Source organism: Motacilla alba, chromosome 8 (assembly GCF_015832195.1).
Source record: "Motacilla alba alba isolate MOTALB_02 chromosome 8, Motacilla_alba_V1.0_pri, whole genome shotgun sequence".
In the NCBI taxonomy this organism is placed as follows: Eukaryota; Metazoa; Chordata; class Aves; order Passeriformes; family Motacillidae; genus Motacilla; species Motacilla alba.
The window spans coordinates 23362728-23486009 of NC_052023.1; the positions used below are offsets into that span (position 1 = coordinate 23362728).

General features: G+C 45.0%; 3 protein-coding genes and 1 long non-coding RNA gene across 7 annotated transcripts; 3 read left to right on the forward strand and 1 right to left on the reverse strand.

Moving 5' to 3' along the window:
• The first annotated feature begins 800 nt into the window (after nucleotides 1-800).
• NPL (N-acetylneuraminate pyruvate lyase) lies at nucleotides 801-9222 on the forward strand. Of its 2 annotated transcripts, none has more exons than XM_038144531.1 (12): nucleotides 801-935; nucleotides 1121-1189; nucleotides 2822-2895; nucleotides 3250-3337; nucleotides 4475-4532; nucleotides 4613-4688; nucleotides 5634-5726; nucleotides 6033-6181; nucleotides 6371-6417; nucleotides 7187-7271; nucleotides 7605-7644; nucleotides 8547-8718. In XM_038144531.1, exons 2-12 carry the CDS (start codon nucleotides 1125-1127, stop codon nucleotides 8678-8680), a joined length of 909 nt encoding a protein of 302 aa, XP_038000459.1. In that variant the 5' UTR covers nucleotides 801-935; nucleotides 1121-1124; the 3' UTR covers nucleotides 8681-8718. The 2 variants fall into 2 exon arrangements, with proteins under 2 accessions (XP_038000459.1, XP_038000458.1); XM_038144530.1 differs by lacking the exon at nucleotides 8547-8718 and adding an exon at nucleotides 8737-9222 and having other exon boundaries at nucleotides 815-935.
• A 392-nt stretch (nucleotides 9223-9614) lies between these two features.
• LOC119703977 lies at nucleotides 9615-11723 on the reverse strand. Its single transcript, XR_005257808.1, has 3 exons — nucleotides 11449-11723; nucleotides 11285-11362; nucleotides 9615-10964 (listed from the first exon to the last, which is right to left on the reverse strand). It is a non-coding gene; the product is annotated as an uncharacterized LOC119703977 (long non-coding RNA).
• A 32-nt stretch (nucleotides 11724-11755) lies between these two features.
• Nucleotides 11756-39974, forward strand: DHX9 (DExH-box helicase 9). Of its 3 annotated transcripts, XM_038144529.1 has the most exons (27): nucleotides 11756-11979; nucleotides 14111-14251; nucleotides 15333-15447; nucleotides 15714-15826; nucleotides 16185-16330; nucleotides 19943-19989; nucleotides 20398-20531; nucleotides 21185-21274; nucleotides 21369-21530; nucleotides 22855-22932; nucleotides 23253-23444; nucleotides 24065-24206; nucleotides 24823-24905; nucleotides 26024-26180; nucleotides 26352-26452; nucleotides 27047-27260; nucleotides 27457-27551; nucleotides 27699-27772; nucleotides 28403-28555; nucleotides 29929-30089; nucleotides 31673-31784; nucleotides 32408-32569; nucleotides 32667-32794; nucleotides 33891-34120; nucleotides 35643-35758; nucleotides 37071-37271; nucleotides 37975-39962. In XM_038144529.1, exons 1-27 carry the CDS (start codon nucleotides 11869-11871, stop codon nucleotides 38240-38242), a joined length of 3726 nt encoding a protein of 1241 aa, XP_038000457.1. In that variant the 5' UTR covers nucleotides 11756-11868; the 3' UTR covers nucleotides 38243-39962. The 3 variants fall into 3 exon arrangements, with proteins under 3 accessions (XP_038000457.1, XP_038000454.1, XP_038000455.1); XM_038144526.1 differs by lacking the exon at nucleotides 37975-39962 and having other exon boundaries at nucleotides 37071-37784; XM_038144527.1 differs by lacking the exons at nucleotides 11756-11979; nucleotides 14111-14251; nucleotides 15333-15447; nucleotides 15714-15826; nucleotides 16185-16330 and adding an exon at nucleotides 18580-18707 and having other exon boundaries at nucleotides 37071-39974.
• Nucleotides 39975-53673: 13699 nt separating this feature from the next.
• LAMC1 (laminin subunit gamma 1) lies at nucleotides 53674-121322 on the forward strand. The gene is made up of 28 exons (XM_038143944.1): nucleotides 53674-54064; nucleotides 96980-97284; nucleotides 99249-99379; nucleotides 100774-100940; nucleotides 101860-102048; nucleotides 103987-104104; nucleotides 104190-104288; nucleotides 104394-104530; nucleotides 105383-105505; nucleotides 105593-105782; nucleotides 105977-106089; nucleotides 107392-107613; nucleotides 107701-107889; nucleotides 109231-109476; nucleotides 109767-109920; nucleotides 110363-110505; nucleotides 111209-111387; nucleotides 111542-111698; nucleotides 113954-114159; nucleotides 114555-114634; nucleotides 114973-115110; nucleotides 115299-115443; nucleotides 115802-115951; nucleotides 116339-116453; nucleotides 116798-116997; nucleotides 117219-117377; nucleotides 117876-117975; nucleotides 118343-121322. The coding sequence occupies exons 1-28, from the start codon at nucleotides 53674-53676 to the stop codon at nucleotides 118597-118599; spliced, it is 4803 nt and encodes a 1600-aa protein (XP_037999872.1). The 3' UTR covers nucleotides 118600-121322.
• Nucleotides 121323-123282: the final 1960 nt, after the last annotated feature.

Here is a 123282-nt window from a genome sequence, read left to right on the forward strand (position 1 = left end):
ATGCTCGTAGTCTGCTGGTCAGATCTGCTGAGAGCAGATTTGAATCCTGGCCCAGCTGCAGTTCTGGTGGGATGGGGAGGATTGTGCTGTGCATGGCTGCCATGGAGCCCACACTCCACGATGGACACATCTGGCAAAACCACTTGTTGGGCTGCGTGCAAGGAGCAGGAAGCCTGAGCTCCGTTTGCCTTTCTCACACAGGGACATGGATCCATCTGTGTGTCCCAGAGCAGGGACACTGCACTGCTATTGGGAGTGCTTCCAGCACCTCAGCAGAGCTGTGAGGACATTGGGTGAGATATTTGGAGGAGCTTTCTCCGTGTGAGGGTTGGGAGGCCCTGGCACAGGTTGACCAGAGAAGCTGTGGCTGCCCCATCCCTGGAAGTGTCCAAGGCCAGGTTGGACAGGGCTTGGAGCAAGGTGGGATAGTGGAAAGTGTCCCTGCCCATGGCTGCCGGTGGCACTGGGTGATCTTTTAATGTCCCTTCCATCTCAAATCATTCCAAGATTTTGTTTGTCTCCACCCTTTTATTTATTAATACTTAAAGGTTCATTCCTTTATTTTGATCTTGAAGTTTGCGGATAATTACGGATAAAACAAACCAGCCTTATCTCTTGCACACAGCACGGGCAGCAGGAGCCCCCGCGGGCTCTGCTGAGGGGCCGGGGGGCTGCGGGGCAGGCAGAGGATGGGCTGGGCAAGGGCGGGCGGGTGGAGGTGGGCTGGACGGATGAGGAGGGCGTAGCTGGGCTGGTGGAGGTGGGCTGGACTGATGAGGAGGGCGTAGCTGGGCCGGGCGAGGGCGGGCTGCGCTGAGCGGGGCTGGCCGTGCGGCCGTCAGCTGCCGCCGCTGTCCCCGCCGCTGTCCCCGCCGCTGTGCCCGCCTCCTGGCCGCCTCCTGGCCGCCCGGCCGCGGCTGTGGCGGCTGGCCGAGGTGAGGGGGAGCCGGGGCAGAGCCCCCGCCGCCCGATGCTGGGGAAGGGCTCGGGCCGGTCCCCGCAGAGCCGCCCTCCTGCCCGGCGGGCTCGGCTGCGCTGCCCGCAGGGGTTTCACCCTTTCACAGCAGCGCTCGAACAGAGATGGTAATCCCGTTTATACCTTTTTTTTTTTCCCAAACAGCTCAATGGCACCCCGAAAGAAGCTAAAGGGACTTGTAGCTGCTACCATCACTCCAATGACTCCGGATGGGTGAGCTGTCAAAGTTGCACTGATTATTGTTTCCTTCCACCCCTATTTTCCTTCTTTCTTATTTGGAACTGATCTGCTTGCTTTCTTGCTTTCTTGCCTGTTGTTTTTTGGGTTTTTTTTTTTTTTTTAAATTTAAAAATCAATTTCTGATGGGATTGGGGAAACTTAAATTTGTCCCAGAGTGAGATTCCCCTGTCTCTGCTTCCTTCTGTTGCCAGCAAGTACTATGGCTCTGGGTTTGGAGAGTTTGGATCAGTCTCATATCTCCTTTTCTGTTGTTTTGTAGGTGCAAATGAAATCATAGTACAGTTACATGTGTAGAGCATTGCAGTGTTTTCACATTTGTTAAGGAAAATTACAGTCCTAGTTACAAAGAGCTCTCGAGAGCTAGAAAATAATTGTCAGAATCCAAAGGCCTTTTAGACTTCTCTCTATCTTAGCTAAGTCATGCATGCAGTCATGTGTGTATGAGTCCATGAAATTAGTCTAAACTTGAAGAAAATACTGCAAGGACAGCACCGTTTTGAAAATAACCTCAAACTGAAACTTGAAATTCAGCTTTCTTCAGAGCAGGCATGGCAAACAGAAGCCTCTTCACTGCAATTTGATGTTGCAAGACTGAGTTGCTTGGAGTCAGCAGAGAACCCTGAGCTCTCGTGGGGGATGTGTCAGAATCTGTACATGCTTTTGAGAGAGACAGTGGAGATTTGCTAGTACAGATCTCCAAAAGTGAACTTTACTTCAAGTGCTGAAAAACAAGGCTCCATCCCAGTCACGGAATTCATTGCATTGCAGTCACTGCTTTGATTCTTGCTTTAAAGGAAACCTATTTCTGATTCCTTTTTTTTTCTTTTTTTTTTAATTATGACTCAAATTTATTGCAACATGGTATTTAGAGAGTGACCTGAGCCCTCTGCCTGGACTGCATGGTCCTTGTCAGATATGTTTTGGGAAGGCATCTATGGAATTTTGAATGTTGTGTAAAATCTGTCGAGGCATCGGACTTGACTTCCTGACCATAGGTTTGGTCTGTATTTTTGACAAATGAAAACAACAGTGAAATATTATACACTGGTAAACAAAATAAGTTTGTCTTGCGTAGAAGATAACCCAAGAATTCTCTTTCCCCTCTTGCCGGGGAATTCTGTTGCTCTCCTCATCCTTTAATGAGAGAGAGGTCAAAGTCACATCCAGCGGATGCCGTTTCCCTCTCTGTATCCAGCAGTTGTAGCCATCCAGCAGTTTAACCATTTGCCAGCCCTTGCACAAATAACTTTGTGCTCTCAAGAGGACTCCTGTTTCCCTCAAAAGAGGAAGAGGTTTTAGTGTCTCCTGTTCTCTCACATCTCCCAAAAAAAGTTCTTTGCTGTGACAAGCCTGCAGCAATTCCCAATAAAAGTTTGGAACGGCGAACTACTTGTCACAAGGAAGAGAAACTGCAAGAGAGAATTCAAGGCTGAGCTGCTCCCTCAGATGTTAAACAGATGTCAAGGGTTTCTTACCTCTGGGTAATCTGTGTGTGTGCAAAATCAGGGCTTCAAAATACAAGGGGATTGTTTTGTTTCTTAATCACTAAGTTTAAAATAACTGTGGGTGGGGGCTTAATGGTTGCTGTGGTTCCTTTTATTGCAGAAAAATTAACCTCCCGGTGATTCGTCAGTACGTGGATTATCTGGTAAATGAGCAGAACGTGAAGAACGTTTTTGGTAAGTGACAGAAACTGTGTTACAGCCCTTTTACCTGGATGGGAATCCTGTGATAGCTTACCTAATAGGAGCTGTAGTGGGAGGGAATGTGGATGTGGCATCATCCTGGCCATTTATACTCACCATTGGAGAGACTGCAGGCATCTGGTCTTGCCCACACTCCATTTCTGTGGGGGATGAAATAAGGTGCCTTCATAAGGTGATGTTCCCAGAGATGAATAATGTTGTGTTGACAGAGGAGACTGATCTGAATGATTCTTCCCAACTCAAAAATGTTAGTTCTTGTCTTCAGTGAAACCGATGCGTGTAGGTGAGGCCTCAGCCAGTGTGTTGTGTTTTGTTTTGTTGAAACAGTGAATGGCACAACAGGAGAAGGCCTATCCCTTAGCATCCAGGAGAGGAAGCAGTTGGCAGAAGAATGGATGTGCCAGGGAAAAGACAAGTAAGTAACTAAGAGGAAAGGGGGATTCCAGATCTTATGTTATAATAATGCCTGATTGCAAAACAAAGTGTGCTGATACCTTTTTTTTTATTATTTTAATATTGTGTTTCTGGGCTTTGTTCCCCAGCTCCTTTATCACAGAAATGTGTTTTTGCCACTGCCAGTTAGCTGGTGTGTGTTCCTGCTGCTTAGAGAGCTTGTGAGAGTCCTTCTCTTGGGTACACTGAGAGGTGGGGGGATGAGAGAGGGCTTGGAAAAGAAGGGCTGTCCCCTTTGCCTCATCTTGAGAAGAAATGCAAATAAAGAGCATTTCTGAACCTTTTAAAGTATTACATTATTTGGTATGACTGAAGCTGAGGTGTGAAGTGCTTAACTGCTTCCCTAAAGGTACAAAATTAGTAACAGAAGAAAGAATTCAATCTGGATCTGCAGCTGTGTATCCAATTGCAGCTTCATTCTCCCTTTCTTGTACCAGTCACAGCCTTGTACCCCTCACTGCTGCCTTTCTCTTGGATGCTGGGTCAGAGGATGTGCAGAGGAGGAGGTGTTTTGGGGGAGAAGGATAATGAGGAGAATTAAACTAGGGTGAAGGATCATGGCCTTCAGATCCATAGCCCTTCTATCCATGTCTCCTATGGATATAAAGGAGAAAAACAGCAGTGGGGTTGATGGACTGCAGCATGGAGGATTCCCTCTGCAGGAGCAGACAAGCTGTCAAAGGTGCTGCTGCTGTGAGGTTGAACTCTTCTGGTAGGTTTGCAGAGAATTAGGTTTAGAAAGATAGTACTTTGATTTCCTTTACGCTTCCCAGCCTCCCCTTAAATCCTTGATGTCTTAATTTCAATTTCCTAATAAAATGAAAAGATTCATCCCTCCTGACAGCCTTGCAAGCACTACAGCAAGAAGTCCCATGTGATTCATGTTTACAAATGTGTTTTCTTTCTTCCACCAGCACTTGTCACTGTCAGCATTAATCCATGTTTCTGGTCATCAGGTCAATCCAGGCTCAAGGCTTTTTTTAGGTTCTTCTTCTGTGGCTGCCTGGGCTGAAGAAAGTAATTTTGGCAGCCTGGTAGTTCACCATCACTGAAACCTCCCCAAAATCTTCTGAATTAGTTTTTTTTTTGTTTTGTGCAGATTGGACCACGTGATCATTCATGTGGGAGCACTGAATCTGCCAGAGTGCCAAGAGCTGGTGTGTATATATTTTTCACTCTGTGTGTGATAAATAGAAGCAGATGTACCCTCAGATACTTTCCACTCTGTCTTTTATAGGCAAGACATGCAGCAGCCATAGGTGCTGATGGCATTGCTGTCATAGCCCCCTTCTTCTTCAAACCCACGAACAAAGGTGAGTAGATGTGACTGCTGAGGCCTTTTTATTGCCCTCTCAACATTAGTCATAGATAAAGGATGAATGTCATGTACTTTCTTTGGAAAATATTCTGATAATAATGTTTGCACAACTGTAATGGAAGAGCAAAACCTGCAAGAAGCATTTTTTAAAGAGGAGAGATAGCAGAATTGTCCAAGTAAGAAGGATGTCTTTTGGGATGTATTTTATTAGCCTTTTGTAAGAAGAAGAATTGCTTTTGGAAAGAATGGTCTAGTTAACTAGTCTGTGTTCTGAATGGATAGTCTGGTGTTCATGCTTGATCTGGGCCACACTAGGAAGCAGCTGGTTCCATGGTGACCCTTGCTAGGCACTGACCAAGTTGAGCAACTGCTGATACACAGGTGTGGCTCTTGTTACTGAGGTGATCAGGTTTGGCTCTGTCTGTCTAAGGTTACCTCAAAACTTGCAAACTTAGTATTTTGTCCTTAAAATCCTGACAATAACATAAAAGAACCACATGAAGTAGAGGGTTGTAAAAGAAATATTAAAAGTTGTCTGAATGAATTCTGAATGGAAACGTTCATATGAAAGCACCATACCCCAGGGAGGTGAACGTGAACTTGATCCCTCATCCGTTGTTGCACACAAGTGATCCTGCTGAGGCCACTTGGCACACGGGTCTGGCACATGTGAGAGCATGCCTGAGTTACACCTGTAACAGAATGAGCAGGAGCTGCTGAAACTGGTTTGGTTTAAAAGAAGTACTGTCTTTGCCTTTTTAAGGTCCTCGTCTGATTTATGTCACATTTAATGTTTTATGACATGTGAAGGGTTTTGTATGACTTGCTGTGTGTGTGCACAAGCTGAGGCCCCTCCACAGCCCCTGTGCTGTGAATCTGAACTGTGCCTCCCTATGGATGGTCTCCTGCTCTTACGGGATGCCTGCTGGTTTCCTTCTAGATGAGCTGGTTGCTTTCTTGCAGAAGGTTGCATCTGAAGCCCCTGAGGTGCCATTTTATTACTATCACATTCCTCCTCTGACGGGTGTGAAGAGTAAGTACAGAGTACAGATCTTTGTTGATTTGCCCTGGAAAGCAGGTTATATGGTGTTTCTGAAAGCATGGATATATATTTAATCTTAAATGTGTTGTTGCTGGTTCATTCCTAAACTTTTTTGGATCTGGTAAAAGATTCTTACTCTTTGTTGTCTTACTCGTTGTTTTAGAGCTGTACAGTTTACTGGGCTTAGGCTGAAAGTGAACAACTTGTAAAATATGAAGTCTTTCTCTTGGGGACAAGGCAGGGAACTGTCTCAGAACAGGCCTGTGTTCCCTCATATGAGATTCCTGTTCTGCACAGTTCGTGTGGAAGAGTTGCTGGATGGGATAAAAGCACAGATCCCCACCTTCCAGGGTGTGAAGTTCAGTGACACGGACCTCTTGGACCTGGCACAGTGCATACACAAGAATGAAGCAGGGGAGTTTGAATTTCTTTATGGGGTGGATGAGGTAAGAAGCTTCTCTCAAAAGTAATTTCTTCTAGGGTACTCTCTTGCTTCAGCCTTGGGGAAGAAGTAACCCTGGACACTCAGTGCAAGGCAGTTTTGCTGCTCCCTCCCACCACCCCCTTTTTCCTTTATTTTATTAAATGAAGTAATTTTTTTTTTACTTTTTTTTTCTCCCTCCACCCCAAACTAGCAACTGTTGGGTGCACTGACACTAGGGGCAAATGGAGCAGTTGGAAGGTCAGTATGTCTTGGACTCCTTCCCCTCACACATGCACTGTGCTGTTTTACCTCCCACTATCTGCATAGTATTTCCCTGACTGTCTTCAGCCACAGCAATGGAGGATTTTGCAGGGTATGGATGTACAGAGGCAAACAGACTCACAATCTAACCTCAGTCCGAGTGATGGGACAGTCAAATAACCCAGGATCTCAGATTATGTTCCTTTGGGTGATCATTGCTGTGGTTTCTAAGCTGACCCAAAGGTTTCAATGTACTCTTTATCCTCATGGCAACTTTTGAAGTAGGTAATACTTCTATCTGCATTGGGTAAGGGACCAAATCCCAAAGAGGTTAAAACTGTTAGTTCACATGAGCAGTCTGTGAGGAAAAGGGCTGTGCTGAGTTTGATTTCTAATTTATCCTCTGCCCCTCATATCAGGCTGAGATGATTACTGTGTGATACCTGTGTTCCCATCTAGGAAATCCATTAAATAAACAAGCAACTGGAAAATTAAGTGATTGACTTTCCTTATTGCCCGATGATTTATTTTAGTTTTGGAAAGCAGTTCCATTTGTAAAGAACTGGGAAGAAAAAATCGGCTCTCTTAATTCTTCCATGGAGCTTGGCATACTTCAGATGCTTGACATTAGACTGCACCCCACATAAATTCCACTAATTTCTCTCATAATAATGACAATGTCAACAGCAAAAGCCTGTGGTTACTTCTTTTGTTAAGTTCCTTCTTTGCATTTACCAATTCTATTTTTGGTTTGGTTTTTTGACAGTACATACAACTATTTGGGCCGACAAACCAATCTGATGTTGCAAGCCTTTGCAAAGCCAGACTTTGCCTTGGCACAGCAGTATCAGGTACAGCATCTTCCCAGGCCTCCCTGGGAGCAACCTTCTTTCTCTTTGAGCTTTGCTGTGGCTGCTCTCCATGTGGTTCTCTCATCCACACTGAGGCAGCTTTAGCAAAGAAAAATTCTTTCATCTCTGACCCCTCTTTTTGTTATTCATCCCTCCTCACTTTTTCGACCATTCCTCACTACCTTTTAACCAAGACCTTTTAACCAGTTACCCTTCAACTCTAATCTCATCCGTGCAAGTGAGCAATGACATAAGATATAAATGTAGTAGCTTTAGATGCTTTTACACCTTCAAATTTGAGGGTGTTAATAAATTACTGTTGGTCTTTTCTAGTTTCTCACTGGGGAATTTCTCAACTTTGTCATCAAACTGGGTAAGTAAACTGGGAAAACACTGCCTGTTTCCCTCACTATGTCTAAAAGTGCAAACTTTCTGCTTCTCAAACTCTCATGTTGCTGTACTCTTAGAACTTCCTTCCTGAAAGATTTTGCAGTGAAAAACTGTTGCATCTGCTGTTTCCCAACTTAGTAGCAGTAGGGACCGCAACAAAGGGAGCTGACCAAGCATCCCTGACAGATTCCACTCTCCCTTCCTTCCTCCTGCTGTGAAATCTCAGAGGTTTAAAGCTGTGACTCTGTGGTTTACCCTTCTTCTTATCCTGACTCTTTCTGTGGGTTGATTTTTTTGTTAGGTTTTTTTTCCTTCCGTCTCCAAAAGCTCATGTCCAGCTTTATTTCTACAGTAATTTTTCTGAAATGCTGGTGCCCAAGTAGAAGGATAGCTCTCATATACTTATCTCTCCTGCCTTGCTGTAATTAAACAGGAATTTTGTTGAAGGCTGCACAAGGCCAAAACATTTAAACATTGAATGATTTCTAGAAACAATATCAAGTTAAAATATAAAAAGCAATTAAAACCAACAGAGTGGTCTAGGGAGACTGAAACAGACAGGAAATGTTTACATTAAATTATATCAGACATTTAATGAAGAGACCTGTTTACTGTGGGTTTCCTGTACATATGCAAGCCCTGATGATCTCACCAAGCTTTAGAGCGTGATTGTACTTCTTGGGTTCAAAGCCAGAGGAATTGCATTATTTTTTAGCCTTATAGATGAAGAGGCAAACACTAAATATCCAAAGGTACATAAAAAGTCGTGAGCTATGGACAGAGAGCAGGATGTTGCTACTCCCAAGGCTTGGCTCTGTGTGAGTCTGCGCTGGGGGATGCTTACATATGAATAAATGTACTAAGTGGGTGTAATTTTTACTGCAGTGTCGTTCCTGTCTGCAAGCACAGTCACCTCTTTTCAATTACCCTGTTCTCACTTCCAAGAAGTGCTCGAAGCCTGGTTGGTACTGGATTACACAGAAAATCCGTACTGCTGCTTTTTTGGACACCTGTATTGAGGCTGCTTTAAGGAACATGGTCTGCAAATGCCCTGATTTTGCTTTTGTCTGCCCAGGTTTTGGTGTTGCACAGACTAAAGCTGTAATGACTTCTGTTTCTGGCATTCCCATGGGACCTCCACGGCTTCCGCTTGTTGCTGCCTCCAGTGAGTTCATCGTCAAGGCCAAAGCCAAGCTGGACAGCATTGTGTGGCCTAATGGTGACTGATCATGGAGGCATGGAATCATTACATTGAGAAAGACCTCTTGGATCATCAGGTCCAACCATTAACCTGACACTCCTGAGTCCACCACTAAGCCACATCTTCAAGTGCCACGTGTATGATGTTGTTCACTTCCATGTCGATCGGGAGGTTCTTTCCTGGGATTCTCTGCCATGTGACACATCCCCCACGTGATGGGCAGGATTTCTTTCAGGGAACTGGCAATGTGCCCAAGCCCCTTCCTGTTAGGGCTGGCTTTGCTGGGGCACATGTGGCCTGACATTTTACACTGCTCCCCTGGAGCTCTGCACATTCCAGGACTGACTGGGATTGTTTAATAAAAAAATAGCAAAATTTTCCCAGTTGAAGAAGAGGGCTGATGACTTTTGCCTAGAAAGGAGGAAGATCTGTCTCTGCCCCCTCTCAGCTGGATGGTGTTTTGTCCTCTCCATGAGGACACCACACTGTGTGTTTAAACAACAGTATGACACCATCAGGTTGCTCAGGCTGCTATCTGTTCATCAGTCACTGGGACATTGTCTGTGCATGTAAAATCTTGCTTCTGTCTGATCCCTGTGTTTATACACCTTAATGCAAAATTAAAAAAAGAAGTCCCTTTTGTGACAACAAGTTTTGGATCACTATTAAGCAGGTATTTCTCCCATTTTTTTTCTTCCTTAGGACAGAAATAAAGCCACAAATGAGCTGTGCACCTCCATGTGGCAGTGCAGAATGCTGTCATGCAGGTTAGGAAGGCATAGAATTATAGAAACCTAGAATGGTTTGGGATAGAAGGGACCTTAAAATCATCCCATTCCATCTCTTGCCATGGGCAGGGACACCTTGACTATCCCAGGTTGCTCCAAGCCCTGTCCAACCTGTTCTTGGACACTTCAGGGATGGGACAGCCAGAACTTCTCTGGGAAACCTGTGCCAGGGCCTTCCCACACTCACAGGGAAGAACTCCTTCCTAATATTCCATCTGACTCTGCCCCCTGGCAGTGGGAAGCTGTTCCCCCTTGTCCTGGCATGTCAGACCTTGTCCCAATTCCCTCTCCAGCTCTCTCGGAGCCCCTTTAGGCACTGGAAGGGGGTCTGAGGTCTCACCTGAGCTTCCTTTTCTCCAAGCTGAGCACCCCCAGCTCTTCCAGCCTTGTCTCCAGAATAGAGGGGCCCCAGCCCTTGGAGCATCCTCAAGGCCTTCTCTGGACTCGCTGCTGAAAGGGTTAAAAGCACTGTGTCTAGGCATACTGGGGCAAGAATAAGATACATCGCAATCAGTATAGAAGCTAGCAAATATTAAACCACAAGCTAAAGACACAGGATGAAAATTGGCAAGAAATAGGGACCAAAACTTACTAAAACCAGTGAGGAATCGCTGAAACAGCTAAGAAGAGACTGCCCAGGCCTGGAGGAGAAAGGTGAAAGGACACGGCGAGGAAGACCTCCAGCCTTCATCAGAGGAGCACCGAGGGGGACGCAGAGCCTTCCTCAGCGCGGCCACCAGGGTGCACTGGGCCTGCGCCTATGCGAGTGCTTGTGAGGCTAAGAAATAGTTTGCATAACCACACCTTTCCTAAGGAAAACAGTGAATATGCATGGCTTATAACCGTATATTTTAATTTGCTATGCGCCTGGGTATGCGGCACGCTGAGTAAAGCAAATACCCACGGTTTGGACTTGGGCTCGGAAGTGTCTCTTGGCCCGGTTTGGGGCGATTCGGAAGCTCCTGATGTTGGAGGCCACAGAGCTGGAGGCTGCTCTGCAGGTGGGGTCTCACCAGCGCAAATCACCTGATGTCACCTGAAAGGTGCATTTTGTTGTGTCCTGGGCTGAACCTCTTGCTGGCTGGTGATGCCTGTGGCTGAAATACAAGGGGTCCCATGCCCTGCTCCTCATGAAAACAATGATTGCAGGGTGGCTGGAAGGAGGGAAGAGAGATCCAGGATGTACTGGGGCACTTGAGTGGTTTTGCCACAACCAGTGGCACCACGGATGACAACAACAGAATTGTGATGGATTGCGTCCAGAATTTCACTTTCAAAATTCTTCACAGGTAAAGCCTCCCTCTCTTCTTGGATCTGGAAAAAAAGTGTCCAGGACACTTCCAAAATCTCCAAAACTCAGCCTCTTCTGCTCCACATCTATATTTTGCCTCACTCTTCCACACTTTTCCCTTACCCAAAGGAAAAACTGCCAAAGAACAGGCCATAGTTTGTACTTTTTCCTGGCACAGCACACCTCACCCCCACATTCACCGCGGTGGAACATCCAGCACTCCTGAAAACGTGCTGTGTATTTGTGCTGAAGCCCAGCCTTTTACACTTGGTGTTACGTTCAAGCCCTGCTGGAAAATGCAGAGCCCGGCGCGAGGATGACAGGGGACAGGAGGCACACTTACCCTCTGTAATTCCTGATCCTGCTCCAGACGGTACATGAAATCACTTCTCAGATCCGCGCTGATTTGCTCCGGAGTCAGCTGCAAGTGCAAGACATCGTTTGGAGGCTTTTTGACCCCTCTTCTTACCTGCATCCTAACTTCAGGAACAGATCAGTCACACCAACCTTGTGATCCCAAATATCCCTAAAGCATTGTCTCCTGCATAACTCCCTGAAACCACTTATGCCTCTGAGCTGTTTTATTTCACTATTCCAGTGTATCAAACATTCATCTCCTGAGAAGTCTCTCAGAAAGACCGAGAGCACTGAAAAAGAACAATTGTTTAAACCGAAACACTTGGACCACTTGAGAAACACACTCCGTTCAGCGGCAAGCCGAGCAGGAGGCGGTGCAGCCAGGAGCCCGGTGGAGGGGCGCTGGCGGGCGGGCTCGGGGGCCGCGCCATGCTCCTCCCGGCTCCTCCCGGCTGCTCCCGGCTCCTCCCGGCCGCCGTCTGGCGCCGCGCAGGCGCTGCCGTGCCGAGCTGCCGCGGGCCCGGCGCCGGCTGGAGCGGGCGCCCGTGCCCCGATGCCCCCGGCCCGGCCATGGGGGACGTGAAGAACTTCCTGTACGCCTGGTGCGGCAGGAGGAGGGTGATGCCGGCCTACGAGATCCGCGCCGCCGGCGGCCGCGGCCGGCAGACCTTCCTCTGCGAGGTGCGGGCCTGCCCCGCCGGGGGAGCGGGCTGGCCGTCCTGAGGGGGCGGCAGCTGTGAGGGGCGCTTAGGGCAGTGCCGGGCACGCAGAGGGGGACTGGCGGTCTCCAGGGCCTGGGCGGGCTCTGGGCGTTTGGCCGGGGCTGTGTCGGGGCTCTGGGGCCCTGCCGGGCGCCTGAGGATGGCGCTGGGGGTTGGAGGCTGCGGCGGGAGCCCGGGCTCTGCCAGGGGGAACTTGGACCGTGCCCCGAGCAAGGGTTCGCCTCCGAGAGGGGCCGGGAGCTCTGCCAGGGGGTCTGGGGACCCTGCCAAAGGGAATGTGGGGCCCTGCCGGGGCTCTGAGGTCCGTCACGGAGTCTGGGCTTTGCCAGCGGTCTCGGGCTGATGCCGAGGACCGTGCCGGGCCGGACCCGGGGCTGTGCCCCAGGGAACGTGGGATCAGTGCCGGGGTCTGCGAGCAGGGCTGGCGGCTCGGTCAGAGGGAACCTTGGGCCCTGCTGGGGGTGCTGCCGGCGTCTGGGCTCTGCTGAAGGAGCCTGGGGTCAGCACCGGGGTCTGGGCCCTGCCTGGCCTGGGTAGGGCACTGGATAGGGCACTGGGTAGGGCCTGGGTAGGGCACTGGAAGCCGAGGGCTTGGAGAGGACTGGGGCCCCTTCAGCCAGAGTGTCCTGGCTGAGTGTGCACTGAGGTGTGAAAGGAGGGAAAAGAGGGAAAAATCCCGAATGATGTTCTTACAGGAAAAACAGATTGGTTTATTTAAGGGTGGTCTGTGTCTCTGCACTGTGTGTGACCCTTCTTGCATTTAAAATAGTTGGTGAGAGGTATTGTATGTCACCTTTGCCAAGAGCTTTGGTCTGCTCTTGAACTTGAAATGAAATGTATTAAAGAATTCTTATTGGAATGGTTGCTACTCTGCACTGCTCTAATGGTACTTTACTCCTGCCTCTAGATATTGGGGATGTGGGAGCTGTGAATTCAGGTTGGCTCTGACAGGTAGTTGGCACTAAGTGTGAGGCCATATGTAGAACATCATGACTGATGCCATGGATTTGCACTAAACACCTGAAATTTGTCATTTTACCCTTCCCTCCCCTATTTATCTTCTGTTTGTCAGTAAGAAAACAAAGAAACACAGTGGCATTAAAGCAATTTTCAAGGTATTATAACTGGTTAAGCAATACTCAGATGGAATGGTTGTATGAATACATATATTCTCAGAATCATGGAATGGTTTGGATTGGAAGGGACCTTAAAGCTCATCCAGCCCCACCTCCTGCCATGGGCAGATACTTTCCACTATCCCAGGGTGCTCCAAGCCCCATCCAACCTGGCCTTGAGCAATTCCAGGGATAGGGCAGCCGGAGTTTCTCTGAGCAACCTGTGCCAGGGCCTCACCAATCTCTCAGTGATTAATTTCTTCCTAATATTCCATCTAACCCTGCCCTCTATCGGTGTGAAGCTGTTCCCCCTTGTTCTGTCACTCCATCCTTTTTGCAAAAAGTCACACTGTACATATTGTGCATTATACAATAGATCAGTATTGTACTGGGTTTGATATGTTGGTGCCCCATGTTTATCCATGGAAGCTTAACAAGTGAAAGGATCAGTCTCACTGAAACATCTCTTGCTGATTTTTGCAGGTAGGATGGCTCTGAGTCTTGTATGGTTACTATGTGCTTGGAGGTACCATTGTCCAGGGTATAGAATTGCTGTTCTAAAGTAAAAATAAAAAAAAATCAGAAAGAAATCACATCTGTGTAGTTGGAATAACATGGAGCTATGGCTGAGTGGACACACGGTCACTCCTGTCCTTGCTGTCCAAGGGTTTGGGATTTAGGTTGAGGAAAGTGACCTTGTGCAGAGTGTGTTGGCAGAGTCCCTCCCTACACTGATTTTTCTTCTTCCACAAGGTTTTGGGAAGCCCTTGTGTTCTGAGAGCAGAAGTTCTCAGAATGTGAGGGTTTGCTTTTAAAAACTTAAAGAAATGTATGGTTATATAGAATGAAATGTAACAATAGTTAGTAATGCTATTTCTCCTGGACTTATCAGCAGCCAGGATTTGGTGTTCCTGTGGGTGTCGCTGGCCTCCGAGCCCCTTTCAGCTGCACATGACAGTGTGTTGTTCCTTGCAGGTCCGAGTGGAAGGCTTCAACTATGTTGGCATGGGCAACTCTACCAACAAGAAGGATGCACAGAGCAACGCTGCCCGAGACTTCATCAACTACTTAGTGCGGGTGAATGAAATGAAGAAGGATGAAATCCCTGCTTTTGGAGTAAGCTGCTCTTTCTCCTTACCAAAGACTACTCTGTCGTTGTGCTGCCATGCTCCCGGTTGTGTTTCATCCCTGGAGTTCAGTCTGGTGCCCCTGTGCAGTGATGGATGTGAGGAAGGCTGGGGCACATACAGAATATCATGGAATCATGGAATCATTTAGGTTGGAAAAGACCTTTGAGATTGTCAGGTCCAACTGAATGTTGTAGGATGATCTGGCAAATACAGCTGCATGTTGTATTTACCAGATCAAATGACGCAAAGCTGATGAGGCTGGAAAGAATTCAGAGTCCCTGTGAGGTGCAGCCTGGCTTTCAAAGTGCTGAGTACTCACACCTGACACTGTGAAGTCTTAGAGCCATGTTCTAATATATATATGTGTGTGTGTGTGTATACATACATACATATATATATATATATATATATATATATATATATATATATATATATATGTGTGTGTGTGTGTGTGTATATATATATATGTATAGAATCCTGTGTGCTTTAAAAATAACCAAAACCAAACCCAAGAACAATAATCAAAGATATATCAAACCAGACATTGAGAATCTGGCATTTTTCAACCATAATTGCTTCAGGTGTGTAACAAGATGGCTACTTTGTATGATGTTGTGTGAACACTCAGCAGTGACTATCACTTAAAGGCTGAGGAAGAGGAGGGTAACTGTTATTACACTAAATTTAGAGAAATAAATAAAGCATGAATTTATGTGTTGCCTGTTGAGAGGGAAGAATCTTTCTCTAGTGCTCCATTGAGGATAAATGAGTTTTCTGAGTGGAAGCAGCCTCCCTGCCTCATCAGCCTAGGTGGAACCCAGTGGGAACAGGACTGCTATTTTGGTTTTAATGTACCAATTAGTTTCTTGGCAGTTCCGTGTTAAAATATTCACCATTGTGTTACTATTGGGATTGCTTCTGAGTACTAACTATTGCATGTTTACTGGGGATAACTGTTGCATGATTTTGCCTGAGGTCTTTAAACTTCCTGAACAGTTTCTAGTTAAATAGTAAAATGACTTGTTCTGCACCCATGTGCTGAGGTTTTCCCTCATTCCCTTCCCTAGCCAGCAGCAGGTGATTACTCCACTGGAGGACAGGAAGCAGCAAGAGATGTCACTGGTTCCAGTTCAGCTGTGGGGGGACCTCTTCCTCCACATTTGCTTTTAAAAAGTGAAGTAGGTAAGACTGAAAACTGTAATTTCTGTGTATTTGAATGTATTTTGGCAGTGTTTTCTCCCCCAAATTGCATCACTCTGCAGACAGGACACAGAAGTCATAGTTTGAGGCAGAGGTGTGGATGACTGCATGAGATCTGAGGGACTGGTCATGGCCTGTCCAGGTGGCCAGGCAATGCCTCTCCATTGCTAAGAACATGTTTTGGGGAGTTATTTTATTTTATTTTATTTTATTTTATTTTATTTTATTTTATTTTTTCTGTGTGGTAGGCAATGGACCAGGTGCAGCACCTGGAAACTGTGGCAGTCATGGAGCTCAATGGGATCGGGGTGCAAATTTGCAAGATTATTATTCCAGAAAAGAGGAGCAAGAAGTGCAGGAGGTAAGTCATGCAGAGGAATTCTCCTTTAGCTCTTAAATAGCTATCTTTCATCCCCCTTAATTTGTTATTTGCATTTATAATCAAGGTTGCAGTTTTCTTTTGATATTTTACTGTTAGTTTAAGCTGCAGATTTAAAGCTGCTGGACTTTTAATGAAGTTAATTTGTTTAAGCTAGGGACAAATAAATCACTCTGGATAGTCTGAACATCCAGGACTTTGTATAGAGATTTTATTCTGAAAATAAAGAATTACTGAGGACTTTTTTAGCTTTTTCTTTGATGTCTGAATTATTTTATAGCATACAGGTGAATTACCTAATCTTTAAACTGGTAAACGATACTCTTCTTTTCCATACTAGACCTCAGAGTCTGAAGTGGACTTAAATGCAGATCTTCACGGGGGTTGGACCTTGGAAAATGCCAAGGCACGTCTGAACCAGTTTTTCCAAAAGGAGAAGATCCAGGAAGAATATAAATATACTGAAATGGGGCCTGATCACAACAGGTTTGGTAGTTTTAGTCACTGTCTGTGTGTCAAGGGTTCAAACTATTTTTAACAGTGGTTGTTCGCACTTCCTGCCATGCTCCATAGAGCCGTAGTGTTCTTTGCCAGGACCAACAGCATCCCTAAATATTGCTATGGGGGTGAGGAGCCTCAGTGCAGGGATCTGAGGGACTGAAGAAATTCCCAAGAAATTCTGGATATGCAGCTTTTAAACTGATTTTTGTCCTCTAGTCAGCTGCTGGGGTGTCAGTTTCTGTGAAAAGAGAGCTCAGCTGCTTGTGGTAATTGTTCTGTAAGTGTTGTTGCCTTTGTGCATTTTAAGTAAATATTAAATCTGCTTATGTAGCAATGTACTTTAAGGACATTTTATTTATATTTTTATTTATATACATTATTATAATACATATTTATTATAATTAACTTTTTTGGCAATAGAATCTTCTTTTGAAAAAAGCAGTTTGGTAGAATCATCCCAAAGGAGTTCTGAGAGTCTTAAGTTTCAGTTAAGACCAGCTGGATATTACTCTTTTTTGACTTTTAGCTGTTCCACCAGAGAATTTGCATGTGCTTCTCCCAAGTGAAAGTAGTTCATAACAGACTGTGCATAAAGAATTGATGGTTTTTATTATTTTATCCCTATTAGGAACAGTCTTTACAAATCATCCAGACGTTAGGACATTGTATTATTTCTGTGAAATATAATGTTTTGTGGCTGGAAACAATGGTATGCTGCTGCTGCTGGATTCTCCTTATTGGGTTTGGGGTTGGGCTTTTTTGCATGATATAAACTTGTGTTCTGTAAGAGTTATATTTTTAGAAAGACAGGAGAATTTTCCTATTACAGCCTTTTCAAGAGAGTCTTACGTGCTGGACTTAGGGTATTCTTTTGTTAATGAGTCTTCCAATCATTTGGAACATCTAAAAGATGTCTATTGGTACAGAAATTTGTAAATTCTCATTTAAAACCTGTCTGCAAGTCACTTCATCTCAATTCATGTGTCTCAGGCAAGGCCATTTCATTCACTTAAGTGACATAAAAAGTTAGTTTGTACAGTACTAGGAATTTAAATTATGCTTGTTGCAGGTGTAGCTTCTGAACATTTCTTCTGTCTTGTAGCGTGGGCACACAGTTTGTGGCATTTGGGAGTGGGGCTGGGCCCAGCCTCATCCCCAGTGGGCACAGCTGTGCAGGGCAGGTGAGCAGCACTGACAGCAATGAGCCATGGAGTGCCCAGGGGCACTGAGCAACCACCAAAGGGAGCAGAGGGCACACAGCTGCAGTGCATGGACACGAGGGGGATGAAAGGTTGGGCTGAAGAAGAAGGGCAGAGCCTTGCAGCCTTCTGAAGTGCCACGGTGTTACTCTGTATGAGGGAATGCTTAAAGCTTTCTGAAACTGTATGATGATACTCTGTATCATGGCCCTCTCAACTTTGAATATGCTGCGACATTGTAGCTTAGGGATTATTTGTGTTGCTCATTTTTTGTTGCAGCTTCTGCAGCATTAAATTCCGTGTATATAAATTTATCTAGTCTTGAGCAGAATGAAATTGTACTGATGGCAGTATGTTTCTCAGCCTGGCTGTTGTTCTCCTGGAGTGCATTTCAGAGTTTCCCATGTACTTTTTTTAAGGGAAACGTGTGTGGATTGCCCTGGATGGAATGGCAGAAGGGGCTATTCACTACCTGCTGCAATAGATCAAATAGGCATGAAACAATCCTAACATGTTGTAGGGCTCATTGAGGGACTGTTGGATTTAATCCTTTTGGTGTGTGTAACAGGAGAGAGATGCTTTTGGAGTTTTAAGGGCATAATAAAGTTTAGGTTGTTGGGTTTTTTAAAGAAATACCAGTTGTCGTGCATCTTGCCAATCTGTTTTGGGGATTTTTTGAGGTAATGATCAGGGATATAGATTATAACAGATGTGTCAGCCATGCTCTCAGAGGTTTGTGGTCAATTAACCATACTCGTGGTCTGAGAACTTAGTAATAGCTGGAAAATTTGAATTTGGAAACTTTACCTATGGTAGGAGGGTATAAGTTGTAAATATAAAGATGACTGTCCTAAAACACAAAGCGTGAGCTCATGTTAAGGGATGGGATGTGGCTTTTCTGTGTTGGGATGCCTGTGCCTCCTTCTGTTCCTGCTGAAGACCTACACCACAGACCTGTGCTGCTGAGGCTGGACTAGGGAATCATGTGGGATTCTGCTGCAAACTGATTTCTGGTGTTGCTGTTCTCCCCTCAGGTGGAGGAGAATGAGATTGAATGCTGACTGTAGGCCTGGCTGAGAAACATACTGTCATCGGTGTCTTAGGTGGCTGTTGTGTCCCTGAGAGCCAGTGGCCTTCCACCCCTGAAGCCACTGTGCCTGAAGGTCAGTTCACTGCTAGCACAGGAAGGAGGGCTAACCTGAAATTGAAATCACTCACTTAACCTTTTTTATTGTTTGTTTACAGCAAAAATTGAAGGATGCAGGTGCAAGGCACAGCCTCCACCTGTGCAAATGCCAAGCCCTAGTTTCCAAAGAGGATCTCAGTCCAATAAATTCCAGTCATGCACCTTGGGTCACATTTGCCAGTTTAAATCCTGTCTTACAAGAATTCAGCTTTAATATTTCGTATGGCAAATACAGGCTTAGGTTTGGGACTCTTAAAAACATGGGTCGTGATTTCTATTCTCCTCTGCTGAGGGATTTTTTTTAAGCCTGAATTCTTCCCTGTGAGGGTGGTGAGACCCTGGGATAGGTTGCCCAGAGCAACTGTGGCTGCCCCATCCCTGAAAGTGTTCAAGGCCAGGTTGGATGGGGCTTGGAGCAAGCTGGAGCAGTGGAAAGTATCCCTGCCCAGGGGATTGGAATGAGATGGTCAAGATCCCTTCCAACCCAAAGCATTCCATGATTCTGTGATGCCAGTTAACCTTTAACTGAACTGGTTACATGTCTACTAAGCAACCTTTTGGGTTTGCTACCAGAGTTACCCTTGAGTAACTATTACTCTGTTACTCAAGTTTTGCTGTTTCTAGAATATGGCAATAAGGGAATGGAAATTCGTGCAAATTCAAATATTCTGTCTCCTGTTCAGATAAGTACCATGTTTTTGACTATATGACCTGATTTGGTTCTGTTTATGCTCTGAGCTGATCAAGTGTGTGGCAAAAAGCAGAGGAGCTGTGTTAAATGTTGTATCTAGTCATTAAACACAGGCTGTTAGTGGGTTACATTAGGGTTATACTGATACTAATGTGGGATACAGTTAATGGTACATTGGGATACATGTTCATGTTACATCCCACCTGCTTTATTGCTGTTGCCTTAAACTTGGACAGCTCAGAGCATATTTCCTAATAATGTGGCTGTAAATTTCAGTGCTGAACAGTGGCATGTTCAGAACTCTTCTTAGCAAATGTACTGGTTCTGGTGATGACAGGTCTGTTACCTAGTGCCTTGGGGTTAAAGGGACTAAAAGCAGTAATGCTTTACCTTGGTCATTGGTGAATTGAGACCTCTGACTGAGGACAGAGATCTTTGTCTAAAAATATTGGAAAGACTAAGTATGTTTGCAGTGTCAGCTATTGATAGTTGTACCTTTGTGTTCTTTCTTTCTCTTGCAGGAGCTTTAATGCAGAAATGAACATTTATGTGAGGCAGCTGGGCAGAAGTAAGTGCTCCTATTTAATTTTTAACTTAGCAAGAGATGGGTGTTGGTATAGAGGAACATTTGTGGGTACAGAGTTTATTATAGTTATGTGTTGGAGCCACTTCCAGAGGTAAAGGATCATTTGTGTGATGTTGCTGGGTGGCATTGGGCAGCCATACTTCCTTAGGCACTGAATGCAGAAAAACTTCAAAGGACTTAGCAGTAAAGTAACATCACACAGCCAGTGTGAGCTGGGCAATGGAGGGGCCTGGCTGGGTTTTATGTTGGAATTCTGGATTTATCAAGATTTGAGACTGTCCATGAAACCTGGTCTGAGTGTACAGTCGGAGAGCCCAGTTCAGAGTAGTGTCTGCTGTGGAAGCTGCTTGACTCCTCTGCTGCTACAGCTCTGACCTTTGTGTGCTGCAGGGATTTTCAGTCGTGAGCACGGATCAAACAAAAAGCTGGCAGCACAGTCCTGTGCCCTTTCCCTGGTCAGACAGCTCTACCATCTTGGTGTCATTGAGCCTTACTCTGGGCAGACAAAGAAGAAAGGAGAATCGGTGAGTTTGGCAGGAGGGACAGGAATTATTGCTTTCATTTTGTAACACAGAAGCACTCTCAAACAGGAGTGAGTTAAGAGTTTGCTCTCCATATTTAACATCTTACAAGTTATTAATAATTTTTATTCTTTAGCAATTGTTTCTGTTCTGGTGAGTGATTCGGATCAGAAATACAAATTCATGTGATTGGAACAGTAACTAATTTTACATTGTATTAAATGATACAGGATTTGTGAGAAATGCTGTTTTCAGTATAATTTTTCTACAAGCTTGAATATTTCTGTTTAGGCTGGCTGTTTGGATTAATTATCTGTCACACGAGCATTTTCTGGCAATTCAAATATATATATATATATATATATATATATATATATATATATATACACACATACCAAGGAATATGGGTATTTTGTTGCAAGTTTGGGAACGTGTTCCCCTGAAATTAAACTCAGATATTTAAAAATAGCCTACAAATCCTTATTCAATGAAAAGTTGGCAAAACATTCCAAGAGTGTGGATGCTGAACTGACGATGCTCTTTGGCCTTGTTTCATGAGGAGGTGTTTGATGATTCACCTGTAGTAGCCCACAGTTCTGGCTTCCAGTGCCTGTCTTTTTGTGTATAATAACATGTAGTTTTTAAATATTTCCTAGCTGGAGCCCTATGAGGTGTCGCTGTCTCCTGACTTAGAAAATCATCTGCAAAAGACCGTACGGGAACTGTCCCTGGAGATCGTGCCTTTGGTGAGTGTGTGCTTCAATACTCCAAGTATGGATCATCACACCTGCTCATTTAATCATTTATCTGTCTTTGCCCACTCTGCTTTTGGATTTATAGCCTGAAGATCCCAGTAATCCAGTTCTGATCAACGTTGGAAAGTTGGCCCATTTCGAACCGTCGCAGAGACAAAGTCAGATGGGAGTTGTTCCCTGGTCACCACCTCATTCCAACTGGAACCCTTGGACTGGCTGCAATATTGATGAGGGTCCGCTGGCAAATGTAAGACAGCTTAAAAAATGGATCTGTTGCTTGATTTCCCCATGCTTCCAGAACTTCTAAATGCTTCTCCCCCACCAGGATTTAAAGTATGAGCTGTTTCAAAGGAGAAGACAGTCCACTGATTAAATTTATTCCCTTCTTGACCTGGAGGCAGAGTTCTTTGTGTTTACTTCATGTGTTATCAGGTCTTGACCAGCACTGTCTTGAGTGTCCCAACTCTCTGCTTTGTTTCACCTTTTGTCTGCAATCGTGCAACCCATACAAAGTTGATAATTAAAATTACAAGGGAGGTTCATGGGCATGTCATTTATAATTCTCTGGCCTCTCTTTCCCATAATTCCACGCTCAGACCCTTGTTCTGGGAGGAGAAACTGCTCCAAGCCAGTGCCACTACACAAACAACCAACTTCCTTACTTTTTGTCATTTCTAGTCCCATTCAGCACAGAAGAAATGAAAAGCAACAGTGTGGCATGTTAAAATGAAGGAGAAGGGAAAGAATTACTGCTTTGCCAAGTTCAGAGGGTAATTTGGTCTGACTGGAATAAATTGATCAGAAGAGACTCTCAGGGCAGGAACTTGATTTTCCTACAACATTCAGATTGCTTATGGCCAAAATAATAATTTAATTATTTCTCTACTGGAGTTTTTTCCATAAATTACATTAATTTAGTATTGATTGTTATTTATTGATTTTTTTAAATTATAAGGAAGTAATGTAAATTTAGCTGTTGCTGCATGAAATACCTAACCAATATGGACATTGCAAATTGAGCTGGTTTCAAATCTCTCCAGGATTTACCTGTGCTAGTTCTGACTGGAACAGCTGACTTATTAGCCCTAAAAACAACTAGCCTTTTGGTACCAAATTTGCATTACTTCAGATTTCTTTTGCAGTTGTTAGACAGGGTTTGCCTTATGAATTCTCCTCAAACTTATACCTTTTCAGCTACTGTTTAAAGGGTGGCTTTGTGTTTACATTAGGTCATTACTTATATTAAAAACTCCTGTTTAAATAATCTTCTGCTCGGCTTGCTGCTGAACAGAGTGTGTTTCTCAAGTGGTCCAAGTGTTTCAGTTTAAACAATTGTTCTTTTCCGTGCTCTCGGTCTTTCTGAGAGACCTCTTAGGAGATGAATGTTTGATACACTGGAATAGTGAAATAAAACATCTCAGAGGCATAAGTGGTTTCAGGGAGTTATGCAGGAGACAATGCTTTAGGGATATTTGGGATCACAAGGTTGGTGTGACTGATCCGTTCCTGAAGTTAGGATGCAGGTAAGAAGAGGGGTCAAAAAGCCTCCAAACGATGTCTTGCACTTGCAGCTGACTCCGGAGCAAATCAGCGCGGATCTGAGAAGTGATTTCATGTACCGTCTGGAGCAGGATCAGGAATTACAGAGGGTAAGTGTGGCTCCTGTCCCCTGTCATCCTCGCGCCGGGCTCTGCGTTTTCCAGCAGGGCTTGAACGTAACACCAAGTGTAAAAGGCTGGGCTTCAGCACAAATACACAGCACGTTTTCAGGAGTGCTGGATGTTCCACCGGGGTGAATGTGGGGGTGAGGTGTGCTGTGCCAGGAAAAAGTACAAACTATGGCCTGTTCTTTGGCAGTTTTTCCTTTGGGTAAGGGAAAAGTGTGGAAGAGTGAGGCAAAATATAGATGTGGAGCAGAAGAGGCTGAGTTTTGGAGATTTTGGAAGTGTCCTGGACACTTTTTTTCCAGATCCAAGAAGAGAGGGAGGCTTTACCTGTGAAGAATTTTGAAAGTGAAATTCTGGACGCAATCCATCACAATTCTGTTGTTGTCATCCGTGGTGCCACTGGTTGTGGCAAAACCACTCAAGTGCCCCAGTACATCCTGGATGAGTACATCAGAACCAATCAAGCTGCTGAGTGCAACATAGTGGTGACACAGGTGAGGAATGTGTGGCCACTGCTGTTCTGTGTTGGATATAAGAAATCACCTGTTGGTTAGGATAAAATTACAGAACCATGGAATGTTTGGGGTTGGAAGGGACCTTAAAGCTCCTCTTGTTCCAACATCCTTCCATGGTCAGCAATGCCATCCACTGGACGACATTGCTCCAAGCCCCATCCAACCTGGCCCTGAAGGGGATTGAAGGATGTGTTGAGGAACCTCTTATGATTGCAGGACATGGTTCATAAAGATGCTTCCTCTGCAATATAAGTAGGAGAAACCTCAGCATCATATGTCTTTTCATTTGGAATGTTATTCTTGCATGGATTTACAGTTTGGATAACCTGGTTTGAACCTTGCCCAGGTGAAAACTCTCAGCAGATCAAGGGGAAATTATTTGGGAAATAGCAGCTGGTAGTTGCTATAAATCCTTATATCCTTCCTTTGTGAAAAATCCCCAGTGCTGTTACAATATTTTTGCTTAACGATTACATTGTAGAGAAATCTCAGGACAGGAAACCTGTAGCATTTAGGATTTCCTTTATCACTTTCAGTGGTATTGTGATAAATTTCTAAAACCTCTTCATTAAGTCAGGGAAATCTTTTGCCTCCCTCAGCCCCGGCGGATCAGCGCAGTTTCCGTAGCGGAGCGTGTGTCCTACGAGCGGGGGGAAGAGCCTGGCCAGAGCTGTGGGTACAGCGTGAGGTTCGAGTCTGTGCTCCCTCGGCCGCACGCCAGCATCATGTTCTGCACTGTAGGTCTGTATTGCTTCCTTATGTTTGGATCTTATCGTGGGTCTGAGCTCTGAGTTAGCAGCAAAAGCAGAAATATGGTTAGATTGAAATGTTTATAAAGTCTGCTTAGAAGACTGAAAGGGTTTTTTGGATAAAAGTTTGCTGACATGCCATTGGGCAAAGAAAAATAAATATTTTTTGTTCAGAAATCTGATAATTATGTGTTTAAAAAAAGACTGGATGTGGCACTTGGTGCCATGATCTAGTTGAGGTGTTAGAACATGGGTTGAACTCGATGATCTTAAAGGTCTCTTCCAACCTAGAAATTCTGTGATTCTGTGTGATAATACAGGTCTGATAGCACACAGAAATAATTCCATGAAGAGAGAAAATTGTCATACACTGATTGTCCTTAAAAGACAGAAAGGGAAACAGCACTGGGTGGGAAAGATGGAAGAGTCTCTCTTGTGGTAATGCCTTCATGGCCTTGCCATCACTTGTACAAAGGAAAGCATGGCAATTAGAGGGGGGGTTGGAAAAGGGGCTGTGCAGCCTGCACACTTCCTGATTTTTAAACCAGGGGCTGGGAGGGGGAAGGTTGAACTGTTACATGAACATTTACCTTCTGTCTCTGGTTTAGGTGTTCTTCTGAGAAAGGTTGAGACTGGGATCCGCGGCATTAGTCATGTGATTGTTGATGAGATCCATGAGAGAGACATTAATGTGAGTTAGCTGGTGATGACAATTCTACTCTCTATATGCTTCTGTTCTGTTTAACTTCTGTATGTGTTTGTGTGTAGTAGCCAACCTGTGAGAGGAAACTGTGTCTTAGTGAGTGTCAGATGTGTGAGTTTTCCTTCTTTGATAAGATTTTTAGAACTCTGGGTTATTCCTTATCTAAGTAGCAGAGCAAGGACCTGTGCTTCCTTGTTGCCCTCTGACTGTTCTCCTGTTAGGATCCCCTGTGTCCTGGTCCTCTCTGGAAAATGGAACACCACAGTGCAAACACATCTCGTCCAAGTGGGGGAGCACGCTGAATGACACTGTTATTTCGGAGTGCTGTTTTTACTGACACTGTTGTATTACTGGTGGTATTCACAGAACCTGCGGTCTTGATAGTGATACATTCAAATTCAGGGTTTACATGAAGTAAAATACAAGCTGATGATAGAATTAGGAGATTTATATAATTTGAAATGGCAACCATTTTCTGTTCCCTTGATTATTCTCTATAGTTTCAGCTTTGTCATACCAAAAGTGAGAGAAACCGTGAAGTTCTGACATGTTAAGGTTGTTTGGACAGAATTTGGGGACTCATTTGAATAAAACTGCCACACAAATTTTTCTGATGCATCTCTTCATCTATTAAATGTATGTTAACAATGTAAAATACGAGTTTGGAAATTGTGAGTGAGATTGGAATTTTGTCTGTTGAGCTAAGTGCATGCCTAACTGTATGGCAGAGCTAGATAAATGCCATATTTAAGCAGAACTACAAACATCACACACACCTGCACTGAGTAATTCCTATTTATTTTATGAATTATGGCTACTTTATATGTAAGCCAAGTGTAAAAATACCTGGGGTTGTGATACATTGTTAGGAAGGAAGCAAACTATTTTTGTAGAAAAAAAAAACCTTTACACTGGGAATCCTAAAACCCGAGGCATGGCAGTAGTTTTAAAATACAGCACTGACAACTGTGTCTGGTTTTAGAACACTTCTGCTCTACTTGTTACATCTCTAGCTCATTAAATGTGTAATTCCTTCTGGTTTCTTGGGAAGACACTACTTTTTATAGCTGTGAAGTTAATGATGCTCCTATTCTCTTTCTCTGCAGACTGACTTCCTTTTGGTGGTGCTGAGGGATGTCGTTCAGGTGTATCCTGAGATCAGGGTTGTCCTCATGTCTGCCACCATTGATACCAGTATGTTTTGTGAATACTTCTTCAACTGTCCCATCATCGAGGTCTATGGCAGAACCTTTCCTGTCCAAGGTAAATCCTTGGTTGTGCTTCCAGAAACTGCTTGAGTTTTTATCAATCTTGCATTCATACTCTGAAACATCCTGGTTTATTTCAGGAGACTCTTGAGAAGTGGTGTAAAGACTTATGTTCCCTTGCACAGGATTCCAGCAGTCAGTCCTTATCATTTGTCTGTCCTTGCAGATTATTTTCTGGAAGATTGTATTCAAATGACTCAGTTTGTCCCTCCACCCAAGGAAAAGAAGAAGAAAGAGAAGGATGAAGAAGGTGGTGAAGATGATGATGTATGTTTGAATTTTAATATGAGAAATTAAACAAGGGCCATTTTCAGTACTCCAGCTTGAGTGTAATTCATTTGGCTCTGTTGAAGTGAAACATCTCTAGCTGCTTTCCTATTATTAATATATGAGATCGCTGTTAACTTCAGCAGTGGAACTAAATTTTCTTGTTGCCCTTGTAAATTGAAGAATTTCTTTTTCATTGAAGCTAAGGTTCTCGTGTTTTGTCAAACTGCTTCTCTTTAAAGCTAAAACTGCAATGCTTTTGAGAGTGAAGTTTAGTAACCTTGGGAGAAGAAATAGAGAAATATGAGCTTGGTGGTACCTTCTTAGGGTGAAAATATAGATTCTGTCCCTTCTTCTCTTGCAGTTGATATTGTCAATGCTTACATACATTGTCAAGAAAATAACAGTTTTATTCAACTTTTAATTTTGAAACTTTTGTTTGGGCCACTTCATTGAAATCTCTTTTTAATGGCCATTTTTTCTTGAAAGGCATCTACCCACATATTTGATTTTCTTATTTGCCTGGCCAGCCAGTCTCTGTAGTTTGAGTAAATTAATTTATATGATTTCCTTTGTGGTATTTTTCTTTTGTAGGCCAACTGCAACCTTATTTGCAGCGATGAATATGGCCCAGAAACAAAGCACTCCATGGCTCAGCTGAACGAGAGAGAAACCTCTTTTGAACTCATTGAGGCTCTGCTGATTTATATCAGGACTCTGAATGTCCCAGGAGCTGTCCTTGTTTTCTTGCCTGGCTGGAACTTAATCTATACAATGCAGAAGCATCTAGAAATGAACCCACGCTTTGGTACAAGCAGCTGTTTTGTTATATTTTATTTTTTCCCAAGGAAACTACTGACTGAGTGAAGATGGGAGTTGGATGGGTGGCTTAGGGACGTAATTAGTTGTGAGAGTGAATGGCCAGAAATTTTTATGTTGTGGGAAGAAGAAATGAGATTGACATAGTAGGAGTAGTTACCAACCTTTTTGTATTCCTGTTGTAGGAGGCCACCAGTACAGGATTTTACCTCTGCATTCCCAGGTTCCTCTGGACGAGCAGCGTCGAGTGTTTGATCCTGTGCCTCCTGGGGTGACCAAAGTATGGAGCCTTCTCTCTGTGCAGTTCCCTTGTGCTTCTGGGGAACGTATTGCTGACTTCTTTAATAAATTCTGTAGTTTATCTTGCTGGGCATTACCAGCTTTTTCAAACTAAATAACATCACTTTGCATTTCCTGGTTTTTATAGGTTATTTTATCTACCAGTATTGCCGAGACCAGCATTACCATCAATGACGTGGTCTTTGTTATCGACTCTTGCAAGTGAGTTCATGAAGCAGCTTTTTGTTTCATAAACCCTACCCTTGGGAATGCAGAAGAGGTTTTGGGAGTGCACAGAAGTGCCTTGTGTTCCCATGCTCCCTGAGCTGAGTTTGAGGATTCTGACTCCCTCAGGACAAATCAGCATTGTCTTTAGTTGGTCAGCAGAGTGACACACCATGCTGGCATCTCAGGGGACTGGGTTGGTCACGCTGGTACTATTCATGTGAGGTGTCACTGGGTCTCCACACCAATTTGGTAGACGTCATCTGCCAAAGGAGTTTTACAAACTCTCAGTGTCTGGCTGATGATAAAGAGGAAGGTTTTTGTAGTCTGTTACAGTTCCTGCCTCACTGTGCATGCTCTCTGGGAAAACTACACACAGAGAGCTCATGAATTCATGCGAATTTTTTGCTTTTTGGACAGTTGTGAGAACATTATTCTGTGCAATAGTTTGGGGCACTGCTTTTGAAAGAGTGTGATGCTTTAGTTTCCAGACTGGTGCCTGACTAACACAAACCAGGGATGGTTGGCTTCTTAAAAGCAGTGTGGCTGCAAGCCATAAAATAGGAACTGATTTGGCAGGGCTTAAGATGGAGGATGTGATCTTTAGTGGTGTTTTTCCTGTAACAGGCAAAAAGTGAAGCTGTTCACTGCTCACAACAACATGACAAACTATGCCACGGTCTGGGCATCAAAAACCAATCTGGAGCAGCGGAAAGGCAGAGCTGGGCGCGTGCGAGCTGGGTTCTGTTTCCATTTGTGCAGCAGAGCTCGCTTTGAGAGGTGAGGCTGTGGTCTTCAAAAATACCCTCAGGGAATTCTCCCAGAACTGTTGGGTCCTGCTTTGGGTCCAACTGGGGAAATCATTGCAGAAAGCACAGAGAGGAGATGGATGATGTTGGCTCAGAAAAAAATATACATATGTTATGCTTTTACCCATAGTATGAGGTGGACACATAGTTCATGATTTTAGTAGTAAGAGTGTCACTGCAACCTACCAAACTTCTTGAGAAGGGAGCAGTACTGCTTGGGAATTGAGGCAAGGAAAAGAGCTTTGTAATGAGGACAAGGCTCTAGTCTGCCTTCAAAGAGTGGGGGCACCTGGCATTGCCATGTAATAGGCCATTTTGTCATGAGAATGGTAAAAAGCCGGGATGGCAGATGTTAGTTTTCTCTCCATCCCCATTCCATGGCCAGGAAGCCCTTTCATGGTGCTCTAGCATGTTCCCTGTTGCTGAAACTTTTGACCTCTCTGCCAGACTGTTTGTCCATTACTAGAGCCTTGTAAATCTCTTTGCTGGTTGGAGAAGGCAACACAGCTGTTAGATGTTAGGTCTTATCTCTCTCCTGGAAGTTTCAGTGCCCCTTTCTCTGGCTGTTACAGCATAGCTGTGTTTTGATGTTCAACTTTTTGTTAACTCTTGAAAGCCTCAGTTGATCAAAAACTCTCATTGAATTTCTCAAATTTATTTAGATCTGTTGTTGAGTACAGTGCAATGATTTTAATTAGTAATTTTTGACAGGGAGCTGATTTTAGGCTACTGAAGTAATCATGGTTTTAACATTGCCTTCCTTCAGAGAATATAAACCTGAAATATACAAGTTCCTTGGTGCTTAAGAAAGCCTGTGTGTGGACTTGTACAGATAGTTTTCTGAGAGAAATCATCTAAATCTGGTGCCATCTGAATCAGGGTGTATCTGTTCAAGGTGTTTTGAAATCTTTTCCAGCTGCACTAGGAAAGTGCTTTTATGTAGAGCAGGCTGAAAGCAGCTTGTCTCTGAGGAGTATAAGAGCTTCCTTATCAGAGCAGGAGGGGATTGTGAAGGACAAATGCGGGGCTGGACACAGCCATGCTGCTACCTGTGCTCCAGCCCTGCAGGCTCTCTGTGGTCAGCTCATGCTCGAACCCACAGCGGGCAGTGGAGATGAGGGCACTATTCCCTCTGTATTCCCAGTGTAAATTTGCCCCAAAGGAGAATGGAGAAGTACAGAATTTTGTGGTAGAAGAGCCCAAGTTCCAGGAGCACAAAGAGAGTCGATGGGTTGGCTCAGAGATAGAGTTTACTTTGGAGGGCAGTGGTTTCTGCTGGTGGAATGACCCCTCATGGTGATCAAAGCCTGTGTTCAGAGAAATGGGACTTTGTTCTCATTCCAGACTTCAGACTCACATGACGCCCGAAATGTTTCGAACGCCCCTCCACGAAATCGCTTTGAGCATCAAGCTGCTGCGCCTGGGAGGCATCGGGCAGTTTCTGGCCAAAGCCATCGAGCCGCCCCCTCTGGACGCGGTGATTGAGGCAGAGCGCACGCTGAGAGGTACCCTCCTGTGTACGGGCTGTAATCCTGTGCAGTAATCCTGGCTAGTGGAGCTGCCTCCAGGTGCTCTTCCATGTATGTGATCTCTGACAAACGGCCTCACCGCCTCGGGGTGGATTGGTGGAGCACCGTGTTCTGGCTGACGCAGCAACCTGGAGGCATCGTGTGGGTGGCAGTGGCTTGTGCAGCTGAAGAAATACTTGAATTCCCAGTGGAATGTCATTCCTTTAAGAAACTTGAGCCTTCAAACTTGAGGCTTGTTTTCTTGTTTTACCAGTAAGTTATGTTAGCTTCCAGCTTCCTGTTTTCCAGCTGTGGCACTGCTGTGTTTGGCATAGACTCAGTCCAGTGCTTGAGGCATTAACAAAGCTTTTAGAAAAGTACTGAAAGACAGAGGTTGGTAGTTTATTAAATAATTACCACTTTTTACAGTTTTCTGACCCAGTATCTCAGATTTTGTCAAGAAATTAAATCTCCCGTTTATGAATCTCCATGAAAAACAAAAAAACTGCCACGTGGGTTAGGTTGTCTCCCCGCTCTCTTCAAGGAACTAGACTGTGAATAAAATAGAGCAGGGAAGAACTCTAAATTTGTGCTTTAGATGTAAAGTATGAAAGTGACCTCAAACCTCAGCACACTTTGTAAGTGTCACTAAATAAGCACTTCCTACAATTTTTAACAACGGAAATATCTATTTCATTGTTGATTTTATGGTAGAATTGTGTGCTGAGCCTAACTTGCTTGTATACAGGAGAGACCAGAATAAAAAAATATTGATGGGGATATGTAGTCACGTTTAATGACTTTCTGTTCTGAAAATTGAGCAAATAGCTCAATTTTGACACAAATAGCTGTGTCTGCAGGTGCCTCCATTTCCTGGATGACCTGTGATTTTTCAGTGCACGTACACTGCTAGTATGTTCTTAGGACAGTGAAACATATAATTCTTCAAAGTATTCTTTAGGCTTTTGGGTTCAGTAGATACCAAGAAAAATTGATTTTATGGTGGTCAAGGAATTCTTTGTGTTTCCTTTCCCATTTAATTGCTGAGGCTACAAAGCTTCTTTTTTATTTTATGTGAGGAAACCTTTGGTAGCTTTGAGGATGAATACAGGTGGTAATTTTCAGGTAATGGGAGGAGGAAAGGCAGGTAAAGCCTCAAGGAAGAGAGTCTGTGGTGTTCTCTTTTTGATGAAGAGGTTTCCTGTGATTTTGCAATGGCAATGAAGACTCCACAGCTGGTTGTGACAGGCAGAAGTTAGGTTAGATTCATTAGATAATAGATGGTTTAATAGTGTAAGAGGGGTTTGTACAGAAGCAAACTAGAAAGGAATGGGAAATTATGTGAATTACATTGTGATTATTCTAATTGCAAAGGAGGTAGTAAAAATTCTGTAAAGCTAAAGTAAAACTTGTCTGACCTCAAACCAGTTTTGAAAATCAGGTTGGCAACAGTGTAACCAACATTAAACTTAAATATGAGTGGGGTTCAGTTTAAGCACAACTATTAAAAGTGTGAATTTCTTATCTAAAGATTTCTGGGCTTAGCTAACTCTCTTTGATAACAAAGGATCTTGTTTCAGAGCTTGATGCCCTGGATTCCAATGATGAGTTGACACCTCTTGGAAGAATCCTGGCCAAACTTCCCATTGAACCTCGTCTGGGCAAGATGATGATCATGGGCTGTATTTTTTAGTAAGTTGAGTGGTCACAGTCATTATGTTCTTGTTTCTCTGAGTTCCTGAGCCTCTCACAAGAGAGTAAAACCAATATATCTAGATGAGCAACAAATGCTGCAGCTGGGGAGAGGTGACTGAATCTTCATGGGAGCAGAGAAGAAATAGCTTTCATTGTAGGCCATAAAGTAGTCATGAAATTCAGTTAAAGGCAAGACACCAGTGGAGGCTGAGTATTTCTGAACTAGGAGTGGGTATTGATATATATATATATACACCTAGGTATAACAGTGAACTAGAGGTGGGGAGATATGGAATTTTACAATGAGATAAGGAGAAAAATCAATCTCCACATTTTGCTTTAGTAGAAGATCTGTTCTTTGTTACTGTGGTGGCTGTAGGGTCCTGTGATTACTGTAGGGACCTTTTCACCAGAAGAAGGTGGTGTATGGATGGGGGGGGGCAGATAGGGCTAATTTAACATCCACTTCCAGGGAAGTGTTTCAGTGAAGAACTTTAGCAGATAAAGGCCAAATTCCTAGGGTCTCAAGCAGAGAAGTTTTCTCTGGTATCTGCAGCCTGCAGCAGGTGCTGGCAGCACTAACTCCGAATGATCCTGATCCCTTGTGTGGTTCCTTTCAGTGTGGGAGATGCTGTATGTACCATCTCTGCAGCTACCTGTTTCCCTGAACCTTTCATCAATGAAGGCAAACGCCTGGGTTATGTCCATAGGAATTTTGCTGGGACCAGGTATTCAGATCATGTTGCTTTGCTCTCTGTCTTCCAAGCCTGGGATGATGCAAGGTACGTTGTCTGGCACAGCAGGTGATGGGAGGTTACAGTGAACACAAGGTTTTCCTTGCCTTGGTCAGGCTTATAATTCCCTCTGTTTGTTTTTCAGAATGGGTGGTGAAGAAGCAGAGAAAAGATTTTGTGAACACAAAAGACTCAGCATGGCCACTCTTAGAATGACTTGGGAAGCAAAGGTCCAGCTAAAAGACATACTTATTAGTTCTGGCTTTCCTGAAGGTGATTCTGATAAAGTTCAATAGTTTAATGATTACATTTTCATTCTGAGAGGATAAATAAATAACCAGGATAATCTGTGTTGAGCACCCAAGCATAGGGGTGTATAGTGGATTTCCCATAACACTACTCCACTTTTACAGCTGCATTCAGGTGGAATTTTAGTGTTCTGTCCTAAAGTTGTTGTGGCTGTGGTGCAACATGGAGATTTTGGAGGTTGAGGTTAGAGCTGCAGGATTAAAAATTTATTAAACAGGTGTCCTTAGAGTGTTACCTCCCTGGCTTTCTTTCTCCTTCACTTGCTGCATCTCCAAAACATGCTGGCTGTTCTTTCCCCCTTCTTGCCATAGACCTTAGTGGGGAGTCTGTGTGATCTGAACAGTGCTCTGTTCTGTGACTTCCTGGGTTTGTGCTGCAGGAGGGATGTGCAGCAGTGTGCCAAAATATTCCATTTTCTAGAGAAAAAAAATTTTAAACTTGACCAGGTTCTGAAATTACCTGATGTTGCTGAGGAGCTCAGTGAAATGGCATGACTGCCTGGATTAAGCAGATGTTTATCTCCCTCCCTTTCCTTTTTTTTTTTTCCTCTTTAAATTTCTTTAATTTTTTTTCTCCTCTTGCTGTTACGGATAAACGCAGCAGTGATCCTAACTCTTTTTTTCTGGGCAAGATGACTTGAAAACAAGCCACCAGAGACCCTGGGGGAGATTTGTAACAAATGAACTAATAAAAACATCCATTTTAACCTCCCCAAAAGATCTGTCTCCAAAACAAATGCAGTAAACACACTTTGGTACAGCACATTCTGGGCAAACCCATTTCTCCTTGTTTTTGAAGAGTTTGGGAGAGGAAAATGCCTCTTTGTAGTAGTATTTTTCAGCTTTTCATTCTCCATTAAGAAATAAAAAATTGAATGTAGAACTTGAATGCTCTGAGTGCAGAGGTCATTGGAGATAACATCTAGCAGTTGATTCAATCAGAAAAGGCATTGATCCAGGATCCTAAACAGCTCTGCATTGATCCAGGATCCTAAATAGTTGTGTTGTGCTCTCCTTCATGTCCCATGGATTTGAGCCACTCCTCTGTTCTCTGCCAACAGAATGTTTGATGACTCAACCATTTAACAACACTGGCCCTGATAACAACCTGGATGTTGTAATCTCCCTGCTGGCTTTTGGGGTCTACCCCAATGTCTGCTACCACAAGGAGAAGAGGAAGATTCTTACCACTGAGGGGCACAATGCTCTCATCCACAAATCATCTGTCAACTGCCCTTTCAGCAGCCAGGACATCAAGTATCCATCACCCTTCTTCGTTTTTGGAGAGAAGGTAGAGACTTGGGGTTTATTCTTGATCATGTGCTACCAAATGGTTCAAGAGGCTCCTTTTGGCAAAGAAGTCATAAGAAAAAAACCTGACTGAAATATTTGGCTTGTTTTAGTGGGGAGGGATGGGGGTGTTGTTTGTTGGTTGGTTTTCTTTCCAGAAAGTAAATGCTATATGGTCCCGTTGTCACTTGGCCTCCTTATAACTTCCAGTCAACAACTTTCAGTAGAAGTAGAGGTGCACAGAAAGTTCCTGTGAGTTTTGTTACAACAGCAAGGTCATAGAGAAAGATCTAAATCATTATCTTCATTGACAGTTTGTCTTAGGAGCTCTTCCATGCTAATTAGGCATCAGAGAATTTTTATCCTTATCACTTCTGCTGCTTGTGAATCCAGGGAAAAAACAGGAACATGGAATATGGCAGTGGGGTGCTCCTGTTCTGACCTGTAGGTAGCTTGCCATCTCCTGAGGATAATTCACACTTCCTAAGCATCACCCAAAAGGTCTCCATGACCTTTTCATCCTGTGAATTTGATGTACATTCTGTGTGTGTCCATTGCACCCCCATGAGCTCTCCTGTGCTGCAGTGACAGCCATCGTGAACTCAGCTGCTTCTGCTCGAGGAGCAAAAGAAGGCAGTGCTTTTGTGTTGGTGATAACTGGAATTCCAAATCCTTTAGGCACAGGGATTTTGTCTTGACAGTCTGGAGTCCCAATCCATAGTTCAGAGCTGTGGTAAGGCTTTGCTGCTTCTTCACCCTTTGTATCAGGATTGCAGGAGGGTTAGACCTTTGGTCCACCTTGACCATCTCTCTCAAGTGAAATTCCCCTAAACCAAACAAAAGACTTTTGAGCTCAAAAAGTTTTGCTTTATTAAATAAAAGTACACACAGCAAATGAAGAGTGACTAAGATGGTGGCTTAAGAGAGGCTTAGACAGCACCTGGGTGAGGCTGGGATGCAGGAAGGATTTGTGTGCAGCTCTCTCCCTGCCTGTTAGGTACCTCTTGAGTTCCTCTTTAAACTGAGGGGCAGGAGCTATGCAGCAGGGCTGTTATCTCTGGCTTGATGTTGTTGAAGCTCAAGGTCAGGGTAACATGACACAGCAGTGACTGCATGGACATCTGGCAACTTCATGAGGAGGAGCCCACTAAAGCTTTTCATCACAGCCTCAGTAACTGAAGGGAGGGAAGAAAATTCAGATGTGCCCTCGTCATTTTAAAGCTGGCAAAGCATGAGGTGTCTCTTGCAAAAGCTACATAACTGCAGATATGGAAAATGAATATTTTAAAATGGAAGATAGTTTTTGTTAAGATTTTACAGCAGCCAGTGCTGAATGCCTGTAAACCTCTGCCTGGCATTCAATTTTGTATGTGCATGTGCTCTTGTAATTTCCTAACATTATACCTCGCTTTATTATGTGTTGCTTGGGGTTTTTTTAACAAAATTCTCCAGTTTCAGTGTCCATAGGAAGGTGCAGAGCTCTGTTTTCCATTTCAAGAGTAATTTTCCTCTTTAACTTGCAGATTCGAACACGAGCCATCTCGGCCAAAACCATGACCTTGGTGAGCCCACTGCAGCTCCTTCTCTTTGCTTCCAAGAAAGTCCTGTCAGATGGGGAGCTCATTCTGGTGGATGACTGGTATGGATCTGCTTGGTGCTCAGAATCATGGAGTGGTTTGGGTTGGAAAGGACAAAGCTCATCCAGTTCTGACCCCCTGACTGAGGAGAAGTGCCGCTAACACAGACCAAATGTCTGTAGAACAGGGATCCCAGAGCAAACTGTGCACCACAGGTGTGTTGGGAAGGCATCACCTTTCCTTCCTGTGAAGAAGGGATAGGTTACTTTGAGTCTCCTGTTTCATGCAGATTATCTGCTTAAACTGAAGACAGGACAAGGAAGTTTCCATTAAAAACTGCTGGTTTTTTCCTCTTTAACTGAAAGGTGAAAGGCACTATGTGTTTTGGATGTCCTCCTCAGGCGAAGGCTGAGGAAACCTTGTTTTCAAGGCACAGAAACACAGCTTGAGGAGAGAAACGTCTCTGGCCATGTAAATTTTATGGCCATCGTCAAAAAATAACATCTGGATGGGGTTGTGGTTTGGTTTTTTTTGTTTGTTTTTTGTTTTTTTTTTGGTTTTTTTTTGTTCTTTCTTTCTTTTACCCTCTAGTCAGTAAAAGAGAGGCAGAGAAATCCTTAAGCTTAATTTACTAGCAGTTTGAGGGTGGGATCTGGGATCTTTCAAAATCTTGAAGCCTCATGTTTTCAGTTTACTTCATATTTTTGTATCTTGCTGTTTTGATGCAAGAGGTTACATGCTGAATTTATCCCAGTATAGAATGATAGAATCACATAATGTTTTGGGTTGAAAAGAACTTTAAAGTTCATCTCAGGTCCAAACTCTGTTCAGCCTTGGACACTCCTAGGGATGGGGCAGCCACAGCTTCTCTGGAAACCTGTGCTAGGGCGCTCACAACCCTTACAAGGAAAAATTTCTTCCCAATATCCCATCTAACCCAGCCCTCCATCAGTTTAAAAGAATTCCCCCTTGTCTATCACCATCTGCCTGTATCTCCTTTTGAAAGCCCTCGTTAGGCAGTGGAAGGGGGTCTAAGGCCTCCCTGGAGCCTTTCTTTCTCAAGGCTGAACACCCCCAGCTCTCCCAGCCTATCTCCAGAGCAGAGGAGTTTCAGTCCTCAGAGCATTTTTATGGCCCTTTGTAAAATTTCAAGAGCAAATTTAACCAGAAGAATAGTTATGTTTTAACAATGCCAAATTTTAGGGATCTTTCAAATTTGCCTCCTGAATTTCTCACCCCTTCAGTGACAAATTAGAACCTCAGAGATGAGAATGTAAGTCTGTGGCTCAATGAAAAGCCTCTCTGCAGAACCTCTTCCTTGCCAGGTGCTCCCCTGGCAGCCGTGGCAGCTCTAACAGCCTCTTTGTGCCGCAGGATCAAGCTGAAGATGCCGCACGCGGCGGCCGCCTGCATCACCGCTCTGCGCGCCGCCATGGAGGCCCTGGTGGTGGAAGTGACCAAAGAGCCTGGCATCATCCGGCAGCTGGACCCCGCCCAAGAGCGCATGCTGAACGTCATCCGCCAGCTGTCCCGGCCAGCGGCGGCGGGGATGGCACTCATGGCCACCAGCACCAGGTGAGAGCCCCAGCTCGGAGCTGAGGATGGGGACTTCAGGCTCTGGTCTCAGTGCCAGTGAGGATGGGGACTTCAGGCTTTGGTCTCAGTGCCAGTGAGGATGGGGACTTCAGGCTCTGGTCTCAGTGCCAGTGAGGATGGGGACTTCAGGCTCTGGTCTCAGTGCCAGTGAGGATGGGGACTTCAGGCTCTGGTCTCAGTGCCAGTGAGGATGGGGACTTCAGGCTTTGGTCTCAGTGCCAGTGAGGATGGGGACTTCAGGCTCTGGTTTCAGTGCCCGTGCTCTGAGCATGTGTGAAATGCTTGCACTCAAAGCTTATGCAGAGACATCACTGCCTGTTTGCACAAGGACTCACAACTCTCAGGAATAAAAACTGTCATCCTCTCTTCCAAAACACAAACCACAAATTATCTTTTAAAGAAAAGATAATCCATATTTATTTTGGGCCAGCCTTTTCCTGGAAAGAAAACACATATTTGGCCAGGCTTGCACCCCTCTATTGCCCCTTATTTCCATCCCTTGCTTCTGAAGCAAAGGAAACTTTTCTGAAGTGGAAAAGGTGTAAAAGCGCAACTGTAGTTCAACCATCGTATTGCGTTCACAGAAAATCGAGGTGGCTTAGCTGAGGATCGTGCTGTTTCCCATCTTTTAGAGATGCAGTTTGTAGGATTGCCTCAAGTGTACGGTGTTGTCCTTGGCCAGGTTTGGGGACGGTCCCCGCCCGCCCAAGATGGCGCGCTACGACAACGGCGGTGGCCTTCGAGGCTGGGGAGGTTACGCGCACGGCTCCGGCCACAGGGGCAGAGGCTACGGTGGCTACTCCAGCTGGCACTCGGCAGGAAGAGGATACCCAGGTAGTCCTGGGGGAGGCTATGGAGCTGGGGGTGGCTGCCGAGGAGGAGGCGGATACCGAGGAGCAGGCAGGGGCTACCGAGGAGGCTATCGGGACATGGGCAGGGGAGGGTGGTAGTGATAGTTCAGTGGAGTCTTTCCACTTCAACAAGTGTGTTTCCTTCCCAAATTCCTTTCTTCCTCTTCCCAGTTTGTATGCCTTTTTTGGTTCCTTAGTACAAGTACAGCTCTGTAATATATCATGCCCTTAGGGAATTTCCTGCAAGTTGTATTATTTTTAATAAAGAGTTTGTTTCTGAAGACTTGCATGCCATACCTTTGATTTTGTGTTTGGATTTGAATTTTGAAGGCTTCTGTTGCTAATTGTCATTATTGGAGACTCAGGGCGTTCTGAGGAAACCTTTTCAGTGTCAAAGACTATTTCCTGCCAAACAGATTCCAAACATCATCTTAGGCTCAGTGGGGATTCACTTCATTGTCTAACAAGCTGTGCAGACAGTCTTTGCTGCAGTGGTTTTCTAACCATGCCAGGCAGCACTAGGTTCCTTTGCAGCCAGCCTCCTGCATGCTGTGTGACCCTCCATGGTGAGTTGTTTGGGTGATCCAGATCATGCAGGAACATGGAATACTTTTTCCAAGACTGATGTGATGCTGCTGGTCTCTGCAGAACCTGGAGTAATCTCTGAAGCATGAATTGCTCCTTTCATCCAAGACAGTGTTCACTCTTCCCAAACTGCCAGGCTTCACTCCTCCACATCTGTGTGGAAGAGGACAGTTCTTTAATGGGAACACACTGGATTCCAGACACTGGAAGCTCAGCTGGCTGCCTGGTGCTCACAGAAGTGTATTGACACAGAGGGGGTAAAAAGCCTTCCAGCCCTGTTCTGGTGCCAAGTCTGACAAAATTAACCTCCCCTCTAATGCCACTGCAGAAACAGTAATTATTTGTGCCTGCTGGGGTGTGGAAGATAGTGGTGGTTGCATAGCAAGTTCCAACATTTTTTGTGTTCTCATGAAGAGTTCTTAAAAACTAAGTAAGGGCAAAGCAGTCCTTCTTTAATCCAGCTCTGAATTATAGAGGATAGCTATTCATGTCCAAATTTAATTTACTGTGGAGCCTGTATTATCTCCTGCATGCTCTGCTGCAGTAAACCCGACACTTCCTTCTGCTGATGCAGACTTTTCTCTAGGTTCAAGAATGAATGAATGAAGAATTGTCACTCCATGCCACTGTTACAAAAAACATAGTTATTTTTCTTTTCCAGTGTGAGCCAGGAACAACCGATGGGGGAGTCAGCAGGGATGGACATTGGAAGATGTGCTATAGCATTAGCCACCTTCCCTTTGCACATTGGTAGTCACTGCATCCAGAAAAAACTGCTTTCCTTGGCTTGCCCTTCACACATGGTGTTCTCAGTCGTGTTACTAGCACCAAACTGGAAGCATGAAGCAGAAGTCCAGTGGTTTTAAAGATAGCTCTACTTAATTTTAGTAGCACACTCACAAATCTGGACTGTGATCTAGTATCTTTAAAGCTTTCTCATTTCTTCTGGCTGTTACTGGTCAGCATTTAAACAGGAGGCAAGAGATGGGTGCAAGGTGAGGAAGTAGAATAGGATACCAAGGATTATTAAGTATATGTACAATATTCTACAATACTAGCAGAAATGCTTTTACTAGGGTATTAGATGTTAAGTCCTAGCTAAAGAAATTCCCTTTTTAGAGTGAAGTTGATCTTTCTCTGGTGAATTTATGAAATTGTTTCTAATTTGTAACTGTAAAGCTATTATTTACTATTACTGGGAAGAAAAGATTAAAAAATGTTACCATTAATATCCTACTGGTTGTCCTGGGAGGTCTTGCTGATTCTGGTACAGAGGCAGTGGTGAATTTTGTTGCTCCCCAAGACATCTGTGTGTCTTGGGCACAGCTCACCACCCTGTTCATTCACATAAAGATCTAATTTGTGTGATCCTTGGGGTGTCCTGTGCAAGGCCAGGAATTTGGCTCAGTGATCATTGTGGGTTCCTTCCAACTCAGGATACTCTATGATTCTAATTTCATGTTGCTTTCAAGGACTGGCAAAAAAAGTTAATGAGCTCTTAAGGGAACAGCCCGGTGTTGAAAAAAGTGAAAGTGTGGCTGGGAGGTCAGCTGCTGGTTGTGAAGGGAGAAGGAGCCATGGACTTCTTAGCATCTACAAATGACAGCTTATGGCTTTATTTATGTGCTTAGTGCTTTACGCATTAAGGAGTGTTGAACATGAAAGTACTGCTTAACAACATTCAGTCTGGTTTTTAGTATCTAATCCATCATGGCCAGTTAAGTGGGGAAGCAATAATCCTTGCCTGCACTTGATGAATGGCACAGTCTAAACAAGGATTGACATGCTAATGAGGAGCTTAAGCAGCCGGGATACAGAAAACCGAAAATTAACCTGAAATGACATGTACGTTTTCCCAGTAAAGACAGAGCCAGCAGTGAGTTTCCTGTGCAGTGCATGGATCTGTGCTCTGCTTCAAAAAGCCAGAGTGTCAGAGCACTCATGGGTCTTGAGCAGCATATTGAATTACTGAAATTCAAGAAGAAAGAACTGCCTGAGCCACGGTGCCATCGAATGCTCTCTGCTGCACCCACCTGAGGCACCTTGGGTTTGTATATCACATATATCAAATATTTTTGGCTTTTGATATCACAGAGTTCTTATAAGAGGATTTGGAAACACTAATTTCTTCTGTTTTTCAGTTCCAAGTGGAAAAGGAGAAAAGCAATATTAACAATAGCCTCACAACCATAATATGAAGGATAACACTTGACAGTTACTTGAATTTTTATCTTGAAAATCAGAATTGCAACTCACTAACTGATCTATTTTTGTTGCCTCCAAATCAAAAGAGTGAGGAGTGCCAGAGGAAAGCTAATGTCATGAGTACAACTTGACCAAGGTGAGTGGCTTAGCATGAAAGATCATGAGACTTTATTTATGTCTGAAAGCCATACATTTGAGACAACCCCTCCAAATCTGGAACTGCTCTGCTCACCTGCAGCTTTGATGGGAAAAGTTCTGGAAATGGCTGCCTGGAAGCAGTTTGTCAGTTCAAACATTGTCTGTCATAAACAGGTTACTTGTTATCTAATCTATGATTCTAATTTCATGTTGCTTTCAAGAACTGGTAAAAAAGTTAATGGTAGTTAATATTATTTGATATTAATGTTAGTATCTGTCATTTGAAACATATTTGTCACTGAATTCCTGTTCTCTGTATTCCAGCAGCAGTATTTTTTGCCTAGGCAGTAGCTAACAAGCTTTCCTCTGGTGTTTATTTTCTCATTGCAAGTTTTTCATCCCATTAAAAGCCCTGGGGAACTTAACAGTTCTCTATCATTTGCTGAGAGCCATTAATCAGGACTGTGTTGAGCTATGGTTCATGAAGGTAAATTAGAAGAGAACATAATACCAAGGCCCAATAATAATGTGTTTAGTTAACAGGGATAGGTTTACAGCCTCACATTCCCCTGGGAAAATGACCTCATGGTCTCCACTGTACCACTTAATAAAGCCACGTTCAAATTATGTTACAGAAATGGAGGGTCTGTAGGAAAATCTTTCACCTCACAGAGTTGAGTACGACTTCCTATGTTTGAGCAACTAAAAAAAAAAAAAAAAGAAAAAAATAAAGTTTCCAATTTAAGAGCAATCTGTAAATCTGCCCCACCCTGTTTCCTGTAGTCAGTCCCTTTTGCCAAGCGGTTTTAGATACCAGGACTGTTATTATAGAATTCCAAGTTTTCCTCCTGCCATCTGCCAAGAGATGTTCACAAAGACTATATTGGAAAACACATGGAGAACTAGTTTTTTCCCCATAACTACTGGTTTCATGCACATCTCAACTCCTAACCTATAGTCAGTGCCTGATGTGTATTTCCTCACTTTTCCTCTTACTTTCCTAAAGGAATTAATAGCCATCTGGATGTTTTGGGAGAAAGGGGAGTAAGTAAGTAAGCTGCATCAGTGCATTTTCCAAAGAAGGCAAGTGCAGAAAATCTCCATTATGGTGAGCAGAAAGAATAATAATATCAATATATAAAGTCATGTGGATCTATTGCTATAATGATGCCCCAAAATTCCTGCCTATGGATGGAGAACAGAAAGCCAAAGGTCCAGTCATAAATCATAGAATCACAGAGTGGTTTAGGTTGGAAGGGACCTTAAAGATCATTCCGTTCTACCCCTCTGCCATGGGCATGGGCACCTTCCATGACCAGCAGAACAGTCAGTTGCACACAAAATAAGCAAAACTCTCTTAAAGAGAAGAATTTGAGATGCAGTCACATTATTAGCTGTTCCAAGGCATCTCCCAAATACACCCCTGCAGAGATAAAGCTGAAGGAAGTGAGAACCTGCAAGCTCTCTGCAAAGCCCACTGCGGAAGCAGAAGGAAAGGCCTACTAAACTCATAATACAAAAATTAGGCACAGCAAACTGCCTGGTTTTGCTCTTAGGAGAAGCCAAATGAGAAGTTTTCTAGTATGTCCCTGAATGTGAGACAACTTTAGACTTCTAGATATTTATAATCTCCTGGAATGCTCCCATGCTTATAAACAAAGAAACCCAGAAGCCCCGGAGCTTGCATGGATTTATGCAGGAAAGGCAGCATGTGTATTTTCAGACAAAAGTTTTCAAGTGTTACAGGTCTTGAGACCTTCTCAAACTGAATCACCAGTCTCTCACTGGACAGAACAACCCCATATTAATGAACTAAATTTTGCTAATTCTCTAGTTTGTAATGTGAACCTCACAAAGCCAGGAGAGGGCTTTGAATCACTGACTCTTATGCAAACCACTCAAGCCTCCAAGCTGCTTGGATCACGGGGAGAGCAGATGAGCAGCAGCGCAGGTGTTTACTCTTTGACCTTTTACAGCTGCCATAAAATGGTTCATCCCCCTCCCTTATGGCTAGTGCAGACATTTGCTTTGGCCAGTGGAGCTGGCAGGCTGCTCACAGGAAGCTCAGCAATGCTTCTGGAATGGAATTTGGCTTTGCTCATCCTTCGGGTGTGGCAGCAGTCTGCCACAGGAGGAGAGAGAAGGAAGAAGGGGTAAAAAATACCACCCCTGTGTCTATGGAGACCAGTTCTGTGCAGTCATATGGGAGAGATGCTCCTGTATGAGCCCAGCAGCAGCACAGTGGCTCTGCTGTGCTGGTAAAGATGGGCAATGAAGTAAAGAGGGGCTAAGCCATGCTGACCAAAAAGAACAGACCAAAAATAGACAGCGGTGGGTCAGCATCTTCATCTTGCACCAATCTTGCCCACAGCAGAGACCAACAGTACCTTTCCAAGGGCTTGCTAAGGAACTTGAAACTTTCCTATGCCAGGAGAGGCACTGGAGAGGCTGTCAGCCTCAGGGACTTCTCTAGTGCATCAATTATAGAAGATACCTTTGTTATATGAACGAAGATAACTTTGCTTCCAAAGACTTTTCCTTGTTTTCAAATAGGAGTGCCCATGGTAATGGTTCACAAAGCATCTACACCAGGACATGGATAGCAGGTAAAAGTTGAGTGTGCAACACACATTGAACTTGGTTTGCTATAAATTAGGATAAATCATGCAGAAAGATATTTCTCTGCACATGCTAATGGCCTCTAAGGATCATAGTCATCACCAGACAATGGGAGAATCAGAGCAAGTCTCTATATCAGTTTGTTCCCAAAACACCAACACCTCTCCATTAAACAGGTGAGTAGAGGGTTCTGTAGGGGCCTCATCTGCCCTGCTGTGAGGTTGTGCAATTTTTTAAGCTGGCTGTAACACATAACAGAGAGAGAAAAACAAAGCCAAACCCTGAGCAGAAACAGCTTACAAGTTGCAGGCTGCTGTTTGATAATCTTTATTCAAAGGGTGCAGCACCAATGAGCAAAACAAATCAATAGCTGAATGTGAAAGCATTTTCAGGTTTGCAGACTCTCAAGACCTTCAGATTAAGATTTCTTCTTCCTTCACTCAGGACAAAGTCCAAGAATAATTTTTTCAAAACTCAGAACCTCTTCTGTGAGTGTTCGCAGTCACATGCACTCAACAAAGTTTTATAACAATTTAGTAGTTTTGGTTTTTCCCCCAGATAAACATCTCTGGGATTCAGACTGATTGTGTCACCTTAAGTGACTGTAAAATCACTTCAAACTGTCACTTTAAATTTATCACTGGGACAAAGCCAATGTTACAACAAGCTTTATCTCCCTGAATAGCTCTCAATCATGAGAGCCATCAGAATCCATGCCAATGTTGCCTACTTGATATTTTTGACCAAAAAGATATTTTAAAATGTCCTGTCAGCTCTGGAGATAAATTGCTATAGCCTTAAAAACGACATACACAGAGAATAGTAAAGCAACATGGAGCAATGCCTGTGGAATAAAAAGAGCAAGGTGGGAAGAAGACACACAGCTGGAGTGAGGAGACTAAGGTCAGAGATTTCTGTACAGCCAAGACTGTATTATCTGTCTACAAGCTGATAGATATTTCTGTGTGAGGTCAACTGAGCCAGAGAAGTTTCTGAGCAATGTGACATTAACATTTCCAGGCATATGAAGAACCAGAGAGATGGACATAGCTGTATGATCTTGTGATTCAGCTCACAAAGCTACTTAAATGAATGGTCTGTAATGTAAAGCAAAAATCAGCTCTTGTGAGAACAGCATCTTATCCTTCTGCAGTTCTTTCCAGGCAGAATACTTGCCCAGACTCAAAAGTATGAAAAAATACACATGAAAAAGAAAGGCTACATCAGGTAGCCATACTAACTAACATCTAGAAGTGGACAACAAAGAGCATTGAAGCTGTCCCAAATGCTGCTTTCAGCAAAATGGGGGAGAAGCTGAATATTTCTGTGGATTTGTAAAGCCCTCAAACAAGGGTATAAAGTTAATACAATTGTTATGTGGTGGTGTCAGCTAAATCAATAACATTCAATATGGCAGCCTTCCCTGCTCATGGGCACATCTGGGGAAATTGCTTAATTTTAACTATAGGAAAATGCAGGACAAACACATACAAAGTTTCCAATATGATTTTGGAGCTTTGGGAGTTGCACCGAAGCATTGGTGGCAATGGTATGGTATCTACTACTGCATAGAGATGTTCATGTTCTGGAGCCTTTTTGTTTTCTTAACCTTTGAAGTCAAACAGTTCAGGTGGCAAAAATTTGGTTGCCACAAACCACTGGCTGACGGGGAGGTGTGAAATGTGTTTTGAGAATTACTCAAGTCAAAAAGTAGTCCAACAAAAACTACATTCTAGGTTAAAAAAACACTGGGCAGTCACAGTGAGACGCTATTTTAAAGAGCCTTCTGTGATTTAAAATAGTATCTAAATCTCCAATGTTGATTCAATGCTACTTAAAATACCTTTCACTGACAGGAATCTGAATCTTTGTGAGAAAACAGGAGCAGAAGAGATTGACAGTGTCATTCTAGAAAGATGTAGGTTCTCCTCTGCAACCTCCCCTGGTGTTTATTGTAAGTTAACTCTATCACAAACAATTACAATTAATTGTTGAATAAGTCAACATGCTAAATCTTGATTTTGCTTCATGTGATTTTAAAATAACAGGCTTATAGCTGGAGGAAATTTACACTATCAAAGATGAGTGTTGCAGTTGATCTACTCAGAGAAATGCTTTTAATACAATAAATATACTGCTTTTAATATAATTAAACACACGATGTAAAAGTTTTCCAGAGCTTCAAAATGGAAGAAATTAATAGCAGTTCCAGAAGGTACAGATTTCCTCTTCTTTAAAGATCTGACAAGTAAAGAACAGGATACAGGGTACAGAATTTCCTATCCCTTTAAAACCACTCCATTTTGCTGAACACTTGACTTTGTTCCTCTGATATTTCCATGAACTGAGTGTCAGGGATGAAAATGTGGGAAGTATGCTGAGGTTCCCAGTGCAGCCTACAGCTATTAAAACTGTGTTTTTTCTTGCCTACTGAGTTCTTATTTTAATAATAATAATAATAATTTTTTAAATCTTCTCCTTAGGTAGTTTGCTAGTGGAACTTAAAAAAAAAAAAGAGACTTCATCAGGAAACAGTCTATTTATAAAGTATTTTATACATTTTCCCATTGTTTGTGGTATGCAGTGATGAGTTTAAAAATATCATTTCCTTTCCAACAATCTTGATTTTCCTCTTTGCTTTGATGATCTGTAAGTAGCCGTGTGTTTAAACAGCATTTTGCATACCTCAAACCAGCAGGAAAAATCCTCTTATTATTAAAAAAATTATGGGTACAGAATAAACAGGGATTCAGTTCCTTCCAATGAATGAGGTTCCAACACTCTGCCTTATGGGTCAGGATTAATTGTAAATTAAATGCTTTCTTTTATTTTGCACATGCAATTTATATCAAAGCCACTGTAGATCTTTCACAGTGACTCTGTTTGATTGAATAGCAGTTTGACATGGGGATGGTATTGATGTTAAGAATAAGCTTTCATTGTTCTTGCAAGCATCTACCTAAGGATGGCTGAGTTAGAAACATCTAAAAATTGCAGTTCATGTATGCTCTGTAGCTTTGCAAAGACTCTGTAGAGATAATAGCTATATTTTCAGAAGATTCTGTTCATTCCAAGTAATTTTTTCTTTCATTTTGGTTCTTGGCTACAGAGACCAGACAGATTTTTCCCTCAATGGCTTCTTTTGTCTATTTAGTCTTCGGTGGCAGGGGGGCTTTGAGTTCAGAGAATGTCTCTGCTGTCCTCTCAACTGGTAATTGTCTGACCATCAACAGAGCGATGCAGGGGAGGCATAGTGAGCCGGGAGTACCAAGACTAGAACTGGGACATGCTGACAGACCAAGAGCAAGCCCAAAGAGCTGCCCAAAAGCAGCCCTCTAGGTCAGATTCCTTGAAGCTGCTCACCCTTCACTGTATTCTTCCTGTCATACGTCAGGGAAGCAGCTCTGCTTTAAGTCTGTGTGGGAGCAGAGACAAATTATTGAGATACGTGGGGAGGGACAAGCAGCTGGCGGAGATCAGTTATCTCCAGATCCCAAAATTCCCAGCCTCCAGGTGGACATCCAGGTTTAACTCTTCTGGCAGAACAGCAAACCAGACTGCAGCCTGCTTGTCAAGACAAACTATTTATTTAGCAGGAGAAACAGGAGCTCTGCTCATTCAAAATCCGTCATAGAAAAGACTGGGTTTCTCAATCGACTGTCAGAGAAGCACAGGGTGGTTTCAGTTGGAAAAGAACTTCAAGGTCATCTAGTCCAACCCCTCTGCAGTGAGGAAGGACAGAGTCCACTGGATCAAATGTTTCAGAGCCCTGTCCAAACTGACCTTGAATGTCTCCTTGAATGGCTTCTCTATTAGACGGTTGAGCTGACCTTGGCAAAGGCTGAGAGAGACCTTAGGCAAAGAGCATTACAGGCATTACAGGTTTTTTACAGGAAAAAGAAATATCTAAAAGAAGATGGAGTTCCTCAGAGATTATTGCTTTTTTCTTTTGTTTTTGAAAAGCAAAGAAAAGTTCATGAAAACTAGGCTTAAAGAACATTAGACTGCAAAGGTGAGCTCTTGTCATGAGGGAGACACCTGAACCAAGGTTGCTCTCAAGAGTCATCATATATGAAGAAACAAAGGGTTTTACAAATGATAGAACATCACAATTCACTGGTAATGAAATTATGGCAAGACTGATTGGCAGATGATGCCATGAAAAGACAGGCTGTGACCATAAAGAACTGGGATGAAAGTTGCACCCCTGTCTTACCTTGGCAAAAGCAGTTAGCCAGCTTTCTGTTGAAACAATCTTGGGAATTCTGCTGGAAAGCCAGGAAGTAGTTAAACAACTTCATTGTGGCCATGCACGCTGCATGGTGAGATTCCCATGACCACCTCCAATACACACACTGCTTTCTGGGATGCATTTTATCAGGCTTGGAAGATAGCTTCACTGAGAATGTTTTGGTGTAGTGTAAACAGGCCCAGCTCATGCATTCGAAGGATTTGTGTAGCCAAGCAAGTTGGGGAAGAACAGGGCTCAGGCATTATCCAAATGGATTAGGGTGAGTCCTGCTCTTTACAAAGCAAACTTCATTAGCATGTTGGAAACCTAAATATTGCTGGAATTTTTTGGTGGCAGAGAATCCATCAGCAGACCCTGTAGTGCAAGGATGATGGTGGCTAAATTCTCAGAGAATTCAGTATCTCTGTACTGTAAATTTAGTCCCATACAGAAATGAATCTAATCAATTCCCCTGGTGCCCTTTCATCCATGCAGTGCTGGTGTACTGTGTGAGAATGGAGTGAGAAGGGAAGGGAAAAGAAATGCTGAGGAACATCTCTTCTCCAAGAGATCCATTGGCTGTTTCAAGGCTGAACACACCTCTCCATGCACGTCTCTTTGTCCATGGGAAAGGTGTGGGACAGGCAAGGGGAAAGCTCGGAGAGGGGATGGGAGTAAAGTTTGGGCTGGCTCCTGATGTTACTGCCATGGTCTAATGTAGATTGCAAGATGTGTTTGATTAAATTCCACACGGGTACATGGCAGAATAAAAGCAGGGAGTAAAGATAAAATATACAAATCTTATCTGCTAGGAATAAAAGATTACAAATTCAATTTGTATACATGAAAGTAGTTAAAAGGATGAGCTGTGTTTGAATCCACCGTAGGAAGATGGAAAGCTGCACAGGCCTTTCATGTTTTATTTTTGTTTTAGCACATTTTTTCCCAACATTACCAGTATTAAGAAGAAAAAAGGAAGCTACATCCCAGACCCACTTGAGAAAAGAGATAAAGTTATCCACTTACATCTTTCATTTCTCCAGGGTTTGCAGAAACTTGTAAAGAAGCAGCTCATGTGAACAGATTCAGAGATATATTTTTATTCACCTTTACAGCAACTACCCACAATTGCTGCACAAGATTATTTAAGGCATTCTGCAAAAGAGTGATGAAGAAAGTCAAACCTAAATAAACAAACCATTTTATGAAACACCTTCTGCTTTCATGGCTAATAGCTCTGTTTTTCAGTTCTATTAATAAGATTAGAGTAACTTTCTGCTTCCATAAAATAATGATGAGATATGAATATTTAGTAACTAGTATGGTTGTCTGACTTATTCTATATTTGTACTGATTGTGAATACCTCAGGCCATTTACCAAAAAAATTCATATTCCTTTCACACCTGTCTTTGATTGTGGAAGAATTTCTCCTAAGCAGGATAGCTTTAAGCCCTATTTTAATACAAAATTGTGTATCTCATGCATTGTGACATCAATCCTGTGCTATGTTAGTCCCCAGGGCACTGCTGGAGACTGCTGAGGGGTTTCTTTTTGCTGTAAGAGAAATTGAATTGTCACCCTGCCTTCCTGAGTTTTGAGTCTTCCTCACCAACTCTTTGGTTGATCTGCTGACTCACTTGCTTTCTTTTAAGTCTTTTTGGCTGTTTGTTGGCCAGGGGGTGGATGTCTGCTGTGATTACTGTTGTTTTTATTCGGTCTGCTGAGAAAAGTGCTGGGGCCAGCAGGAAGCCCCCTGCATGACAGAGAGCAGGGCAGGAAGCTGCTGGAAACTTCTTTTGGCCCAAACAGCCAGATTATGACAAATGACATTTCCTAAACTTGCTTGGGTGGCTCCTCCACTGGCTGATGACTCTATGAGGCTGATGGTGAGCATGGGGCTTTTCTGTCCTTCAGTTTCTAGTGTAAACTGACATCTGCTGGTAATGAAATGTTGGGGTGTACAACAGTTTTAATTTGGGGATCCTAAAACTATCTATTTACTTTTATTAGCAAAAGCAGGGTTTTGCTTTTTTCTCTGTGGATGTTACTTTTACCTGTTTTAATAATTAACAGATATGGAGCAACCAAGGTCTGCTATCACAGTCTGAAATTTCTAAGTTTTTCCTTAGCCTTTTCCTTTCCTATATGCACACATGTTGTCCTTGAACAAATGCTGATGCTAAATCAGTATGGGAAGAGTGAAAATTAAAATGAGTGGTGCTCTGTGACTCTTGTGAAAAACATTCTGGACCTCCTAAGCCCCAAATGGGCCAAATATCTTGGTGTGGTAGCACTTGTTTTGAGCTCCTGTAGAAGGACAGAGGCCAGCAGTGATCCTAATTAATTATTTCGGCTTGCTTGTGGGCACACATAACACTGTTGCAATTTTTTTTATCAAAAGGAAAGAAAACACTGATTTTCTTTTTCACCTCCTTTTTTTTTTTTTTTTTTCTTTCCAAAAAGGGGTCTATTCTAAGAGGGAGACCGCCAGCGCCAGCCTTGGAAGTTCTGGCCTTCTGAGAGCTGACAGAATTTCCTGTAGGAGTTGCCTTTACAAAAGCTGTTTCCTATCAGGTTTTTATGTTGCTTTTCCTTTTTTGCAATTCTTCTCTTTGTTCTTAGTCTCTCCCCACTTTTTCTCAATCATTTAACCCAATATGTATATGTCAAGAAAGAACTGAAGTTAGAACATACCCATTTAGACAGCTAACTTACAGTAACAATTAACTCACAGTCAATATGTGTGTCTGAGCCCAGCACAGTCATGAACCTTATCCACAAATACTCTTATTTTACAGCTGCTTAGCTGTAGGTGTTCATCCTATCAAATAGGATGTCACTTTCTTCCAGGCCACTTCTGCCACACAGGATGCCTCACTCTGCACCAGGTGTTGCCAGCTGTAACAATGTATTTACCAATGTTTTTTTTTATATTATTCACCCCGTAAGCATTGCAAAGTCACAGAAGTTCTCTAGGTTCTGTGCTTTTAAGGGGCAGTTATTTTACACAAGGATGCTTTTATTCTGCGTTGGGTTTAAGGGAATATGTCACAATGCTTTGATAGATTATTTCAGTAGGTAAAAAAGGAAAAGGAAAGCACAAATCCTGTCTTCACAGGGATCTGAGATTTAATTCTGGTTTCAACTGAATGAGTGTAGGTTTACTGAATGCAGTATAACTGCATCACTCAATCTCTCAGAGTGTTTTAAGGTGAAATTGCATGAAGAGTACGAACTGGATTTTGATGGCAAACAGTAAATATCAGCAAATATCTCTTTGTCAGGATTTGTTACAATCAGTACCATTAAAATGTCAGGGAGGGCTTTAAATAAACTGTGGAGCATGGTCCTGTGTAGGTACTTTAAAATGTTGCAAGTGAATAGTTAAAAAACCCAAGTAAGTTATTTGGTTTAGGTACTAAGACTGGCTATCTCTAAACCCAAGAATGTTGTGTGAAGCTGAATTTTTTCCATTATCTATGGCAACCTCCCGCATATGGACAGATGATCTCATTGCATCACTGATAGGGATTTGTGGCAACACCCTTTTATCCTGCTTGGAGTCCCTGCCCCCTTCTCACCTCTATCCTAATCCTTCCCTTCTTCCCTCAAGCTGTTCCATGTGCCTTCCTTGCTGCCTGTCCTGCTGTGTCCACTCTCAGCTGCAGGCACCAGCCAGGCTGTTGCTGAACCTGAGGAGCTCCATCTGCACGTTGTTTTCAGAGCTTCTGCCCTGATGGCATCAGCTCAGCGCTGCTTTCACAACAGAGGGCTTGTTTTCAGAAAAGGAGGAAAAGTGGGGGAAGCAACGGAAATCCAACTTTCCACTGGAGATGTGTCATCCCAGCCTGAACAATAGCGAGGCAGCGGTGACTGTGCTGCACTGCGGCCCTTCTGGGGGTGCCAGGGGAACCCTCAGCACAGATACTGTCACCACGGCTCTGTGGGGAGGCAGAAAGAGGAATCACCCCACTGAGGTGTAATAACAGCCACAAGTAAAAAACATCTCCCAGCAGCAGGATAATTTCCAGGCGTGCTGACCAGGATGTGCTGTGCAAACCTTGTGAACAGTCTGGCTCAGGCTCTTAATGCAAGGACTTCTGTAGGATACGTGTGTTTACTTTGAAACAACAATGTGCATTTTTTCCCAGAACAGACTGTATTTTTTCTAGTTCTTTCAGCCACAGGCTGCATTCAGGCTTTCTCGGGATATAACCAAGTTTACAAGGCCTTTCCTTGACTCCCCTATCAATTTTTTCTCAAGGAGTAGTTTCCTGTTTACTGAGAAGGCTTCTGGAGGCACTTTCTCCTGCAAAAGCAGTTTTATAGATTCACAGAATGCCTTGGTTTGGAAGAGACCTTTTAAGGGTCATCAAGTCTAACTTCCTGCCGTGGGCAGAGACATTTTGGCTTCACGGGATTTCTAGTTTTCACACAATCTTCACATAATTCCTCAACCTGAAAAGTTGTGGGGAGATCTTAGGATAGCTAAAAACCATAATGCAGTCTATGGCCAGGTCTGGCAGAGCTGATGCCTCTAAGCAACAGAGAGATCTGGGTTATGGTAGGGAAATAATCAAAAGTTCATAAAAAATTACAGTAGCTGAGGTGGGTCCCCTCAGATCTGCTTAGGATTATGTCCTTGGATGCCACAAACCATCCAGGTTTGGCAAAGCTTAGCTGGGAACCCACATCCAGTTTTCTCTCATTTCTCAAGAAACTTTTTTTTTTCCCTATGAAAAACATTTAAATGAAAAAAAGGACCTGGTGGTGGTGTTAGACAGCTGGCTGAACGTGAGACAGTGTGTGCCTAGGTGGGCAAGAAGGCCAGTGGCACCTGGAATCAGAAACAGCGAGACCAGCAGAACCAGGGGAGTGATTCCTGCCCTACACCCGGCACTGGTTGAGGTACCTTGAGAGCTGTGTCCACTTTTGGGTCCCTCAATTCAGGAAGGACATTGAGGGGCTGGAGCATGTCCAGGGAAGGGAACGGAGCTGGGGAAGGGTCTGGAGCACCAGGAGAGGCTGAGGGAGCTGGGGAAGGGGCTCAGCCTGGAGAGAAGGAGGCTCAGGGGGGACCTTGTGGCTCTGCACAGCTCCTGACAGGAGGGGAAAGCTTAGGGGGTTGGTGTCTTATCCCAGTAAACAAGTGACAGGACAAGAGGACATAGTCCTAAGCCGAGCAGGGGAGGTTCAGGTTGAACATTGGGAAGAATTTCTTCACGGCAAGGGTGATTAGACAGTGGAAGGGGCTGCTGAGTCCCCATCCCTGGAGGTGTCCAGGGAACGACTGGACGGGGCACTCAGGGCTCTGGTCTGGTTGACAAGGCAGGGATGGATGAAAGGTGGCACTCGATCATCCTGGAGCTCTTGAACAACCTGAGCGATTCAGTGACTGTGTAAAAGGCGCAGCTTTGCGGGGTGTGCCGGTGCGGAGGCGCTGACAGGCCCGTTGCTCTGCCGTGGTCACTCACTCCGCGCCGCAGTGAGGGCAAGGAACCTCGCCGCGCCGTGGGAGCGGGCCCACAGCCGCCATCGCCGCTTTAAGCCGGCGCATTCCGCGAGGCGGGGGCAGCTCCAGCCCTGCTACGCTGCGGGACTCCGCTCCCGGCCTGCTCCGCGCCCGCCCCGCCTCGCCTCGCCTCGCCCCGCCGGGCCTCGCCCGTCTCAGCCCGCGGCCGGCGCGGAGCGGTGGCACCCGGCGAGCGAGCGACCCCCGTCCGTGCCCCCGCCGGCTGCCGCAGCCCCGCCATGGCGGGCGGCGGCGAGCGCTGGGCGCTGTGGCTGTGGGTGCTGTGGCTGTGGGCGCCCGCGCGGTGCGGCGCTGCCATGGACGAGTGCGCGGAGGAGCGGAGCGGGCGGGCGCAGCGCTGCATGCCCGAGTTCGTGAACGCGGCGTTCAACGCTACGGTGCTGGCCACGCACACGTGCGGGACGCCGGCCGAGGAGTACTGCGTGCAGACCGGGGTCACCGGCGTCACCCAGTCCTGCCACCTCTGCGACGCCGCCCAGCCGCACCTGAGCCATGGCGCCGCCTTCCTCACCGACTACAACAGTCCGGCCGACGCGACCTGGTGGCAGAGCCGCACCATGCTGGCCGGCGTGCAGCACCCCACCGCCGTCAACCTCACCCTGCACCTGGGTAAGGACGGGGAGCGGGCGAGGGCGCCGGGGCAGGGTTAGCCTGGGCACCAGAGCAGGCTGGCGGTGAGCTGCCGCAGGGCAGCTCTGCGAAGGAGAGCTGGGAGTCCTGGTGGACAACGAGCTGTCCCTGTGTGTAGCGGTGTCCTCGGGTGTGCTAGGACCGATATAGTCAGCTCTTCCAGGGCGGATCCTGCCCCTGTCCTCAGGCCTCGTGAGGCGTATCTGGAATGCTGTGTCCTGGTCTGGGCTCCTTAGGACCTGGAGCTGGTCTAGCAGAGGTTGTGGAGATGATGGAGAGGTCTGAGCATCTCTCTCACGTGGTGGGAGTGTTCAGCTTAGAGAGGAGATGGCTGAGAGGAGCCCTGTCTGTCCCTGTCTGCAGGGAGGGCTCGGAGGCTGGACACAGCATACTGCTCCCTGGGACCCAGCAATGGGACAAGAGACCCTGGGCAGAAATGGATGCCCAAGAAGTTCCACCTGAACATGATGAAGAACTTTTTTACTGTGCAGTGACCAAGCACTGGAACAGAGACCAGAAAGGGTGTGGAGTCCCTCACTTGGAGGTATTCCAGACCTGTTGGGACACAGTCCTGTGCCATGTGCTCTGGAATGACCCTGCTTGAGCAGAGAGGTGGGACCCGATGACTCACTGTGGTCCCTTCCAACCTGCCCCAGTCTGTGATCCTGGGCTGAAAGGCCACCTGCACAGCGGGCATTGCTGGGGCCATGCCTGGGTGAGTGCCAGTAACAGGCCCTGGGTGGTCCAGTGTTCAGGGGGTGTCATTGAGTCCCCGCTCTTCAGGTCCTCAGCCATGTTCACCAGGTCTAAATCAATGCTGCCTGCATCCCATGGTTGTGTTGGGATGTCCTCAGCCAGAGATCTGGCTCTGTGCTGGTTCTTCACCCCTCAGCTGATAGCTTACTCACATCTGCTCAACAGTGCTTGGTAAATTTGATTTTCAGCATTGTCCAGTGAATATTGCAGGGGTTGCTCCACTGCAGTCTGTATTGGAGGTGCTTTTGGTTTGTGAGAGGAGAGGCTGCGCTGGAAGTGGAGCAGGTTGCAGTGATCAGGTCTCACCCCATGCACCAGGGATCATGAAGTCATTTAGGTTGGAAAAATAGTAGAAAGAAATTGTTCCCTATGAGGGTGGTGAGGTACTGACACAGAGAAGCTGTGGATGCCACATCCCTGGAAGTATCCTTGGACAGGTCTTGGAGCAACATGGTCTAGTGCAAGGTGTCCCTGCCCATGGCAAGGAGTGGAATGAGAGGAGCCTCAAGTCCCAACTCAAGCCATTCTATGATGCTGTGAAAAGACCTTTAGGATCGAGTCCAACTGGTAACCCAATGCAGCCAAGCTCAGGATTGGATCATGGAGTTTTCCAGACAACAGGCTTTGGATGCAGGTTGGAGATGTTGGTTTGCAAAGTGGCAGGCACATCTGCTGTGTATCCTCTTACCCCCCGGGGCAGCATTGTCCTTTAATTGCTGGGTGGGTTAGGCCTGTCAACAGCCGGCATTGCTGCTGAACTGTAACAGCCAGTCAAAAAAAGAAGGTGAATTTTCTGATTGGTTGTCAGTTCCAGAGGTTTCTTTGGGATAAAGTATTTTAGCCTTCACTTTGGTTTGCAGGCAAGCTTTTCTTTTCTGTTCATTCAGTTATTCAAGCTGTCATGACATGGAGGAAGAGTAATCATTTAAGAACTGGAAGACAAGACAGCCAAGAGAAAGTTGAAACCACAACTTATATCCTCATGTCATTAAATCTAGTCAGTATTAAAGAAAGCCCCACTGCAGCCATTCACAGCTTCTAATGATGAGCAGCTGTTGAGCATTAAGTTTAGTATCAATAACAGTCTGATTCAGGGGAAAAATGGTGTTAGGGCTTGGAGAGCTGGATCTTGTGAGAGCTGACACCTGCATTGGTGAGATGTAGTTGATGGCACCGAGTCTTGTACCGGGGTCACCTGATGAGCACATCCATGTGCCCCAGAAGTGTTTCCTTGTGTTTGGAGTTTCAACATAAATATACCACGTAAACATATCTAACAGTTCCTCTTTATTTTCTTTTCTTTGTACATCAGGATTTTTTTTTTCAAAAGTCCTGGAAAGCAAAGATTTTATTTCAGCTTCTTAATAACAGTCATTGTAATTCTCATTATCAAGGCAAGACTTACAAACCCATGTGTATTACTGCTGCCCTTGGTTTTCTGTAATGGGTGTTCTTTGAAAAACAGTACTGGGGGCAGTGTGCTGTGTCCTGGGCTTTGAAGAAATGCACACACATTTTGCTGAAAATGTCTGCATCTTCAAAATACTGTAGCACTGCAGCTCTTTCACTCGTATTCCAGGTTTGTTTGCAGGCTCTTGGAGCTTTGGGAATTTGCTTTGCCATGTATTTTGAGTTGAGTACAACTTTAAAGCAGAAGCTGCCTGAACAACTTAGATATATTTGAGTGGGTTTTTTGGTCTAGTTAGGTTTTTGGGTGGGATATTTTTAGTATAAAGCCTTTTAAGAATCAGAAGCTTGTTGTGGGCATGGTGGTGGTGAAGTTGGTTTTAAGATGACAACAGCAAAGCATTTATCTCTCTGCACGTGTGCTATGTGATTCTCTGCATTGCTGAGTTCCGTGGCAGGTTGAAGAGCTGTTGAGTACTGACAGTGCCTTTTTAGCCTGAAATGCCCCAAACTTCTCTCTGCAGCATTGCTCCTCCCTACTTTTGTGAGGTCTTAAAACCATCTTTGTTTGAGTGAGCTGCTGGGTGCTGCTTTTGCGTTCTGTGTGCCCGCAGGCACTATGGTCTGTGGGACACCTAATTATGGACATTACTAAGAGAAAGAGGCAAAGAGCTTGACAAGTATTTATGCGCTCGATAGGATATAAAGGCATTCTGGGGCACAAAGCCCTTTCATGCAGTTAGTTCTGCCTGGTCTTTGAGGATTAAGCTCTGTGCTCGAACCCGTATCCGTATTTGATGCTGCAATTGCCTTAATTTCTGAAAGTGTTGTCGTCCTGAAGGGTTAATGCTGTTTTGCACCTGGTCAGGACCAGCTGCACTGACTGTAGGTTTCATGTACATGCTGCCCTGTGCTGAGTTTTTTGGCAGTTTGAAATGTCTTGATTAACATCCAGCGATGTTCAGTCCATGTAGAACAGCATTAACATTTCAGAGGGGCCTGCAAGAGGTCAGTAAGAGCTGCAGGTCTGTTGCCAACATGTGAATGTGGATTTCTTTGAATCTCCTTACAATGTGCAGTTCAAAACAAGTTTAAAAACCTTTCGTTTTGGGACTATGTGCCAGCACGAAGCCTGATACAGAAAAATACAGCACAGATCGCTACTACTGAGTTAAAGGCTCAGATCCCAGGAGTGTTTGGAGATGACATCTGTGTCCAGAAGTTAGGGTGCTCCCTGCGGAGAGGGGAATTGGGATAATTACCACTCCCTGCACCAGGAGCATCTGGAGTTATAAAGGCTATTTCTCTTTGTATGAGAGGGTATTAAGACCCCCTAAGTAAGGGTAAGTAAGAGGCCTGGAGACATGAATTTGCAGCTGTAAGTCAGGAGAAGGAGGAGCTGAACCTCCTTCAGTTCATAGGGTGGTGTCTGGATAATTAGGTTAGTGAATGAGAGGAGGGGGAGAGCATTGCTGTGTCCTTTCTCCTGCATTTCTTAAAAGTATCCCTTGGCTTCCCCATTTTCCATTTCCTCAGAATTTATTACTTATTTACACTTGACCCAGCCGGTCTTTTTTTTTCTTACTGCTCTCCTACTATGTTCCCATATATTCCCAAAAAAAGGAACTTTGAGGCAGTGGTGCCAGCTTTCAAATAGAATATGGAAGCCAAGGCCTTACAGTGCGTTGTCTGCTTTGTTTTTGAAGCCAGGGTGTCGTGTTATTTTTACTGTCTGTGCTGTTTTCTTGTCCTGGGAGCACTGGGATGGCTCTGGCATCTCCCCAGTGCTTTGTGTGCATACGCTTGAGCTCAGCATTGCTGCAGACCCCTGACACACAGAAACAACGCCGTGTGTTGAAGATGCTCCCTTGAACACTGGAAGAAGGGGAAAAGAGACTGCATGGAGGTACATGGAGTATTTTTGATACTTGGTGCTCTTGCTGGGGCAAAGGTTTGCATTTTTTCAGATGTTGTATCATTTTTTCAGAGCAGATTCTCACTCTTTCCTTCTGCAGCTCTATTTTCTGTGTGCTTTCTGTTGTTTCTATACTTCTTTAAATCCACTTTTACGTGTGCCTTTGTGTTCCCTTCCCAACCAGCTCTGCTAGAGCCACCTCTCATTTTTCCCCACCACTTTTACTTTTTGGCCAGATCTGCTTGATTTTGGCTACTATGATTTTTGACTGTCCCAGGGTTTTGTTCCTCGGACAAAGAGGAATTCTCCTCAGCATGCTGGTGGCTGTTCCATGGTGGGGTGACTCCATCTCCACTGAGGGCAGCTGTGCTTTTATCAGCTGTGAGCTCGGAGCAGTCCGGTTCCTCGGGCAGGTGACTGTCCTCTGCATCTCAGCAGGGATGGTGTCCAGATGTGCCTGACTGATGATGCCGGTGGCCTCAGCTAGGAATTCAGGACTATCTGGAAGGCAGAAAAGATCAATTCCTTCCTCTTTTGTCATTGCCTCAGAAGAGAAGACAGTATTTGGTGCTGGAAGCAGCCCTCTGGTAGGCTGCCTTTGAAGAAGAGAGATGAAATTGCTGGTTGCCTTGGATAAAAACATGTCGGCTCCTGAAATCCTTACTAGAGACTAGCCTGGAAACTCATGTCACCAAGCTGGATGGTGTCTTGTATGCGTAAAGTAAAGAGAAACTTGTGAAAGCTGTTGGTTGCTAAAGGAATGAATTACCCGTCTCCTTCGCCTCCCCCTTTCCTGCCCGCTCAGTCCTTTATTTGGCTGGGAGGCAGCGATGATGCTTGGTTATATATACTTTGCCGGCAAAGCATGGTTTGAGGCATGACTGCCATTTGAAGGCATTTACAAGGAAACCCAGGCGAGTTGCCAGTTCTTGTGCTCAGCCCTGGCTTGATTTGCCCGTTGTTTTTAGCAGACCAGAGTTTTTTTTTGAGTACAGAAAACTAGTGGGTTTTTTTTTTTCCAGAAGGGAGAGCTATAAAGTGTGACTTCAATCAAGTAGATAGTTTATAGCACTGGGATGCAGTTGCTCTGTTTTATTCAGTGCAGCGATGCCCTCAGTTTGCCAGTTATCCCATTAAAACTTTATGAGGCTGTGGTTTGCTGCTTTCCTTAGGGAACCACCGTGGTAAAACCAAGTGCAAGCAAGCAGGGTGCACGCACGTGAAGCTTTGCCTAGCGTAGCTGCAATTTAAAAACTCAGCGGTAATTAAGGCATTGGGAGGGCATTTCCAGCTCCAAGGCCGGTGTTCAGGGTGTGTCGGGAGCCTGGGCTTTGCCGTGGTATTTGTGGAGCCCTCGGGGAGACACTATTTTAGTTGGTCTCGCAAGGGCTTGATTTACATTTTGCAGGTTTCAACAGGAGTACTGAAGAGATCGGGGCTTTTAGTGGCCAGCAGTTATTCAGTGCAGTTATATAAAGGTATCACTTCCTGCGTACACTTCAAATTCCCCAGGTTTTTCTCCTGCTCTGTCTCGGGATGCTGATGCTGCTGCATGATGCCTTTGGGAATACTATACATGGCAGAACACTTACTTTTTGGTGGTGGAGAGAGCTGGAACTGTGTGGTATTTTGCTGCAAAACCAGCTGCTATTTGTGGGTGCTTGCCCTGAGTTGGTAGAAGAAATAGTCGCAGGTTTCAAGCACTCAGACAGTTCCTTTTGTAGGTTTAAACCTTTGCTGCTCAGAATTGTTGCCGTGCTGAAAAGCTTCTGGCTTATTAGGTACCGCTTCTCTTGTAGCCTGAGGCTTTGGGAGGCTCTTGTGGCCTCTCTGAGTCTGCGAGTGAAAATCCCAGGCTGCCGCTTCCCACAGAAATGAAAAATGGGATTGCTCTGCAAACAACACTTAGAGAAGAGAATTTCCAGTGTAGATGGATGGGACAGGAAACTTGGACCTTGGGTTCACTATAAGAAGAAGGGCTGTGAGCGTTATGCTTACCGCCTTTGTCTGGCTAAGACCTCCTGCTTGTGTCCTGCGGCCCTAATTCAATGCTTACCACTGCTGGTGAGGCCATGCTGAGTGATTTACCCTCTGGCTGCATGCTCTTCCCGTGGGTTAACTGGGGTGTGGGATCTGGCATGTTAAACATCACATCTAAAGTCACCATCTCTGGTCTGCAATAACCTTTGGAAGCTCACCCTGGGCTGCTGCGCCCCATGGAAGCTATGGCATTCTAGCCCGCCATTACACATCTCTTAACCATGACATCTTGCTTATTGGTGGCTACCACGGTGTGTTTTGATCAGAAAATAACATGAGTTTCATAGTTTTCCAATAATTTGCACAAATCTTGCTGGGTCTGCTGTCCCACCACACAGAAAGGAATATGTTTCCCACCCCAGATACGGCATAGTCCTGTGTGCCTCAAATCAAGCTTTACAGACTTTAGGTCAGGGATGAATGTGGCTGCTTGTGCTGAGAGGACATCACTAGCTGTGTTCAAAACTCTTCGTTAAATTAGGATAATCTCTTAGCCATTTCCAGAGGGTGCACTGGGGATTGCTCCCACAGCACTCCATGGGTAAGGTTGGGTTTTAAGCCCTGTGCTGCTGATGTTGGTTGTCGCATCAGCATTGACGAGAGCTTCACGACAGCTGCTAACAAACCATGAGATCAGAGAGCTGCTGCTAGTAGGCATGTGCAGGTGTCAAACAGGACCAGGAATACTGAGAGGAGAAGCTGCCTTTTGTAGCTTGCCAGACCAAAAGTGCGAGCTGCTGGTAGCCTTGCTGGGCTTTTAGGTAAAACATCATTTCTATGAATTATTCTCATGTAGAAGCTTGGAAAATGGTGAAAACTCATCAGCTGTAACAGGATCTGAAATAAGGTAATTTTATTTAAATTTAAAGAAAGCCTCAGTCTTTTTTTCTACCAGCCCAGACTTATTTGAGAGGTCTTTCACAAAAAAAAAAAAAAACAACCCAAATTCCCACCACCCCCCTCATATATTATTCAGTGGTCTTCAGCATTCTGTTTGAAACTGGGTGGCAAAGCACTTTTTGTTTCCATGCTTCTACTTGTTTTAGATATTCCAGTGTGATAGTCATCAAAGAGCTGTTTCCAGTGGTAATCATGCCTGCAGTTCTGACACAACACAGCTGTGTTCAGCAGTGGAGAATTTCAAAATTTCCTTGTCTAGAAATATTATCCAAAAACCATCCAAAAACTTTTATTTGCCTTTTTTTTCCTTTTTTTTCTCTCCTTTGGCAGGTAAACTAGTACCATCTTGTACATGGAGGTAGATTTCCAGGGAGCTTGAGACCTTATTTCTACAGTTATTTGGGGGTTTGGTGTTTTTGTGGGGGGAAGGGGAATACTTTTAAGATGTTTGTAGAGATGATCTGTTGAGAACTTGAAAAGACCCAGGATTTGTGGGTTCTTGGCTCAGCTTTCTGCAGTGTTCTCATTTCTGCTACAGACTTTGGTGTGCTTGGAGAGCTGTTTTACACAAAGCTGACTTGGCTTTGTGTAAAACACAGGACTTGGGTCCTGTGTTTTACAGGAGAACAAGGTAAATGGCTGTTTCATCCTCGGGGGCTTGAGATGCTCCTGTGAGAAGGCCAAGGTGCAGAACCAGGGTTCAGTGTCTTCAGGAGTGGCGCCTAGCCTGAAGTGCCAAGCAGGCAGACCTGACCCTTCCTTTGCTATTAACCCTCTCTAATGGAAAGATCACCTCTTAAAAAAAATCCTAAACCTCCTTAAACCTATCAAATATTAAAACCTGCTTGATAACAGAGATTGTTCAGCACATGTGTGTTCAAGTGGGCAGTGGCTGGCTGAACATGGTAGCCCTTGGTTTCCCAGTGAGTTGCCTGAAATGCTCATTCCTTTTGGTGGTCCAAGGCTGAGGGAGCGCTGGGGAGTTTGGGTTTGGCACCAGCCCAGTTCTAAGCACTCTGCTTTCTTCTTACAAGTTTTTTTTTTTTTTTCAAAGTCTGCTTTATAGCTCAACCTACTTGGCATCAAAAAAGACCTTGTTCCTAGCACAGTGAGCAGCTGCTTGTGCAGCGAGTTGCACTTGGTCCAGTTTGGTTTATTTTTGTGTGGGGAAAATATCAGGGCTGCTCAACAGGTTGTTTTTTAATTTTTTGAAAACTTTTCCTTTCCCTGTATACTTTGTTTCAGGAAGGTGAATCTTTCTTATCTTTGGATTAAAAGATAATGTGTCTCAGAGTCTTTTTAAGGAAATGGTTGCATTGAACCTCTTCAAGAGGGATAAAGGGACTGTTTTGTTGGTGCCTTCTTATACTCCACAACCTTGTAAATATGGTATAAGTCATGTACTCTGAAAGGCTCAGGTTTTTTTTGGTGTATCTCTTATTGAGATTAGTGGAATCAAAAATCAGTCCCTTGTGGAAAAAGTGCCATCAAATGCTTCTTGATCTCAGTTTTGTGTGGGACTGTTCGACTGAGAGAAAAGAAAATGTTCTTGTCCTGGGTCAGCTCTGATTATGATGATTATTTATAGTCCTTTCATCCGTGGTCCTTTGCATACTCCCATCTGGTGGGACATTGCAGTGGGATTTTCTTCCCAGCAGCTTGCAGGACTGGTCCCTGGGGAGCAGCCCTGGTCAGGCTGCCCTTGCTTCTCAGCTTCTGAAAAAACATGGGTTATTTGTGAGGATCCAGCATGTCTCCCTCTGTCCTGCTCCTGGCTGTGGCTGTCAAGGTGCTGGGCTTGGCTCACAACCTCCTTTAATGTGTGACAGCAGCTGATGCTTCCCTTCCAGCTGCTGCTTCCTCTGCTTTTGCTGGCTGCCTTCCCTGGTCTCATGGCTCCAGCTATCCTTGCTGCAGTTACATAGGACAGGGGATTTCTCAACACTGAATCTACTTGATGGACTTGTTAAGAAGCTGTTGATGAAGTCTGTGGTTGCTCAAAGCTTGTAGATCTGTTTACTGTCCTGTTTCTCCCTTTTTTCTCCTTCCTGAAGCTCCTTGCAGTTTTCCTGGGTTTCCCCTCCTTCCCACTCCTGTTTTCCTGGTGCTGAGATGTCCCTGGGCTGTGCAGATTGGGAGGTAACCCCCTTCCTGGGATCCCCTTCTGAGTTTTTTAGCTGAGATCTCTCACAGTTCTAGTCCTGGCAGCAGCCTTGGCCTGCCTGGAGCATTGCTGCTGCCCTTGTACACTGACTGCTTTATGCATGTGTACAGACAAGGTGCTGGTGGTTTCATTTTGGTTGGTCTGAGAAATACAGTGCGAGTTTCAAATCAATAAATGCTCAATGTTCCATGGTTTCTCATCTTGCATATGTTAGGGACTGGGCAGGGATGGGAGCCCCTCATCAAAGGGCTGTTAAAAATTTTCCTCAATTTTTTTTGAGGAATGAAGCCAATTTTTTTGGTCATAAAACCAAATGTTTGTCTCTGTTGCTTCCCAGCAGGGTTGTGAAGAAGTTACTAAAAGCTTGGAGTCAAGAGAGTTGGGGCTGCAGGGATGGGGCAGCTGCTGCAGAGCGGGTGCCACTGCCAGAGCGAAATGTGAACTCTAAATAAAGTGACAACCCACTCTCATTGTGCAATGTCTGCTTAATGAAATCTAGTTTTTGCCCTGCTTGTCCTCCCTGCCTTGTTCTCCTGGAGCTGGGAGGGTTGCTGGGCACTGGGATGGCTCTTTTGTGCCCTCCATCCGTGCTCTGCACCGTGAGTTTACTGATCAAATTACGGGCATTACACGAGTCACTGCCCTTGTGCTTTCTAAGCAGAGTGACTCTGCACACACCCCTGTGTGCTGCCTCTTTCTCACACCCTCCCTCCCAATGTGGGCCAGCCCACATTGCAGGGGGGTGAGCAGGGACAGTCCTGGGGCAGCTAAACCTTGTTTCCTTATGGAGAAAAGTACAGATTGTTTTGGAAGTAATGATACAGAGATGAGCTTTTCCAAAAGCTCTGTAGCACTTTTCAGGAAGTAAAGGCCTTTTTACTATTAGCAACTTAAGATGTATTTTCTCTGCCACATATTTCCTTGTAGCCCTGTTTTCCTATGCTTCAGTTCCTTGTGAGATGTAGGAGCTGTGTCAGGAGAAGCCCACAACTTTTTTGGGAGATTCTGGAAAGGCTGTGAATCATGAACTTGGGGCACTCCTTTGCACCCCTCATTGGTTCTCTCTGGCAGACTACCACCAGTTTTTGAGTATGGAGCACACCGTTTCATAAAAAATGATCCAAGAGACACTCCTAGAAGATCTTTAATTTGATATCCAGTGAGACTTTTGGAACTCTCTAGGAAAATGCATTTTTCTGTGGCTCTGAAAGTACAAGGGTAGCCCTGGGAAACAATATCATAAGATTCCCAAAGCCAGGTTTGTTGTCTTTCTGTGCTTTGATTTTCTTCAAGTTCAAGCAACAACATGGCAGTAACATGGTTTTTTGATGGTAAGTCATGTTTGGCTCATAATTCATAACCCTGTGGTGTTGAAAATTGCTTGGAACAGCTATGGTGCAGCTGTGGCATTCACAGCTCATGAACACCACAGTCACCAGCTGGGTACAGGCCTTGTAAAACCTCTTGTGTCAGGGAAGGCACTGGGCTAGTTTTGTGGTGCATTTCAAGCAGTTGGTTCTGTTTTCATTGTAGTTACTCAGCAAATTAATGGTTAATTTGTCAAGGATTTGGATATGCAGTTAGAGGAGTGCTGTGGTCTGACACTGATCTCTGCCTGGACAGTGACGCTAACTATTGTGTGGAAAAGGTTAAAAATGTTCGTAGGAATCTCAGTTCTTCCTGTTGTGAAACCTTGTACTGAGTATGTCTCCTCGTTAATTTGTCTGTGAATTTATCACCTTCTTCATGTCAGCCATTCAGTCTGTTTTGTAACTCCAGGGCTGTGGTATGTTCTTTTGTGAACTGCGTGTTAGAACATTAACATGCTGCTCTGGTGGGTGGGAGGGACCCTGTCTTCCAGCCTTTCTGTCCTACAAATCCTGATTTTCTTTCTTGCTATTACCCAGAAAAAGTCAAAGTTGACTTGAAAGCAGTGGGAGGGAATGAAGTGTTTTGAAAGGATGATGCCATCGATGGGAGCAGTGTTGAATGCTGGGGTGCAGAGATGGGCTGTGGGAAGAGAGGTGGTTCAGCCAGAGGGACAGAATTTGGAGTTGTTAATCTGCTTCATTAGAGCTGTGTACCGGAAAGTTTGAACTGTGCCTGGCTAAATCGCGTGAGGCTTTGAAACTCACAGCAGTGCTGGCAGCCCGCTGGCGTTTGTCCTTCCTGCAAACAAACACAAAGCTGCTGGGACCAGGCATCCCCGGTGCTCAGCACCCCACTGCGTCCTCTGGGCCCTGCAGAGAGCTGCTCTTGGCTACCGGGAAACTGCAGGAGAGCAGGGGGAAGAGACCTCCAGGAAATGAGGTGGTGTTGTCATTGGACCCGTGGAGGACATGAAAGCATGAAGGGTTTGATTCACATCTCTGCTCTGCGTGTGTGATTTGCATCACAGGGTGAAATCTTCTCTGTGGAACCCCTCTGAGGAGTGACATGGGTGCTGGCTCGCTTAAAAAATTTGCTGGTGAGAGTCTGAACTGTTGCTGTGGTTTGACACTGGCCAAAAGCCAGGCACTCATGAAAATCATTCACTTCTTTACCTCTGCTTTAGCTGAGCAGGGAAGGGGGAAAAATCCTGAAAGGCTAAATGGTAAGGATTAGGAGAAAAACACTTCAGGGGCAAAACAGGTTCAAAATTAAACAGTATAAAGAAAATTTATTATTAACAAAATTAAAAATGGGTAATGAGAACTAAAAAAAACCTTTAGAACACCTTTTCCCCCTTCCAGCCCCTCCGTCCTTCCCACCAACAGCTCAGGCGAACAAAACATGGGGTCTTTAGTTGGTTTGTCACTTCTAAAAATCTTTCTTCAGTTCACTTAGGGAGAGGAGTCTCTTTTGCTGCGCTGTGGGGTTCTTCCCACGGGAGGGGAGTTTCCTGTGGACTTCTCCAACATGGTTCTAATGTTCACAAGTAGCAGTCCTGCTGTAACGCGAGTCCCTCCCAGACTCCCTCATGGGCAAAATGGTCTTCCCAAACTACATGGTCCTTTTAGTTCATGGGGTGTAGTCTATTACAGATGGGCTGTTCTAGTTTGGAAGCCAGGGTCCTCCTTCTCTGGAAGCAAGGGCCTTTCTCTCTCTATTTGGGTCTCTAGAGCCTTTCAGCATCCACTTGCTCCAGCATGAGCACTTTTTCTCATGGGCTCCAGGTGGATCTCTGCATCCCCCCATGCACTTCATGAATTACAGGGGGACAGTTGGTTGTATTATAGTCCTCACCACGGCTTCCAGAAGACTCTCAGCTCTGATGATTGGAGCACCTCCTCCCCTTCTTTCCTTCCACTGACCTTAGTGTTGGCCATGTTGCTCTCCTCACGTGTCTTCACCTTTTCCTTTTCTCTGATTCGGAAGAAAGTTGTTGTTCGTAGGTTTGTGTGTTCTCAAGCTCTATCAATTGAAAAGTTCTTACAGGGTTTTGCAGTGCTGAAAGGTTGATCTTGTCTGGGCTCCTTATCGGGGAATTGCTCGCTGTAGTCCCCAGCGAGGGACTGGCACCATTCAGCACCTGTCTTCATGCCACCTCTGCCCTTCTGCTCGCAGCATGGTTGGCTAAAAGCAGCTAAACAGGCAAATTTCACTGCAGACTGTTCTGAGATGGTGGCAGCTGTGTGGTGCCAGCTCTATGGCCCTGGCCACATGGCTACTCCCGGCGCCAGGAGGACCTGGACCCCACCACCCTCGGAAAAAGAATAAAAAAACCTCCCCACCCCTGGGAAAAAGAAGAAAAAAACTGCATCTGTTATTTTTTCTTCTTAAATACATCATCACAGAGGCATTACCAACTTCTCTAATTGGGCCAGCAACATGTCCATCATCAGAGCCTTTAGAGATTCACTCTGCTGGACACAGTAGCAGCTTCTCTCTCAGAAGCCACCTCTATGGCTTCCCTCACCCACAAAAAAAACCAAAAACAAACAAACCCCAGACTGTTTTAAACTAACAGAAATGTGAATGGAGAAATCGAGTGTGTGCTCCTGTAACAGTCTATGGTCCTGCTTTGTTCAGGTACCTGTGCTCAAAGGAAACCTATTTTAAAGCATACAGCTGAAATTATCAACTATTGGTTTTCTCCTGCTGATGTCTTATAGCTGACTTTCAGCAGAGGTAACCCTCCACAAATGGCAATGGATTGCAAAAGGTTTTGGCTGGATAGTAGGCATGGAGCCTGTTAAGGGTGTTGTGTGTTCCTTACCAAGTTACATGATGTTTGGCTACCCTTGGGAAAGAAGTGGCAATTGCTTCAGTGGTACTACAGGGTGTCTTGTCACATGTAAAATAAGAATAGCCTCAAAAACAAATAAGAAAAAATCCATGGTGGCTTTCCACATGTCCTGCTTCCTGAGGCAGATGCTGAAGCCACTTCCTTACTCTTGCATCTGCTTGCAGAGAAGAAAGAGCCTTTAGGCCAAGTGACCGTGATTTGCAGAGTGGAACATCATATGCTTTTTATCATAGCAGTAATGATTAATTAATTAAGTTCTAGTAGCAGAAGTTTGCTTTGAAGTGTAAACAAGCATTAGTAGTTAAAAGAGTGTGTAACTCCTGGGTCTGTGTGCTTTCTTTGAATCCTTTAGAAAGGCATGTTTAAAGATTCCGAAGGGGAAGATTCATGTCCTTATTGGAGAAGATTACTGGTCATTCTGAATCAGTAATTAAAAAAGGATTAATAAATAATTGATAAGGATTTCTTGAAGCATCTTCATTTATTGTGCCTAAAGAACACATGCCACTGTTTTTTTAAAGTATGTTACCAAGGTAAAACAATCAAATCATCATTTATCCTCCTCCTTTCAGTACTTAATGGGAACTAATAAGAAAGGTGGGGACCGACCTTTTAAGAGTGATAGGACAAGGGGTGATGTTTTTAAACTAAAGCAGGATTGGTTCATTTAGATATAAGGAAGAAATGAGGGTGGTAAAACAGTGGAACAGGTTACCCAGAGAGGTGGTGGATGGAAACATTCAAGGCCGGGTTGGATGGGGATCTGAGCCACCTGCTCTAGTTGCAGATGTTGGACTGGGTGGCCTTTAAAGATCTCTTCCTACCCAAACCATTCTATAATTCTCCAGAATGAAGTATAAGCCATAAGGATGAGCTGGTGGGGGCTTGGGCTTTCTGCCAGGAGCTGCTCCAAGACTGGCCGTGTAACTCTGTACTGTATCACCAGGCCATTTTTGTCCTGCACATCTGCTGCTTCCCCTCTGTCTTCTTCCACCACCCAAGGCTTTCATGCTGACAGTCATGCTTTGTGTTCAGTTGCTGTGACAACAGAGTTCAAGGCAGAAGCATTTTGTGTGTGTGAATCGTGCAGTGCCCTTGCAGAATAGCTGTCCTGGGGCTCCGTGGAGTGCTAGAAATCTGGGCAGCAAGGAATGAAGGTGTGACTTCACAGCCTCTCAGGGTACACTGGTGTCTCTCAGCCCTGCCCACTTATTGCAGCTGGGGGCAAGGAGCCATGCAGCCCTTGGCTGGTGGGATCAGTTTGCTTGCTTAAGTGCCAGCAGTTAATTTGATGGAAAGATAAGAATTTTGGTGGCCTTGGTGATACTGGGGTGTGCCTGTGGGCAGGTAAGTGCTGACTGAGGGGAAACAGGCACCGGGATGCACAGCCCAGGGACAGGGGATGTACTTAGACTAGTCGCAGACAACTTTGAAAACATCCTAAAACTTTTTTAGAAGAACTCGTGTGATGAGACTTGAGGAAGAAATTCCTCCCTATGATGGTGGTGAAGCCCTGGCACAGGCTGCCCAGAGAAGCTGTGGCTGCTCTATCCCTGGAAGTGTCCAAGGCCAGGTTGGACAAGTCTTGGAGGAACATGGTCTAGTGGAGAGTGTCCTTGCCCATGGCAGGGGGTGGAACGAGCTTTAAGGTCCCTTCCAACTCAAACAATTCTGGGATTCTCTGATTCTAAGACAAACTCAAAAGTGTGGACTTTGGATTATGAGAAGCTACTGTGAGCTTTCAAAACTCAGACTTCTATAAAAAGAATTTGAAATTTCCACTTTTATGTCTTGCACATGGGAGCAGCTCATGAGGTGAAGCAAGAAATGAGGAAAAGGTTGAGATAGATCAGAGAACATTTCTGGGGAGGGCTTTCTTAGAAAAGACATTCATGTCTGTATTTAAGTTGAAAAACTGAATTCCTGTTAAGTTTTACTTGATGCAAAACCTCTTTATTTGGAGATTGAGCTGTCCTAGCTTGTTTTAGCTGACTTTGCATAAGGAATAATAATGAGATATGGTTTTTTTAAATAATAGCCCACTAAGTGGGCCAGGTGATATTTATGCATTTGCTTGACTAACCTAGAAGCAGATTCAAGGGCAGCAGATGGATCTAGACTAAAAAATAACTTGATAGATGGTCCACTTGTTTGTCTTTTTACAGCTTTTCATCACAAAGACCTGTTAAAAAAATAATGTCAAAGTAAAAATTTCCCATAAATGATGCTGAAGATGGAGGTAGTGGATTCCAGTGCAATTAAAATTATAGGTTTATTCATTTTAGAATTAATGACACCACAATAACTTGCTTTTGAGTTGGTGAGTTCGAAGTTCTCATGGTGGTGGATGATAAAGCCCATGAAGGAGTTTTGCACCTCTGATACTCATTGCATATCTAAGAGTTAAACATAAGAAGAGAGGGAGGCTGAAGTGATTGGGTTAATTGCTAGAACGGCTCTTGCTGTTGCGTCACCATTTCTTTCTTTTCATCTCTTAGGAAGCTTTTCAACAAAAGTTGGCATATGTGTCTCCTAGGAGGAGGTTTTCTTGCAAGTCACCTGCCACGTGTACAGAGCTGCTCTTCAGAGACAGCCAGTGAATGGTGATAAATCTTTGCAGTTTATAGTCATAAAAACGGTCATGCCTTCTGGTTTTGGGGACAAAAAAAAGGGTGCTCTTTGATCCTGCAAATGAATTGTATTTATTGGTCCTAGAGAGAGGATTGAGGTTTTTTTGTGCAACTTTCACCTACTTGCTTAATCTTCCGGGTGCCTGGAGGAATGGAAAACAAGTTTAGCATACCTGAGGGCTTTTCTTGCTGAGGTCTCCCTTTAGTTCGTGTCCTGCCCACACAGAGCTAAAGATGAGCAAGAAAACCCCCAGAGCAACGCATTTTTGCATGGGTATGCAGCAGTTCCTGCCCAGTCAACTCCTGCTGGAAAGATCCAGCCCATCTGCTGACCTGGAGCTGCCTCTGATGTGCTGGGAAGAGGTACTGAGATCCCCAGTGGGGTGTTCAGGTTCTGGGGGTGCTTGTGTAGAGGGTGCACCAAGGACATTTTTGGTTTAATCCTGGTTGGAAGCAGAGCATGTGAACAGATGCTCTTCCATCGCATCAGGGAAAGCTCCTTTGCAAGGCCAGGAACAGCATTGTAGTGCAACTTCATCTTTCCCTCTCACTCATATTTGGGAGAAAGATGGTGAAGAGTCAGCTCCCTCCTCCCCAAATAATGCTTGAAAGCTGTCCCCAGTGGGCTTGGTTTCAAAAGAAGTGTGAAGTCACTGGAAGATGTAAGCTGCAGAGTCTTGCTGGGGCTTTTGGAGCACTGAGCCCTTCCTTCCTGCTGGGAGAGACTGAAAAACCTCTGGATCATTTTATTTTTGATGCTAAATGCATCCTTACCTCCAAAGGCAATGAGTTTGTGACTGCTCTGGAGCAGGGTGTCTCCAGCTCCAGCACAAGCTGAATCCTGCCAGCCAGGCAAGCAAGGGCTTGTTAGCTAAAGATAGCGTGCACACATGTCCACAGGCCAGGGGGGTTAGAGAGCTCTGCAAGCACTCTGATTTACACTCATCCTAGACATCCTCAGGAAAATTAAAGGAACCAGATGCATCCAATAAATAATGAGCCATTTAAGGTCAGCTTTATCATTTATAGCACCTCTTCTCAATGGCAGCCATACCAGATGACACCGCATCACATGAGCATATAGGGCACTGACCTTTGCATTAGATTCAGCTCCACCATGTGCCTCAGGAGACCAGGCATCAGTTTTTGGCACCTCTCCTGTCTTTGAGGCCAGTATACGTTTGTAATTCAGTGATCCATGTAAATCATTTGGGCTGCCTACAGTTGTGGCTTGTGCTCATGTTATTTGGGCTGGCCCTGAAGAAAGTTCTGCTCAACTCTCATTTAGTTGTACTTCCTTTAGATTTATTAGATAGCTGTCTTTTGCATGGATGGAAAATGTTAAAAATAGAGCTCTCAAGGCAGGGCTATTGTGTTGGTGCTGACAGGTTCACTGAAAGCTGTGGCATGTCTTATATTTTAAGAAGCACCAGGTTTTGGATGGAGTTGTGCTCGCTGATGTCCTCTTGACCCCATACTAAGGAGCTGTTTTTCTGAGTTAAGAAGAGACGCCTCTTGGATAAATTGGGGTTTAGTGTGCTACTGTTCACTAGGTCGTGTGGTTATTTTTAGTAATTGACTGAGCTTGGGATTTCTGAAGAACTGGGGTTTTTTGCTGTCGATTGCTGTGCAGGCATATATAAGGGAACAAGGCACAAGTGATGATACAGAGTAAATATGACAGTATAGTGATCTGTACCATACAGAAAAATAAGTTTTTGCAATTTCCCTTTCCCCAGTAGTTGTAACTGCTGTAAAAACCAAATTCTTTGTTTTCAGGACCCTTAACTTTACTGAGCTTGCCCCAAACCAAAGCCATGCCTTTCAGATGAGAAGGTAAAGGCAGGCAAGACCTTTATTTGGTGGGATTCTATAACTATGAAACTATGTGTGTCCCCAAACATAAACCTGAACCACAACTATCTCTGGCCATCGTGGTTACAGAGACAAGATTCCAGATGTAAATAGTGCATAGAATGATGGAGAGCGATTTCCTGATTCTCCCATCTCAGGCTGTTTTCTTTACAACAGCTGTCAGCTGTTAATATCTGCATTTTGTCATTGTGGAAATCTCAACAGTGACCACACAGCTTTTATTGCACTGTGTCTGGTGGTGTGAGCACATACACAGGCTTATGTCAGGCCTGCGTGGGCACTTGCCAGGTATTGTCCTGTATCCATCTGTCTGTCTCTTGTGCAGCTGTGAAAGTCACCTGTAACTTGTGTGGAATTGCCGTTCTGTGGGAAACTGGGACATGGAACAAACGTAAGGGAAAGGTAACAAGCTGTGGAGTGGCGCCTTTTTGTTTTTGTTTTTTGTTAGCCTTCCCAAAATGGGAGGAATAAGGGGAGGTTTTCTGAAGTTCAGGTTTTGGCGACATAGCCATGACTCCCTTCTGCTTTCCATTGCACTGCACAGATGTCTTTTTTGCCTCCTCGTCCAATGAGGATTCCCTCTGATTTAGTAGGATCATCTAATCTTGATAAAAAGAACTGCGTTACTTCCTGTTGCTTACTGGTTGTGCCTTTGTTCCAAAAGTGCTAAAGTTTATTGCTTTGTTGGCCGTGGTTGGTGTGTGGCAGTGCTGAGGCTGGAGCTGGTGGGAAGCACTGCTCCCTGACTTCACATGGAGCACAGCTAAATGTGTTCAGAGTGAGTGCATACATGTACTTTCATCTTCAGAAGTTAATTGTAAAATGATTTCAATATACCTGGAGATTTTTAGTTGAAGGGCATTCAACTTTCTTTAAAAAAATAGCGGGGACTACGGGTTTTTTGTGAGAAAATGCTGTTATGCTGGGGCTTTTTTTGGAGTTCAAATGAGTAGCATGCTTCTGTAAGCCTTTTTTTAAAGCTTCTATTTATCCTTGTGGTCGTAAGTTATGAAATAGTCACTGCCATAGGTCATAATATTTCTGTGCTAAATTTGGGAATATGACTGGCAGCTTGCATTTTCCCTGGGAACTTTGTTGTCAGGTTGGTACAGCAAGCTTTAGCTCCTTAGCTGTTGAGGGGAAAGAGGTTCTTCATTCCATTCCTTTTTAATATTTTTCTTTTTTGCTCCCAGTGCATTTCTATTCAGTACCTTTTCCATAGCTGGGGTAGACATTGAGACTCAGAGTGGTAGAGCTGTTGCAGCCCCTTGGTTTTAGTGTTTGTCTTGCCTCTCGTGTCCAAGATTACCTTTCTTCTTTGTGGTTTCTCATTGTATCTTGCCAAACCCCTGTATTTCAGAGCTGCTTCCTGCTTGTGGCTTTGTACCAGCTTGGGAATCTCCACATAATTGTTCTTTGCTTTTAGTGTGTGATAGAAGCAAAACTGTGCGGGAGGTGAAAGTGTAGAAGGCAGTGAAAATCTGTGAAAGAGATCCAGGGGTTTTCCGTGTTTCTTTCCGGCTTTTTGCATATGATTATTTTGCATTTAAAAACCAACAAATAACACTATTTTATTTTTTTCCCCTATGGTATTACAGCTAGTCGAATTTTTATTAAAAGAAATAAAACTAAGAAAGGCAGACCCAGAGATCAGTGGTCTTCACCTGGCTGTAAGTGCCCGGACTTCAACAGCCATGGCAAATGATGTGGTTTCTCTTGCAAAAGTGCAGTAAAAAGCCAGGCTGCTCTTCATGCCTTCCTCTTTTGTTTACTGGTGATTTTCCCAAAATTAAATGCTGCTGACGAAAGGGATTGCTCAACGCATCAGAGTATGTGTCCCACTGGGTCTGCAGATTGTCTGTCCTTCTGGCAGAGGCAGTGCAGGACACTCAATGGCCAGTGGTTGGCTGGCCTACAGCTTCCAGCTGGGGCATGTTGGAGGTGACACGTGGTCCAAGCACAAGCAACCGGGGATGCTCAAGCATGAAATCTTTTCAAGGGTACTGCTCTGGTGAAGAGTAGAAATGGTGCTGGACCAACTGGAAACCTCAAGGCCAGGTCCACACTACAAGTAGGTGGTGGGTGGAAAACCACCATGTCTGGCTTGGTGCCCAGAGTGCATGCTGTTGGAAATTCAAGTGTGCTGCAAAAAGTCCTTTATATGTTTTACTTATTGCTGGGCTTTCCAAAGGTGTCATCATTTGGCTGCTGCCAGCACCAGGTGGACACCTGAACAAAAAAGCACTCAATCCCCCCAAACTAGGTTCACTTTATCCTTAGTGACTTAAGTGCTGTTAGCTGGAATACCCCTTGCCAGGCTCACCATGGCCCTCAGAGGCTTGTAGGGTATGTTCCAAGGGTCTGTGCTCCAGCCCAGCTGCCCTGTAGTACTCCAGCACACTGCTGGAAGCTAATAGGCTTTTCCTGAGGATTTCTTAAGCACATAGGCATTAAAATTCTCTCAAAAAACACAGGGAAACAATTAGGGGTAAAACCCTAGGAAAGGAACCTGGCTGATCCTATTGTTTCTGGGATCTGCAGCTTTCCTGTTTACTCAGCCGGGCTTTCAAATTTTTGTCCTGCTGCTTAGAAGTAAAGTGCAACCCAAACCAGTATTTAGTTCCTTCTATTTTTCTTAGTATTCTAGGGACAGCACAGCCCCTTGAAAGGAGGCTTTGCAGAGCTAGAAATTGCTAGGTACTGATTGTTGCTGTGCTTTTCTGCTGGAGACTTGCTGCCTTTGAGGTGAATTAAAATGTTTAAAAATCTCTATTATATAACTATAAAGTCTTCTATGTGAATGAATTGGGAATTGATATACAGCTTCATTGCCTGACCCTGCTCTTAAAAGTTCAATGGGCAATGGAGAGGTAAAAGATCAAATGGACAAGACTGAATGTTCTTTAGGGCTGTCTAGTAACTGACCATCCAAATGGCCTTTGCCCCTCTGATCCACTTGGTCTGTGTGGGTGAGGAGAAGGTTGTGATTTCTGGGGATCTGGGAGTGGCAGGCATCTCTGAAGCTGAGGGTTTTGTCAGCAAGCCGAGATTGCTGGGGGCTCTCAGCTAGACACTTCCTTCCTAACCTCTTCAGCAGAGCACTCTCAACTAAATGAAGTTTTGCCAAAATAAGCATTCCTGCTTAATAGCAGTATATCACCAGGAATGACTTTAAAGCCTTAGGAAGAGGAGTTGTCTGGACACTGTAGCAGGATAAGATTTTTATGTACTTATTTTTTAAAGCACAAGCCTGGATTGCAGAGGCAGGGTTTCAAATTCTTGATCTGAAGTGAACCGGTAGGGAAAATGCCAGATTATTTTTCTGGAGTGAGAAATGTTTTGTACCTCTACCCAGCCTACTCATGGTGTGATGCCCCTGGAAGGAGCAAGGTGCTGATCTACAACTGTGATAACTCATTACAGCTTTGTTCCTGAAAAATGTCAGGGACATTCTGTTTCTGTCCCAGAAAAAGAACAGAAACAAACTTCAAAACCTTGGAGGTTGCTATGAAACAGAAGTGTCTTCCCCTTGGCTCTGTTAATAAAGCCTTTAAGTATACTCAATGCTGAATTCCTTTGCTATTGCTGTTGAGGTACAGTGTCATGTATGACTGGTAGGTATGTATCTTCTCTTGTCCCCAGACATGTCTTGGTTGTGGATTCACTGAACTACTTCAGGTAGAATTAGAGCCCTGCATGCTGCCTGTCCTGTGGTATTGGTACAGAAGTATTTCTGTTCCTATTTTGTGCAGGTAGAGGAAAATAATTTTGATCTTTTAATACTTCAAAAATTTTTGAAAATATAGTTATTTTAGGAAATACAGCTGTCATACACATAACGCTTCTGGTTATTTTTTTTCTCTCTGGCTTTCATGGTTTCCTTAAAAGCATTTGTGATTTCTTAGTGACTTACCTATGGAAAGCTTGATGCAGTTTGCAGGAAGGACCATGTAACCCTAGACTCTGTGTTTTCCCTGCAAGACCCAAGGTAGCTGGCACTGCCTTTGCATCTGCTGCATGCAGGCTTCCTGCAGGGGCAGATTTGGGCTTGTAGAGCACAGATGAGCTGAGGGTCGTGGAGCCTGCTCAGAGGATGCAGTTTCCATCTGCAGTGCTCAGCAGCAGTCCTGTTCACTTTGGATAATTTTGTGTGAGAATCACAATCTGTTCTATGGAGGATGATAGCCCTAATGAGGAAACCTCTCTGTGTGCTGCTAAGGTGTTTTGGAGCCTGTGTACCCAAATGTTTGTCCTCTGCATGCAGGGCTGTGGCAGTGAAGCACGTTGCCCTGCAGCCATAATGTGCTCTGGCTGTGTTACTTGGGCTGGATCCCCTCCCAGGGGTAGATGTCCTTGTGGAGCTTAGGTAGCTTTTGGTCAGTGAACCCCGAGACCCCTTCAGCTGACGTAGTGTGGTTGCTCTCCGAAGTCTCCAGGCTGCTTTAACTTGGGTGCCACTGACTCTCACTGGAGATCAGCCCTGTGTATTCTCTGTCTGTCTGTCTGCAACATGGACCTTAATCCCTTTCTGCTTCTGTTCATAGAAGAGGTGAGTTTAGAAGGGACCACAGACCCTTCTGGACATCTAATCCAGACTTCTCCTTGGAGCAGGATCAATGTTGAATTCAGCCCAGGTTACCCAGGGATTTGTCCAGTCTCATTCTGGAAAGTTCCAAGTTCTGCTCCAGACGTTTGTTCATGAAGTGATACAGTAACTCCCATTGGTGTTGATGCCAAGGACGTCTCCCTGTGTAGTTGTGCCTCTTTGGATTTGTTCTTTGTTTCTTGCTCATGACCATCATGATTTTCCAGGTAGCAATCACAAAGCAGACTGCTGAGCCCCTGCTTGTTAAGCATCAATTATAAGATGACTTTTCAGATGGGGTTGGTTTGGGTGCTTACATCTGTGTAACATGGAGATACTGCCTTAAGAAAAAACACTTAAGTGACTGGAAAGAAGAAAAAGGAGAAGTTGAATTGGTGACCTCTCTGCTGGGTCACTTATTTCTGTAGCTGACTGCTTGGGAACATGTCATTCAGTGCTTGTGCAAAGCATGTGCTGGGCAGGGTTGAGGGATGGCTTTATTGCCCCTGCTGGTCCCCTTGATGGGATATGCTTGCTTTGAAGGTCTCTGGACTTGATGTTTTCCTACTTTGAGACTTTCTTGTCAATTTATATTTTCTGCAGAACTTCATGCATTCTTTCAAGGAGCAAACACCTAACTGATAAATTTACCAAGCCACATTAAGAAATGAGAAATGTTCCTCTCTTTAGGTGTTCCCTGAACCTGAACCTCAGTTGCAGTAACTATAGCAGTAAATGAAAGGTGTGAATTGTCCTGGTCTCCCCAAAGGGTTATTAAACATCTGAAAGACAGCAGTGGTGCTTGGGCCCTGGAGCTAGGGAGTGCTTCTGATATGGCAGAGACTAACATGCAAGTTGTGTTGCACAACTGAGTGTTAAGAAAGAGTAGATGGAGCTGACTGACCCTTCTTATAGGTGAGTGTGGTGGAGCAGCTGTTGCATCCTGTGACTGGAGCTTAGAAAGGACCTGAGCTGTTTTGAGGTGCCTGAAAAGCCTTAATTCTGAGTTTATGTTCAGAGCTTTGAAGTTTTGAAATGTTTGAAAGTAAAAAGATGTGGCTAGAAAAAACCTGGAATGAGTTTCCCCTTCTAGCAGTTTAGAACCCCTCTCCACATTACATCTTCCTGGGCTGATTTCTGCTACTGTTAGTACCAGGCTGATCTCTGAATTTGAGTTTTTCTACTGTTTTGGAAAGCAGAAATTGAAGTAGAAGTAACATCTCAAGAAAAGCAGGAGGTGTGTATGGAGTGTTGGCTGAACAAGCCTATACTTTTTGTGTGTGTGTGAAGGTGAGAGAGATGCAGAAGGCCCCTCTCCACTCCACATGCCTGGAGCCTGCTTCAAAGAGATCACCCAAGCTGGAAGGGTGGGCTGAGCAGCCCAGAGGAGCAAATGGTGCTCATTTCTGAATTTACAGTGTTTCCTCCTCTGCCCCTACCCCCTGCAGACATATGAAATTACTTACCTTATTAATTCCAGAGACTTTATTTAACAGAATGTGTAAATACATATAAACATCTACTTGATCTGCTCTGGTTTGCATGTCTAGGAGCAGTGCTTTACAAAACTTTGCTCCCAGCCTTGGGGCAGAGGAGGAGGAGTGGAGAAGGAGCTCATGCATAAGAGGCATGCACCTCTTACCTTTGCTCAAGTCCACCTCTAAAGCAGCCCCCTGACCTGAGCTGGTCTGGTATGGCAGCCCTTGCTGCCCAGGGCAGGGTCACCCCAGCTGGGCTGGGAGGCTTAAAGCCCTTCCCCCCTTTTGAAGCTTGGAATAAAAATGGTCTGTTGTGATGGAGTGGGAATGAACCTTGGTTTCATCTGCCTTCGTAGCATCCTCAGGATTGATCACGGTATGCTAGTCTCCCTTTCCAGGTCATCATCCTTGTTTTTGCTGATGTTTTGATTATAGCTGGTGATGTTGAGCTCCTGAAGAGTGGATGTCATCAGTTAAATGGCCTTGTGCCACTCAGCTCTGCAGGTGTTGGGAGGAGCCCTGCTGGGCAGACATTGGGTTGCTTTGATGACCATCTAGTTGGAGGCTTGACTTGATGCAGAGCAAGTGATGCGAAAGTTTTTTTCTGCTCTTTGTTGCTGAGCCTCAGGTGGTAAATTCTGCCAGATGCCAAGTGCTACCAAGGGAGGGCAGTCACTGTCCTAATGAGTTTAACAGGTGTTGGGCAGTTATCCATCCTGGGACAGCAGTAGTAGCGCCTCAAATTTGTTGTTCCAGTGATCTTAAGGATCTTTTAAATGAAAGGAGAAGAAAAAAAACCCAGTTCCTTCCTAATCCTCCTCTGCAGCCAGGAGGGTTTTTTGGTGAGCAGCAGGTTTTCTGGGAGAGAGAAGGAAGAGACTCGTGGCCAAGTTGTACTGGGAGTACGGTATAGGGCAGATCAGTGGGGTGATGCTTCTAAACTTAACTTGCCCCTTTTCAGTGAAATTAAAAAACCAAGAAATTGTCTAAGGTGTGTTCTGGGATTTTAAAAAAAATATGAGATTACTTGCTAGAGCATGCGGTAGGCTTGGAAAGCTTTTACACTCCAGATTTTGCTTGTGGTGAGGAGGGAAAAACTGGCACAGTCACTTTTTCATTAGAGGTTAGAAATAGGTTTCTCAAGAACCTCTGTTGGCATCTGTGGTTTTTAATCTCTTCAGAAGGTGAAGAGGTAATATTTTCAGATAATGTAGCTACTGAAGTTACTGCTAATGAAGGTGGTTACTTGGTTTCTGAGGAGCATAAAAGGCTGGAGCAAGATCAGATTGTTCACTAGCACCTCAGCAGATAAAAATACCCCATGGATGTGTTCTGTGTGGCATGCTGGAAAGAAAACATTGGAGTTATTCAGTTCTGTTGATGAGATCTGTATTAACTCTGGGAGAAACACTCAACCATGCATTATTTGGTGAAACTCCAAGGGTAAGTGGGATTAATGGTATCTCAGCTGTAATTTTAGTAATTTCCAAGTGGTAATGGGAATGTCCAGAGGCTCCTAACACAGTACCACTGTGGCTGCTGCACAAGCTTTGTATGGAATTTGTAACTTTAAAGAGCTCTCTGCTGGTTGGATTTGGTGATTGAGTTTAAGAAGGTTTTTGGGGAAGTGAAGGGATTGACAGCATGGATGAAACTTTAAAAAGTTGAAGAAAGGGGAGGAAAAAATAGAGCAAGGGGAAGACCTGAGATGGAAAAGTTGGTATAGGAAGCGGCATCTTGGACGCTTTTGGGAATACCACAGTGATGCTGGATATCACTGGAGTCTCACTTCTGAGGTTATGGGGCTCTGGTAGCATTTGGCAGAGTACCTGGTGCAGAATGCCTTATTCCCCATGGACCACTGCTGTAGATTATTTAAACTCTGCTGACTTCACTTGGAATATCAGTTAAAGCTCTTAGAACTGATTTTTTCTGAGAGACTCTATGTGCCTATACAGTCTCAGAACTCCTTCCTGCCTTTTTTTCTGAAGTTGGGATGGATTGGATGGTAACTCAGTGAAAGGAGCAAAACATCTTAAGACACTGAAGTGCTCCAGCTGTTAAGCCAGCAGCTTGATGCTGTGATTTGCTGGATAATGCCCTAATGTTAAACGTGAAGTGCTTGAATGAGTATGAAGTCTTCTGCTGAGGTTTTTGGGGAGTAAAAAAGTGACCACCACTACCCCCTATAAACACTTCTCAAAGGAGATGGCCATGTAGTCAAAGACAGAAATTTCTCTTGGCTGTCCTGCCACTCCTCATGGGGAATGTGCAAGTCTGGAGCACACTCTGACTACAGCACTGGCTGTTTTCCTGTCCCTGATCCGTAGCTGGAATTGGCTTCAGTTCCCTGCATGTTTGGTAAGGGCCTGCAAGCTGAAGCAAGAGGAAAATGGAAGAAGCAAGTGCTTCTGTTGTGCAGAAGAGGGATGGGGCATGTGCTTTATGGTGACAGCTCTTTCATTTAATCTCCAGATTTGAAGCACGAGTGATTTATCTGTTGCTCATGGCGCTTGGCAGTTGCCCTGTGAAATGTGGTGCTGCTGTCAGATGGGCTCTGGACCCTTGGCTGGGAAGCTTTGGGTCTTGTGCTCAGTGGGGTGGGGTGAGCTGTGGCTTTGGAGCTGACACGTGGGAGCAGAGATGCTGGATTTGCTCTACGTGCTGTTCTGCAGCTTGTGGCCCAGTGGGGCTGCTGTGAGGAGGAGAGACTTCCCACTGCAGCTGCAAGTTTAAGGGGTAAACAGGAGGAAAACCAAGAATGTTAGTACAGTTTGTGCTGGATTGGGCTGTCCAGACTGTGAGTGATCAAAAGGGAGCAGATGTGGTGCGTCTGAGCAGATTTGGAAGCCCTGGTCATTCTTGGCCATTCTTGGGCTTGCAGACTCAGCTGGATGCAGGACATTAGGCTTCTGCCTCTGAACCACACTGCAAACCTGAATTGCAGTCATTTCTTCCTAATTTTTAATACTTTCCCTTTGAGAGAATGGTGACTGTCTTGAGGAGGGGTGGTGATTTTTCTGAGCAGACCAGAGATTAATGCTGCTCTTTGCCTGCAAGTTCTTTATAAAGCTTTTGTTGTTTTATAATTTCCTTTTACATAGGTTTGAAGGTACTTCCCCCCCCCCCCCCCCAGTGATGTTTCATTTGAGTACACTTCTAAGATCTGTGGCTAGTGGCGGATATTAGGCTTGAGGGATTATCCAAAGACCTGTTGGAGCACTTCATTGTTAGACTCAGAAGTGGGAACTGGGTGAATTAGTTGCTTATAAAAGGATTTAATAGCAATGTGAGAAAAGGGGGAGCTGTGAGTTTCCTCTCTGTGCTGGCACTCAGCATCCACCCAGTCCTGGAGAACAAGCTCGGAGATCTCATAACCGGGACTTACTGATATTTTTTTTAGTTAAATGCTACTTTAAACACTGTTGAAACTATCCTGTGCAAATAGAATTGGCACAGCTCCATGTTTGTTTGCTATAGAGATAGAAATATTTAGGAAAACTTTGCTTAGCAAATCCACCTTTTTCAGTTGTAAAAGTGTCTGTGTCAGAGGGACCTTGGAAGCTCTTTGTGTTTTGGAGAGGAGTTGAATCTTGAGAAGAGCTGATTACAAAAACCCAACAATTACAATTATTTTTTGAATTGCACTAATACAATATATGACTGCAGCTAGACGGCACAATGATTTTCCTCTGCATCTTCATGCTCACAGATTTATCTGTTGAAGTTCATCTTATTTCCAGAGCTTACTGGTGTGTCCATGAAAAGGCTGGGAACAGTCTGGCTGTGTTTTCTCAGGAGCTGTGGGAGACTGAGCTGGGGGAGCATAGATTACTTTTCAACCAGCAAGTCTGGAGGAGGATATGCTCGTGTTGGGCAATGTGGTTTAAATTTGCAAGCTGTTACTATCTAGTCACTTGGTTAATGAAGCAGTGAATAATTTGTGTACTTAATGTTCCTGGGAGATTGAAATGTACTTAAGAAGCCAATCTGTCCAGCTGCCTTGTCTTTCTGCAACAGAACTCAGCATAAAAAGTAAACAGACCTGGTTAGGTGACCAGCTCAGTAATACCTGAGGAAATGAAGCAGTGTGTGATCAGCATAGTGACTTACTTATTTATCAGTGACCTTGACATGGATGAAAAATACTTTGTGTACAATTTTTAGCTGCGCTCTCTCAGACTTTCATATTCTTTTGGGTTTTCATGATTCTTTTTTTTTCCCCTCCCACTCACATTTACTTACCTTCAGTACTTAGGGGTTTAGATAATTTCCACTCTTGGAGCTGAAGTGAGAGGTAGGAGGTTAAGCATGAATGCTTCCTCAAACTCCCTGAAGGTCGTCTTCCCATGTTTTCCAGAGTAAGTTCTGCTTAGTCTAGCAGTATTTTACCAGTGATTCTGCTCTGTGCCTTTATCCTCAGCAAAATCAGCTATTCCAGGAAAATGCCCCCTGCTAAATTGTCAAGACTGTCAACTTTTTGTCCTTCATCTCCACCATCATCACTGTCCTTCAGAAAGAAGCAGTGCAGATCTGGATCTCTTTATACACTTGTTAAAAGAAATGTTAGTTGCTTGGTTTTAGTGGACTGAAAATTAAATTTTTACTGCTATCCTTAGATTGCCAAAAAGTAATTGCAATAAAATTTCAAATAATTTCTTGCAAAAGTAAAACAATATGATCTGGAACTGATTAGATCATTGCTGGTATTGATATAAGGCTTTCTTTTTATTATTTGTGTGAACTCTAGTGTATCTAAGCATAGGCCCAGAGCTTATTTTTTTAATAGCAGTGCTTTGCTTTGCATTGGCTTGTATAGGGAGACCTGAAATTAAATTAGACTGTACTTGAGTCTTTTTTTGTGTGTGTGTGTCTGTGTGTGTTAAGAAAAGTCAGCAAGTATTGGGTGGTACTATGTGCTGGTAGTAGAAACGTTGAATGAGCTTAAAAATTACTTTTTTTTCCTGACTTGTAAAAGAAAATAGAATATTTATTTCATAAAAAGGCTTTTTGAAGTAAAATACTACTCTTTTTTTGTAGTAGTACAAATAATCTACAGCAAATATGGGGTCATCACACCGTGGTGGAGGGAAATCTGAGCATGCAACTTGTCCACGCATTTGAAGTACTTTAACCCTTCTTTTTTGGAAACTGGTAACAAATCCATTCACTAAAACTGCTCTCCAGGTCTTTGGAGGAGTGAGACATCCAAGAAGGTTATCACTGTCCATTTACTCATCCAGAGGGAGGCTGCTCTATCTGATATTGCTGCATAACTTTGTATGTTAAAGCTTTTTTCCTGACAGTGCCCCTGAGAGGCTTGTGCAGTTATTTGCAGTGACTCAGGCATGGCTGTTAGCTGACTCTTTGCAAACAGTTGTGTTCCTCCTGCTGGAATGCATTACCCTGTGGAAGTAACACTCACCTAAGAATTTGGTCTGTGCCCTGTCATGTCTTACATAGTTTCTGAACCCTTTGCTCTTCTGCTTGAATGGGTAGAAGAAGCTCTCCACAATAATGACAGTTATTTTTAATGTTAAGGGGAAAATCAGCCAAAGAGGGACCAAAGAGGGATTCAAACATCATCTCTCACATCTTTTGCCTTCTGCAGTCAGGTGTGACTCTGAAGTAATTCTTCTTGTGGAGTTGAGATGATGCACAGATTGCCTCCTAAAGCTCAACCAAGAAGCTGACACATAGGAAGCCCTGTGTTATTAATTCCTCTGCTCCCAGGGCTCCTTCTCACCCCACTCCTCCTGTTTTACCAAAACTGGGAATTCAGTGTTATTTTGGGTGAGTGGCTGCAAATGTCTCACATTACCCACTTGGATCTTGGCAGTCATTAGTATTTCTTCTGCTTGTGTCCATCTGCTGCCTTGCATTTAAAGAGTCCTTCATAAGTCCTAGCAAGTCTTCTTTTCAAACTGAAGTAGAGCAAGGCTTTTCACTTTTAATTTAGTGTGGAGTTCAATAAGGAGAAGTTTGAGAGTAGAAGGAAGAGTCAGTGTTGCATGTGCTTGTGGTGAACCCTTTCACCACTGGCCCACTGCATTTGCAGCATTGCCTTTACATGGACAAACCCTGGGCTTGACTCATTTTCTCCTTTCAGAGGCTCTTGCAACTAATGAATCTCCTGTTTTGGCTCTGAATTTGATGTCATTGAAGTAGAGACCCAACATGAAATGCATTGTGCCAAAAGAAGACAGCTGTCTACTATGGCTATGTATGCTGCTCTTAAGGTTTTAAAATTAGCTTTTAGGGTTTTTTGCCTATGAGTGCAAATTTTGCCCTATTAATTGCTTTAAGGATAAGGACTGATATTCAGTTGAAATCAGAAGTCTACCGGGAAGTGGTAAACTTCAAAAAATAATTACGTGATCAGACCATCAAGGAAGCAAATTTGTACTAGAATGTGTACTGTTTGATATATTTTGGATTTTCCTCCATTTCTATTGCACTGTTGTACAGATCTTTTTTTGAAGTGATACTGTGAAGATTAGCATTCAGGGTTGTGTGGTTGTAGCTTTCTGCAACTCCTGAGAGAGGTACCTGTCTAGGCAGGTATGGAGGAACAGAGACATGGAATACTGTGGAGCCTTGGAAGTCTGAGCTTTTGGAGAAGCCAAACCCTCATTGCTGAGCCTCAGCAATAGATTGATGAGTGTGATGCTCTTCGTCTTTCTTGGGGTATCTGTAGATTGAAGGACCACAGGTAAGTTGGTTTGGGTTTGACTTACCACTATATTTAAGAATTTAGTGGAAACAAAGCCTTGAGAGCACTGTATTGTTTGAGACTTCACAAAGGCGGAGGCTTTACAGGTGGGTCTAAGTGGCTGTTTCTTTCCCTTTCCCTAAAAAATACTATCAAAAGTGTCAGCATGCAAACTTAGTATCCTGAAAGGAGAGGGCAGAAGAATTCTCTTGTCCCCTGTTTTGTGGGCTTCTACTGATGGACCACAAATTACTTGAAGCTTTAATGCATGGTATTTTACATTACTGAGTTATGAGAGTTGTCATTTAACTTCAAAAAAAACTTTTTCATTAACCTACGGATTCTATATTTTAAAAATGAATGAATGTACTTAGCAGTACTAATAAGAAAATGAATTTTAAAGTTTCTCTCCTGAGAAAAATGTCTTCCCTCTGGTAGAGTTCCCTTGGCTTCACAGCAGTGTAGTGTGCCTGAAGAAAATCTCATCACTTGGCATTCAGTGCAGATGGTTAAACTCACTGTCTGTGCAATGACCCTCTTTTGGGCAGTGCTGTTACCTAAGGAAATCCCTGCTTGATGTTCTGCTTGAAGAACATGTGCAGGAATGGACAGGGTGTGCTGTGGTCCAGCAAGCTGTGGCGTGTGCTCAGGGATGCAGAGTTTGTCCTCCTGTGTGCACGATGGTCCTTGTTGGGAGGCCCTGAACCATCTGGGCATGAAATGCATTCCTCTGCATAGCTCCCACCAGGCTGCTCAGCCTGTTTTTGGCAGCACAGCTGCCTCACTGCTCTGCTGCTTACTAGGTGAATTAATTGCACATCTGGAATTCCCAGAGTTGCACTGCATCCCTGCCACTGGGAACCAGGTGCTAACATTTAGCTTCCTACCACACTGTATGGCCCAAGTTTCAACACCACCACCTAAGCTTAGAAAATTAGAAGTTCCTGCAGAAGGTCTTTTAAATGCATTAATGTTTAATTTCCTTGTATCTGCTGGGGCTGATGTAGGAAAGCACTTTTTCCAGGAAACTCGTTTGACGTTATACTGTCTCAGCAGTATCCCAGGTGGTGTTTGGCCCCACTTCAGCAACTCTTGTTGGTGTCTTCTCAGTCCTTCCTTTACAAAGCAGCAAAGTAATATCTCAGTCTGTAAATCTCCCTTATACAAAGCAGTAAGGAAAGACTGTTCATGTACCCATTCTTTTTCTTTTTCACAGTTTCTCTGTTCCTGGATGGTCAGCCTTTAGCCTGTAGAAGGAATTTTGATCTGTAGGTAGCTTTCCAAAATCAAGGTCTGGTGTGGATACGTTGAGATGTTTTGGAGCCTGATGTGAAGCGGATCTGGCTCTCTTCTAATCTGTCAATTAAATCCAGAGCTGCAGATTTTGCAGCTGGACCTATCAAGAAGTCTGGACTTAGCATTACCTTTGAAGGATCAGCAGGGAAGCATCCAATTTTATTCTCTTTGTTCATGGTATTCTAAAATAATTTACAGAATTGCGTCTGTCCCTTCATGCTAAGCCTTCTCAAGTACTTGTGTTTTTTGGCCAAACTCTTTTCTCAGAAATAGCCACTGCATTAAGTAGTACTTTGTCCTTCGTGTGTCTCCAGATGGGATGTGTGGGTGAACATGAACTCACACACTTGTGTGTTTAACACACTGTTGTGACTTCCACAAGCACTGTCACTGTGTACAAATTATTCTCCAGAGGTTGAAGGCATATTCTGGCTGTTATGTGGGAATCAGGAACTGGAGTGCAGTTCCTTCTCTGCTTCAGTAAAAATTTGGAAGAGCTTTGCTTCTAAATTCCCAAAACATATTTGAAACATAACTCAGTGGCAAGCTTTGTTTTGGAAATGACCTCGCTCCAGCAATGGTTTTGTCAAGTCTGTTTATCCCAATTTCTTCCCCAGCTTAATAGGCTGAGAAAGTAAAACCATTGTGTGTGTGGGTGGTTGAAAATGGGCTCTATGGATATTGCTGCAATTTGTGTTTCATAAATAATGGTAGCTTGTGCATAAGCCTGTAATTGACTGAAAATGCATTAAAAGTTAGCATGAAGGCAAGTCGACTGCTGCTTAAAATCCATTGCTGGAGTCTCTTGGGAGGAGGGGAAGATGGAGAGGCAGGAGATACACAAACTGTGCGGCATTAAACAACATGATTCAAATGTGATCAAAGTTAGTTTTCTTAAATGTTTACTGAAGAGGGCAAAACTTAAATACTTGAGAAAAGAAAGCTGTTGATTCTGCATCAGGCCAGGTGATGGATGTTCACAGCAACAGTATTATTCCCAAATAACAGTGCTGTTAATTATGGCCTGTGTCTGAAAAAAATCTGGGGCTGGTGAGTGGGAGTTGGAAAGGCTGAAGGGAGAGTAAAACATCAAAATTCCAAAGAATTCAACATTCTGTGTGAAGAACGTTTCTGGCCTCTCTGTGGCTGTACAGCCAGCAGTGCGTGAGTCAGTCTGGAGGGTCATGTTACTCCCAGAGCTGCTGAACTTGCTGCTGCTTAGAGCACTCATTGTATGTAGACATATCACTTAATTTGTTCTTAATTAAGCTCAACAATACGAGCTGTGTGTTTTTGATATCTAATTCAGATAGGAGCAAAGCCAGGTGTTAGAGCTGTTGCAGGCTGTGAGCACATGTGGGTCAGGGGTGAGTAGGTAAAGTGCTGCCTTTTGACAGGGGAAAAGGCTTCAAAATGTTATTTAATAGAAATTAGTGGCTGATTATCGTAAGTGATGGAGCCATTGAAGTGGGTGGAGCAGCAGTGCTCCAGTGGGAGCTGGTGTGCCCACCTTCAGGAGTGCTGGGTCTGGAGCAGGGAGCATCTCACCTACACATATGGGCACCATACAGAATAATTTTCCTGCTGTCTTTGGTCAGGACACCTTTGGCTCTGATCATCTGGGTTTGTTGAACTTCTGAAACTGAAGCATCACATGCTTTGACTTTAGGTGTGCTGGTTCAAAGAGCAGGGGGAGGACATTGAGCTGCTGAAGGGTGAGGCTCCTGGGAGGGTATGCAGAAGGAAAACAGGCCTCAGGAAAACCTGCTGATATTCCTGCACTGACAGCATTCACAAAATGTTTTTTATTTCATTTTTTTCCCCTTCAGAAGTCAGTAAAATCTAGGTGTCCTTTAAAGAAATCGTTTCCCAATTCTCACCAGATTATCTGATACTATATTTCTTGCAAGGTACTGCCCTACAGTCCAGTAGACTTTTTCTTTCTACAGGAAAATAATGTTTTTGCCAGTTGGCCAAATACCATATTTAAAGAAGCTGTAACCTCAGTTTTCTGTAGCCATTTAAACTTTTGGAGTTTGAAAGTAGTTTTTAGTCTCTTTCTTCTCAGCTGTTCTTCCATCCCTGCATCTCCACCTGTTAAAAGGTACAGTTGGAGCTCAAGATCAGGAATACTCCCTCCAACACCTCCTACTGCCAAATTAAAATTTCTGAGGGGAAACTATTGAAATGGGATTTGCTCTTTAAGGTGAAGACTATGAAAATGACTTGAAAGTGGGTAGGACTTGTTGCTTTCTTGTGATTTCTGTGGAGATGTGGTCTTACACAAGAAACATTCATGAAAGATGCCTTTCCATGTTACTGAGGAGATCAAGGATGGAAAGTGTCCAATTCGATGGAAAGCTTTTGGTGCGTCTTCTCTGGCCTGCTGCTGCCACCAGCTCTGATCTTCCTGGGGCTGTGGTGCTGGTAGTTGCTTGCTTCAGATTTTACTGGATGGTAGTCGTATCTCCAACATGAGAAAAACTCTTCAGAAAATGTAATCTTGCTTGGTCACGAAGGTCCCACAGTGACTTGGAATATGTGGGAATTGTCAGTTTTCAAGGGTTGTTATTACTGCATGCACTGTTGGTGTTGTCATTGGTCTGTCAATAATGAAAGGAAGGTAATAACTGCATTCTTCTGCCAAGAATAAAAGCAAAAGACAGATTTTGTCTTTTCTGATATATAAATTTTTCTGATTTTTTTTCTTCGCTTCTTGGGTAAAACTCCTGTTTTCTGAGAGTTAACTCCCACTTTCCTGTGTTCCTTCAGTTGTGGGAGTGACCTGTTTTCACCCATACCAATTGTGTACAGGTTGTGGAGGAGCTTCTGGACCTTTGATACAAGCAAATGAACTTTCCAAGGATCCCAACCCACAGGAACACCAATCCAGCTTGTTTTGGTGCTGATTCTGGTGGCAGGAGGTAGCTTTGCAGTCCTGATACATGAGTGAGATGGAGCCCTCCCTCCCCAGAATGGCCCATGGCCTCCTTGATCGTCTGTGATCTGCTGTGCTTGCCAAGCGCAAAGGGCCTTTTTAAAACCAGCTTTTATCGTTTGTGCTGAAAAAGGACTTTGAGGCTTCCTGTGCAGCTAGGATTTTTGTGTTGGACATGGGATCTTCCCAGTCCCCAGTGAATAAACACAGCTGGCTGTTTTGGGAAATGGACTTAACATCTTTGCATCAAAGCTGTACAAATAAGGCATCAAGCTGCACTGAATTAATGGATAAGGTTTTCTGGCTTTTACACTGACTTAAAAGTGATCAAATAAAAAAATGCATTTTTCGCAAGGCTGCCTTCAGCCCAGAGCAGGGGGAAATAAGCCTCCCCCCTTTGGATACATGACTAAAACAAGCAGCCTCGATGACCTATCAATGTTGGATTATCATGCAATAATTTACTGGGCAGCCTTTTGCTGTCCAGAGCCGCCCACGCACAGGAGTCAATGGTGCCTTTGTTTGGGAGTGCTGGAAGAATGCATGATCTAATGGGGTGGTGGGAGTTTGCCTTCGTTCCAGCATGCTCCAGGCTGTGCTCATTCCCCCAGTGTCCCAAACACATTTCCTTCCTCTGTCCCCATCTTAGAACGGGCTCCCAGAAAAAACAATCCATGTTTGTGTCTCCATCAGGCTTTTTTAAAACCCCAGCACCCGTCTGTGGTGGAGCTCCACATGCCAGAATCTTTGGTTTGGTGGGGCATGGTTTAAGAGAAGACTGTTAAAATCCTTCAGGCCTTTCTTGTTCACGATACATGCGCATAAACCTTGAGGCTCTTCAGATGAGGACAAGAAAATAAACCTAAGATTTATTATTACTGGTTTATGTTCCTGTAAAGGCTACAGCTCGGAATGTGAGACCTGTTGTCTTTGCTTCTGCATGGAGTTGTTTCCCTAGTGGGATTCCTCAGAAAGTGGAAATCATTCACTTTCCTTTTTCAGATGCTGGATATCCCATTTTCTATGGCAGTACCAGTGCCCTTATCTTTCTCCTCCTCTGCAAATTTTCTCAGAAAGCTAGGTTGTAGTTGTAAAGGACATTTGCTCTAGAACTTAAAAAATTTCTTGATTTTGGTCATGAGTGTGGTTTTTTCATGTACATGTGATGCAAGCAATATAACTTAGCATTTATGTGTCTTGCAGCTGTTGGGCTGTTTTTTTAATGAAAGTACTTTATTCTGAAGGATCAACTGTCTCCAGGTGTTTCTCACTCTCCTCCCCTCCTTATAAACTCTGTCCTGCTCTTGTTACCCATCTGCATGCTGAAAAATCTTGTCCCATTCCCATTAGATGGGATAACTCATTCTCCTTAAATATTGCCCTCTCATTTGCTGCCCCTGTGATCCAGGAGGGAAGGCTCTGGCAGGGTTTCTAGCAGGAGAGGCTGAACAAAGTTCTGCAGTAGCTGAGAACTTGGAGTGGCCAGTTGGCTCAAGATGCAGCAATTGGTCTTGAAGAAGACCTTGTGAACTTGCTGGCATCTGTCTGCTGACATTCAGGTTTCTGTTCCCTGCTAGGAACACGCTGCTTGTGTCAGGTTCTGGGATCTGTGTGTCTGGAAGAATCGGGGCCAGTCTGTTTTGCTCATGGCTGGTCCAGCATCGTGCTGGGTGCTGGGAGAGCTGATGGTTCAAGAAGGGCAGAGTTGAGACAGGAATAAGGGTGAATGGCATGGAGCACATTTTGGTCTAGTAACTGGGAAAGCTGGCCTATCTTCCTGGGAATGATGGGGAAACAGGTCAGAAGAAAAAAGCAAAATGAAATGCCAATTGTATTTGATTGCTCTCTGTTTTCACTGCAAAATGGAAATGAAATCCAGTCAAAAACCACTAAGGAGGCTTTATTTGTTACTGGGTTTGTTTTCAGTACTTTTAACCTTTACTGAGACATAGGTTGTCAGAAAGTACCTGTGTGAGAAGAGCTGCCTTGAAACCAAAGGAGGAGCCAACCAAAAGAGAAACAGTGAAGTTTAACCATTTCATTACTACCCAGTGGATTTTGTGGAAAACAAATCTTCAAAGGTTTGATTCTTTGCCCAATGCAGTCTTCTCAGGTGGATTCGTTTTTCCCTCAGCAGAACTCAGTGGCTGTATGCAGGAGAGGTAGCATCGATTCTTTCCGTGTGCCAGTATTCGATTGGACCTATAATGAAGGAGGCTGAGTGTCCTCTGGGCTTATCTCACCCAGGCATCTGCTCACAATTCAACACTTGTAGTCATGGTGCCAGCTGGCGGGACGGTTTTCCTGATGTAAATTATCCATCCGTTCTGAGGGGCCTAAATACAAGGAGGTCTTTTGTGTGTAGAACGAATTCCTAACTTCAGGGAAAAGGGAGGAGTTTCTGAAGATCTAAATGGCATTGGCTTATATGGGTTTTAGCATGGCACATTTCCTGCTGGACTTTGGGATACTGAATTTGGTGATGACCCAACTGAGCGAGGGCTGTAATTGCTGATGACAGCTGGGCAAGCCCCGCAATGTGAGCAGGTTGTTTGGGGCAGTATTCCCTCAATGAAACAATGCTGAACATTTTCTGCTGCCTCTCCAGGCACAGGACTTGCTCATTCCTTTGAATCTGTAGTTACAATATTGTCTTGAAGGCTTGTATGTGTGCTTACTTACAGTAGAGAAAAAGATTAAAAGTTATTTTCATCATCCTGAATTGTCAGAGGGAGCTGATGATCGTATCACCTTGTCACTTGCTGGTGAACACAACTACTATCATAGCAACTCACAACTACTACTCCAGCTCCATGCCTCAGAAAAGATGCATTTTTTAAATGTGTGGCTCGTGATTTTGAGCTCTGGATGCTTCAAACACACGTCAGGTTGCCCTTGTGAAGTGCTGAGCTCATGGTCACTGATTACAGCGTTTGGAGTTCCTCCTGCAAAACAGATCTGTCACTTCTCAATACACGCAGGGAAATACTACCTGACAGTTGACACTATCAGACAGTTCTAAGCCAAACTGAGCTCCAAGTCAGTACTGGCTTCTAGGAAGAGGAGAACAATGTCTTTTTGTCTTCTAAATGTAATGTTTAAAACTGCCTTTCACCTGGTTATTGCTGTCACCATTTCTTAGCGTAATAGCTGTATATGTTTATTCAGCCCGGCAAGACATGAAAGCAACCCTGGCTGCTTATCTTTGCTAGAAAAAGTCTCTGCAGCCTCAAAGAACTGCCAGGCTGTTAAGCACAGTATTTATGTTCAGTGTGAACAGTGGGGAAACACATTTCCACACTGTGTCAGCTGGTCTTGGGTAAACTCCATTGTTCCAGCAGTATTTCCCCTGCAAGGCGCTGCGCAGCTTCTCTCTGTGCATTAACTGCATTCCTCTTTAATGCCATTTACTGCCCTGCTCAAGGAGTTACACTGCCAGCTGCCATAAATGTCTTTTTCACGTGGGTTGCTCACTTGGGAGGGGTTTGAATGCATTTTCTTGGCCTGCCATGTAAAACTGGAGTGAAAAAGGGAGGGTCCTTGCCATTTAGCAGAAGGGGTTCCCAGGGATAATGTTTTCATGCTGCCCAGAGTGCAGTTGGCATGTGCTATGCCCTTAGCTGAGCTGGGGCTTTCACAAGGAGCAGTAGGAGACCCTGTCAGGAAAGAGGGATCATAATTCAGTTCTACTGGAGAGCGAAAAAAGTAGTTATTTTCTGGGGCAAGCAGCCTGTGACCCTGCCTTTCATCTGGAGCAGAAAGTTGTGTGTGTGAGTGAAAGCACATGCTCAGCCCCCTCATCATTCCCAGGATTCTTTTGAAACATTTCCTCCCCATCTTGATGAAGCCCGAGCACAGGGGTTTTGCTTCACCCCAGAGGAATGCAGTACTAGTAGGAAACTAACCACCGCAATTCAAAAGAGCTGGGTATTCCTGACAATTCAGCTGACACTGTTTAATGAAGTGACCTTCATTATTGTCTCTGGCTTATTTTTTTTATCCCCTCTTGTCTTAGGGAATGGCTGCTCTTTCCTGATGTTTTCCTGTTTTCACTTGTCATTAATGTTGCCCAAAGAAATCCCACCAGGGCTGACTTTCAGCAGTAGATTTTGCTTTATCTTCCCATGTGAGCTTTCTCATTAAGCTAATGACACTTTTACTACTGATAAAACTATGATAGTAGTTGTGTTTTTTAGTTGCTCTCCATCCAAGATGTTGGTGAAGTTCTGGGATAGGCTGCCAAGTTGCAGGTCAACATCACAGGGGTATGCCTGCAGAAGAAGGAGTATTTGCTTCCTGGGCCCTTTGCCTTTTACCTGGAAAAGGTGTGAAGTGTATCCTGGGTTTGTGTACCATTGACTTGAAGATGTTTGTGTGTCTCCAGCCTATTGTCTTGTGTCTGTCTTGAGTTCCTGCATGTGCACTTTGCTCCTACCTCAAGCATATTTTGCCTTCAGTGAGGAGCACCCTTTGAGAAGAGCCCTTGTAGTAAGAGAAACAGGAAAGCTGGGTGGGTCTGATTTGTACACAGGATGCCTGCTTCTTACCTTTATTGCAATTCATGAGAAAAACACTCCAAATACACAGGAACAGGATTCATCTCTTGTGTTGGGCAGGAAGGGGAAGGAATGCCTAAGCTAAGTTAGTGCTGATCCTTTGGAAGAAAGCAGTTTGGCATTAATGGTGGTGCTCGCTTCTCACTTGTCTTCTGTGTGTAAGAAGATCTCATTAAATAATCAACCCCAAACCAACAGTGAGCTGCTACTGTGCAAGAGCCACGACTGTGAATGTCTGGCTTCCAGTCGTGTGCTTAGGTCATCCGTGATCCATGCACACGTGATATAAATAGGAAGGGGTATTTTGTAGGGACTATCAGGGGGCTTGTATCTGTATAATGTCCCAGCTGTCCTGCATGTCACACACAGACAATACTATTTGGTGGATAGTTTAAACACTAGATTGGCCTTTTTCCATTCTTGGGTGTCATGGTTTGACGCTGGCCAAATGCCAGATATCCACAAAGTTCACTTACTTTTGTTACAGCTGAGCAGAGGAGAGGGGAACAAATTTAACAAAGGGCTCATGAGTTGAGATAAGGACTGGGAGAAAACACTTTAAGGGTAATGGTTACAAAAAAGTTATAAAGTAAATTTATTATTAACAGAGTGAGAGGAGGATGATGAGAAATAAAAGAAGCCTTTAAAGCACCTGTTTTCCCCCAGCCCCTCCTTCTTTCCCGTTGACGGTGCAGGAAGACAGGGCATGGGTGTTTTAGTCAGTTTGCCATTCGAGATATTTTTTTGTTCTCTCAGGGAGAGGAGTCTTTCCTCTGCTATGCTTTGGGATCCCTCCCATGGGCAAATAGTTGTTGCAAAACTTTTGTGGTGTGGGTCCTTTGTCCACAGGGTGCAGTCTTTTAAGGATAGGCTGCTCTAGTTTGGAAGCAAGGGCTTTTTCTATCTCTGGAAGCAGGTGCCCTCTCTTTCTCTACTCTGGTCTCCCACTAGACTACGGCTTTCCCTGCCATCCACTCACTCCTCTTTTCCCATGGGCTGCAAGTGGATCTCTGCATTCCCTGTGGACTTCATGCATGGCAAGGGGACAGTTTGTTTCACCATAGTCCTGTCCCTCGCCTGCACAGGAATCTTGGCTCTGATGCTTGAAGCACCTTCTCCCCCTCTTCCTTTTCCACCAATCTTGGTGCCTCCATGTTGTTTTCCCTCACACGTCCTCACTTCCTCCTCTTCTCTTAGTAGAAGAAAATCTGCTGCTTGTAAGTACCATTGCAAACAAGTTCCACTGATTCAAAGATTCTTGTAAGATCCCACAGTGCTGAGAAGTTGATCTCCTCCAGGTTCCATGTCGGGGACATTGCTCATCGTGCTTCTGCTGCCAGCCAAGCCGCCTGGCCGTGCGGGCAATGGCGGCTGCCGCGGTGCTGGTGCTGTTTAGTGCCTCTGTTCATGTGGGGTGCTGGGAGGAGAAGCTGCCACCCCTGCCCTTCTGCCTGCAGCACGGCTGGCTGGGGGTGGCCATGCAGGCAGGGCTCGTGTGGGCTGCCCCAGGATGGTGTTGGTTGTGGTGCACTGCCACACGCCACGCCAGGGTTGGCCCCCAGCAGCAGTGCTTTGCGAGCCCTGGAAGAAGAAACTATGCATGCGCTGTTTTCATTTTCTTCTTAAACATGTCATCACAGAGGCATTACCAGCCTCTCTGTTTGGGCCAGCAGCATGTCCCTCTCTGGAGCCATCAGAGATTGGCTCTCTGTTGGACATGGTGGAAGCTTCTAGCAGCTTCTCACAGAAGCTTTTCACCCCTGTGGGCCTCCCTGCTATCAAAAACCAGGCTATGCCAAACTAACACATTGGGGAATATAATTTTTCAGGTGCTGTATATCTTGATTTTTACCTTATTTTTTTTCAGGTGTGTTGGTTTCTGGACCCTTTGCTATGCTTCTTCTGCTACTTTGGCTCCTCGCTTGTGCCATACAGGCTTTGGGTGTGACATGCCTGATGCAGGCTGGCCCCTGGCCTAATCACTGGGGGCCTGCAGGGCAGCTCCATGGTTCGTGACCTAATTCATGGCTGTCGGGTTGTGCGTGTGTTCTTTGAGGACGCTCTGTTCTTGGTGCATGGTGCCTCTGGTCTGCTCTCACGTGTGAAGGAGGTGAACACTTCAGCGAGTGCCAAGCCTCATGTTAAAATTTAACGCGGTGCAGTTCATTCATTTTACAAGTTGAGGTTAAATATGTGTGACTTTTACAGGTTGAAAAAACCTGTTTCTCAATCAGCTGAAACTCTTCTAGTAGCTTTTTTTTTGGATCAACGAAAGAACCGGTGATGGCTGCAAGTTCTGCTTAGAGCACTGTTTTTCTTGGAAGTGGTGGGAGCATAAAAGAGCATGGCAGGGACTGAACACCCGAGGTTTTATTCCAAACAAACTCAATGTTGTTTTAGCAAGCTCCCTACATGCTCCAGGATGTCCTAATTGTACACAGTCTGCTTGCTGAAGTGGATCAAGAACAGCTGGTACACAGCTGTATGCCTCCTCCTGGGAATCCTTGGCCAGCCCCTTGGCCTGTGTGGATAGCAGACGAAGGTGGCTGCAGAGTAATGTGGTCCTTTTCTCTTAATGGGTTCTCTCAGGGATGTGACTCCCCTGGGCGCTTGGTTTAGGTGCCTGGGGGTAGATGCTGGAGTCACTGGAGAAGAGCCATTAGGCAGGATGATGTGCTGATTGCCACAGACCAGTTAGGAGGGGAACAGAGGACAAGGAAGTGGGTTTTCTTTCATTCTTCTAGGAGATGGAGAACATGGGTAGCTGGAAATCATTGCACTCTGATCTTAAAAATGGCTTGGTGACTTTAGTCAAATGATGTGGGAAGCTTAAACCTCATTTTGTTTTTCCCAGGGAATGAGTAGAATAGGGCTGTAGTTGGTAGGTACAATGCTGGAGGGAAAGCTTTGTCAGCTGTAAAAAGAGATTGAAATATTGTCTATTTAGGGAGGAAGCAGAGGTACAAACCAGGCTCTACAGTGTGACTTACTCCTCTCTGGTTAATACTGTTTCTGCCATACATATATTTGGGAGAAATATCATCAAATGTCATTATTAACTTGGGCCAGGCCTTAAATACACACAAACTCCTCAGGGTCTGATGTAGTCTGTGATCTGTTAAGGATGTATGTGGAAGAGAATTGCAGCTTCTGAAATGTGTTTGTTTGCAATAAGCTTTTAGGTCTCTTTATTTATCTATTCAGCCTGCCCTCAATCTGCTTTCAGTTCCTTCACCTTGTCTTTACTTGGAGATACAATACTGGACTGGAAGAAATGGTTCTGGTGTTGCTGGACATGCTCATCCTTCTGCATAATGCTGGGAGATGTCTCTGCAGAGAGAGAAATGCAGTGCAGCTCTTTCCATTCTTTCTCAGTTTCGAGTCTCTCTCACAGGTGTGTCCTCTCCCCCACAGGAAAAGCCTTTGACATCACGTACGTGCGCCTCAAGTTCCACACCAGCCGGCCCGAGAGCTTTGCCATCTACAAGCGCACGAGGGAGGACGGCCCTTGGGTGCCCTACCAGTACTACAGTGGGTCCTGCGAGAGCACCTACCGCAAAATCAACCGCGGCTTCATCCGCACCGGGGAGGACGAGCAGCAGGCGCTCTGCACCGATGAGTTCAGCGACATCTCCCCTCTCACCGGAGGCAACGTGGCCTTCTCAACGCTGGAGGGGCGTCCCAGTGCCTACAACTTTGACAACAGCCCTGTGCTGCAGGTATGCGAGCAGGACTGCGTTGGTCAGGTGGTCTGAGTTGAGTCTTCGTGTTGAGTCGCTGTGCATGGTGGCTTTGTACCAGCTGGGCTGCCCTACAGCCCTTACTCATAGTGAAAGGCCCTTGCACAGCTGAGTTGGGGTGGACAATCCACAGAGATGCTTTTGAAGGAAGAGTTGAACTCTTGAGTCTATTGATAGTAAGTTTATGGTACAAAAAAGCAAACCTGGTGGCATTAAGGGTGATTTATCAGTAGGGATGATGGAAGTCATCAGAGGATGAATGTAGATCTCTGCCAGGTTAGAAAGCAGCTGTGGACATTCGGCTGTTGTTTCAGATACAAGGACACAGAGAAGGTAAACTCTCAGTCCAGTTAATATTTGAGGCATCTGCATGTATATTTCAAGCAGAAAAAAGTAAGAAATACAAGATTCTTCTAAATACATAAAGCATTACAGGAATCCCTACCCTGTTCTCTTCCATGTGTGTTGAAGCAGAGAAGTTTGATTTTACCCTTGGTATTTTTCTCTTACAGGTGGCTTGACAAGGGGGTTTTGGCAGGGGTTTTTTGTTGTTGAACATTCTTGAGTGTTTTTTTTTGCATTCACAGGAGTGGCTGGGCAGTGGTCAGGAGCATACAGTTTATCTGATTTACTTGCCAGTTTTTGTGTTCTGCTTGATGACTTCTCCAGTTTATATTGCAACTAGGAGCTAAAGCTGTGGGGTTTGCCTCACTGGGGCTCGTTGTCTTCCTTTCAGAGCTGTAATTACCATCACTTCCCTTTGCTCTTAGAGTAGCAGGAGTAGACTGAGACAGGCCCCCAGCAGGCTCAGGGCTTGCCTGTTTCCAAATCCCAGGCAGGAGAGCAGAATCTGGTGGGGCTGATTCTGCGAACTAAAGTGAAATGAAAAAATAAGATTAATGGGAAAGGACAAAGAACTTCTGAAGTAGAAAAGAACCAGTTTGGCCAGCTCATTGATGTAGCCAACCCTTGCAGAAAACTATGTCTTATCGTTTAGGTGAATAAGGAGATTTCAAGTTAGCAATTGTATAATTTTCTGATAAGCTTCTCTATGTAAGGAGTAGAGATCTGACCACCAGTTTCCTAAAATACATACCACTCCTGGTGTTGCTTTTTAGAACTGAAGTAAATGTGTATATTGTGATTGGTATTTCCATGTGTTTACATCAGTGTTTGTAATTCAGTAAATAAACACTGCATTACTGGCTGAGCAGTGACACAGGTGCTGCACAGTTGTACATACAGGAATGTTTCTTTGTGTTCTTTTTTATGGTGTTTGAAGGAAAACAGCTTTGTAAAAGGTGTAATAAAACCAAGGAGCTGCCAGTGTCAGTGGCTGGCAGAATGTGATATGAAATTTGGCAGCAGGCTGTATGTGCTGGCTGCTGCTGCACGAGGGCAGGGCAGTGTGTTACAGACACTGTGTAAATATTATGAAAAACTCTTGTGTTGCAAGTCAGATCTGTCTGTTTTTCTTCCTCAGCCTCCCCCAGCCTCACTCATTTGTCTGTCTGTATCTTTTAGTCTGGTGCAATATGCCTGCAGACAAACGTACCCTAAAGCTTTTCCCGTTGGTGCTGCATAGCTTTGCAGGGAAACTACAGCCAGACAGATCCCTACAATTAGCAAGCTGGCATAATTGCCTGCCCTGCACTTTTTGCTGGAGAGGTTACTCAGTGCTTCCCAGCTGAAAGCAGTCAGGATGTGTAGAGGCATTGGAAAGGGTCTCCAGAGATGAGAAAGGGTCAGGAAAACCCATTTGAACCAAGAGGATGTGGCATAAGACTTCTGGGGCAGCTTGTGAGCTCCTGAGGTGCAGAGGGGAAAAAACAATGAGGAAGGAACCAGCTGCTGAGGAATGACTTCGTTGGTAGAACTGCTAATGATTGGTACTCTCTCAAGGAAAAGGGTGTTTCATCTGATGGGCTTTCTGTCTGCTCTAGGAATGGGTGACAGCTACAGATATTAGAGTGACCCTCAACCGTCTGAACACATTTGGAGATGAAGTTTTCAATGACCCAAAAGTTCTCAAGTCTTACTACTATGCAATTTCTGATTTTGCTGTGGGTGGTAGGTGAGTAGACAATAAAACTCCGTGCTTACTAAAGTTTTTGGTTAGTTTTACTAGACTGCTTTAAAGATACCGATTGTATTCACGTCATACCAATAGGCTCTGGTCTTTACTGACTGTCCTAAATCAAGAATGCATTAGAATGAATTTTACATAACTTTCAAATATTGTAAACAAGCTTTTGTGGCATAACTTCAGGGCTGGCAGAGATAATTTTTTTTTATTGAATAGATGAAACATTAAGTGATTTGAGAGGGTAAATGGTAAAAAGAGTTAACTGAAATTAAAAACAAAAGAAGAAAATCTTTTCTGCTCTGTGGTTTGTGTGGTTTTTAATGTGTTTTTAAATTATTCTCTTCTGTGTCTGTACTCGAATAACAGTAAGTAGAAAATCTCAGTATCTCTACTTCACATATATTGAAGAAGCTATCTCCTTTGGAGGTCTGGAACATGGTACAGCGTGGTTGTGGTTGTCCATTCCTTTTGCCAAAGTCTATTATAGAATGTTTTAACCTTAAGTAGTTGATGATAAAATGTTTTACTAAACAGAGATGAGACCACTGCAGGGTTTTGGGCTGTTTGCGTATGGCGGTCCTGAGACTGGGATTTGGCCACATGAGGATTTGTATTGGCTGCACCACCAGTCTGGAAGTCCCTGGGCTTCTGTATTAGTCCCCTTTGTGCTATTTAGTTTCCTACTCATACCACAATAGCCCACACTCATTGAACATACCGTGTTCTCGGCTCTCACAGGAGAGAGGTTGTGGAAAATTTACTAACATAAAGCCAGCTAAATCTTTGCTTCTCCTACACAGGTTAGTCTGAAGACTGCAAAGGAGTTAGTTAGCTTTCTTCCCTTTCTAAATGCCTACTCCAGAGCAGGCTGCACATCTTTGTTTGTAGGATGGTTTGGTTTGGAAGGCTCCTTCAGAGATCATCCAACCTCCATCGTGGGCAGGGACACTTTCCACTATCCCAGGTTGCTCCAAGCCCTCCCTGTGCAGCCTGGCCTTGGACACTTCTAGGATGGGGCAGCCACAGCTTCTCTAAGCAATCTGTACCAGTGTCCCACCACCCCCATGATTCCTTATGCCCAATCTAAATTAAAATTTGAAAGATGTTTAAAATTACTGCCCCTTGTCCCATCACTATGGGCCCTGATAAAAAGTTGCTCTCTGTCTTGTAAGATATTAGAAGGCCTCCATAAGATATCCATGAAGCTTCCTCTTCTCCAGACGGAATGACAGCAATTTTGTTCTCAATTTTATTGTAATCATTCACCTTCAAATTTCTCTCATGTCAGATTTTGAGATCTGGGCCCTGTTTTTTGGTGTTGCTTTGCGAGTGACCTGGAGCCCTGGAGTTTTAATACCTGTTCTTTACCTCTCCTGAACCAGGTGCAAGTGCAACGGGCACGCGAGTGAGTGTGTGAAGAATGAGCTTGGGAAGCTGGTCTGCAACTGCAAGCACAACACCTTTGGGGTGGACTGTGAGAAGTGCCTTCCTTTCTTCAATGACCGCCCGTGGAGGAGAGCGACGGCCGAGAGCGCCAACGAGTGCCTGCGTATGTGCAGCTGCACCCGGGGACAGCCTGGCTGGGGCACGGTCCCTGCCTCTGCTGGCAGCCACAAGCTGGCCCTGCCTTCTTTTAACTTCAGTCACAGCCAGCATTAAGCACAGTTCATGGCACTGTTGGTCATTCCACTCCTGTCCTGTGGGAGCTTTCTGGTAGATCCTTAGGAATGGGCATCTCCTTTCGGGAGAAGGATGGGAACAACCCATCTTTCCCAAAGAAAGAGGTGGCCTGCAAAAATGTACAGGCTTGTACTTTATGAGACCCATGGGAAAAAAATCTGTTTACTATGCTGGAGTATAATTGGCCTTTCAAAAGCTCCTCGTTCAGCAGCTGATTTTTGTGTTTGGGTTATTGGTTTTTACAGTTGCTTGTAACCTAATTTCCAGACTGCAAATGCAGGTCTCTGTCACAGAACACCAATTTGCTTGGTGTTTTGTCCCAGACCACAGCTCCTGGTAGTTTACTTTATGGGGAAGCTTTTTCAGACAGAAAAGTTTTCTTCCTGTCTGACCTCTGTGTGTCTAGATAGGTCCCAGCTGTCTGTGGCTTCCCTCAATGGGCTGGTGAAATTGGGATGTCCTGCTGTCTAGGGATTTGCAATCCAGGGGAGAAGCTCTGATTACAGCGTGGGGTAGCCTCATGTTACCTTTTCATGCTTGTTTGGATGACAGGGATTGGTGGTGCTGTGTGGGAGGACATTTTGGCTGCAAGGGGCAGCCTGATGCTGAAAGAAGTGGGGTAGCAAATGCTGGTTCTCTTTTGGGCGTTGATGAGCATGGTCTCAAGTTTGTTTCAGGTCTCGGAGTGGTTGAAAGCTCCTTCCCCAGCTCATCTACAGCTGAGCTGCTCAGGGTGGGATTTGCACTGTGGGGACGGGCTGGTCACTGATAGTGCCGTGTCTTTGCAGCGTGTGACTGCAACGGGCGGTCCCAGGAGTGCTACTTTGACCCCGAGCTGTACCGCGCCACGGGCCACGGCGGCCACTGCACCTCCTGTGCCGGCAACACCGACGGGCCCCGCTGCGAGCGCTGCCGCGACAGCTTCTACCGCCTGGCCAGCGACCAGGGCTGCCTGCCCTGCAGCTGCAACCCCGTCGGTGAGCACTGCTGCAAGCACTAAACCCACCTCTTCTTTCCATCATGCAGCTCGTTGCCAGCTCCGGGGTAAAAGGAGGGTGGGGGTGTTTGGATGTCTTGTCTTTTTTTTTCCATGTAGGAAATGTTTATTGGGTTGTATTTTGGTTTAAGTTATCCTTGGATCTAAATGGAGTTAGGGTGACAGGGGCAGATGGGTCACCTCTGCAGCACTTACTCCTTTGAATGTATTCTGAAATAGATTTTTTTTCCATTGTGTATGTGTTACCCTAGATGCTCCCAGAACTAAAGAACTCATTTAAATTCTTAATAACCAAGATGATGTGAGTGGGTATTTCTGGAAGTTGTTCATGCTGAGAAATTGTAGTGAACTTTAGCTGCTGCATCAGTTTCTCCTACCGAGTATCCAAGCACTATAAATACAAACCAGTGAAACATTAAACACAGAATGGGGTGGGGTGAGATAAAACAAAGTAAACTCAAAATATGTAGTTAAACTCTTAAAATAAACAGGGACGGGGGTAATTCTGGCAGGGGAGTAAGTCTTTTGTTGTGTAGGGAACCACTTAACCTGTAAGGAGTGATCCCATAACTACACCAGCCCACAGCAAGTAGGGTGGAAGGAGGGAAAAGGGTAACATAGTAAAAATATGATGTGAGGTTTCAAAAGAGTAGCTGACATAAGTAATTGCTTGCAGCATGCCCTAAAAGCAGCCAGGGAGAGGTCTGCCAGGGTGCATCTCCTATCTAATTTTGTCAAGGAGTCATTCACTTGTGAAATTTTTGACCAATAAAGGCCCTTTCTTCTTCTGACTGCTTTCCTGGGTCCTTGTGTTAGACCTTATTTTAAGAGGGGTGTGGGCTGGTGTGAGCTGAGATGGTTGAAAGGTGCGGGGAGATGACTTCTCAGATCTTTAAGGACAGCTTTCAAAGGCCTTTATAACTTAGCCATTAGCTTGTATGCCATGACGCACTGACACCCAGGGTGTATTTGAGTCTCCTGGACATGTTTGGATTGGTATTTTTTGTCAAGTACTCTTTTTTCCTAAATAATCCTAAGTGGGACTGCAAAGGGGATTTGAACTTTGGCTGTATATGGTAAAGGTTTTGTAAGTTCTTCTGTCCCGTCCAGACTAATCATCTTATAACTCTTCACTTTGCTGTAATCTTCTGGTGTGGATTGAAGTGGAAACAAGCTACTATTTCTGTATATTAAAAATATTTTTCTCCTGCTCTAGTTAACTCTTGCAGTGCTGACAGCTGTGAGGCTGGCAGCTACATGGATGCTTGGGAGAAAGCATTTTGTCCAGTATGGATTAAAGAAACCTGCTGCTGCTTTATGTGCAAGATCACTTGAAGGGAGCAGTACTGACGAAGGCATCCTTCCACAAATGAGGGTTTTGCTCATGAGTTTACTAGGATTCATAGTGGTACACGCAGCCTTGTTCCAAAGAGGCAGTTTAGTCTTTAAATGCAGCTTAGGAATCAAGAAAGGAAATTGGAGTGTGAAAGGGAGAGGTCAGGGTAAGGGGAGAGGCTGATTACGGGGAGCACAAGGGATTCAGGGAATAAAATCTTGGAAATTACATATTGCAGAATAAAACAGATGTGGAATCAGAGGCATGCAAATGTAGCACTGAGGATGAAGCAGGAGAAGGCAATTTGAAGTTAAAATTATATTTTATATATAAAAAGGTGGGTTGGTAAGAATAAAAGCCTGAATATTGTTTGGGAAGACTAGACAACAGTTCATCTGTCTAGAGCTGCCAGGGGGAAAATCCCTGTGAACTAGAGGCAGTCTTTAGGTAAGGTGTTGCTCATCAGCTTGATGCTATGCTTCCCGCTTTCTTCTTCCTTATTTCTTGGCCATTTTGTAAAGCTTGAGTAGCTGATGGAGCCATGTGTGTGTGCTGAGGTGCCTGTCCCTGCTGTCCCCACAGGCTCCCTCAGCACACAGTGTGACAGCTACGGCCAGTGCAGCTGCAAACCCGGTGTGATGGGGGACAAGTGTGACCGGTGCCAGCCAGGGTTCCACTCCCTCTCCGAGGCTGGCTGCAGGTAAGGAGGGTTGTAAAAGTAAAACTAGGGTTTTTTTTAAAACTTTCTCTGTGTGGCTCTTACTGAACTCTCCTGACTCTCCCAGGCCCTGTTCTTGCAATGCTGCTGGCAGCACAGGGGAGTGCAACGTCGAGACAGGGCGGTGTGCGTGCAAGGACAATGTGGAAGGATTCCACTGTGAGAGGTGAGTTTTTCTTCCCATGGCTTTGTTTCAAGAATGAAAAACATTTGAGCGAGGACCTGGGGTTAAGCATCAGGGAAATTAATTCTCTTTCCTTCACATCTTCAGATGCAAACCTGGGTTTTTCCATCTGGAGTCCTCCAATCCAAGAGGCTGTACCCCCTGCTTCTGTTTTGGACACTCTTCAGTCTGCACCAGTGCTGTGGGCTACAGTATCTATAGCATCACCTCCAACTTCGAGTTTGGTAAATTTGAGCTTTCCTTTGTATCTCAGTTTGGGCTGTAGACTCAAGTCAGAAGCTATTAAAAAACCCCATCTCCTCCTTTTCTCTGCAAGACCACAAACCTTGGGTGAGCAGGCAGGTCTAGGATCCCTTTTTTGGAAGTGCTGGAGCTTCCATGTCTGCAGCTTGTTTGTTCAGATGGGGAGGCATGAATTCACAGCTCTGGCCTGGGGCACGCACTTATTGTACACCATGCAGTTGCAAGTGGGAATTGCAAATAGAAACTTTTTCTATCCTGAGAGGTGTGCTGACAAAGCAGAGTTTCCTCACTTCTAGAACCAAGTGAGGACTTTCTGACTGAGAGGATCAAAATCGCTTTAGATTCGAGGTTTACATGGCTCTGAATAAAATGCAGTTGTGTTTCCAGTGAGTCTGTAAGCCCAGGAAAAATCTGTTTCTTTCATGCAGTCAGTTTCATGAGTATGCATGTTTTCATGCTGCGTAGTCTGAAAAGAACATCTTTTTAATTACATTTCCACTGGATATAACAGTTCATACAAAGGCTGCAGCTCTCAACAAACCATAGGGGCCTGCAGGTTTTTCTATCTCTGCTTAAGCTCTTTAGAAAAGAAGGTTTTGGACAAGTAGTCATCAGAGGGTTCAAAGTCCAGAGGTTTCAAGTCAGCACTTGAGTAAGGGGCTTAAATTGGAAAGATGGTGTTTACTATCTAAATTGTTCTGCACAGCTGCTTTCCGCAGCCTGTCAGTGCCCACGCGCATTAGGTTAGCTAAGACACGAGCAACGTGGTGCAAGAAGTGTGTGCAAATCTTCATTTTCCAAGGGTGTTAATTCTAGCCTGTCTGATTCTTCAGGACAGGATGAGTGGCGTGCTGAGCAGCGTGATGGCTCGGAAGTCTTGCTGCAGTGGAGTGCCGAGACGCAGGATATCTCCGTTATCTCTGACACCTACTTCCCCATGTACTTCGTTGCACCACGTAGGTCATTCTAAAAGCATGGCTTTCTGTGCTGCTTGTGCCCTTTGTGTTCTGTTTCCTAAGTGTAAGGATTTCTTCCCCTTTCAGGCAAGTTCTTGGGCAACCAGGTTTTGAGTTACGGGCAAAACCTGACCTTCTCCTTCCGTGTGGACAGGCGGGACACGCGCCTCTCTGCAGAGGACCTGGTGCTGGAAGGGGCTGGGCTGAGAGTGTCCGTGCCTCTCATTGCCCAGGGCAACTCCTATCCCAGTGAGAATGTGCAGACCTACACCTTCAGGTACAGTGGGAGCGGCTGTCACCTGGCCCGGGCTGCCTTTGGCCTCTGAGCTCTTGAGGAAACAGAGATCATTAGGTTGAAACTTTTGTGGGTGATGTTGCAATAGCACAGCGCTGTTGCAAAGGGAGCTTTTGAGAGGGTGCAGCTGTTAGCAGCTGGAAGCTGTGCTGATCATGCTTGGCTCTTCTCCCCAGGCTCCATGAGGCTGCAGATTACCCGTGGAGGCCTGCTCTTACAGCATTTGAATTCCAAAAGCTTCTCCACAACTTGACTTCCATCAAGATCCGTGGGACATACAGTGAGAGAAGTAAGTCACTGAGCAGAATGTTGCAGAAGAGGGGGCAAACTCACTTGTTTAGTGCTTGGGTTGCTTCATTGTAGGGCCCAACCATAAACAGCTGTGGCAGCTTGTTTGGCAAAGCTTGTGCCAGTGGCTTTTCACGTGGCTTTCCTGTGTAGCATCTTCTCCCAGGCCTCCTGAAGAGGATGTGGGAAAGAAAAGTGTTGTCTTTGAATGTCTGAAAGCTGAATACTTAGCAACTGCTGATTCCTTGCTATAGACATGGGAATTTTTCTTTGTTTAATAGCCACTATCCTCCAATTGGTAAAAATACATAGTACAGAGGACTGAAGGAGGATGTAGGAAGTTTACAACACTTGGCTTTAAGCTTTGCTGCACTGGAAATGGTTACATCCCCCCTCTTTCTGGGTCTTGCCTTGACATGACAAATGGGAAAGACAAGGTCTAAAGTGCTGCCTGTGTAGAACCTGAGTGAAAGTTCCTCATAACGAAGATTTATAAAAATGAGCATGAATTAGAAGCAAAAGTAGGTCCTTAGATATTGCTGTGTGATGAAGAATTTTTGCAGAAAGATGCAAAGGATGAATGTGCATTTGTTAAAGGTGGGAAAACTGCAAGTGTTTTCAGAGGGGTGGCTTGTAATGAGGAATGTGGGGTTGTGAAATGGAGGGGTAGAAAGGTGTGAAGCAAACCATCCCTGAGTGCTGTGGCCCGTGATAATGTGTAGGAGCTGAGGCTGTGCTCAGTGCCCTGGAGCTGCTGCAGTGGTACAAACACAGTGGTATAAGTTAAAAGTCAGCTATGTTGTGTCTGGGCTCTGTTTTGCTCCAGGCAAGGGGCTGGGAGTAGAGGAGGGAAGTGCTGAAATGCCAGAGGAAGGAATGGCTTGAGAGGAATAGTTGAAGAGTTTGTCCCGAGGCGTGGTTTGCAGATGGTGTATTAAAATTGCTAGAGACACGGTCTGTTCTGTTTTGAAAGCCAGGAATTGGTTTTGGTATTTGATTTGGAAATGGAAACCATACACATATGTAAAATGTAACTTAATTTTTATTGTCTGTACTTGCTGTTCTCAGATTCTCATCTTTATTGTCATTCTCAGCTTTCCTACCCTGCATGCTCCCTTGGTGAGCTTTAGTGTGTCTTTGCTCATCTCTCTAAACCTTCCTGGAGGGTTTTGCATCTTGATTCATCTTACCAACTGCAAGCACCCCCCTGTCTGCCCCTCGTACCCTTCATTCAGCTGTGTTTGGGGAAGCAGTGATGATAGCCTTTGTTGTTACTGAGGGTTTGCCCCTTGCTGCTTTCTAGGTGCCGGTCACCTGGATGATGTCACCATCACAAGCGCTCGCCCTGGACCCGGTGTGCCTGTGGCCTGGGTGGAGAGCTGCTCGTGTCCAGTGGGATACGAGGGGCAGTTCTGTGAGCGCTGCACCTCTGGGTACCGCCGAGAGAGCCCAGGCCTCGGGCCCTACAGCCCCTGCGTGCCCTGCACGTGCAACGGGCACAGCGAGACGTGCGATCCCGAGACGGGTAAGAGAGCAACAGGGAGCAGCAAGAGCTGGTTCTTCTTTTCTGGGTTGGACAATGAAGCAAAACTCACGTCCCTCTCTGTTGCAGGCATGTGCAATTGCAGGGATAACACAGCAGGGACTCACTGTGAGAAGTGCAGCGATGGGTATTACGGCGATGCCACGGCCGGCACGGCCTCGGACTGCCAGCCCTGCCCGTGCCCAGGCACCTCGAGCTGTGCCATTGTGCCCCGCACCAAGGAGGTTGTGTGCACCAGCTGCCAGGCTGGCACTACAGGTGTGTTCCTACACAAAACATCCTTTTCTACATGCACGTGCTTGTGGAAATGTATCTCCTGCTAGTTCTTGTTCTCTGATCCACAGTGAATAGCTCTGAAAGCTGCTGTGACTTCTGGTTCAAATCCTTCACCCTTCCTCAGCCCTGTTTTCTGTCCTGTGTGAGGCTTGGGGCTTCACATGTTTTTCATGCCTGTTTCTTGAGAACAAAAGGCTTTATCTGCAAAGTCCGACCATTTCTGTGCTGTATAGGAAAGCCATGCTGCCTTCCAGTAGAGCTCTGATGATGGCATGGTGTTGGGCAGAAAATAGATTTAAAAGAGCCAGGAAGGCAGGTCAGACTGAAATAAAATTAGAAGGTGCAGTTTGCCAGCAAGTGAGGCACTACAGGATGCTTCCTAGGAAGAGCAGGAAGGCTACAGTGACTCACGAAACGCAGCCCAAGAATTAGAAGATCAAACTAGTGCTTGGCAATTTTAAGGAGAAATATGTGAACAGATACTGATCTTTTTTCTTAGCAATAAGCTGTGAAGTCAAAGCGTGTAACTGAGTTGTTAAGCAGAAACTTTTATTCTGCCTGCAAGCAGCAAGGATGATGGGCAGCCTTCATGCTTCTCTGCTGATTTCATGCTTGGCATGGCAGAGTCCAAAGTACAGAATACCTGTACATTCTTGAGTGCTTAGGAAAGCCTCTGACCAAGCACATAAGCAGCTCATAACAGGGGGTTCCTGTGGGTGCCACTGCATTGTGAACCAAAGCAGAATCCAGGCCCCAGGTTCCCTTCAGCTCAGGTGTCTGTAGCAGCTGATCTTTCTTGTAGCTATGTGGCTGCAGAAGAGTTTCTCCTGTCTCACACCACCTTTTTGGGATGTGAGGAAAAAGGGGGTTTGTTTGTGCAAGAACTGCCTAAGAAATGGAGCTCATAACTGGCTGGGGAGGTCAGATCTGCAGTAAGTGTAGGCAGCTGCTGAATTGGATGCTTCAGTGGCTGCCTGTGGAGGTTTGGCAGCTCTCATTGGCAGAGGAACTTCCTGGAGCAGTGATGCCCCACGGAACTCTACCTCTTGCTTGATTCTTAAATTAACAACAAATTGCAGCAAATAGGTTTGGCTTAAAGGCATAGGAGGGGAAGGAAGAATGGAAATAATTCATACTGCAAAGTTCCAGTGAAAAATCAGCTTGAATTTAGAGATGAGGAGGGATTTGTGTCCGGCCCCAACAGAGGGATGAAAGGGAAGAAACTGAAGAGTTTACTTTTCAGAAGGGGTGGCAAAGGGGATCCACGTGAGATGGCAGCAAAAGACTTTGTGCTGCAGCACCCGTGTCTGTGTTGTGTCCCAGGCAAGAGGTGTGAGCTGTGTGATGATGCCTATTTCGGAGACCCCCTGGGCAGGAATGGTGCCGTGAGGCCCTGCCGCCTGTGCCAGTGCAACAACAACATCGACCCCAACGCCGTGGGCAACTGCGACCGCCAGACCGGCGAGTGCCTCAAGTGCATCTACAACACGGCTGGCTTCTACTGTGACCGCTGCAAGGATGGCTTCTTCGGGAACCCCCTGGCCCCTGACCCCTCAGACAAGTGCAGAGGTGAGGCTTGCTTCTTGTTGCATTTAAAAATGGTTCTGTCCCCAGGAGCTGCTGTCGGGCTGTCACTTGCGCCCGTCAGCAGCAGTGTATGGCTTTACCCTGATTTGGTGGTTTGAGCTTGCTAAAATCCTTGTGTTTGTGGGCACACAGTGCTGTCAAAGCAAAAGCACGGTGTGATGCAGGGGCTGGGTGGCCGTGTGATTTGGATCCAGGCCCATTAGGGTAAGTACCAGCACCACAAGGGATTTCTAACTTTGTGCATGTTTCTCCATACCTTTTTATTTTTGCAGCGTGTCACTGCAATCCCTACGGCACAGTGAATCAGCAGACGATCTGCAATCAAGTGACTGGGCAGTGTGAGTGCTTGTCTCACGTCACTGGGAGGGACTGCAGTGCCTGTGAGCCCGGATTCTTCAACCTCCAGAGTGGACGTGGCTGTGAGAGGTGAGGTTTGGCTTGGCTTGGGCCAGAGACCCTGCTTTTGGAGGGTCTGTGCTTACATTGTACAGGAATGTGATGTTTGTCACCAGTAACAGGTGTGCCTCTGCCGCTCTGGGTGGGGAAGAGCAGTGGTCAAGTAGCAGCTACTACGGCTGTACAAAAAGCCCGACTTATAAATAGCTTTATAAAGAGCTCTAAATCAGGGTTTTAAATAGAAAACTGCCACATGACTTCATGATTGTAGCAGGGGCTCTTGGGTTCTTTTTTTAGTGCGGGCAGCAAGTGACCTTGCATGGTTCAAAAGCTCAGTGCCTCGCCTGCTGCATCTTCACAGCAAGAAAAGCGGCTTTTGGCAAATGTAAATGTTGAGCTGTGCTCTTCAGAGAGACACTTGGCCCCATGTGTCCCTTTTGTGTTACATCTGACGTGTGCCTGCCTCCCCCAGGTGCAACTGCCACCCGCTGGGCTCCACCAGCGGGCAGTGTGACATCCGGACGGGGCAGTGCGAGTGCCAGCCAGGCGTCACCGGCCAGCGCTGTGAGCGATGTGAGGCAAACCACTTTGGCTTTGGCTCTGAAGGCTGTAAACGTAAGTCTGAGGGGCCAGAGCAAGGCAGATGGGAAGGATGTTGCACACCCAGCCCTGTCTTTGCTTTCCTTCTGCCTCTGGGAAGGTGTTTTGTCACCTTGCTCTTCATCACAGCAGAAGTTGGCACTTTTATGTCCACACTGTGCCTGATGAAATTTGATTTCTGTACTACAGCTTATCCCCTTCTTCTTTTGTTACCTTTTTCTTGTCTGACTTACTAGATATCCAAATTAGTAGATATCTACTTCTCCTTGGTGTAAATATATTCTCTGCATCTTGCCCTCCAACAGTCCTGTTTCCTAATGTGTCCCTGCACAGTTACTCTGCAGGTGGCCTCAGTATCCAGGTTCTGTCGTGAGAAGCAGCTGTTCTTGTAAACGTGATTGCAAAGCAGGTTGATCCAAACTTTCCTCATTGATATCCCTGCCTGTAAAGAGCAGCAAAACTAACTCTAGATGGTTACAATGCAGTGGGGTAGAACGATGCCTTGTGGGAGAGGTACTAGCAACACTGAGCACACACAGTGAATGATGGATCCTGCTTGTGAGTAGAAGCACTGCCATCAGGAGGGAGGTCCAGCTGTGGGTTTGTGCCCCATAAATCTTGCAGATGCTTTAGGGTATTAAGCATATCCTCTCATCCTGTGAGTTTTAGGGTGTTTCTGCCTCTTCTGCAGTCTGACTGAGGTTTAACTCCCCTGCAGCCTGCGACTGTGATCCCGAGGGCTCGCGGTCCCTGCAGTGCCGGGAGAACGGTCACTGTGAGTGCAAGGAAGGCTTCGTGGGGAGCCGCTGCAACCAGTGTGAGGAGAACTACTTCTACAACCGCTCGTGGCCTGGCTGCCAGGAGTGTCCAGCCTGTTACAGACTAGTGAAAGATAAGGTAAGGCCACAGGCACTGCTCTTGGTACCGCTGGAGATGGTGGCACGTGTCCGCTTGTGCAGCATTCCGGCCCGTGACTGTTGGTGGTTGCTGAAAGCAGAGTGGCTCAAGGTGCTTTGCTGTGTCAGAGCTGTGCTGTGTCCCTCTCATGTAGGTGGCGGAGCAACGTCAAAGGCTGCAGGAGTTGGAAAATCTTATAGCAAATCTGGGTACCAGAGAAGAAACTGTAACTGATGAAGCCTTCGAAGAGCGGTTGAAGCAGGCAGAAAGAGAAGTTACGGAACTGCTCCATGAAGCACAAAAGAGCAAAGGTGAGTTGACCTCATCAGCCATGGACCAACTAAATGAGTTCTTTGCCTGATGTTCCTGTTCCCTTTGGAGACAGCATGTTTTATTTCAAGCCAGTTCTGTGCTCCAGGATTGACAGCAATTTCAGGCAGCACTGAGTCAGTGAATGTTATTATCATAGCAGTAGTGGCCATGCTGTTCTACCAGTTGTCTTTGTTGTACAGGGAAGTAAAGATCTGCCTCTAGCTCTGCATGGATGGAAGTGTTTACGTGTTATCCTCTTCTCTCGATGCAAAGGAAGGTTTTATTTGTTAAACAAGCAGGAAACTTCCCAGTATACTTATTATGCTTTAAATTTGCTCAAACGTCTTGGAATCTTGTTGTTCTGATCATCAGCAATCAGAATGAAGGCTTCAAAATTCTGATAGCAAACTTAATTATGCCACCATAAAGTGTAGAATATTCTGCAGAATGCTGTTTTTCCTGTTAAACTCTGTTTCAAATTGATTCTTGTGCTGTTGCCACTACCACAGGATGTCTGTGAGCAGGATGTTTGTCATGTCTGTGACAGTGGTTTGTCCTAAGGGTCTCTTTAATGTATAAGATGATGTGTGTTTTGGAAAAGAAAACCCTGAAGTACACTATTGACTTTGCAGGAAAAGATGTTCCCCTGGGAGCTGGTTCAGTGATTTCAGACCATTTTGGGAAAATTTGTCCCTTCTGTGTGAAGCTGGGAAAAAGCTAACACGCATCTAATGCTGGCATCTGCTTGGGAAGATTCCTGCCAGAGAGAATGGTTGCTTAAGCTTTTCTCAGCTTTAGCTGAGGTAGATTTTTACTGCCTAGATAACAGTCCCACATAAGGGGGTAGCAGGGTGGGGATTGGAGAAAGATGACGGAATGGATTTGGTTTTGTGGTGGAATTTTTGATCGCTCTCTCTATCTTGGAATCATAGAATCATTTATTTTGGAAAGATCCTTAAAATAAGTCTAACTGTTCCCTGGCCCCCAGCACTGCCCAGGCCACCACTAACCCATGTTCCCAAGTACCACATCCACCCAGCTTTTAGATCCCTCCAGGGATGGTGATTCCAGCATTTCCCTGGACAGCCCTTTAAGTGAAGAAATTTTTCCCACTATCCAACCAAAACCTCCTCAGGCACAGCTTGAAGCTATTTCCTCTCATCCTGTCCCTGTTCCTTGGGAGCAGAGCCCAACACCCTGGGTGCACCCTCCTGTAGGGGAATTGTGGATAGCCAGAAGGTCCCCCCTGAGCCTCCCAGGCTCAACTCCTCCTAGCTCCTTCAGCTGCTCCTCGTGAGACTTGTGCTCCAAACCCTTCCCCAGCTCCAGGTTCTTCTCTTACTAAGAGGGCAAGGTAAATGCCACAAAACCTACCCTTGCAAAATCTGTGCACAATACTGGAAAAGTTATTTCTGTTTTTCTGTGGTAGTATGTTTTTGAAATTTGTCAAATGTTCATTTTCAATACTTGAGATGTGCTGCAAGGTCAAGGTATTTGACCAGTCTTAATTTTGGAGCTCTGTGGGCTTCTGCTTGCACTTTAACACTCTCAGCTTTTCCAAACTAACTGCCTTGGTTGTGAGGCACTTACATACCTGTGCTGTGATGCCTCCATTATTAAGATGCTGTTGTGGGGAGTTACCTAATGGTCCAAAAATTCGGTGAAGTGTGGTTGCCTTATAAATCCTACATATGTGAGAGCCAAGGCTCACAGCTTTTGCCAGCCCTTTGGTTTGAGGAGAGTTTGGAGTGGGTTTGCTATTCCACACAGCTCTTGGCTACTCCATGTGGAGCTCCTTGGGTCTTTCTTTGGAGTAGCCATTGTTGCCCTGAGTGTGGAAAAATGTATGTCTGCACTATTCATCCATCTCTGCTCAAATTCTAGGAGATAAGCTAAAGAGAATTCACCAAACAGACGTTTTGTACCTATTGAGGAGCAGCTCTGTTGTCATTTTAAGTCAATGAGAGAGATAAAACATGATTCTGAGCACAAAATCTCCCATCAGAGTCAGTTCCAACACCTGGCAGGATTGTCTTATTAGCAGTTAATGGCTTTTCATTTCTCCTGTTTGGTGCACATTCTGATTATGACTTTGATCTCAAACTAAGTGACTTGTGAAATGGCTTTGCCTGGTTCCCTTCCAGTAGGGGATTAACCTACCAACGTGGTGCCTGCTGTGGTAAGCTGCTGCTCCAGCTTCTCTTCCTGCTCTAATTAATTTTGCTTCCTCTCTTTTTTTTGTCCTGTATTTCAGATGTAGACCAGGGCCTCATGGATCGTCTCAAAGACATCAACAGCACCTTAGTGAGTCAGCTCAACAGGCTGAGGAACATCCAGGGCACAGTGCAGGACACGGAGAGCCTGGCGGAGCAGGCCCGGGTGCGGGTGGAGGACACTGAGGACCTGATCAGCATGGCTTCTGAGATGCTGGAGAGGGCCAAGATGGCAGCTGACAACGTGGTGAGTGTGCTGCTGAGATCCCACACAGCTGGGACAGGCTGAGGGCCTTTCCTTCTGTGCCTCTGGTGTGTTTCTCCACTTGCTCTCTCCCTCAAACAGTAAATTTTCATCAAGATCGTGGGAAATCAATGAAGTTCACCACTGTCAGTCACAGATAGTATCTTAGCCCAAACCAACATAAAAGTCTTAAATAAATATTAGCACCGTTGTTTTTCAAGGGGTAACCAGGGGTGGAAACTGCATGGACTTAAGAAAAACATACAGAGAAGTGAGAAGTAGGTTAGACATATCTCTAAGCATTTAGATCATGACAATAAATATTTAAAGCAAATACAAATAAAAGATGATAAAAGAGCTTTAAGGGTTTTTTTTTTTCCTTTCTTTTTCTCTTCCAGTCCATTACACCTCCAGAGCAAAGCGGGGACCCCAACAACATGACTCAGTTGGCAGAAGAGGCCCGTAAGCTGGCAGAAAGGTAGGCTGTGGCAAGACACACTCGTCATGGCTTTTGTCAGGGCCCTGCTTTTCTCTGCAAGGGGAAAGCAGAATTTCATTTGCTGGCTACGAAACACACACCCTTTGCTGCTTAAGAGACTGCTGCTGTAGGATGATAGCTTTGTAGCTCTGAGGGCAATCATTGCTCGTGTGGATGACAGACATGGCAGCCATCTTCCATTACGAATGTTTCAGCATCTCCCAGATGTAAACCTGGGGGAAGGAAAGAAGGAAAAGTAAGAGGGAATATAATCAAGAGCTGAGGATAAAAACTATTGGCTAACAAATCTACTGGCATTATTTTTCTTTTGTCATCAGGCACAAAAAGGAAGCTGATGAGATTGTTCGCACAGCCAAGGCTGCAAATGATACTTCCACGGAAGCCTATCAACTGCTGCTGAAAACCCTGGCTGGAGAAAACCAAACTGCAATTGATATTGATGAGCTCAACCAGAAGTGAGTCAGTAACAGAAAATTGGTTTTATTTCCTGATTTTAAAGCAGAGCTTAAAACTAAGGCAACCCTCTGTATGCTTTGGATTTTGTGGGAGGTGATTTTTGATTTCTTAGCCTCTCCACTCTCTTACTAAGTTCAATTCTACAAAAAATGCTGTTGCATAACTGGATCCTGGGGGATTTTTTTAGGTACAACCAAGCAAGGAATATTTCTCGAGACCTAGAGAAACAGGCCAACAAGGTGCTTGCGGAGGCAGAGGAAGCTGGAAACAGAGCCCTGCAGATCTATGCTAATCTCACCAGCTTGCCTACTGTGGATTCCACGGGGCTAGAGGTACGTGTGGGCACCATCACGTGCACTACTTCCTGAGGGTTGCTAGCTTGCTGGCATACCTTGCATGTGCTCTGCTAATGTTCTCTGCATAAGATCGCTCTGTGGGTTTTTTGTCCATCTAGGCATAATCCAGTTTTTTGCTGGATAATAATAATAATGCATGCAATTGCAACATTTATGCAGGAGATGTAAATGCAGAAAACCACCTACATAAACCCCACCTCCCCCAGTTTCTGAAAGACAGAAATCTGAAATGTTTGCCAGACGTCTTGGCTTGAATGTAGAAGTGGAAAAATTTACCACCTGTTCAGGAATTCTTTAACATTCAGGAATCTCTGTGTGTGATTTCCACCTGCAGAATAAAGCAAATAAGATCAAGAAGGAAGCAGAGGAACTGGATCAACTAATTGCCAGGAAGCTGAAGGATTACGAGGACTTGAGAGAAGATATGAAAGGAAAGGAGCTAGAAGTAAAGAACCTCTTGGAAAAAGGGAAGACAGAGCAGCAGGTCAGTTCCACTTTGTGCAGGCTTTTGTTCCCTGGGAAAAAAAACCAAGGAAGACAAGTAAGTGGCCAGATGCAAATGATTTTGTGTTAATCTTAGTGTTATTTATTGATTATAAGAATGCTGAAGAACGGCCCCAAAAAGGCGATGCAGAAAGAGGTTAAAAGCAATGGCTTTAAGGCTGTGTGGGAAAATAGGAGATATTTGCCAGATGTGGTGTCAGCTTTGTATTCAGAACAGTATTCCCAAAGTACATACACTGATCTGGTCTCAGAGGAAGCACTGCTCTTCTGGATGGTGTTGTTTGAGGCTTAACAGTGCTTTTTCATACACTTGCATGATTGTCCTTCAGAAAGTGGGAATACATTGGTACATGTCATGTCTCCTCAGACTGCAGACCAGCTCTTGGCTCGAGCAGATGCAGCAAAAGCCCTGGCTGAAGAAGCTGCTCGGAAGAGCAGTGGCACACTACAGGAGGCCAATACCATTCTCAGGAACCTGAAAGGTAAAGAGGAAGCACTTGGAGTGAATCCTTCAATTCCAGTGTGACAAGTCACTTGGCAGTAGGATATTCTGGTTACAGAGGCCCTGCTATTGCCCTTATCTAAGTGTTGGGTGTGTTCTTTTGGCTTGTTTTTCTTTAAAGGAAAGGTATAAGCATTTTCAGGGACTGGAAATTTCCTTTTAACTTCCTTATTTAGCACCAGAAGATGTGCAACAGGGAGAGCCGACCCCCGTTTGCTCTTCATCCCTCAAATGTCAGGGCAGCAAAGCCTTGGGTAGCTTGGTCAAAGGAGCATCCCAGGGCTCTTCTGGAGCACGTGATAAGGATCTGCTTTGCCCCCTTAGATTTTGACAAGCGGGTGAACGATAACAAGACGGCAGCCGAGGAGGCGCTGAAGAAGATCCCTGCCATCAGCCAGACCATTGCAGAGGCCAACAACAAGACTCACCAGGCAGAGCTGGCACTGGGCAACGCTGCTGCTGATGCCCGTGAGGCCAAGGCCAGAGCAGATGATGCTGAGAAGATTGCCAGCTCCGTTCAGAAGGTGGGTCTGCTGCAGCTCACCCCCTCTGAGATCCTGCTGTGTGATTGCATGAACTCCTGTCGCAGTATTTCCTGGTGAGCCCCGTGTGCTCTCTGCTGTATTCCCCACTGCAAATGCAAAATATGACAAGATAGGAGGTCAGTGCATTTTGATGAGAAGAACTGAAGGAAGTTCTGCCCCTTCACCACCTTTTTCCATCCTCTCCCACCTGTTGGCTGCAGAGTGCTGCTGCTACCAGAGCCGAAGCCGACAAGACCTTTGCTGATGTGACAGGACTGGCCAGGGAAGTGGATGACATGATGAAGCAGCTGCAGGATGCAGAAAAGGAGCTGAAGCGCAAGCAGGCCGATGCTGAGCAGGATATGAAAATGGCAAACGAGGTAAGTACTGCTGGCAGGTGACAGCAGTGGCTAGGAGCTGCCTTCTCCCTGCTGTCCTGGCAGTGAAGGCTTTCCTCCTGCTCTCCTCTTGCAAAGACAGTGCTGGGTCCAGCCAGTATTCTGACTCTTCCAAGTTTTAAGTGGGACTGAAAAGGAAACAAGTCCTGGTGCATTAGCATAGGCTCCCTGCTGGAATTTGAGAGCTACTTTTCCTTTTATTATAGCTAAAACCTGACTGTACTAGCCCTACTGATTCCATCCTGCCCTTTACTGCAAAATCCTGCCCAGTGTTCAGGGATCCCCATCCTGCAATACTCAGAAAACTGATTACTTAAAGATTGTCAGGCTTCTTCCCAGCCCTGTGATAAGGATCTTAGTGCAGGATCTCACTCTCCTGGGGTGAGAAGGCAGTGATGTGGTTACTAACTGCAGAGCAGAGGCAACAGTTTTGTAATCCCTACACTTTTTTTGTGCTCTCCTTGTTTTTATATCCTACAGGCCTCACAGGCTGCCCAGGAGGCAGAAGACAATGCAAGAAAAGCTAAGAACTCTGTGAACAGCCTGCTCACTGTCATTAATGACCTGTTGGATCAGCTAGGTAGGACTGTCTGTAATGTGCTGTATGCCTTTGAGTGCTTTCCTGATGTGTGCTGGGTTTCCTGCCAGTTTTGAAAAGCCAGATGGATCTGTTGATGTCTTGAAATGGGGTTTGTGTGCTTTTGGCAAGGACTTTGGGATTTTTTCTTTCCCGAGTAGCCTCAGAGCTTGTTCAGCAATGCTCTGTGTTGGTTTTCAGCAAACTGAAGACTTCTTGAGGCAGTGGAGATGTCACCCATATGGTTGGTCCTGTTTCAGATGCTGTCTCTAGAGGTGGCCTGATGGGGGTCTGCTGTGGGCTCAGCTGGGTGAGCACCCAGGCTGTCAGAGGTTTTAATGCACTTCACTGTTTGCTTCTGGCTTTTCAGGGCAACTGGAGACGGTGGACTTGAACAAACTGAATGAAATTGAAGGTACCTTGAACAGTGCCAAAGACCAGATGAAAGATAGTGACCTGGACCAGAAAGTGTCTTTCCTTGAGAGAGAAGCCAAGAAGCAAGATGATGCGATACAGGCCTACAACAGGGACATTGAAGAGATCCTGAAGGACATTAGCAACCTGGAAGACATCAGGAAGACCTTGCCATCTGGCTGTTTCAACACCCCGTCCATTGAGAAACCCTAAGGGTGTGCTGGGGGTGGGGGGAATCGCCCTGGTGAGTGGTGGTTCAGCCATGGAGTGCCTTAACACACATTGCCTTCTCCAAATCCCCAACTCTTCGCTGCTCGCAGCCACTGTTTCCTTTCAAATCAGGATAAGTTGAAAGTTTTTTTTGTTGTTTTTTTTTTCTTTTTTTTTTTTTTTTTTTTGGTTTTGTTTTGTTTGGGGTTTTTTGGTTTTGTTTGTTTGTTTCTTTGTTTCTTTGTTTGGGGGTTTTTTGAGAAGCAAATTAAATATCCGTCTTTGGGCATCAAAGGGGTTTTTTTATATAGATTGTTTTCCTGAGCACTCCACCTTTGCCCCTTCCTCAGACACAGTTTCCCTTTGATTAGTGCAAGGATGAGAGATGCTCTGGACTCTTTATTCCGTGGTTCAGAAATAACCATGTGAGCTGTGTACAGCAAGGCAAAACTAACACAACTTTCTCTCCTGTCTTCTCCCTTTGACTGTAAACTCCTCAGTCCTGGAGCTCTTTGTCCCTATGAAGGAAGGGGATGGCTACCAAAGTATTACTGTAATGGCCAGTATAGCTGCACTCAATTCAGATCCTTCTTCCCAACTTCTAAGCCTGTGAATTTATTTTTTTCATCATTACGTAGTGGCCAATCCAATAGTGCTGGTAGCCTTTGGCAAAATAGTTGAAGCCTCTTTCTGAAATGCTTTCTTTGATGATGCATTGCTGTGAGGAAAAGGCAGCCTCTGATTAGGGCTCTTTGGGAAGATGGGATACTGGTGGGTCATGGCAGCCCCACTTCTGTTCTGTGGAGAAGTTTTGGGTCTGGTCTGAAAGCTGCTACCTGCTGGCTAATGCAGACTGTCAGAGTGTGGAAGCCACGAGCTGCATTCCCATCTGTTGCTACTGAACTTCCAGAGGATCTGGTTTTCTGGGCTTGGAATGCTGGACTGACAGATGAGTTTGTTGAAGCAGGACAAGTCTTGCTGAAGAGGAGAGCTGCCATCCAGAGCGTTCTGACAGCTGCACTGGCCTCCATGCTGAATGTCTTTGGGTGGGGAGGGAAGGGGGCACATGAATGGAAATGGAAAGGTCTTTTTTTTCACCCCATCTTTTTCCTGAAGGAGGACAGTGGGATTTTTATCTCTCCTGCCATTGCTGTGGCCTTTTGCCTGTTTCAAAGCTGGGAGGAAGAGCTGGAATTTCCTGGTGCCCTTCTTTCTTTTTGCCTCTGAATCTCCCGGTCACCATAAAGCTGCCACAGCACAGGGACCTCAGGCCAGGCTCAGGTGGCAGCTCTGCCTTTTACACCACTCCCACGGCTTCCCTGCAGGCTCCCTCCCCAGGCAGTGCTCGCTGCTGCTGGGTGGGAGTGGCAGGGAGCCCCTTGCTCCCAGACAAGAGCATCCTCTGCAGCTTCCTCCTTGCCTCCAGCCTGGCATCCCTCCCCCCTCTCCCTGAGATCCAGTATATATCTATCCTTAAACACTATGCAACTTTGTACGTTTGCGTAGCGGGGAAGAAATTATTATCTGACACACACTGGTGCTAATAATTATTTCAAATTTATGTTTTTTGTGTGAATGTGATTTTTTTTCCATTTTTTTTTATCATGATTATAGTGTGAGGAAGTCTCTCGTGCGTGTGTATGTGTGTGTAAATATACTCAGCCAGATTTCCAGAGTGGCACAGCCTGGCCTCCTCCATGTGCTTTCCCTGTAGCCATTGGGCGGGTGCACCGTGTATCGCTTCTCTCTGTATCATCATTCCCTTAAAACTTGGGATTTCTCCTAGCTGGGCTCCTGCTTGCTTCCCTCTATTGTATCCCCAGCACCCATCCATAACCACTTTGCTGTCGGGTGGATGCCTTCCAGCCCTGTCTCCAAAGCCAGCCCTGCTCCCCGTGGTGCCTGCAGCAGCCAGTTCTGTGTCCCTTGTGCCCTGGGATGCCGTGCCAGGAACGGAGCAGGGGCTGTGGCTTTGCAGCTGAGCTGGGAGGAGCTGTAGCTCTGTTGGGAGACTGGACCAGCGCTGAGGCGGTCAGAGAGCTGCGTTTGGGGACATCTTGATACCACTGTGCAAGGCAGGAGGCTTGGTGCAGACAGTGCTGCTGGGCAGGGGCTGCTCCTAGCAAACCCTGCATGGCTCTTGTATCCCTTCCCTTGATGATTGTGGGATTTCCCTCCTGCCTGGAAACACCTCTGGAGGAGAGCTCCCTGTGCCTGCACACACAGGGACATGGGTCACTCTGGGAAGATAGCTGTGACCACATCACCTCTGCCAAGGCTGTGAGAAGAGCAGATGTGTGCATGCCCTGGCTGACCTCAGGCCTAAGGTTTCCTGCTCTCTTGTGTTGTTGTTTTTTTTGTTTTTTTTCTTAAGCTGTTTTTAACAGAATTTTATTTTTAAATAAAAAAAAATCTTTATAAGCAATCTGTTAATCAGTACTGCATTACAGCCATTATTCATTGTATAAGTCCAGTTATTTCTTTACGTAATGTGATGATGTGACAGCTGCTGGTGGAGTGCTGGGTGTCATGGGTGACACGTGACATCCCTTCATCACCTTATTCCTGACTGTGGCCCCCTCAGTATGTGCCTTCACTCCAGCTTTTTTTGCCTTAATCTGTGGTCTTGCTGTCTGGGGCGGTGAACAAAATGCAACACTTGCAGTTTTTATGTATAAAACAGTATTTCTTATTTATAATAAAGTCTGAATATTTGTAACCCCTTATACCTGGAATTCTGTTGAGCATTACTTTATTTTTGGTGGGAGGATATTGATGGTGACGTGTCTCGGTTGCAAGATTCACCTCTTGCTCCTTAGACAACCTGGTTTGGTCTGGGAACAAGAGAGAAGAAACTTGGAAATGCATGTGGTGGGATACAAATGACAAGGATGATGGTTTTTCCTTGTGTCACTGCTCCACTGCCATAGCTGTGATGGATTTTAAGCTGCTGGTTTTCCAGGGCTTAAAACCAGACCGTGGTGTTGGTGCTGATGCTGTTGGAGTGGCACTGTCTTCCTGGGAAGCCCTGAGGAACTGGGGGGAGTTTATTTATGCTGTAAGGGAAAAATCCTTTTTACTAAAGAGGTGGAAAAGGAAAAGGCTTCTGGGAAAAGAAAAAAAAAAAACCTGAATAAAGAAGCTGAAATTACTACAGGGAACTGCTACAAATCTGGGTGCTCCATGTTGTTCCTGGGTCCTTGTTTCCCAGAGCCTGGCCTGAATGAAGCAAATTTTTAAGGACAGATTGCAGTGACAGGAGACCAGGCTGTGTTCTGCATTCACACTTGTTTTTCAGCTCCAGCTGGATTTCTGTTATTTTTCTCAGCAGAGGAAAACACAGGTCTCATTAACTTGCATCAGAGCTAATCCCATCTCAGCTGGTAAATTCTTATTATTTTTGCATGTCAGTTTGTGTACTTTTGACCTTTCATTCTTCAGTTGTCACTAATGAATTTGTTTTCTAAAATATGGTGGATTTTTTTTTTTCTTGCCAATGTTTTTGAGAAGCAAATCCCAGCTGGTGAAATCTGGCTGAGGTCTCAGCTGGATTGTGGGGAGCAGTCAGGGAGCAGACAGCTGGGTGGTGGGACAGTTCTGACCTTGCATGGGCTGTAGGTTGACACGGAGCCTCTTACCATTTTGAGGTGAAAATGCTTAGATTAGGGAGCAAGTCTGTGTCCTTTATTTTATCTTTAGGAGTTTTATCTCCAGAAGATAAAGATATTTTTTTAAAGATATTTTTTGTGGGCATTGTGCAGATGTGTCTCAGAGGTGATCTTGAGCGTGGGCCTCGCGTTCACGTGGTTTTCAGAGGTACTGCTGGAGGATAGTGGAGGATTGCAAGAGTAACCTGAGGGGATACTCAGCAATCTCTTGCAGGGAGGAGCAGGCCCAGCTCCGAGGGACCGTGATAATGGCTTACAGGTTGCCAAACTCTTCTACCAATACTTTGAAGCCCAAGAAGAGATGCTCTCCCCAGATACTCTCTGCTCAGTGTAGCCGGGGCCTGACATCAAGGTGGGTGAGGAGGCACCTTGCTGAGCAGGGACCAAGCCATGCTCTGGTAGCCTTTGTTCTCCTTCAGTTCCCTGTGTTTCTTCTCACTGCCCAGGTTCAAGCTCCATCATCTCTCACGTGCTCTCCGGAGAAGCTGGCAGGCGACAAGGGGCCTGGTGAGAAGGTGGCAGTGGGGAGGGCTTGGACAGACCTGAGCTGCGTTCCCTCTCATTTCTGGGGAGGACAAGTTAAAAAGTGCTGGGAACAACGGCCTGGAGGGAGATGTCTCTGGTGTCTTTGTGTGGATCTGAGGAAGTGGAGGAGGCCGTACAGCTGTCACGTCGAGCTGGCAGTGTCCTGTGCACCCCATCTACAGCTGTGACACTTTGGACCATGTTCTGGTTATTTTCTGTAGTTGGCTGCTGGCTCGATACCTTCAGTGTGCCCCCATCCCAGAAACATCAGGAATGCCACATAAAAGTTATCCCACAGAGGCTGGCCATGGGGACAGAGAGGGGAACGGCAATTCCCCTCATTGCAGTTGGATGGCAATGCCTTCTTCCTTCATCCCTGTTTGTCTCAGCCCTCGCTGGGCCGGGCAGGGCCCAGGCAAGGCAAGGCCAGACATGACAGCACTTCCTTGCTGTGCCAGCGCCTCTGCCCTGCCCTGCCCCGCTTGCTCACTGC

Excerpts from the sequence above, each read along its gene's own strand:
- LAMC1 (XM_038143944.1), top strand. The coding sequence starts at position 53,674 with ATGGCGGGCGGCGGCGAGCGCTGGGCGCTGTGGCTGTGGGTGCTGTGG. Across the intron at positions 104,105-104,189 it reads CTCTCCGAGGCTGGCTGCAG|GCCCTGTTCTTGCAATGCTG; the intron begins GTAAGGAGGGTT and ends TGACTCTCCCAG. Across the intron at positions 111,699-113,953 it reads TGAAGCACAAAAGAGCAAAG|ATGTAGACCAGGGCCTCATG; the intron begins GTGAGTTGACCT and ends CCTGTATTTCAG.
- DHX9 (XM_038144529.1), top strand. The coding sequence starts at position 11,869 with ATGGGGGACGTGAAGAACTTCCTGTACGCCTGGTGCGGCAGGAGGAGG. Across the intron at positions 15,448-15,713 it reads GCTTTTAAAAAGTGAAGTAG|GCAATGGACCAGGTGCAGCA; the intron begins GTAAGACTGAAA and ends TCTGTGTGGTAG. Across the intron at positions 24,906-26,023 it reads TCCATGAGAGAGACATTAAT|ACTGACTTCCTTTTGGTGGT; the intron begins GTGAGTTAGCTG and ends CTTTCTCTGCAG.
- NPL (XM_038144530.1), top strand. The coding sequence starts at position 1,125 with ATGGCACCCCGAAAGAAGCTAAAGGGACTTGTAGCTGCTACCATCACT. Across the intron at positions 5,727-6,032 it reads TCCTCTGACGGGTGTGAAGA|TTCGTGTGGAAGAGTTGCTG; the intron begins GTAAGTACAGAG and ends TGTTCTGCACAG. Across the intron at positions 6,182-6,370 it reads TTCTTTATGGGGTGGATGAG|CAACTGTTGGGTGCACTGAC; the intron begins GTAAGAAGCTTC and ends ACCCCAAACTAG.